Consider the following 115,536-nt stretch of genomic DNA (forward strand, 5'->3'; position numbering starts at 1 on the left):
CTGTTTTATTAGTTTCTAATTTGTTAATTTCAGCCCTGAGTTTGATTATTTCTAGACGTCTACTCCTCTTGGGTGTTTCTGCTTCTTTTTTTTTTCTAGGGCTTCCAGTTGTGTCGTTAAGATGCTTATGTGTGATGTTTCCTCTTAGCACTGCTTTCAACGTAGCCCACAAATTTGGATATGTTGTTCCTTCATTTTCATTGAATTTCAGAATCTCCTTGATTTCTTTCTTTATTTCTTCCCTGACCCAGGTGCAACTTTCTTTTTTTTTAATTAATTTATTCAGATTACATCTCAATTGTTATCCCATCACTTGTATCCTCCCATTCCTCCCTCCCTCCCACTTTCACCCTATTCTACTCCCCTAGGTCTATGACCGAGGGGGAACCTCCTCCCCCACTTTATGGTCATAGGCTATCAAGTACCTTTTTTTTTTTAGTGCCACCAGGCCTCCCCACCAAGGGGTAGTCGTCAAATATGGGGCACCAGAGTTCATGTCAGAGTTAGTCCATGCTCTCCACCCAACTGTGGAGAATGCCCTGTCCATTGGCTAGATCTGAGTAGGGGCTTGATATTTACTACTTATAATGTCCTTGGTTAGTGCCAACTTTCTTAATTTAGGAGTATCTTGAAATTCAGTGTATAAGTACATGGAATATTTGGTAGTGGAACTGATACATTTTCAAGTTTGTCATTTTTATCTTTCATTTGTTTGTTTGTTTTTCAATTATAGACTATTTTAATATTATTTCAGAACTGAGTTGACACTATAAGAGTACAGCTATATATGAAAATAAATTTAATTATATATGAATATAAATTTTTAATCAGTTCAAATCACTTTATGGTTTAAAATATAAACAAATTTTTACTGGAAGGCTAGATTTATTTCATAGAGATTGGCTCTTTCTTATGAAACAATTTGATAATATGTACAATGATTCTTAATTAGCCATGATGTAAAAAATTTTGAGTATGATTATTTAGTTTTAATAAACAATGTATTTGCATAATCATTATTTTGTAACTGAATACTAACTTAATTCTTTATCATTGTGAAATATATGACTTAGCCCTACTAAAAAAATCAAATACAAAAATGTTTTTTAACTATGCTTTGCCTTTCTTTCAGTGCAAATCAAAACAGCACAGTTATTAAAAACAAATATGTAACTTATATTTGAACCATATGTTACAAAAGTAACTAAATTTGTTGTTTTATAAAGAAATTTAAAATGTGTGTGTGTGTGTTCAAGGTTAACATACTGAACCTTCCTAGCATTCCATTTTTCTGGCAAAAAAAAAAAAAAAACAAAAAAAAAAGATTTGACATGAGTTAGAGGATCTACAGTTGGAGGAAACCCTGATTTCTGATGCATATAATGTTGTTCCTGGCAATAATGCTTACATGTAAAGCCTGGTGTTGCTAAGAAAAAACAAAACTGTTTTTCAGCATGGAAATAGGTTAAATTGATAAGTTAAGCTTTCTATTTAGAATCACAAATAAATACACCTACGATGCAGATGCTGGGTAAGATGGAGAGCGTGTGTGTGGCTCTGGAGCTAAGGTTCTGAGTACGATGCAGATGCTGGGTAAGATGGAGAGCGTGTGTGTGGCTCTGGAGCTAAGGTTCTGAGTCATCTCTGTGGCAGTACACTTTGCACTCCTCTTTGCAGTGAAGATTCACTGTTCAAAGCAACAAGCCCCTGGATACTTAGAAATTTTAGATTCCATTCTATTTTTAAAAGCAACTGTATCAGTATTCATCCACTGTTTGGCATGGCCACTCATTTATTTTCAAAAAGGCTATTCTATAACCACACTTCCAACCAAGTAGAAACTCAAATGACTGACAGTAATTACATAGGGACATTTGTGTTGGTTAACAAGTAGGAATAAGTAAACTAATGTGCTAAATCTTGGGCAAATAATTATGCAGAGATATGAACAGAACACTTCTTTATCTTTTTTAAATTTAAATTTCACTTACTGATTTTTTTACTTTCTCTTCATCTCAAACATCTGAAAATATCATCTCTTTCAAGAAAAGCCTCTTCTTTGGAAACTGCACAGAAGTTTCAAGGCTGTATGCTGTTCCAGTGGCTTCCAGCTTTGCTTGGAGTATCCCCTCTTAGGCAGAAATCTACTGGAGAAGTGGCTCTGTTCCATCTCTGTTGGACTCCTGCAGCTCCTGTCGCACACAGTCCTTAGCTAAAGCCACTGTTTTGTGTGGACCCTGAGCTTGGTAGTTCACTTTTAGATGATTACTCTCCAGCTTTTGTGTAAGTTGAAAATGTTAGTAATTTTTCTCTCCCAGTCATTGTAGGTTGTTTTACCCTCTTTATTATTCTTTTTTTTTTTTTTAAGAATTTATAAAGAAACTCCATATAGGTAATTACCATTTATCTCCTATAATATTTTATATGTATTGCACCTGTCTTTAATCCTCATCAAGCAGAGGCAGATGGATTTCTGTGAGTGCGAGTCTAGCCTGGTCTACAGTGCAAGTTCCAGGACCACGAAGACCACACAGAGAAAGCATACTCAAAACAAGATTTATTTTATTTTAAATCAAGTGTGTATTTAGGCCTGTGTGTATTCTCATTTGTGACTACAGGTGCCTGCTTAGTCCAGAAGAGGGCACCAGATCTAGCGCTAGAGTTACAGATGGTTGTGAGCAGCCTGGAGTGAGTGCTAGGGAACCAAACTTGGGTCCTCTGGAAAGAAAACAATTATTCATAACCACTGAACCATTTGTTCATCCCTTATGTGTTTATTAAAGAAAACAGACTGGCCTAAATGAAATAGAATTTCTAAAACAATGAATCCTGAAATGAAGATTTCCTCATAATCTCATGAAGGCTGAAGGTGAGTGTGCTATAAAGCTCAAGAGCCAAAGAGGATTTGCCTCAGGAGAACAGACTTATTTAATACAGTTCTGAAAATGTATCCAGTAGCATAGAACCAGCCTTAATTGTTCTGTGCATCCTGCACACCTCATACATTTATAATTTTAGGACTGTATAATGGTTGTGAGAAATTATTTGTTCTCAGAACAAAAGAACAAGACACTGACACTGGATCAGACCTGACAGGATTCATTAATGTCAGCATGCTTGACGCTGACATCCTGTGTCCTTTATGTTCCAGCACAAAGTGCTTTAGTTGCTGTTCCTCATCAGAACAGCACAGCTCCAAAAAAAGCTTCTGATCCCAATTGGTTCAGCATTTCAGACTGTTACACACAGGATTTCTATTAAGCCTGTAATTTCTCAACATTTAGAAACTGGACCACAAATGCTACTCCTAGCTTGTTTAACCATTTCCACAATTTTATTTGGGCCCCTACAAAGGTATTATTCATCTCAAATCAGCCAGAAGAAACCTTAAAAGAATAATGCACCATTTCCCTTAAGGGAGATTGGGTAGGTTTTTAGTTGCTTTCTTGGCCTATAGACGTTTGTTTTCATTGGAAGCTGACTATAAGTTATTATTGGTCTTATTGAGAGAGAAAATGAGGTTGGACTCGGGGATGTCTCTCTTTTCCTTTATCTCTCTTTCTTAGGTTTGGAGATAGAGATTGAAAAGAAAGAAGAAGGAATATAGAAATATATAGGGATAATAGGAAAAGAAAGTAGATTATTGGATCTATCCTCAACGTAAGTCCTTAATTGTTACTCAGAAAGTTATTTTTAACTCATTGGTGTAGAATTTTGTATATTGATGAAAAATAAGTTTAATTTTGATACATTAGTATAGATTCAAGTTTAAGATTATTCTTCACGCATATTATATATGTTTCTACTCTAATATGAGGTATTGTATCCATACAACTCAATTATAACTCAAGATTTACTTCCAATTCTTTGAAAGTGCTATTAAAGGCTGTTTAGGATAATTAAGTAATATAAGTTAATTGTTAGTTGATCAAATCATGGTCATGTCAATTACTAGTCTGCTTTTATCACACAAATATACACATCCTAGGTTTATGATTTATATATAGAAAAGATAAAATAGTTAGATAAGGTCTTCAAAGACCTCAGAGACTACAGAGTATAGCATTTAAAGATGCTTTTATTATTTTAAAGATTCTTTGACAATAAGACAGGTTAACTCCTGGCAACACCCAGCCTACCTCAAAGAAGATGAAGAGCATCAGTGAACCTCCTTATGGAGATGGCTTCAAATGTGGCAAACCAGGCAAAATGTCCTCATTTCTGCTACAGACAGAATTCTGCCTAAAAATGGGCAAGCTTGAATGCAGGCAGAGTTGAAGGCCAAATTCTGTCAAGAGAGGGTAAGCAAGTCCTCAATAGTTCCTGCCTCACAAATATTTCTGTCCGACATACTGGGCCAGAAGGCTGAGGAAGATGCTCCAATGTTATAGAGAGTTTTGGGTGACTGTTCAGTCAGCAAACTGTGTCTGTCATTTTTGCAGTTTGGAAGGTGTTAACCTGCACTTCCTGTTTACTCAGGTAATTAAATTTTATTCCTTCTCAAGTCTCAGACAGGGTTGAAGTCCAGATAGTTTAGTTTTACAATTAAGCTTAGTTGTTTGAAGGGTAAGATGTTTTTAGGTCCAGATAGATCTTTTAAATTGATAGAGATGAGATATGATAGATATTGACTTAAATTTAGAATTTTAGACTCACCAAGATAGGAAAGAAGTTTTTTTCAAGGTTGCCAAATACAAATAGCCAAGACATTATGAATGTAACAATAATATAATTAATATAATTCCTAATTGTTTTGTGGTTCTTCTTGCTGTATGTAGTTTGTTGTATTTATGTGTAATAATACAAGTGTATATGTAAAAAAAGAAAAATAAATTAAAAAATATTTATCAAGCTTACCTATGTTCTATTTAGCTGGCTATATGCACTAGAAAAATATTTAAGTAGTTTTTTTGTTTGTTTCAAACATGTCTGACAATGATTTTATAATCACAAACCAATTTTCAGATTTGAAAGAGGAAGCAAAAAAATAAGAAAGTGTTTTTGACCAAAAGGAGATGAGAAAAAAGGAAAGGAGGGAGGGAGGGAGGGGGAAGGGGGGAGAGACAGAAGGAGGAAAGGAAAGAGAGTTGCAGGAGGGAAGGAGAAGGAGAGAAACGAAACACTATAACAATTTTATGTACATTTCTGTGAAAATTTGAATTATAAGTTTCATAATATAATAATTCATGTGTTACTTTCAATGCATATAGTAATAACCACCTAATTTAACTACACAAATGTACCTTTACCTTCCTACTTTCCCATCCTTAATTCCCAAATATTTTCCAACAGCTTTTCTTCCTTTTACAGGTCTTTTTCTGGCCAATTTTATCTGAAAGGGTTTCCTATTCCATTATGAATTAAAACAATACTTTTCACCTTCATTACTTCTGACTTAATCAGTTGTCCTAAATTTTTAAAAAATTATCCTTAGTAGTGAGACATATATTGGATGGCTTTGCTTTTCTTACAATTCTCTTAGCGGAATCTAAAAATATTCTAAAATTCTCATTCTCTTTCACCAAGAACAGAACTCTCATATTACTATTCTATTTATCCTCTTTCCTACAGAAATCTTCCTAATACTGTTTAGGCCAATGAATAAATCATTTGTTTACTAGGTTTCTTTCAACTTAATAAGGCTATTTACATCTTAAAGTTTTCTACACTGGACTCAAATCTAAGTCTTCATCCTATTTTGAAGAGAAATCAAATTTAACTCATTTCTTGCAAAACATAAGTATTTTAAATAAATAAGGGTTTATTCTTGAAAATGATACATATTACATAATGAAAAATTAAAAAAGAAAATGATACATATTAAGCTTCTACAAAATAATAAGGAAAATCTGGTTACTGTCTCAGCAATCTACTAAATAGCATTGTATTCTAAGTACTTTAGAATTTCAAGTTATTTTAAGTCTTGATAGTTTGAAAAAAAGATGGAGCAATCAACTTTCTTCTTTTTATAATTAAGAAATACATTAATGAATGATGTGTTTATTATACATCATTCATTAAAATGAATAATAATAAAACATAACTTAGCACTATCACTCTCAAGATACTGGCTTTCACTCATAAACTCTGACTCATTGTATTTTTTTTCTGTATCAGTTAAATGAATAAATAAATATTGATTATGTACCTCTTACGGCCAGGTACTGTGCTATGCTCAGAAATGTAGCAGAGAATTCTCTACTTTTATTGAAATGCAGAAGATACAGTAAATAAAAGTTTTGCAAATAAATATTTGTATTAATATTTTTCTGTTCCAGTGACAATATATCATGACTAAAACCAGCTTATGTAAGAGTTTAGTTTTGCTTGCAGCTCCAAAAGTCTAGAGTCCATAACAGCAGGGAAGGTATGTTATTTGCATGCCAGCAGGAACATGAAGCTCGCTGAGTGCACTGTACCCACACAGAGAAAGAAGAAGAAGTGGGGCAAGATGAACCCTAAAAGCCTTCTCCTAGAGATGTACTTCCCCCAGAAAATTGCACCTTTTAAATGTTCCAGAACTCCCTGCAACAGCACCACCAACTGAAGACCAAGAGTCCAAATATGGGGAGCCTGTTAGGGACCATTTCTCACTTAAACCACAATTGTGATAAAAGCTATAGATAAAAGCAATAAAACATATCAAAATAGAACCAAATGTTACTTGAAAGTGAAAAAATAAATAAAATTACCTGAGGAACAGAGTTAAGTGGGCACCTGGAAAGGAGAAAATAGCAATGAGTCATACAAAGGGAAGTTAAGAGGGAAAACATTCCACATACATGAAATCAGCACTCATAAATATATCGATCTAGATCTGTAGTGTATCCCAAGTGCTGAAAAATAAGTGGGAGAGAGAATAGTTCACATTGGAGTGAGACAAGAGAGCAGAGCTAGGTTATGCAGGGCTATTGTAAATGTAAAAAAAAGTTTCTATTTTCCTGGTACCTCAAGGCCCTATGGTCCCAGTGTATGAATACCCTGCATAGGCAATTAAAGACTACCTGTGGCAGGTCTGCTCCATAAAGCCTTCTATTTTCCTTCCTGTAACCTACTCATATGTCAATACACCAATAAAAACCTATTATACCTTTTACTTGTGTATTCTTTGTTTCCTGACTTAAAAAAGAAAAGAAGAAAGGAAAACACTTGCCTACGACTCCTCCTCCAACCTCTGCTCCCCACTTGCTTAGGATCTTTCTATAAGGTTTCCTATGTGGCATACCTCCTTATCTCAGGACCTCATAAACTTCTTTGTGATTTATTCCATGCCATATGGTTGATGATTAAAAACAAACAACATCCCTCTCATAATTCAAAGTAATATAGTCATTCCTTATAGCACAGGATCAGATTTGAACCTGACGATAAACCATTTTGGCATAAGGATTATTTGAGCTGAAGGAAGTTGATACAGGAAGAGTTCTTGTGGTTTGAATGACATAGGCTCAGATGTTTGAATATTTGGTCCCAGTTGGTGGTGCTATTTTGGTAAATTTATAAGTTGTACCCTTGATGGAGAAAGTATGCTGGAGGCGTGGGTTTTGAGCTTTAACAGTGCTGCTACCTATTTAGTTCAAGATACGATCTGTCAGATTGCTTCTACAGCAACCATGCATGTATCTCCACTGAGATGGCAGCAGCTTTATCCCTCTGGAACTTTAAGCCCAAATATGCTCACCCTTCTATAGGTCATCTTGGCCACAGTGTTTCATCACAGCAACAGAAAATAACCAATACAATTCTCTAGCCCCCGTTTATCACAGAAAGAAGGACATAAACTATATTATTATATATATATATATATATATATATATATATATATATATATATATATATATATATATAGGAATGACTATTATTTTGGAGGTGGAGAGTTAACATCAAGAGTTTATGTAAACAGAATTAAAATAACATTTACCTTCCATTATAATTAACATATCCTAGTCACATCTCCACAGCTTGTCTATTTTGAAGCTCGGCCTCTAGTTCTTCATTAAAAAGGTTTATAACCCCCCAGCTGTTTTCTATTAACACCTATGTAAATATTACTAAAATTTGTATGACTTTGCTTTTCCTCCTGCTTATAAATTATTTACTAGTATAATGCACAATTTCCTTTATACTGAGCCCTAGAGAATATAAACAACTTGTCCTACAAGAAGAAAAAGTCTTAGTAGACTGCTAAGCATTTTTGAGTTTATACCAAGGGTAAGGAAAACTAAAGCTCAACAGTTATATTTGTTTTTAAAAAGCATCATTCTGGTTCTTAAAAGAATTTACTGTAGAAGCACAAAAGGCAGATAGCAGGTCAACTATGAGTAGACTGCAACATCCAAGTGAAAAACAATGTTGCCATTGAGTAAGAAAAAGACACTTGAGACGTGGTACACATTTACACACTGGAATACTACTAGGCTATTAAAAAAAAGGAAACCTTGAAATCTGCAGGCAAATAGAGCTAGAAAAGATCATCCTAAGTGAGGTAACCAAGACTCAGACATGCATGGTATGTACTCACTTATACACAGATATAAGCCATATAATACAGAATAACCATACTACATTTTACAGACCAAAAGAAGCTGAATGACAAAGAGGACCCCAGGGAGGATGTTTAATTCTCATTCAGAAGGGAAAATAGAATAGACACCAGAAGCAGTTGAAGAGAGGGAACAGGATGGGAGTCTACCATAATGTCCTCTAAAAGAATCCACCCAGCAGGGGATCAATACAGATGGAGACATCTTCCCCCTCCAACCAAACATTGGTCAGAGCTCAGAGACTCCTGTGGAAGAGTTGGGGATATAAGGACCTTGAGGGGACAGTAGCTTCACAAGGAGACCAACAGAGCCAACAAGTCTGGACCCAGGGGGTCCTGCAGAGGCTGATGTACCAACCAAGGACCATGCATGGAGCCGACATAGATCCCCTGCTCAGTTGTAGTCAATATGCAACTCAAGTCTCCATGTGGGCTCCCTAACATGGGGAGCAGGGGCTGTCTCTGATATGGATTCTGGTGCCTGCTCTTTAATCACTTCCCCCTGTGGGGGGTCCTTGCAGGGTCACAGAGGAAGAGGATGCATGCAGTCCTAATGAGACTTGATAGGCTGGAGTCAGATGGTAGGGGAGGAGGGATCCCCCTATCTGAGGACTAGGGGAGGGGGGAGAGGGGATAAGGGAGGCAGGGTGTGACAAGGAGACAAGGGAGGAGACTACAATTGGGATGTAAAGTAAATAATTAAAAAAAAAAGAAAGAAATTTAAAAAAGAAAAAAGGATGTAATGCAACAGAAAAAGAAAAATAGATGGAATCAAAACCAAGGGATGTATGTTTCTAAATAGAATAAATCCCAGAGATGACAAAGGAAAAGTTTCCAGTGTGTGACACTGATATAATAAATACATATTTGGATTGTTCCTAATTAGTGGAAAATAACTCTAAAGACTTTACGCTCAAGCTGGGCAGTGGTGGCGCACACCTTTAATCCCAGCACTCAGGAGGCAGAGGCAGGTGGATCGCTGTAAGTTCGAGGCCAGCCTGGTCTACAGAGTTAGTCCAGGACAGCCAAGGCTACACAGAGAGAGAGAGAAAAAAAAGACTTTAAGTTCATAGGATAAGCCTGATGTACTTTTAAAAAGCCTGGCTCCTGATACAGCTTCAAAGCAATTGAGATGAAAGATTCTTGTTAGTCACAGCAAACCTCTCTCAGTGCCCCCTGAAGTTACTGAGTCGACTTTAGGAAATCTCCTAAATATGGAGGTGGGACTAGATTCCGGGGAAAATAAATGTGGAGCACTGGAACTTTCAGTACCACCTAGCAACTCCCGGGGAAGGAAAAGGCTCTAGAGATTGAGTTCTTTCAGCTATAGGCAATGCTTGTAATTGATCAAGGCCTATGTAATTAACTAAGAGTTTCAAAGCCCTTCTCAACTTGTGGACACAGTAAAGGGTCAAGAAGGCAGTGTACCCAGAAGGTATATGTCTTAGTTTGGGTTACTATTGTTTTGATAAAGTATCATGAAGAAAAGCAAGTTCGGGAGAAAAGGCATGTCTGTGTGGATTCAAACTCCACACCTGGTACCAATTTCGGTCTTAGTTTGGGTCACTATAGCTATGATGAAACACCATGACCAAAAGCAATTTGGGAAGGAAAGAGTTTATTTGGCTTATGCTTCCACTTTCACAGTCCATCACTGAAGGATGTCAAGACAGGAACTCAAAACAGGGCAGAAACCTGGAGGCAGGAACCGAACCAGAAGCCATACAGATACTGCCTATTGACTTGTTCCCCTTGGCTTGCTCAACCTGCTTTCTTGTAGAACCCAGGGCCACCACCCTAGGGGTGGCCCAACCCTCCATAGGCTGGATCATGTGTCATTACTTGGGTAAATAGCTGGCTAATGATAAACTGACACCATGCTAAATTTATATCACATTAATAACCATTCTAAGCAGGGCACAGTGGGGCACACCTGTAACACCAGCACTCTGGGAGGTAGAGACAGGCAGATCTCTTACGAGTTCAAGGTCAGCCTGGTCTACAAAGTGAGTCCTGGACAGCCAAGGCTACACAGAGAAACTCTGTCTCAAAAAACAAACAATCATTCTACACCAGGTCCTCCCCATCTATCACTAATTAAGAAAATGCCATACAGGCTTGCCTACAACACAATCTTATGGAGATTTTTTTAATTTTTAAATAATTTATTCAGATTAAATCCTGATTGTTACCCCCTCACTTGTATCTTCCTGTTTCCCCCTCCCTCTTTCACCCTATTCTTTTCCCCTAGGTCTGTGACAGAGTTCATATCAGAGGCAGACCCCGCTCACCTCACAGTTGTGAAGAAGGAGCTGCCCATTGGCTAGATCTGAATAGGGGGTCTAGCTTTACTGCATTTATTGTGGGAGTCCCTCCGCTTGGATTACTCTAACCTGTGTCAAATTGGCATAAAATTAGCCAGTATAGTGCATATGAAGTTCCATAATCATCCTTACTCTATGCATCTTTTTCCTGTGGCTGCTCCTAAATTTTATCCTTTATAATACACTGCTATATAAATAAAATATTCCCCTAGGTTCTGTGAACTATCCTAGGAAAATTATGAAGGATTATAGCAATTGTAACACATAACCGAATAAGACATTAATAATGGTTAACCTGAAACCTTACCACTTGTGATTAGCATATGCAGAAGTAGTGAACCTAGGCCTGGGGCAGCATTGCAGCAGCCTTGTGAAACAGAGCCTTTAGCCTGTGTTTATTCAAGGTAATGTCATCAAGGCAATGTCAGAATTGAGCGAAATCATACGACTCCCAGTTAGTACCCAAAGAACTGGAGAATTATACTTGGTATGGAAAACACATATGTGGTGTCATAAGTGTTTAAAATAGAGAAATGTTTTGGTTTTGGGTTTGGTTTGGGGGGGCTTTTTGTTTTTGTTGTTTGTTGTTTCTGTTCAGAAGGTAACTCCTAGAGATTGGATGACCAACCAGACAGATAAGCCCTTTACTCAGATGGGGAAACGTGAGTAACAAATTTGTGAAACAAAGAGGAATTAGTTTACAACATGTTCATAAAGATGTGCACATTAGCTAATAGTGGAAAAAGAAAACAAGATTTTAGTAAATGTTTAAATTTGGAAATGTTCAGTCCATAAGCAGCCATCCAAGAAAATGGATAAGGTTGCTCAGAGTCAATGTAAAATTTTTAAAAAGTTTAGGGCTTAGCCCTGAGAAACATCTAAAATTTAAAGATCAGGTACACGAAGATGAGTCAACAGAAAGGAAAAGGAAGGGCTAGAAAGGTAGTAAGAAAATAAGCAGAGAACAACAGCATTAAAACTAAGGGAAGTGATGATTTCAAAGCAGGACACAGCTAGAGAATGAGGGGAAAATGTGTTGAAAGGCATTTGATAGGACCATTAGAAGCTAAGCAAGGTGGTGCATGTCAGTCTTAGTACTCAGGAAGCAAGAGAGGGTTATCTCTGAATTCCAGGCCAGCCTCATCTACATAATGAGATCCAAGCCAGCAAAGGCCACAGAATGAAACCCCATCTCAAGAAGCAAAATAGCAAACAAACAAATACCATCAGAATACTGAAGTGAAAACACTGCCACTGCTTAAAAATAGGCTGGAGACAGAGCAGTTAGGAGTTATCTGTGAAGGAGAAACCAAGTGAGAGAGAGTTTAACAAGGCTGGAGAAAAACAACCACCACCACCAGCACCAAAATAAAACAAACAAACAAACAAAAATGTTAAGGAAATAGACCACAGAAATGTGAAACATAAATGATCTAAAAGCTGTACGAGGAGAAACTCACCTTCTTACTCAATTAACTACACATAAATTCTTTAGAATTTACACATAACTACATAATTAACTTACTTAGGCATGCTAAGATTATTTTCTACTGGTACTAATGCATTGTCTAGGAAGCAAATAAGATGCATATTTAAAAATAATCAGATGGGAAGAAAATGAGGAAAGAATAGAACTCTTGAGAGAATGGAAAAAGAAATTCCAATGTTACTCACCCATAAAGCATGCCTTCAGGAACTTTGGGAACCTGACTACACTTTTGAGGAGCACGCTGCATTCTTTCCTGGTTTTTTTGTTTTGTTTTTTTCCTTCTCCTACTCTACTGAACTGGTGTAACAAAATAAGTGGTGTTGGCACAATTCCATCTGCAGAGATACACAAATAACCTCCTTGTAAGTTCCAGCCAACAAATCAAAGTTCAAACAGGCAATCACTAGATTGGGCTCACTTATAGAGCATTCTTGGGGTTGTTTGCAGGTGTGTGGGTGACCCCAAGGCTGCTGTAAAGTCTTCATCCAACACATATGAGAGTTTCCTCATAACTACAAGGATGGAGCCTCCAGTTAAGCTACTTTGGATTATAAACTTAGCATCTCCTCTGCTACTCCATGCAATTACTCAAAATTGCACACAAATGGCTGACAGGAGGACCTGGAATCTCAGATGAGGAGCCAATGACACCTCACACACACCCTCCTCTCAAGAAATGTCAACAGTCAACAGGTTCAAATATAAAGCTCTCTCAAAAGTAGGCCCAGCTTATCTGAGGAAGTTTGTAGCTGTTTCGCTTAGAGAACTGTATTCTATAACACCATATATCTTACAGTTTTGGAGGCTGAGAGGCCATATACCAAGGCACGGCTATACTGGTTTCTGGTGAAGCCATGCTGTTTCAGCCATATTCTTACATAATCTTCCATGGTAGAAAGGGCAATGGATCAATCACTGCTGCTCTCTGTAAAAATAAAACTAATCCCATTAATGAGGGCTCCATTCTAAAGACCTTAAACATGTCTCAAATGCCCACTTCCCAAACCATCTTATAGGGGTCGGATTTTCAACATAAGAATATGGACATTGCTTGCACTACAATTTCCATAGGTTTCTTTGTCAATACTGAAGCCTACACTACAAACTCATGTCTATATTGTTCAAGGAATCTAGTAGGAGAGGAACAACAAGTAGGGAGACCAGGACTTTATAAGTAGAATGTAAGCCTAGGAAAGGCTGAGAGGAATAGATTAATGATTTACAAGGTCTGGCTTTCCAACATGAGGTGGAAAGAATGGATATAGGCCAAGAAAAACTTGTAGACATGGTGGTAGGTAGTTGAAGGAATCCAATCATATTTCCTTTGCAATCTGGAAATAGGACCTACTAAGTAATAAAAGGAGAAGTACATTAAAGATTGAAACAAGTGGACGTATAATTGCTTTTCAGTGAGTCACCTAACAAGATTTCCAGATGGACAGTCAGTAATAATGAATTAGTGCTACCAGAGTGCTTGGATATATGTACATGTCAGGCATGAGATCAGCCAAACCTTTCCTACTTCCTTCTTTTGCATTTAATTCTTCCCTTAGTAGACCCCCAAAGCACTTTATCCATACCTTCAGTTTTTTTATTATAATTGTGTTTTCTATGGTTTATTTCACAAATAAAAATATATAAAATATAAAATCTCAGTACAAACAAGTATCTAAGTATTTATGATGATTCATTTACAATTTTCGTCATTTCATGACTAAAACTTCATACATTATATAATCAAAGAAGTTAAAAGACCCAGCAATTAAACTTAAGGCCAACTTAGCCCCACAATCAATTAAACTTACTTTTGCTGAAGTAAATCAATATAAGAAGCAAAAATTTAAAAAAAAAATCATCTTCCAATCTCAAAAACTAAAAGAATGATGACCTTTAAAAACTAAGGTATGAGACTATTAAAAGCAATACTGAATAATTATCAATACCATTTTAAAGAATACCATATTTGTTTTAAAATGGATTAGTTACTCTTCCCCACCTAAGAAAGCATGAAGAAACTTTGTTCTAGATTAGCTACTGCCTTTACTAAAGTACTATTGATTTAATGGAAATATTGACTAATACCATTTGTTTTAATATATGACAATGTTAAAAATGATAGCCAAGGGGAAACGTTTACTAGGAAATGACTAGTTTACTAGAAAATCAGTAAAACTACAGACTACTCACTTTTGTCCATAGCAAAACAAAATCTAGCTTTGGAGGACTGTAGTATTTATTTTAATAGCTTTAAAATCACACACACACACACACACACACACACACACACACATATATATACATATATATATATATTAAATAGACATGATATTTCATAGTTCAAAATTCTTTTAATTCAGTGTTTCAACTGACACTGGAATCATCTGAAATTAAATAAGACAGGCTATTCAGAAAGAGAAAATTAGAAAAGCATCTTCCTAGCCATTATAAACATGGCATTTTATTGGTTTGATATGTCCTGAAAAATACTAAATAAAATCTCCAAACACTGAAAAGAGAGGCACTTGAAATATCCATTACTATCATAATAAGAAAAGTCCAAATTTATTCCAAGTTTTTGAAATCTTTTATACATGTGCAAATATTTGAACATATAAACAATAAAAATTTTTGCTGGAAAACAGTTTCCAACTGGATGATGAGTTTATTAGTATCAAAGAAAAATTTAAAACTATATTCAAACTAACTTTGGGTTAATTTATTTTTAGATCATAATTGCATATGTCCAAAATCCCAATGGTTTCTTCAACGGTCTGGTAAGAGTTGGAATTAATACATTTGAGTCATTTTTATTATTTCTGTTTTAAAAATCATGAAAAACTAAATAAATGCCTATTTATGATGCTATATTTTGGCATGGGCTGTAACTTTCTGTGTTATCTGAGAGTTCATAAATCCATTGTTGACCAATCTCCTTCTTGTTGCAGAAAGCAGCTATAATCTGGCAGGAGTTATTCCTTCCAGTGCTCCAGAATGTGTAGGAGAAACTAACAAAGCTCCTGTGGGATCAAGCTAATAGTTTGTAGGAACATAATGGATGGAGGAGAAAGCCTATGCTGACTGTGAAGGCCTTAATGCCACATATACAAAGTGAGTACCTTCAGGTGGTCATGAACTTATTGTAAAAAATAGAAAATGCACTAACATCATGAAAAATAAAGGCCAGCCATATTGAGTGGGCCAGATCAGTTTGCTGAAAATAAACCCAATGAGGTCAATTTTAGAGAGTACTTCACATGTGCTATTGAAAGACGCATATACTTTGCCTACCAGCTCAGCTACACTAAAAGCTCCATCAAAATTCCTGAACTCCCAGCTACACCCAAAATTACCACTGGAATTTAGGACGTTTGCACAATCTGGAGAGTAAACAAGTATTCCAATTCATTTAAAAAAGAAAAGAAAAAAGAAAAAGAGGAAGAAAGAAAGGAAGAAAGGAAGGAAGAAGGAAAGAAAAAAGAAGAACTAATGTTAAGAGAATAGCGCTGTGCAAAACTAGATCAATGCCAAATAGTGATTTGGCACGGGCTAGAACTTTTTGTGTTATATGAGTTTATAAATACATTTTATAAGTGACACAATTGCCCTCCTGCTCTGAACTTTCTTTGGTTTCCATCTAGTTTCCCAGCATTATTTTTGTTTCCTTTTTCCTTGTTACAAGTAAGTAAAGATCAAGAAAAACCTAAACAAATACAAAGAGAAATTATTTTTGCATAGTATTTTAGCTTTTATTATTAGTTCCTAACTGTTTTTCTTTCCAAAAGTACTTATTAACATAAGAGTGTTTGCATCTATATTTTCACATAAAAATTTGAAGAACACAATAAACCCTCATGTTTACATTAAGAACATCTTCAGCTGAAAAATGCTTAAGCAAACACTCAATAAAATATTAGAAATCTTCACTTATTAATACTTGATACCTGAAAGTTCTTTTAAATGAAATTTTTTTGAATTGATGTATCTAAGATATCTAGGATTCTGAGAAACCAAGAAAGCATATATTTTCCTCAAAATTTATATTATATATTTGCTTAAAATATTAAGAATTAGATCATTAAAACTGATTTAAATATGACATGTATTAAGTTTAGTAATTAAAAGTAGAACACAGAAAACAATGAAAATAAAATACTAGTTTTTAGAAATAACAAAGCCTGTGTTGTGTTAATACAGGCTGATCAATTCTTACAGATGTCTTATTTGGGTATAGGATGTTGATCATACAGGAGGCTATACCTGTGCTGAGAATGGAAGATTCCATGTTTGAAATTTCTGTGCCCTCTTCAAAAAGTAAAATCTATTAAACAAATTTAACTAAAAGAAAGTAGAAGTCTCAATGTTCAAAATACTATCATTATCTCAAAAGGCGTATTCTCCTAAAAGAATATGTGAGCACTGACCAGGACTCCATTTTCTACAAGTCTAAAAATATTATTTCAAAATTCACAGTGGCAAAGAATTCTGGTCAATACCACTGGTACCATAAAATCTAGGCAATACCTATATAACAGCTCAATATATTCTAATGAGATATCTAGACTATGGCCAATTACAAAGGTTATTCCTACATTATAATAAGGTATTTCTTTGGCCTAAAATGTACTGTTTATAAGATAGAAACTGTTGCTCACTTCTTCCTAAAATAGTTTTGTTTTAACCACAACTCTTGTGGCCAGCCAAACAGAAATAATCTCCACATGCTAAGTTCTATTATGTACCTGAAATAAACCTGCAGTAGAAACATATTTGCATTCTGTGGTAATTAAAAATGAGAAAATACCCTAACATTCCAAATTACAGAAAAGTAACTTATATCAAAAACTGAAACGAAGAACTAGTGATCATAAAATACTGAATTTCCTATCTAAGCTCATTTAATTTTGCTAAATTAAATTGGCTCAAATATAAAATATTTTGTTTTAACTCCAAAGAAAATAAAGATTAAAAAATGAGGAAGACAGTAAAATGTGTATTTTGGCTTTCGATTAAACTTCATTTATTCTTTTTTAAGACGTTTGTTTGTGTGTGTGTGTGTGTGTGTGTGTGTGTGTGTGTGTTTACCAAGGTGTAGAAGTGGATGCCAGTAAACAAATTGAAGGAATTGGTTCTCTCCTTCCATCATGTCAAGTTCAAAAGATGGAACTCAAATTGTCACGAGTAGTAACAAGCTCCTTTTTTCACTGAGCTATCTGACTTGCTCCCAGCCTTATTTATTCTTGGAAAAATGTTAATAATTCTCTAATTCTCCTGGAGATAAGCAGTTTCTAAAATGATCATGCAATGACTTAGAGATAAGAAACCGTAAGTACAGGGTACAAATTTTCCTTAAATACAGAAAAAAAAAAAAAAAGTCAATGGAATGGTTCTATTCGTCTTTGCTGTGAGAAAAATACATATAAAGATATAAACAGTGTAACCAAGATCTAAGCAATCATGTCTAGCACTGGGAAAGTGCTAAAGTCTTCTAAATGTCTAATAGTACTAAGAGGGATTGATGTGCTGGCTTTTGGATACCTTAAAAACAAAAGTAAAACCAATACAGAAATACTTATATACAATTGATGTTTTCATAGATTTTTGTAATATACTTAGTTGGCTTCATAATACTACTCTTTTATTTTATCATCTGTTTTGGCACCATTTTAAAACATTTCATTCACTTAGTATATCTGGTAGAACTCATTACAATTTTAGAAATCATGTTTTTTCTAAAAGATTGCCAAGTTGTTTCTTCATGAAATTGATGCCTGGCGTCGTCAAGATGGATTTAACTTGTGCCACTTGATAACAAGCTTTTCGGGATTTGTAATTGTCTCTTTCCATTGGTTCACTGCTTCAATATTATTGCTGTCTTCACTTATCCAGAGCTGTAAAGGAACAATACAATAATTTCAACTTAACATAATATTAGTAACTATGTTTAAACAATTACTCTTATTGTTAAAAGACATGGATACATGTTTTTATTTATTTATTTTAGTATATGAGTGATCTATCTGCATGTGCACCTGCATGCCAGAAGAGGGCATCAGATCATATTATAGATGGCTGTGAGCAACTATGTGGTTACTGGGAATTGAACTCAGGACCCCTGGAAGAGCAGCCAGTCTTAGTCACTTAGCAGATCTTAGTCACTTAGCCATATCTTCAATGTATCCAAGAAGCACTTTGGTCTTCATTTCAGTCTCCTAGAAAGGGGAGCTGGGGCTGTCTCTGATAAGGTCTGTTGCATGCTTTTTGATAATGTGATGAGGCTACCACCAGGACACTGTGCCACAGACACTGTGAAAGAGGAAGTGCTCATCCTGATGCAACTGGATATGCTGTAGTGGGTTAGTGGTGGTGGGAGGGGTTCCCATTATCTGAAGTAAAGGGGAGGAGGAATGGGGGAAAGAGGGAGGGAAAAAGGAGGGCCTGGAAGAAGAGGAGGGAGGAGACTATGATTAGGATATAAAGTGAAAAACTAAATACATTTTTAAAAGATATGAATAACACATCTTTTAATTTTTTTTTTACATCTTTTAATTTTTAACAAACTTTTGGGTAACATATTTTTAAATAAATATCCTTCCATTTTTTAAAAAGTTGCTTGATGATTTGACACATGTTAAAATATTTGACCTGCTGAATCATTATAGATTATGTAATCCAATTCAAGAATTAAAAATAAAATATTATTTTAAAATCACTTTGTGAGTATACTTTCTTGTTCAATTAATTTAGATCAACAAAAATTGATCCTTATTACTCAAAAACCTTTTTTTGCCAAAATATCTAAACTAAGGCAAACAGTAGGTTTTTAACCTAGAAAAAAATGTGCATTTGAGTACAGTTTACATTAAATGAAACTGTAATCTTTTAAAAATTTATTTATTCACTTAACATCCTAATCATAGCCCCTTCCCACTTCTCTTCCTAGTCCTACCCTCCCTCCCTCTTCCTCCATATCCCCTACCCTATTCCTCAGAAAACGGGAGATCCCCTATCAAACCACCCAGCTCATCTAACCCCATCAGGGCTGAGTATGTCCTCTTTGCCTATGGCCTGGCAAGACAGGCCCCGCTAGGATGAGTGACAGAGACAGCCCCTGCTCCTCTTACTAGAGGACAGTCCACCAGCTTCATCTGTGTAGGGAGCCTAGGTCCAGTCTAGGTATTATCTTTGGTTGGTGCTTTGACCTCAAGACCCTCTGGGTTAGTTGATTCTGTTGGTCCTACTGTGGAGCTCCTGTCACCTCCAGGTCCTTCTATCCTCCTTTCCACTTTTCCACAACCCCCTATGCTTAGCTCAATGTTTGGCTGTGAGTCTTAGCATCCATTTCAATCCATTGCTAGGTGGAACCTCTCAGAGGATGGCTATGCTGGGCTCCTGTCTGCAAGCATAGCATAGTACCATTAATAGTGACAGGAGTTGGTCTCTCCCATAGGGTAGATCTCAGGTTAGAACAGGATTTGGTTGGACATGGCCTCAATCTTTGTTCTATCATTATCTTTGCACATCTTGAAGACAGGGTAAATTTTGGTTGAAGTTTCTGTGAGTGAGTTGGTGTTCTCCTCCCTCCACTAGGAATTCTGTCTAGCTAGAGGGTGTCCTCTTCAGTCTCCATGACCCCTGCTACTGGGGTCTCAGCTAGAGTCACCCCCATATCGTCCCAGAAGGGCTTCAGCTTGTCACAGAGAGGCCCTTGCCCATGGTTTCTCTTCTCTCTGTAGGCCCTCTGTCCTCCTGCCCCCGCTCTCCACAGGTCTGGTCTCCACTCTAATTTCTCTCTGCACTCTCTCCTACTTTGTGTCCTCTATTCAACCACTCTGCTGTCTATTTCTGCTTCTGAGTGAGATTCAAGCACACTCCTTTAGGTCTTGTTTGTTGCTTATCTTCTTTGGCTCTGTGAATTGTACTATGGTTATCCTGCACTATATGGTTAAAAGTCCTTGTCACATAGGTCTTTCAGTTTTTTGGGCTTCTTGGACATGCAAGGGGGAGGTCTAATTCATGGACTGGGGTCTGCATCTCCTCAAGTAGCCTATAGCTCTGCTTTGCTTGTTGTTTTCCAGTTGGTTGTATAGGCAGGAATTAGGGTATAGGGTTTTTAACCTGTGTGATCCCATGAGGTTCTACAAGTCTCAAGACTGCTAGTAGAGCCATGTAACTGTAGACTAGATCTGCACATCCCTGGAGTCTAGAGCCATTCTCATGATGGCAGGAGTGGCTGGGAAGTCTGAGGGTGGTACTGTGTATATCTGGGAGGCAGTATCCTCTCCTCTCTTCAGGGAAACATAAATGGACACCGGTGTTTCAGAGTCCACAGCAGTGCCAGGTTGCTGGCCCCACAGCCACTGTGATCCTGGTATTCAGACTCCACTGGAAGCTTCCATCTTGGCAGGGGCCCTTGTATACACCTATTTTCCAGCTGGTCTCCACAGAGGAACACATACATCCACCACCGACTGGAGGCTGGGACCATGTCACTGGTATCTTGGAGTTGACCTTGGTGAGGTGGGAGTTTCTGGGGTCAAGATGCTGGGGCCATGTGTTTCTGAAACTCAGGAGTCCTGTTCTAGTAGGAAGAAGATGCAGGGTGCCCAGAGCCTAGGACCTTGTGTGTCTCTTGGACCCAGGAGCCATCTGTGGTAGGCATGGAACTGTGTCCCTAGTTCCTGGAATGCTTTCTCTCATCCAGGAAACACAGATGTTAGCATTTTGGAGTCAGCAGCCAAATCACTCGCTTGGTCCCCAGTCATTTATCTTCTGCTACTCAGATTAGGTACATACTGGGGGCCACCATCTTGAATACTGAACCTATAATCTTAATTGAAATCTAATAAATAGTCTTTGTTTGTTTGTTTGCTTTTCTAGACAAGTTTCTCTGTGTAGCTTTGGCTGCCCTGGACTCACCTTGTAGACCAGGCTGGCTAGTCATTTTTAAGCCATAATATTTTTTATTGTACCTACCACTTCAATAACTATAGATAATACATGTTAATATGTGAATGATCTTGGGAAAATTGTAGTATTGTGCAAATATAAGACATCACAATGAGTATATAACATGGAGACAAAGTAATAGACAATTTTAAAAATTTGAATCTTTGTCTTGGCTTTAACACTAAAAAATGTTGTAACTTTGGAATTAACTTATCTGAGATCCAGTTTCTAATTCTTCTAAGCGATTGGAGTAAGTCACTGGTTTTCAATTCTTTTTCTATCTTGGCCTAAAAAAGCTTTCCTTCAAACAATATCTTCCACAGGCTCCAATACATAAGACAGATAACATTAATTTGGGTTAATTGAGTGGGAGAACTTGAGCCCACGTGTTTCCCCCAAGGTGATGGATACCTATTATCTTGGAAATAATCTCTCAAGTTAAATTTACATAAAATTTTAAAGTCAAACTCCTTTCCAAATAACAATACAGGAAGCTGAAACACTTTAAATTAGTGGTTTAATTATATAAAATGAGAGTTGATATAAGTCTTTGAAAATTCATATGCACAATCTAAAAATCTCACATAGAAGCTAATAGCAGTTTTTTGTCAAGTGAAAGCTTTTATATCAGTTAAAGACTTCAGGATTTACGTTGTGACACAACAGATTGCTTATCCATAGGTCTTTGTAAGGTCCAATTCTGGGTTATTTGCTTTGCATTAATGTTAACTGCTTTGCATTAAAAATGGAATTTTATATGTATTAATTAAAAAAAGACTTCAAGATTTAAATGTGGCACAAACAGTTGTAATTAAGATAAAAAGATAAGGAATAAGTAAGAGTAAGGAAACAAAAATCTAAAATAAAAAATTCTACAGGTTTAAATGATATGTAGACCTATACAAATTACTCAGTATTTTATTTAGTATAGACAGCAGAATTGGTATCCAAATAATATCACAAACACTATTAAAAATTAACATTTCCTAGAAATTAAAATTTATCATAATTAAATTAATAAAATATATAAAAGGCTAATTTTAGCAGATTAAGAAAATGTCTGACTAATGCCTGGCCACAACATGCAAGAGAGCCAACCCCTGACACTATTAGCAACACTTTGCTATACTTGCAGACCAGAAGCCTAACATAGCTGTCCTCTTAGAGGCTCCACTCTGAAATAGATTGAAACTGTTCCTGAGACTCACACCCACACCTTGAACAGAATGCAGAAAGCCTTGTGGAAGAATGGGAGGAAAGATAGAAGGACCCAGAGGAGACAGGAGTTCCACAAGAAGACCAACAGAGCCAACTAGCCTGGGTCCAGGAGGTCTTACTGAGATTGAAACACCAAGGACCATTTTTGGACTAGACCTAAGCCCCTACACATATGTACCAGAGGGGTAGGTTGGTCTTTATGTAGGTTCCCTAGCAAGGGGAGCAAGGGCTATCTCTAACAAGGACTTTCTTGCATGCTTTTCAATCACTTCCTTCTTGTGGGGCTCCTTTGCTAGGCCACTGTGATACAGGATGCATTCAATCGTGATGGGACTTGACATGGGGCATGGGCTCCCCTTTTCTGAGAAGAGGGGAGGAGCAACACAGTGAAAAGGAATGGAGAATATGATAGGAATGTGAAGTGACTAAATAAATAATTTAAAATTTAAAGGCTCATTTTAAATACAAAATTAAAGATGAAATAGGATAAAATAAATGTGACACTCAAAGTATTAAGTTTGATTTACATATTTAGGTTTCTTTCCTTCTATTAATTTTATATTTTAAAGTTGAAAAGTTCAGAAGGCTTAAAAAATAAGCCTGACTGCTCAGAAATGTTATCTATTTATATTAAAGCAAAACATATAACAAAATTTGAATCTGAGGCAACACTGAATTTTAATTTAAAATGTTGAAGAATCTTCCTGTATTCATTCTTAATTTTATCTTCTTTCCTTTGCTAATTAAATTCATAGTAACACACAGAGACTTACCAGGAAAAAAATTCAAGGCAATATCTACTAACCTGGCCTACAAAATGTCTTCTTCTTACAGAGCTTCGACTATAAAGTTTAATGAGAAAAACAATTTCTTTTTCAGTCTGTGTAAGTGGAAAAATCATAGTTTCTCCCCACTTGACTCTTCCACTGGAAGCCTTCAGTAAGCGTGTCTTCTTCTTATAAATCAGCTCTCCTGAGCTAAACATCCCCACCTTCACAAAAAAACCTAGGAAACAAGAAACTGTAGTCTATAAAATTTTATGTGAAATATTATATAAAAATTTTATCTATATATTGGTTATTGTAAAAATATAATCAACTTTAAAGGTCTTCTGGGTTATTATTTGACAATAGAACACACAGAGTTTTTACCACATTTTAGAAATAATTTCTGTGGCCTCAAATGAATGTAATATTCCTCTAGTCTGAATGACATCAACCAGAAAAATAACCATCGGCAAAGGAAAATACATTGAAAAAAATTATACCAAGAAAGGTGCCAATTCTCTGGCCAGATAGAAGTATTAATTGTATAACTTCATAGGTAAAATTCTTTGCTTGTGATAACATAAGTATATGTCACTAGAATAAAACAAGTAAATATTCTTGAGTAAAATTTGAGACCTAGCATTTCAAATAGTTTATATAAACTATAACCAAACATAACAACTATGAACTTTGGGGAAAATACCAAAAAAAAAAAAAAAAAAAAAAAAAAAAAAAACCAGTAAAAATGCCCCCTAAACCAACTCTGCTGGATCTTAATATTGAACTGTACAGTCTTTAGAGCTTTGAGAAAATAAACGATGACTACAACTCCAGCAGCAACTGTTGTCTGGGCACTGTGAGGAGTCAGCTAATGTAACTAGGGCTAACAAGGCAGCAAGACAGAAAAGCAAGGGGAGCCTTCCAGGACAGGGGAAGCCTCAGGGTGAGGAATGAGCCCTAACCATCAGACTCAGTAACCCTGAGGAGTAGCTTTGCGTAAATGAAGCCATCTATTTATATATTCCATCAGTACAGACATCTACTATTTTTTGTTTCATAGAATTAACTAGATGTATCTTGATGACTCATTTTTCTAAACTGAATTTTATTTGTTTACTTTTATTTTAGAATTCTCTACCTCTATGAATATGAAATGAATATAAGTGATATTCATTTATAGTTACTTTTATGGGCTATTCACTGTTTTACTATCAAGAGTACACTACCATCATAAAATTATTTTCCCATGCTTCAGAATAGCTTATGTTAAATAGGAATTACATTTCTTCAGTGGTTTGGTAGAATCTGCCAGTAAGATTATCTTGGCCTTGGTGCTATAAAGCACTAAAGTGTTATCTGCCTTAATTAGGGTTTCCATTGCTGTGATAAAACACCATGACCAAAGCGACTTGGGGAGAAAAATGCTTACTCCCTTCTGCTTACAACTCTCAAGTCACACTCGTCACTGAGTAAAGTCAAGGTAGAAAACTGAAGCAGGAAATGAGGTAGAGGCATGGAGGCGTGTTCTTTACAGGCCTGCTCCCAAGAGCATGCTTAGCCTGCTTTCTTATACACTCCAGGACAGTGGTTCTTGACCTGTGGGTTCTGACTCTTTCAGCAAATCTCTATCTACAAAAATATTCACATTATGATTCAAATAGTAGCAAAGTTACAGTTATGAAGTGGCAGCAAAATAATGTTATGGTTGGGCTGGGGCAACTGTATTCATGAGGAACTGTATTCAAGGATCACTGCCTTAGGAAGGTTGAGAACTGCTCTCCAGAACTACCTGTCTGGGGATGGCACCTACCACAGTGAGCTGGGTTCTCCCCCTCACATCAATCACTAATTAAGAAAATTCCCCCACAGACTTGACTGACTACAGGCAAATCTTATGGAGGCATTTTTATCAATTGAATGTCTCTCTTATATCAAGTTAACAAAAATAAGAACAATATGTTATTTGTATATGCAAGTTATTGTATATATGTAGGCATGTGTATACATGCAAGTGGAGGCCAGAGGGAAGCACTGGGCATCCTCCTCTTCAGTCATTCTCTGTCTCATCTTTTGAGGCAGGGTCTCTCATTGGTTGGCTAGACAAGCTGGCCAGCAAATTCCTCTCTTTCCCCTTAAAGTTACATAACCATCCTCAAATTTTTTATATGAATATTAGGAATCAGAACTCAGCTCCTAATCTCCCCAGTTCTGATAAGTGCTTTTCACAAGAAGTTCTTCGCTTTTTCATGGTTACTATTCTTTTTGGGTTTTTCCTCTTCTTTAGTGAATTTTTAAGGAAATCATTTATTTTCTGTGTATATGCAAATGAGTTAGTATAGTTGATACATGAGATTGTCTTACATATTATTAAACTTACAACTTAGAAACTTTTTGTGAATTTAAAAGAACATAATCTTTACTGTTCAGGGTACCATCACGTTTTCTCTACTTTACTTCATCCAACCTTCTACACATTTTCATTTTAAAGAAAAAAGCTTTTGGTTTTACTGTCTTTTGCTAAGTTGCATTTCTCAGTGTCAACTTTTCAAATATTTATTATTTTTCTAACTTCTTAAAATGAATGCTCAGTTTTTTTATTATTTTAGTCTTTTTTTTTTTTTTTTTTAACTTAAAGCGCTTTTGATTGCCCAGAGAATTCCCTCCCACTCTTAGCCCTTGAAGTAGGGTTGATCTCAAATCTTCAACTCTAAGGACGGCCAGATGAACTAAGCATAGCCCACCAGCACATCCCAGTCCCCAGATGTACACTCAGCGGATGGCATAGACCTAATGAGCTGACCTCTTGGTCCTTACCCCACTGGGACCTCTTCACATTCGATGTACCCTGAACCACTGATACACTTACTCAAAGCCAGAGGTGCTGATGAGCTTGGAAGGTATTGTGCCTCAAGAATTTGCAGTTGAATCCTGCTATTTACTGCTTGAAAACAAATCCCCAGTTCAAGTTCTGCTCGGCAAACCTATATATATATGCAAAAAAAAAAATTTAGTAGTTCATAATAAAATTTGGAGATAACTCAAAAGTTCTAAAATAAAAGGCTACAGTAAAAAAAATCCAATGTATTATTTTATTTTTTACCTACACTCAAAAACCATAAGTTATGGGAGGGGTTGAGAATAAATACCATGGATTCCAAAAATATATTCACTTACACAGAATGTGAAAATACAAGATGTATCTACATACTGAACTTCAAAACTTGTGATACTAAAAGATAACTTGACTAAAAATTAAAACACAAACTAAGTTTATAAGCTTTACTGCAATACTGCTTAACCAAAAGGAACACACCTTTTAAAAGAATTAAAAATATTCCAAGCAAATTATTTTAAGAACATTTGAAATAGAATTTATTTGTTTGGTTGGTTGGTTTTGGGTTTTGAGACAAGGTTTCTCTGTGTAGCCCACGCTGTCCTGGAACTTGCTCGGTAGATCAGGCTGGCCTCAAACTTAGAGACACTCCTGCCTCTGCTTCCTAAATGCTGGGACTAAAGGCGTGTGCCACCACTGCTGGCTGAAATAGGGCTTTTAAAGTAACAGAGGATATTTTTTCTAGCTTTAAATGTCAGTATAGTTGCTACCAAAGTCAGAAGTCAGGATTACTACAATAAGCACATCTATGGACTAAATCAGGATTACTATGATAAACACATCGATTGACTAACAGCTGCATTGCTATTCAGAGTGGAATAAGCCAAAGAAATCATGACAGAAAAAAAGCTAGTCAAAGCAGTGATGTGATAAATAATAAGGAAAATGTAAAAGAAAATTTAAGGTAAACAGTAAAATAAAGAATACTTAAGGGAAGATAATAAAATATGCTAAATAATATTGTTGACCAACAGCAAAAACAAAACAAAACAACAACAACAAAACGGGTGATTTGTTTGTGAACTGCAATATTAGATAGCACACTTTTATGGATTCTAAGGTTCTTGAAGTGAAAAACACAATGTTTTCCAAATTAAAAAAAAATTACTACTAATGACCCAAAAAGAGTAAGAATGAGAATAAGGCAGGAACATGACATTGCAGATCTTGCCAGGGCTTAGCATAGGCAGCGACAGTACTAACTCCAGCAAAGTCACAGAGCATTTAGCACTTTTCAAAGAGTTTTATATAGCCTTTGATAATTGCCAAACACTCTGTAATAATTGGCTGGTAAACAGAAACAAAAGAACAACTTTCTATGTATGTGCCATTGACCGAAGCATGAGCATTTTCTTAAATCATGATTCTGTGCTTTAACATTCCTATGCAATAAGAAATTGAAAGCTTCAGTGAAAAACAATTTGCTTAAAATAAACTACACTGACATTATTTTCTCACTTAAAAAGTTTTACTACATACTTCAGCAGACATGGTGGCACTCGGTTTTAATCCCAGTACTCCAGAGGCAGAGGCAAGTGGATCTCTGAGTTCAAGGCCAGCCTGGTCTACAATGCAAGTCTAGGACAGCTAAGGCTACACAAAGAGGCCCTGCCTCAAAAAACAAAACAAAACAAGTTTTACGATAACATCAGAAAACACATATTTCTAATGGTCTTAGGCACCAAGATACTGCTCAGGAAAATTATAGTTATGAACTGGCAACTAAAATAATTATGTTTGGGGGATACCACAATATGATAAACTGTATGAAAGGATCACATTATTAAGAAAGTTTAGAGCCACCATTTTTCTTTGATGATAAAATGTGTTTATTTTAGAAAAAAAAATGCCAATTCTTAAGAAATAAGCAAATCCTATTTTTATCGCAAGAATACATCTTAGGCTTAACATATAGATATGATTCTAAAGATAGATAAATAAGTTAGATAAAGTCTTCAAAAACCTCAGAGACCTACAGAGTATGGCATTTAAAGATGCTTTTATTATTTTAAAGATTCTTTGACAATAAGATAGGTTAACTCCTGGCAACACCCAGCCTACCTCAAAGAAGATGAAGAGCACCAGTGAACCTCCTTATGGAGATGGCTTCAAATGTGGCAAACCAGGCAAAATGTCCTCATTTCTGCCACAGACAGAATTCTGCCTAAAAATGGGCAAGCTTGAATGCAGGCAGAGTTGAAGGCCAAACTGCCAAGAGAGGGTAAGCAAGTCCTCAATAGTTCCTGCCTCACAAATATTTCTGTCTGACATACTGGGCCAGAAGGCTGAGGAAGATGCTCCAATGTTATAGAGAGTTTTGGGTGACTGTTCAGTCAGCAAACTGTGTCTGTCATTTTTGTCATTTTGGAAGCTGCTAACCTGCACTTCCTGTTTAGCCAGGTAATTAAGTTTTATTCCTTCTCAAGTCTCTGATTGGGTTGAAGATCAGATAGTTTAGTTTCACAATTAAGCTTAGTTGTTTAGGGGTTAAGACGTATTTAGGTCTAGATAAATGTTGTAAGTGGATAGAGATGAGATATGATAGATATTGATTTACATTCAGAATTTTAGACACACCAAGATAGGAAAGAAATTTTCTTCAAAGTTGCCAAATACAAATAGCCAAGACACTATAAGTGTAACATTTATATAATTCCTGATTGTTTTGTGGCTCTTCTTGCTGTAGGTAGTTTATTGTATATATGTGTAATAATATAAATGTATATGAAAAATAAAAATAAAATAAAATGAAGACATATTTTTAAATCACACAATTGCACATGTACAGTAGGTCATTTTTACCCTTTCCTCATCCTGAAGTTCCCAAGTGCTCCTAAGAGTTATGAAATATGCTTTTAAAGTAACCTTATCAGATGTTAGGTATACAAATAAATCCTTGATATTTCAACCAATCTACAGCCTCCAAAAATATTCCTAGAGTTGTTCATTTAAACTATCTTTTGAGTAAGGTCCAATATAAATGCATCTGAAAGTCTACACTATTGCAGTTGGATTAATGTCTACTTGTCAAAGAATATGTGACTCAATGATTGAACATCGGCAGTGTAAGACGATTCCATCTCTCTTCTCAAGTATCTTGTTGCATGATTGAGAACACGTGATCTGTATGCTTTTATTAGCTATACTCCAGGTATCTTGTTTTTTGTCAGGAAACAGATACTGACATGTTACTGGAAGAATACACTCCTCCTATCAATTTCACAGAAAATAAAGGTAATGTTCTCTTTAAAAAACTATCTTTTGAAACTATCATACATGTTTTAATTACTTTACTGGTATCCAGTAATAATTCTTTAAATCCTGATTTAATTTATGGTAGTGGTAGGATGTATTTTGATGATGTACATGAAAGCAATGGGAAAATGAGTTTCTTTGTGAGTGTAAGAATGTGTGGAGATAAGAGCTGAAAAGAAAGAAAGGGGGATATAGAAATATAGAGGGAGGATAGAATAAAAGGTAGATTATTGAATTGACTCCTCATCTCAAGGTCCTGTTACTCAAAAATAAGGTTATTTTTTTAATTCAATGGTATTGAATTTTGTATATTGATGCAAATCATGCTTATGCCAAAACCTAGTCTAATTTTATCACAAGAATATATATTCTAGGTCTAATAGATAGATATGATTCTATAGATATGAGGTAAAATAGTTAAATAAGATCTTCAAAAACCTCAGAGACCTACAGAATATGGCATTTAAAGATGTTTTCCTTATTCTAAAGAGTCTTTGACAACAAGACAAGTTAATTCCGGGCAACACCCAGCCTACATCAAAGAAGACGAGCATCAAAGAACCTCCTTATGGAGATGGCTTCAAGTGTGGCAAACCAGGCACTGGGCAAAATGTCCTCGTTTCTGCCACAGACAGAATTCTGCCTAAAAATGGGCAAGTTTAGATGCAGGCAGAGTCAATGGCCAAACTCTTCCAAGACAGGGTAAGCAAGTCCTTAATAGTTCCTGTCTTGCAAATATGTCTCTCATATATATTGGGCCAGAAGACTAAAGATGATGCTCCAACGTTATAGAGAGTGTTTGGTGACTGTTCAGGCATTAAACTGTCTCAGTCATTTTTTCATTTTAGAAGCTGCTAACCTGCACTCCAAGTTTACTCAAATATTTAAGTTTTATCCCTTTTCAAGTCAGATGTGTGCGTTTTTATTGATTGTGAAAGTGGGTAAATAATACTGCCATAATAATTATAAACCTAGTAATAAACATTTATTAGGCCATGCTTTTAAATTAAAAGCAACATAATAGCTAACTAACATGGGGCTTGAATCTAAGTTTATATAGCCTGAGAAGTCCTGGGTAAAGGAGGTTTCTTAGCCAAAGAACCCAAACTTAAAACCTACTGTGAGCAGACCGGAACAAAAGAAACAGACAACACAGCAGAGCTAGCTGACAAAAACCCAACCTTAGCTGCCTCTAGGTTGCCCTGCTCATATCTGCCGAGGAGATACAAGTTGCTTTTAAGGTGGAGGGGAGGAAACAACAATATTTTCCCCCAAAACCTTACATGGTGACACACATGCTTCCATGCGCTTCTAAGGACCTCACAAGGCAGCTTCTGCCTGTGGACTCTCACAGAGCTGGCATGGAATAATGCCTTATCAGTTCACAGGAAAACTTCCCAGGGACAGTCTAGTTTGGGTCCACATGGAGTAAAAGACAGGGAACTCAGACTAACACAAAATGAATAACTTATTCTCTGAGCAGGCTAACGATTTCCTAGTATGGAGCTCCCATAGAAATGGAAAGTTAATTTAATCAGCACTAAATAAATAGCACAAAATAAATAATTAATTTAATGCTCAGAATAGCCTACAGTTCACAGAAACTGATAGGAACTCTAACACAAAATAATTAATTAACCCCACCACTCAGGAAAGAGGAAAAGCCAGAGCTACACAGAAAACCCCTGTCCCCATAAAAATAATAATTATATCTCTATAAAAATATATTTTAACTCCTTACAATATTGTTCTAAATTAAAAACATCAGGATGTTTGTATATTCAATGATAATCTTATTCATTTTCTAGGAAAATCAAAGTATAACAGATCTAAATAAAAAATTGGACTGCTAAACTGAATCATTCTATGTTTATAATAACTTCAAACTCGAGGGCAAAGACTATATTATGTTGGAAGGGCAGCTTTATGTTTATGTTAGTAGGAAAAGGAAAAGGGCTTTACCCAAATAACAACGATCAGATATGACAGAAGAAGATCCCCTGAAGATCTTGGCCACACACAAGAAAGAAATTAAGAAAACCAAACAAGACAGATAACATAATTACTGATCCCTCCACATGAGGACAACTCTACAACTTACTGAGACATAAAAATGTTTCCAGCCAAAATTTCAACTTACATGGCCAATAAATCCTTGGCTATATCCTCAAAACTTATTATTACAGTTTGGTTTATAATCAAGACTGGCTTATAGAAAATGCCCTTTCTTCTGTTCATATAAAAAGCAGAAAAACATCCAAAATTGATCTGCACAACTCATACATTTATACTTTTAGGACTGTATAATGCTTGTGAGAAAAAAAATATATCTATTACAACAAAAGAAGCAGACACCAAATCAAACCTGACAAGATTCACCCTCCAGGATGCTGAGACACTGACACACCTATTCCATCATTCTGCATATTCCAGCCTCAACTGATGTTCCTCATCAGAGCCTGCTCCCAGGAGAACTTTGAAGAAAGCTGATGATCTCAATTGGTCCAGCATTTCAGACTGTTCCAAATGGAACTTCTATTAAGCCTGAAATTTCTCAACATTTAGAGACTGGAACACAAATGCTATTGCTAGCTTGCTTAACCATTTTTCCAAATTTTATTTGGGCCCCCAAAAAGGCATTTTCACCCCCAAATCAGTGAGAAATAACCTTAAGAGTACATTGCCCCATTTCCCTTAAAAAGAGATGGCTAGGTTTTCGGTTGTTTTATTGGGAAATGAATATTTATTGTCATTTTGGAGTTGATTATAGTAATTAATGGTCTTGTTCAGAGAGAAAAATCTAAACTCAGGGATTTCTCTCTTTCTTTTTCTTTTCTCTATCTATCAATCTTTCTTTCCTTCTTATGAATTGAGGTATTGAAAAGAAAGAAGAGGGAATATAGAAAATATTGAGAGATAATAGGACAAAAGGTAGATTATTGAATCTACTCAACTTAGGGCTTTGTTACTCTCAAATAAGGTTATTTTTAATTCATTGGCATAAAATGTTGTATATTGATGCAATATACATTTTAAGGTTATCCTACACACACACACACACGCACACACTGGTATGAGGTTTTGTATTCATACAACTCATGTTTATATATACATTTATTTTATTACACATGTATAAAACAAACTACATACAGCAGGGAGAACCATGTGACAATCATGAGAATCATGAGTTATGAGTTCTGTAAAAGTTACATTCATAGTGGTTTGGCTATTTGTATTTGTCCAGCTTGAAGTTACCGTCTTTCCTGTCTTGATGGGTCTAAATTTCTGAATGAAATTCAATATCTATCCTATCTCAACATTAATAACTTCTTTATCTTGATCTAAAACAATTTTAGCCCCTAACCAACTAAACTTAATTGTAAAACTATACTATTTTGGCCTTCAATGTCCCTCAGAGACTTGAGAAGGAATAAAGCTTAAATTCCTGAGTGAACCAGCAGTGTGGGTTAGCAGCTTCCAAAATGTACAAACTGACTTAGATGGTTTACCGCCTGAACAGTCGCCCAACACTCTCTATAACATTGAAGCCTCATCTTCGGCTTTCTGGCCCAAAACCTCTGCCAGACACATTAGCAGGGCCGGTGCTATTGAGGACTTGCTTACCCTGTCTTGGCAGAGTATGGCTTTCAACTCTGCCTGCATCTAAACTGCCCATTTTTAGGCAGAATTCTGTTTGTGGCAGGAACGAGGACATTTTGCCCAGTGCCTGGTTTGCCACATTTGAAGCCATCTCCATAAGGAGGCTATTTGATGCTCATCATCTTTGAAGTCAGCTGGGTGTTGCCAGGAGTTAACTTATCTTGTTGTCAGAGAAATTTAGGATTGTAAGAACAACTTTAAATGCCATATTCTGTGTGTCTCTGAGGCTTTTGAAGACCTTATTCAACTATTTTACCTTATATATCAATAGAGTCATATCTATCTGTTAGACTTAGGATATATATTCTTGTGCTGAAATCTGACAAGTATTTGACATGCTCACATTTTGTACTAATATACTAAAATCCATAGCAATGGCTTAGACATAACCTTCATTATAAGTAACAATGAAGGCCTTGAGTAGGTTCAATCATGTAGCTTTTGTTCTACCCTCCCTCCATGTTCCTATATCTCCCTTTCTTTTTTTTTCCAGCTCCTATCTCTTTATCTATGTATGCAAGATAAAGGAAAAGAGACACGTCCCTGAGTTTCACCTAGTTTTTTCTCTGTATAAGACCAATAATGACTTATGACCATCTCCCAATGAGAATAAGAATTTGTAGACCAAGAGAGCAAAGAGAAACCTATACGCCCGCCCCCCCCCCATCCTTAGAGGGAATGGGGTGTCATTCTCTTAAGGTTTCTTCAGGTTGAATTGGGGCAAATAATACCTTGCAATGGGCCCCCAAAATTGGAGAAAATGGTTAAGCAAGCCAGGGATTGCATTTATGGTCCAGTTTCTAAATGTTGAGAGATTCCAGGCTTAGTAGGAGATTGAAATGGTAGTCCAAATTGGATCTGAAGTTTTCTACAATGTTGCACAGGAAGCAGTCCAAATCTGATGGGTAACGGCAACAGAAAGAATCATCTGGGGATGGAGCTAGGAGGATGCAGGAAGTCAGCATCCATCATGTGGAGAGGAATGATTCTTGTCAGATCTGATCCAGCATCAGTACCTGGTTATTTTGTTCTGAAAACATAATTTCTCACAAGCATTATACAGCTCTAACATTATAACTGTATGAGGTGTATGGGATGCACAGAGCAATTAAAGCTAGTTTTCTGCTCATTGTATGAGTTGACGTAAGGTGTCTGCAAATCTTCCTTCATGCCTTACTCGGAATGGCGTCTAATACTAAGTCACAGAGAATCTGTGGCCAACATGAGGCCTCTTTATGCCTTTACATTTGTATCTCTGCAAGTCTCAGAGCTATTCCCATGTAGTGGGATTAGGAATGTAAGTTACCTGCTTGTTCCGCAGTTTGAGTTCTTTACATCCTAATTGTAGCCCCCTCTCTCATCCCATCCTCACCCCACCCCCTCCCTCATCAACTCCCAGTCCCATCACCTCTCTCATCCCCTTTCCCTCCCTCCCCTAGTTCTTAGAAAGGGGAGCCCTCCTCCCCTAAAGTCTGACCTTAGTTTACCTAGTGTCCCCTGTACTACATATGACCTCTTCCTCTATGGTCTGACAGGGCCACCCTACACTTTTGGGACTCTGTCCAGTGTCCAGTTTCAAATCTCTGTAACTGTCCCTATACCCTGCTGGGTGGAGTCTTTCTTAGGACATCTACACATGCAACTTATTTATAATTCTAAGTTTACTTCCAATACTTTTCAAACTGCTGTTGTAGGCTGGTTAGGATAATTAAATAATGCAAGTTAATGACTTGTCAATCAGATTCATGGTCATGTCAAATACTAATATAATTTAGCACAGGAATATACATCCTAGGTTTAACAGATAGATAGGATTCTATAGATGATGGATAGATAGATAGATAGATAGATAGATAGATAGATAGATAATGTAAAAATAAATAGATATGATCTTCAGACACCTCAAAGACCTACAGAATATGGCATTTTAAAATGTTTTTATTATCTTAAGAATTCTCTGACAACAAGACAGATCAACTCCTGGCAACACCCAGCCTACCTCAAAGATGATGAAGAACCTCCTTATGTAGATGGTTTCAAATGTGGTATGCCAACTACCTGGCCAAATAAATGACCTTGTTTCTACCCCAGAAAGAATTCTGCCTAAAATGGGAAAGCTTAGATGCAGGCTGAGTTGACTGCCATGCTCTGCCAAGAGAGGGTAAGCAAGTCCTTAATATTTGCTTCACAAATATGTTTGTCACATACACTGGGCCAGAAGGCTGAAGAAGGCTCCAATGCTATAGAGCTTTGGGTGGCTGTTCAGGCAGTGAACTATCTCTGTCATTTCTTAATTTTGAAAGTTGCTAACCTATACTTCCTATTAACTCAGGTAATTAATTTTATTCCTTCTCAAGTCTCTGATGGGGTTGAAGACTAGATTATTATAGTTTTACAAGTAAACTTAATTGTTTAGGAATTAAAAAGATGTTTAAAGGCCCAAATAGATGTTTTAGGTTAACAGAAAATAATACAAATTCAGAACTCTAAACTCACCAAGTTAGAATAGATAATATTTCTTCAAGGTTACCAAATATTTTTAACTAAACATTATGTATGTAAGTCTTGCCTATGGGTTTTATGATTGTTTCATAATTGTTCTTACTGTGTGTTATTATTTTTTAAATGGCTAGCAGGCTAGCAAGAAGAGACTTTATACCCTATGATCATATACAGGGGGAGGAGTTGCCCCTCAGTCACAGTCATAGGGGAGGGGAATAGGGTAAAAGTGGGGGGAAGGAGGAATGGGAGGATAGAAGGGATGGGATAACAATTGAGATGTAATATGAATGAATTAATAAGTAAATAAATTTTAAAACACTAAAAAGTTTTACAGATCTAAAGAGTTGAGTAAAGAAGCAGCCCACAGAATGGGAGAGAGTCTTTGTCAGCTAGGCATCTGGTGGAGGATTGATACCCAAAACATATAAAGTAAAAAGGGCTCAAAGATCAAACAATGTATTTTTAAATGGGCTATAGATCTGAACAGAAAATTCTTAAAGGAAAAAAATAAAAATGGCTAAGAAATACTTCAAAAAATGTTCTTAGCAATTAGTGAAATACAAATCAAAACAACTTTGAGATTTCATCTTACGCCAGTCAGAATGAATAAGATCAACAAAATAACCAACAACAAATGCTGGAAAGGACTCCATCATTGGTTGACTTGCAAACTAGTGTAGCTACTCTAGAAACCAGTGTTAGAAAACTCTCGAAAACCTAAAAATACATCTACGTTAAGACCCAGTGATACCACTCACATGGCATATACCCAAGGGAGTCAACATTCTACTCCACAGAAACTTTTTCACCTATGTTTATGCTACTACATTCACAATAATTAGGAAATGCAATCAGCCTAAATGTCTTTAAACTGATGAAGGAATACGAAAAATGTAGAATAGAAAGCTACTCAGCTGTAAGGAAAAAGGAAATATGGCATTTTAAGATAGATGAAACTACGAAATATTATACTGAGTGGGGTAGCCCAAACTCAGAAAGAAAAACACTGCATGTTCCCTCTCATCTGTGGTTTCTATCTCTAATCTTCTCACTGCGGAAACCAGGAATGTAAAACGGGAAACAAGGATAAATAAGAAAAAACACTAAAGAAGGTAATAGCAGGATAAAAGAGATTTAAAAGGAGAAATGGATAAAATTGGAGAAGAGCACTGGGAAATCAATACAAAAGGAAATAGAGAGTAAAACAATATTAAGAATGTCTGAAAAAGTCAGAAGAAATTGTATTATTATTGTTAAAGTAACACATATAAGTCTATGTGTATATACATATGCACATCATATGTTTAAAAGAAGTTATACCACTTTGGTTAATAAAGCTCTCCCTAGAGCCATAAACTACCTGTCTTCTTTCAACGTATTTTTTGTTAAGTATTAGATGGCTATAGTTATATGTACTCATTTTTGTGTCTGCTTTACACAAAATCAATCAAAGTGGTGGCTTTTTAAAAAAAAGTAAGACTGACAAACTCTTAGCCAATCTGAAAAAGGAGGGAAAAGATGTAAATTAACAAACTAGAGATCAAAATGCTGTCATTGCAATTGAGCCCAATGAAATACAGAACATCATTGGAAATTCCTATTAAAACTCATACTCTGAAAAGCAGAATTACCTGAATGAAATAAAAAAAATATAAATACATATATAATTTACTAAAATAATGTCATAAAGATACAAAAAGCTTAAACAAACTCATTATAGGCAATGAGACTGAAGTTGTTATTAAAAGCCCCCTCAAAGAAAGGCCCAGGACCAGACAAATTCATTGCTAAATTCTATAAAACTTTCAAAGAAGACTTCATATCATTTCTTCCTAATTTGTTCCATAAAACAGAAAATGAATTAATTAACACACCAAATTAATTCATTCTATGAAGCCAGTATTATCCTGATACCAAAACCAGGTACAGACACTACAAAAAAAAAAAAAAAAAAAAAAAAAAAAAAAAAAAAAAAAAAGAAAAAAAAAGGAAAGGGAGAGGTGATAGAGGAAGGAGGAGAGGGCAGAAGAGAAGAGAAAAGGAAATGGAAGGGGAAAAGAGAAACAGAGAGACAGAGAGAGAAAAATGACAGAGACAGAGACTGACACTATAAACCAATTTCTTTGATGCAAAAAGTGTCAATACTTGAAAACCATATTCATAAACATATTAAGAAGATTAACATTATAACCAAGTGGCCTTCCTATCAGAAAAATCAAAGTTGATTCAACATATGTAAATAAATAAATGTAATATGCATAAAAATATACTTAAGGACAGAAACCACATAATTATTTCAATCAATCCTGAAAAAGCATTTGACAATGCTCAGTTTGTCTTCATGATAAAAGTTCTGGAGATTTTAGGAATAGGTGGCACATACATAAAAATAATAAAGATTATATAACAAACCTATAGACAACATGATCTTAAAGGAGCATCTCCTCTAAAAGAGAGATAGACGGCTTGAATTCTTAGAGAAAAGGAAGAAGTCAAACTATATGAATTTACAGACAATATGAATCTTTGCTTTAAAAACTCTAGTGGTATACTAGACGACACTTGGATCAAATAAACACTTAATGTCGAAGTATAAAAAAATTGGTATTAAAAATTATTTTAAAAAAACAACCCTCATTTATACCAGCAACATTCTCTCAGAGAAGAAATTAGGAAAAATATTTCTTTAAAAATAACCAAAATATCCAAGTATAAATACTTAGGAATTTATCAAACCAAAAAAGTAAAGGACCTCTATAACAAAAATTTCAAGATATCAAAAAAGGTTTTCACAAAGGATATTAGATGATAGAAAGACACTCTATACTCCTGTATTAGCAGAATTAATATTATGAAAATGATTATGCTACCGAAATTAATTTATAGATTTAATATAATAACCTATAAAAATTCTGATGTCATACGTCAAAGTTTTAGGAAATATCAATATAAGAATTCATAGAAGACTACAAAAGACCACAAAGAGCCAAAGTAATCTTAAGGTATAAGGACACTACTAGGGGCATTACAACATCTGACATTAAATTACATGATAGGACTACAGTGATAAAGATATCCTGATATTGGCATAATAATAGGTAAATAATGCACTCAAAAACAAAACAAGAAAGCTATAACCACTTAATTTTTGAAAATAGAAGCAAACACATGCATTAGGAAAAAAGGATAGCATATAGCTAGGTATATTGGCTCAGGCCTTTATCTGAGCACTCAAGAGGCAGAGGCATGTGGATGTCTGAGTTTGAGACCAGCATGGTCTACAGAGGGAGTCCCATGACAGCCAAGGGTACATGAGAAACTCTATCTCAAAAGAAAGAAAGAAAGAAAAAGTAGCCTAATCAACAAATAGCACGGGCAGAATTGGATTTCTACCTGCAGAAGAATGAAGTAAGAGTCTTATTTTTTAGGAGACCTGGCAAGGCCCCAGACACCCAGCCTCTGGCCCACCACCATTCCCATCTTCCTGAGGAGAGCTGCCAGGCCTCCAGGACCATGCACATTAGACCCCCACCCACCCCAATCCCCTGCCTGTGGGTCCAACTGGGACACAGTCAACAGAGGAGAACTTCAGGTCATTCCCTGATGTTAGGAGCCATAGGACCTTGCCTGACCTGCCCCAGCTGGCTGAGAGGCCCTGCTGGCTGAAAGCCACAGCTGTCTGCATGCCTGAGATAAACATTATGCCTGGCAACCACAAAAGATCCAGCCTGACCTTGAGAAAGAGAACATTCGGTGTATCGCAACTTCTGAGTAATCGCCCCCTCCTCATCTGCTGCCCTTGGGGCCTGGCCCAGAGGATTCCATAACTTTCCACTGCATTCCTTCCTGCCCCCGCCCTCCCTGAAGCTTACTTTAAATTTGAATACCCCCTTACAATAAACGGCTCTTGACAAGCAATGTTTCCTTGACCCCTGTCGTCTCTCTCGCCCATTCTTTATCCACAGGCCATGACCCTCCTCGCTCGCCCTCAGAATAACTGGACCCGCGGGTCGGGAAACCCTGAGTTCCAACGTATTACTCCACAGCTCTGTCCACCTATCAGAGGAGGTCTGCCTGGCCCCAGGGTCATCTAACCTCTGGCCCACAGGACTACCTGACCTACTAAGGAGAGCTCCCAGGCCCCAGAAACAGCTCACAGCTCTATCCACTTTCTTGATGAGTTCTGCAGGCAACACCAGGGACACCCATATGGCTAAAGGCCAGCATAAGAACACAATCAACAAGAACCAGGGCAATGTGGCTCCATCATAACCCAGCCATCCTACTACAGCAAACCCTGTATATCCTAACACAATTGTAACACAAGAAAATGACTTAAATCTATTCTCATGAAGATGATAGGGGCCTTTAAAGAAGAAACAAATAAATCGCTTAAAGAAATACAGGAAAATACAATCAAACTGAATAAGAAAATTAATAAAATGGTTCAAGACCTGAAAATGGAAATAGAAACAATAACGAAAACACAAGCTGAGCGAATCTTGAAGATGAAAATCTTGGGGAAGAGAACAGGAACCACAGATGTAAGCATCATCAACAGAATAGAAGAGATAGAGGGCCGAATCTCAGGCATAGAGGATACAATTGAAGAAAGTGATACATCAGTCAAAGAAAATGTTAAATCTAAAAAGTTTCTGACATAGAACATCCAAGAAATATGGGACTCTATGAAGAGACCAAACCTAGAATAATAGGAATAAAGAGAAAATCCTCAGCCCCGTGACCAGAAAATATTTTCAACAAAATCATAGAAGAAAATTCCCCAACCTAAAGAAAGAGATGCATATAAACATACAAGAAGCTTACAGAACACCAAATAGATTAGACCAAAAAAGAAAATACTCCTGTCACAAAATAATCAAAACACTAAATAAACAGAACAAAGAAAGAATATTAAAAGTTGTAAGAGAAAAAGGCCAAGTCATATATAAAGGCAGATCTGATCTTTAAGAATTACACCTGACTTCTCAACAGAGACTCTAAACGCCAGAGGGACCCTAAAAGACCACAGATATTATGCCAGACTACTACACCAAGCAAAACTTTCAATCACCATAGATGGAGAAAACACAATATTCCACAACAAAACCACATTTAAGCAATATCTATGCATAAAACCTATCTTACAGAGGGTGCCAGACAGAGAACTCCAACCCAAGAACGTTAACTACACCCAAGAAAACATAAGAACTCCACTGCAGCATAATCAAAAGAGAAACACACACACACACACACACACACACATGCGCACGCACCAACATCAAAATAACAGAAACTAAAAATCATTGGTCATTAATATCTCTCTATCTCAAAAGACTCAATTCTCCAATAAAAAGACACAGGCTAACAGAATGGATGTGTACACTGGATCCATCACTCTGCTGTATACAAGAAATACACCTCAGTAACAAAGATAGACATAATCTCAGAGTAAAGGTCTGGAAAAAGGTTTTTTAAGCAAATGACCCAAGAAGCAAGCTGGATTAGCCATTCTAATATCAAATAAAATAGAGTTTTGTCAGGAAACCCTGCAGCTAAGATCCTAGTCTACCTTTACCGAAAAGTCCTGACTTTGTACAAAATGGAGGACTCCTTTTGCCAACGAAGCTTCCTCTTCTCTGCCTGGGGAGCCTGAAACCCCAACACCCACTACCTGAGGAATGTCACATAGTACTTAGGGATATTACAGGTCCAATTCCCTTTCTCCCAATAAGATATAAGAACCCATTCAGAAAGGACTTAGGATACCTGGAATGCCTTTCCATGTAAATAAGGCATCTTAGTACTTTAGCCTTTCAGCCAATGATCTTTAGCCACCATTCCCTAAACCCTCTCCAAAGTCCTATATAACTGCCTTTAACCCTAAATAAACTTGATCTGCCTGAAGCTAGTCCCTGAAAGTTACTTCCCTTTGTGCTCATGAGCCACCAAACATCCAGTTCAGTCACTTCTGCTCCCTGTTCTGGAGGACTGGTGACCAGTGACCCCAGAAATGAGGAGAGCCAACAGACTTTCAAACAAAATTAACCAAAAGAGATAAGAAAGGACACTTCATGATCATCAAAGGAAAAATCCCCCAAGACGACAACTTAATTCTGAATATCTATGCCCCAAATACAAGGGCACTCACATTTGTAAAAGAAGCATTACTATTGCTTAAATCACACATTAATCCCCACATTAATAGTGGTAGACTTCAACACCCCACTCTCACCAATGGACAGATCATTGAGACAGAAACTAGAGAAATAATGAAAATGTCATGTACCAAATGGACCTAACAGATATCTACAAAAATTTTCACCCAAACACAAAAGAATATATTTCTTCTTAGCACATCATGGAACCTTATCCAACACTGGCCACCTAGTTGGTCACAAAGCAATCAAGAAAACTGAAAAACCCTTGTATCTTATTAGATCACCATGGATTAAAGCTGGACGCCAACAAAAACAGAAACAACAAAAAGCCTACAACCTCATAGAAATGGAATAACTCTCTATCCAATGACCACTGGGTCACAGAAGAAATAAGGAAAGAAATTATAGACTTCCTGAAATCTAATGAAAATGAAGGTACAACATACCCAAATACATCAGACACCATGAAAGTGGTGCTAAGAGGAGGATTCTTAGCACTAAGGGCCTTTATAAAGAATTGGAGAATTCTCATACTAGCAGAACATCTGAAAGCTCTAAAACAAAACAAAAGAAGCAAACACAGCAAACAGATGGCAGGAAATAAACTCAAGGCTAAAATCAATACATTAGAAACAAAGAGAACAATACAAAAAAATCAATAAAACTAAAAGTTGGTTCTTTGAGAAAATCGACAAGACAGACAAACTCCTAGCCAAACTAACTACTAGGCTGAAGTCCAAATTAATGAATTCAAAAATAAAAGGAGGGACATTACAATAGACACTGAGGAAATCTAAAGAATCATTAGGTTTTACTTCAAAAGCCTGCACTCCACAAAATTGGAAAATCAAAATGAAATTATTTTCTTGATAGCGTGATACACTACAGCTTCTGTGACAAGATTTTTTGTTTGTCTGTTTTATTTTACTGGGGAGAGGAGAGGGATTTTGGTGCATGATATATAAATCATAGACATTCAATAAAACTAAAAAAAAAAAAATGCAATATACAGCAAGCCAATAGCCAATATCAAGTTAATTGAAGAAAAACTTAATTCTAAAATCAGGGACAAGACTATGCTGCCCACTCACTCTGTATCTCTTCAGTATAGCACTTGAAGTCCTAGCCAGAACAATAAGAAAACTAAAGGAGATCAAGAGGATATAATTGGATATGCATGAACAAAGATAAGACTAACTGAAACTCCTAGTAGTAGGGGACATGGAGTCTGAAGTGGCCACCTCCTATAGCCAGGCGAGACTGGAGGGATAAAGACACCAACCCACCCACAAAACCTTTGACCCAAAATTTATCCTGCCTATAAGATGTATATGGACAAAAACAGAGCAAAGATTGAGGGAATGGTCAACCAATGACTGGCCCTACTTGTCATCCATCCCATGAGAGAGAACCAATCTCTGATACTATTGATATTACTCTGCTATGCTTATAGACAGAAACCTAGCATAACTCCTATGAGAGGCTTCACCCAGCAGCTGATGGAAAAAGATGCAGAGACACACAGTCAAACATTAAACAGTGCTCAGGGAATCCTATAAAAGAGTTGAGGGAAGAATGATTGAGGGAACCAGAGGGGTCAAGGATTCCACAAGACCTACAAAGTCAACTTAACTTGAGCCCAAGGTAGCTCACAGAGACTGAACCACCAACCAAAGAGTATGCATGGACTGGTCCTAGGCCCTTGCACATATAGTAGAGGTTATTTATCTAGGTTTTCATGTAGGTCTCCCAACAACTGGAGTGGGGCGGCCTTCTCTAACTCTGATGCCTCCCTTTAGATCCTGTTTCCCTAACTGGGATGCTTTGTCTGGCTTCAGTGAAAGAGGATGTGCCTAGTACTACAGCGACTTAATATGGCAGTGTGGGTTGGTACCCCATTCTTTGAGAAGGAAAGGGGAGAATGAGGGGATGGGTGTGTGAGAAGGAATTGGGAAGAGAAAGGGGCAACAATCAGGATGGAAAGTGAATAAATAAATGAATTAATGGTTAAAAAAAAAGATGCTTATCTTTCAGCTTGTACAAAACTCAGTTCAAGCCAGGCATGATGGCATACACCTGTAATCCCAGCACTCAGGACGCAGAGACAGGTGTGAATCTAGGTGAATTAGAGGCCAGCCTGGTCTATAAAGAGAGTCCAGGATAGCCAAGGCTACACAGAGAAACCCTGTCTCAGAAAAATTTCAGTTCAAAATGCATCAAAGGTTTTAATTTTAAACTAGAAACTTTACAACTGCTAGGGGGAAAACATAGCAGATAGCCTTGAAATTGTTGGACTAGGCAAAAACTTCATTTTAAAGAGTTTTAGATTTATTTATTCTATCTTTATATGTATAAGTGGTTTGAATGCATGCCTATGTACCTAGTGAGCATATGGATAGTTGAGAGCTACCATGAGGATGCTGGGACCCAAACCTGGGTTCTCTGCAAGAATAGCATATTCTCAAAACCACTCAGACATCTCTTTAACCCCATCAAGCACATTATTAATAGAATACCAATAGCATAGAAACTAACTCCATATATCAACAGATAAGACTACAAGAAATTTAAAGTTTCTGCACAACAAAAGAAACTATCAGCAAGGCAAATAACCCACAGAATGAGAGAAAATCTTCACCAACTGTACTTTAGACAAGGTGCTAATATCCAGGATGTATCAAGAATACAGAAATTATCCACAAATTTCGGAAATTCCTTGTTTTTAATAGCTGACTAGTATTCCATAGTGTATATGCACCACAGTTTCTTTATCTATTCTTCTACTGAGGGACACTTAGGCTGTTTCCAGGTTCTGGCTATTATGAATAAGGCTGCTATGAACATGGTTGAGCAAATTTTCTTGTTGTGTGCTGGAGCATCTTCTGGGTATATTCCAAGGAGTGGAATAGCTGGATCTGTAGGAAGCCCTATTCCCAGTTTTCTGAGATAGCACCAGATAGATTTCCAAAGTGGCTGTACTAGTTTGCATTCCCACCAGCAATGAAGGATTGTTCCTCTCTCCCCACATCCTCGCCAGCATGTGGTGTCACTTGAGTTTTATATCTTAGCCATTCTGATGGGTGTAAGATGGAATCTCAGAGTTGTTTTTATTTGCATTTCCCTGACGACTAAGGAGGTTGAATATTTCTTTAAGTGTTTCTCAGCCATTTGATATTCCTCTGTACTCTGGTGCCTCACATTTGACCATGTCCCCTGGAGGGGGAGACCTGGTGGCACTCAGAGAAAGGACAGCAGGTTACCGAGAAGAGACTTGATATTCTATGAGCATATACAGGGGGAGGTAATCCCCCTCAGGAACAGTCATAGGGGAGGGGAATAAGGGGGAAAGGGGAGGGAGGGAAGAATGGGAGGATACAAGGGATGGGATAACCATTGAGATGTAACAAGAATAAATTAATAATAAAATTTTTTTTTAAAAACTGCTGATGAGGCCTTTTCAGTTCTACATCTTGCCTTAAATTAGTGCTTGTCTCACCTGAGCCTGTTTTGTTTTGTTTTCTCTCTTCCAAAGAAAAATAAAAACCAATAATATCCCACAAAAAAAAAAAAAGAATACAGAAATTAAATACCAAAGGAGTAAACCTGCCAAACAAGAAACAATTTGAACAAAAGATACAAGGAGAAAACGAGGATGGAACTAGAAATGACCATACTGAGTGAGTTAACCCAGAAGCAGAAAGACTCACATGGTATATACTCACTTATAATTGGGCACTAGCCCAAAAGGCATGTCCCATGAAAGTCTTCACTTACCAGGAGACTGGGACAGATGTGAAGACATACCACTGGGACTCTAGGTAAGACAAATATAGGAGATGGGGAAATAGAAGGACCCAGAAGGTCCTAGAAACCTACAAGAAGAACATCGTGACAGGTGGATCGGTGCCCAAGGGCGTCTGCTCAAACTATTGCACTAACCAAGGACAATACAAGTAGTAAACATCAAACCCCTACTCTGATCTACCCAATGGACAGGACGTTCTCCACAGGTATGTGGAGAGCAGGAACTGACTCTGACATGAACTCTGGTGCCCCAAATTTGATCAACTCACCTTGGTGGGGAGGCCTGATGGCACTCAAAGAATGAATAAGCAGGCTACCAAGATGAGACTTGATAGCCTATGACCATATAGTGGGGGAGGAGGTCCCCCTCGGTCATAGACCTAGGGGAGGGGAATAGGGTGAAAGCAGGAGGGAGGGGAAAACGTGAGGGTACAAGTGATGGGATAACAATTGAGTTGTAATATGAATACATTAATTAAATTAAATTTTTTAAATAAAATTTTATCTCAGAAGAAAAGAAGAAAAAGAATGAGAGTGAGAGTGAGAGTGAGGATGAGATTGAAAGAGAATATGAGTGAGGATGAGAGAGTGAGAGTGAGGATATGAGTGAGGATAAGACTGAATAAGGATGAGAGTGAGAGTGAGGATGATAATGAGAGGAAGAGGATGATAAGGAGAAGAGAGAAGAAAGGAGGAGGAAGGAGAAGGAAAAAGAGAAGAGGAAGAAGAAGAGGAGGAAGAAGAAATTGTCAATAACTATTTTTTAATTGTTCAATAACCCAGGCCATCAAGAAAATATAAATTAAAACTACTTTGAGATACTACTTCACCCCAGGCAGAATAGCTATTATTAACAAATCTGATAACAAATGTTGGAGAAGATGTACAGAAAGAAAACATTTTGTACACTGTTGGTGGGCATGCAAGTTCATTTTGGGAATTTCTCAAAAATTAAATAAATAAAAATATCACTACTATGTAACTAAGCTACCTCACTCCTAGGTAAATAACCAGAAAATGCTGTTTACTATCACAGAGATGTCCTCATTCATTGCTGCTTCATTCACTATAGCAAAGAGGTGGAATCAGCCTAGACACATGCATGGTGGCGCACGCCTGTAATCCCAGCACCCAGGGAGGCAGGGGCAGGTGGGTCTCTGTGAGTTCAAGGCTAGCCTCATCTACAAAGTGAATTCAGAACATCCAAGAAACCCTGTATTAAAAAACAAAATTAATTAACTTTCATAGAGAGAGAGAAATGAAATATTATTCAGCGCTAAAGAAAAGTACAATCACAAAATTTTCAGAAAAATGCATAGGCTAATAATGTTTAATATTAATCAAGATCAAAAAATTTCAGAAGGAAAATAACTGGATGATCTTCCTCACATGCAGAATCTAGCTAATAATATATTGTAAACTAACATACATGTTGGGGTACAGTATAACATGTAAAAGGAAAACAAAGTTTTAAATAGATGAACAAAGACTGCCTGCAGGTAATAGGCATGAGTTATGAAAGACAATATAAAGGTAACTGTTTTCTAGTTCTAATTCTATCATTTGATTTTTTTGGTACAGGTGGTGGATAGTGCATAAAAACATATTCAATAGTGACAGTGTAAAATCCAGTGAGAAGCTTTACAGCTTCAAAATGGTTATTCTTAGTGTGTGTGTGTGTGTGCGTGTGTGTGTGTGTGTGTGCGTGTGTGTGTGTGTGTGTGTGTGTGTATTCATTCATTCTTAGGGGCTACTTAATTTCAGTGTATAATGTTTGATATGAATTTTATAATAAATTTTATTTTTAAAAAACAAAAATGCATCCATAAATATTCCCTCAAAATCTTCCAAAAATTAATTTCTCAATTTCCTTCACTGAGTTAGCATTATATAACCCATCTTTACCATTTAATATATGAAATATTCATTTGACATTTGTATCTTCTGTAAAATATGACCAGATATTCCTATCTACTAAGCTATTGTAAATGATGCCAGTAACAAATTCCTGTCATAATTACTGTGGTTTAATAGCAAAAAAGTAACTTAAATAAGTTTTTAGATGTAACAAATGTTATAAACATACTCATTGAGGGCTGAGATTTCAAATATAGTCAAAAAACAACTAGAAAGAAATTTTAATTCTTCTGACCACTTTTTAAAATATATTTTATTAATTTATTCATAGCACATCTCAATGGTTATCCCATCCCTTGTATCCTCCCATTCCTCCCTCCCTCCCATTTTCCCCCTACTCCCCTCCCCTATGACTGTGACTGAGGGGGACCTCCTCCCCCTGTATATGCTCATAGGGTATCAAGTCTCTTCTTGGTAGCCTGCTATCCTTCCTCTGAGTGCCAACCAGGCCTCCCCATCCAGGGGACGTGGTCAAATATAGGGCACCAGAGTTCGTGTGAAAGTCAGACCCCACTCTCCACTCAACTGTGGAGAGTCTTCTGACCACTTTAATAATTTCTTTTTTTAATATTTTAATCTGTAATTTCTCACTTCCAATATGGAGGTTCTCAGTCCAGACAACACATTAGACTCACTACTGGGAAAGTTATTGAAAGACTACAAATGCCTCTGTTCTGACCCCAAGAAAATTCAATTTTATTAGTTTAAGTGTGGATATGCTTTTAAAGTTCTCAAATGATACCAATGCATAGCTAAGGTTCTTTTAATTATACTTCAAGTAATCCTAATTATATTTAAAGAAATAAAATATAATCCTACATAAATTTAAAATCATATGTATGTTTGTTCTTACAAAGCTTAAGACTGATTTCTATTAATGTTATCCCAACAGAAAAACTATACAGTTAAATAATTAGGAACTTCTAAATACTTTTTAAATTGTAATTTGTTATAATTTATTCAGATTACATCCTGAATGCTATCCCCTCACTTGTATCTTCCCATTCCCAACCCCCACTTCTACCCTATTCCCCTCCCCTAGACCTCTGAAAGAAGGGGACCTCCTCCCCCACCATATGGCCACAGCAAATCAGGTCTCATCTGGATAGCCTGCTTCTGCTTCCTCTGTGTGCCTGCAGGGGCTTCCCCCAAGGGGAAGTGATCAAATTTCTAAATACCTTAATGACAATATTTGATTGGTTGGTTGAAAGAAGCAAATATCAGGTCTCAAAAATCAACCAAGCACTTTTTATATAAAGCAGTAACAACCAAAACCAATTAACTTTAAAAACTTTCATTCTTGGTCCAAGAGATGGCTCAGTCTGAGGGCAGCTGTTGCTAAGCCTGACAACCCACGACCTATATAGTGAAGAGAACCAATTCCCAATCTGTCCTCTGACCTCCTGACACACGCTACCACATAATCTTCCACCCTGAGATGAATAAATATAAAACGTTTTTATGTACAAGCAAAAATTTATTAAAATAAAAGCAAATTTCTGTGATGGGGATGGGGTGTGGCTCAGCAGCAGAACATGTGCTCAGTATGTGTAAGGCCCTAGACTCCATCCCTTGTGCTGGGCACAGAAAGGACCCAAATTCCACTCTAACCAATTTGAGAACAGATATATAGTGTACCTATAATTAAAAGCATTTTCTTAATTCCACTTTATAGTAATCTCAGATTGCATATGATTTTGAGATTCATTCCTATTCTTCCTGAGTCCTCTGCTACTAAAAACTTTTAAAAATTAATTATTTGAAGTTATTCATATTTCATTGTTATTGCCTTCAGGGTTGTTACTCCTACAGTATGAAACACTAATGAAAAATGTGCTATGAAAGGGTAGCATGCTGCTAATTTGAAGAAAATAAAGGAAGAAAAATTATTATGTTAAAGTTTTGTAAATTATTTCTAAACTATTATTTTTAAAAAATACTATTTCTTGAGGACTTTTATGGTCTTCCAACATATTATAATGAATTATTTTCCAAAAAATAAAAGTCATTCAACAAACCATTCTAATTATGTGTACTATATTCAGCATTGGATACTATTATTACTTACAGAAATTTTTGAAGGTGGTATTATTTCCAATGAGTAATCCATTTCTTCTGTACTAAGAGTTCTGAGTGATAGAGAACATTCTCCAATGGTTTTCTTCCTGGGAGTCTGGGTTTGAATCTTAAATACAAGCCTCACAGCTTGTAGATTTTGTAGTTTAATAGCAAATACAAAAGTCTCCATAAATTCAATAACCTTAAAAAACAAGAAAATATTAACTATAAATACTAAAAAAGGTTTATGTGCCATTATAAAATAAGTTTTATACCTAAGAAAAGTAGTAGAATATATTTTTACAAGTATATTTTTCATTAATTAAATAAAAATGGATATGTGTTGTTTTACTAACTTACCTAGCTCTACAAATCATCCTTATACTGAGGAATTAAGATCAATATTAACAAAAACCTCATCAGAATACAGCTTTGCTTTTTTGAAAAGTAAGCTGTTTTTCCATCCTTGGTTTTCTCATACACTTCTCTTGCAATTCATCAAAATTGTTCAAAAGTTAATAAGATTAGTTCAAGAATTTCATATATAAGTTTACTAAGCATCCAGAATCTAAGCTGTTCACATGAAGAGACTTGAATTCTCTCTTTAAAAGAGACTGAACACTAGACCCTTCTTGGCTATACACTTCCTTCTTTACATCTTCAGTGGTCGCTTTTTGAAAAGTCAAGATATCTAGCCAACTAACAAATATGATGGATATTGTGCCCAAACTCCCACTCATATTATAATGATTTATATCTGATCGTACAGAATTATGTTCCTGTTGGCCTCCCAACCATTGAGGTGCTTCTTTCAAATTATCAAGCTATAAAACTATGCCAATAAAATATTACACAAAACTATTTAACAGTTTTACACAGTACAAGTATGCTGGTATACTTCACACTTTCCATAATAGGAATTTCCTAAACAACTTCATATGTGAAAATAAATTTTGAAAATAAAAGAGTAATGAAAGTATTTTTCCTGTTAACTTACTTTTATTTTAAAATCATAAAGTAAAATTGTTTAATTCAGGAAGTGTTCATCCTTGAGTACATCATTTCATTTTTGTTTGCATTTTAGATTATTTTCATGGAACAGATTTCAAGTAAAATAGCTATGCTAATAACTTTATAAATAATCTAATAAATACTTAATACTTGAATTGTGTTGCCAAAATAATTTCTCAAAAGTGTGTATGTTTTAGAGCAGTGGTTCTCAGCCTTCCTAATGCTGCAACCCTTTAATACAGTTCCTTGTGTTATGGTGACCTTGAACCATACAATTTTGCTGCTACTTCATAACTGTAATTTTGCTACTGTTATGAATTGTAATATAAATGTCTGATGTAAAAAATATCTGGTATGCAACCCCCAATGGGGTCAGACCCACAGGTTGAGAAACACTGTTTAGAGTAATTAAAAAATATTTCCAGACAGGAGTGGTGGTGCACACCTTTAATCGCAGCACTCGGGGAGCCAGAAGCAGGTGAACTGCTGTGAATTCAAGGCCAGCCTGGTCTGCATAGCAAGTCCAGGACAGCCAAGACTACACTGAGAAAACTTGTTTTAAAAAACACAATTTTTTTTCTGGGTGGAACTGGGTGGGTATTTTATGATTAATAATTAAAATGAATTTTCTTGAATTCTTAGATACTTTATTTCTTTTATTTTAAGATGGTATATTCTTTTAAAAGATATCTTTTCAGGGCTGGAGAGATGGCTCAGTTTTTATACTGTTTTGTAGTGGACCTAAGTTCAAGCCTCAGCATCCACATCAGGTAGCTATCTCCTGCTATCTCCAGCCTCAGTAGGTGTAATCTTCTGGCGTCAATGTGCACTGCACTTATATGCATAAATCAACTCACACAGATACACACACACACACACCCCACTTAAATATAAAGAATTTTAAATATTTTTAAAATACCATTTGCATATAATATAAAAACTTAACTTTTTAACCATATCAAAAAGACAACAATGGGCATGTATTTAAATTAATGTGAAAGCAATCTATAAAACAAAACTCAAGATAATAAACCTTCTAGTTATAATAATTGGAATATTTTTGAGAAAGAGATTGTTGCAACTTTACAATTGCTTTTCAAAGCCAGCAAGTATTGGGAGCAAGAAAAATAAAGAAGTTTCTTACTTATTGTTAAACATCTATATATTCTAGTAATTAAGGTTTCCTTTTTAAATTCATCTTAATATCAAACAATAAAATAGCAAATACTCTTAGGACTTAAAATTTAAAAGCAAAGGTATATCATTTTAGCTTCTCCAAAAAAACCCACCCACTTTGTTAATCTCCATTTTACATCAATATCAGTGACAATTATGAGAAAAATGAAAAAATTCAAATACAAAGAGCCACTTACATTGGAACCTTCTTTGGCTGAAGATTTAAAATGCACTGGTTTGGACAATGTTAAAATTCCTTTTATAGAAATTGTAGGAGTGTCTCCATAACTAGAAGGCCAATTTACATCTCTGCACTAAAAGCAATAAAAGTAGACTTTAAGTTTCTACAAAGGACTCTGACAATACAAATATCTTACATATATATTGAGTTAATAACTTTTTTGAGACAAGGTGTCTCTCTATAGCCTTGGTTGTTTTGGGACTCACAATGTAGACCAGACTGGCCTCAAAGACCCACTGCCTCTGCCTCTAGAGTGCTGGGATTTAAGGTGTGTGCCACCATGGACTACTGAGTTAATGATTTATAATTAAAATTTTAAATAAACTTCAGAATACTAAGATTTCATGTTTCATCCATTAATATTTTGACATTATTCTGGGGTGCTATCAGTTTCCTTCATGACATTTCCGTATACTTTTGTCAGAGTTGGTCATTCCTCCTCCACCCCTCTCCTTGCCATGCCTTGTCCTCTTCCGGCTCTCAAGTAACATGTATTCCATTATTATCCCTGACTCCCTTCTTTTAAAACTCTTTTTGATAACGATTAATGAAAAAAAAAACATAAAAATCCATCCCCTTGAAGAGCCTTGAACGCACTGGTACAGGAGACAACTTCCTGAACAGAACAGCAGCAGCTCAGGCTCTAAGATCAGCAATTAATAAATGGGACCTCCTGAAACTGAGAAGCTCTGTAAGGCAAAGGATGCTGTCAACAGGACACAACAGCAGCCTACAGACTGGGAAAAGATCTCCACCAGCCCTACATCGGATAGAGGGCTACTATCCAAAATATACAAAGAACTCAAGAGATTAAACACCAACAAACTAAATAGCCCAATTTAAAAAGGGGACAGAGCTAAACAGAGAATTAATGAATGAATTAATAAAAAAAAATGCAGAAAAAAACCCAAATCCATCCCCTTTGTGGTCCTCTTTCTCATTTCCTGACTTATATCCATGCAAGTACAAGTATGAAAATTAAAAAGCCCACATATGAAATAAGACATATAATATTTGTCTTCTGAGTCATGCTTATCTCACTTGTTAATTTCCAGGCCTATTCCTTAAAATTTTCACAATTTCATTTATATACCTAAAAAAATTCTATTGAGTATATATACCATATTTTCATTACCAGTTCCTAGGCTGATTTAATTTCCCTGCTATTGTGAAAGGAAAAGCAACAAACATGGATATGCAATTTTATTTGTAGTAAGTCTTATAGACCTTTGTGTATGTGCCTAGGAGTTGAGTCCTGTGGTGGTTTTATTTTGCGTTTTTTTTTGTGAGGTTTTGAGGTTTTGCTGTTGTTGTTGTTCATTTGTTGTTTTTGGTTTGGGTTTTTTTATTAATTTATTTATATTATATCTCAGTGGTTATCCCATCCCTTGTATCCTCCCATTCTTCCCTCCCTCCCATTTTCCCCTTACTCCCCTCCCCTATGACTGTGACTGAGGGGGACCTCCTCCCCCTGTATATGCTCATAGGTATCAAGTCTCTTCTTGGTAGCCTGCTATGCTTCCTCTGAGTGCCACCAGGTCGCCCCCTCCCGGGGACGTGGTCAAATATGGGGCACCAGAGTTCATGGGAAAGTCAGACCCCACTCTCCACTCAACTGTGAAGAATGTCCTGTCCATTGGGTAGATCTGAGTAGGGGTTCGAAGTTTACTGCACGTACTGTCCTTGGCTGGTGCCATAGTTTCAGCAGGACCCCTGAGCCCAGATCTGCCCATCATAATGTTCTTCTTGTAGGTTTCTAGGGCCTTCTGGATCCTTCTATTTCTCTCTTTTCCCATGCTTCTCTTATCTAGAGTCCCAATAGGATGCCCTCCCCTCTGTCCCAGTTTCCTGGTAAGTGAAGGCTTTCGTGGGACATGCCCCTTGGGCTAGTATGCAGATATAAGTGAGTATATACCATTTGAGTCTTTCTGCTTCTGGGTTAACTCACTCATTATGATCATTTCTAGCTCAATCCATTTATCCACAAATTTTGGGAATTCCTTGTTTTTAATAGCTGAGTAGTATTCCATAGTGTATATGTACCACAGTTTCTTTATCCATTCTTCTACTGATGGACACTTAGGCTGTTTTCTTGTTCTGACTATTATGAATAAGGCTGCTATGAACATGGTTGAGCAAATTTTCTTGTTGTGTGCTGGAGCATCTTCTGGGTATATTCCAAGGAGTGGAATAGCTGGGTCTTGAGGAAGCCCTATTCCCATTTTTCTGAGATAGCACCAGATAGATTTCCAAAGTGGCTGTACTAGTTTGCATTCCCACCAGCAATGAAAGGAGTGTTCCTCTTTCTCCACATCCTCGCCACTATGTGGTGTCACTTCAATTTTTTATCTTAGCCATTTTTTTAAACATTTCCACAATGATTTCCATAGTGGTTATAGCAGTTTACACCCCCACAAAGGGTTCCTTTTACCCAGCATACTCACCAGTATTTGTTTTGTTTGTTTATTTGTTTTTGTTTTTGTTTGATGTTAGCTATTCTGACTCAAATGAGACAGGATCTCAAAGAAGTTTCCATTTGCATTTACCTGATTGCTGAGGATACTTAACATTCTTTAAGAATTTATTACCCTTTTGTATTTCTTCTCTCAAGGGGTATCTGTTCAGTTTTTAGCTAATTTACTGTTCGGCACTTGTGGGATTTTGGTGCTTAATATTTTCAGTTCTTTATATATCCTGGATATAACTCCTTGTCTAAAGTAGAGCTGGCAATGATTTCCCCATCTGTATGTAGGCTGTCCATTCACTCTGCTGACAGTTTCCTTTGCTGTTCAGAAACTTCTAAATTTCATGAAATTCCACTTGTCGATCTCTGGAGTTATTTCCTAACATAAAAGTTTATGCCTATTCCTGTATCTTGAGGTGCTTTCCCTGTTTTCTGTCAGCAGTTTTGTGTTAAATGTTTTATAAAGCACTCTTTGCTACATAATACAATAGAAATCTAAATTCTGAAGATAGTTGCTGACTCTTTTTTCAGGAGGAAGCAACACTAAATATCTGTAGGTTATAAAATTAACATAAACTAATTGAATGAATTTTAATTCTATTATTTAAAATTAAATATAAATATTCAATTTATAGTAAAAATCAATATTAACTACACTAATTTACCTGCAAAACTGTGATCCAGATCTGCTCTGCTGAAGAATTATAACACAATTTCACATTCAATCTCCCCAAGTCTCTTTCATCTCCTGATAGGGTAATTGTATCTGAATTATAAAGGACAAAGAATAAAAACTCCATGTAATCTTTTTAATCCAATTAAGCTTTGAAATAAACCTATTTTAAAAGCACAAATAAAATAAATATGTTTTAGATTTTTGAGACAAGATCTTAGCCCTGGCTGTCCTGGAACTCGCTATGTAAACTCACAGAGATCCACCTACCTCTGCCTCCCAAGTGCTGGATTAAAGACATGTGCCACCATGCCCAGCAAAAACTGATATACTTATTTGTTTTTAAGTTTCAAAAGTAGTAAGATAAAATCATACTTCTGTGATTTTTTAGTAAAGTCTTAGACATAAAATACACTGAAATGCATACAGTTCAGAACGTGAGAAATTAAGCTAAAACTCTTCAAACAGTCTATATATTCAAACATATAAGGTCTATGTTCTTATGAAAGTTCCTTAATCTAAATACTTTAAACCACAAATAAAAGATATATAGCAGCTTACTTTTAAAAATTCATTCCTGCTTGAATAATGAGTCATGGGCTATCTCATCTGAGTTTGTTATAATAGGTTCAATAACCAGCATATAAAATGCAAAAACATTTTTCTTTATCCAATTATAACCCTGTCAAGCTATTACTAGGTAGAAATAATCTGCTAAACAGTATAAATAGGATACTGTATTCCTTACCCAGGCTTCTGTTACTACCCTGAGAGTTTTTCCTTGAAGAAGAACTACTAGGTACACTGGACAATGAGTCATGTCTCTGCAACAACAACAAAAATGCTTCAGTCAGAAGCTATATATTAAACTTTAAAAACTTTCATACTTATGTCCCAATAAGCACCTTGATATCAAACTCTGTATTAATCACTTTATCAGTGTTACTGGTCAGAATTTCCTACCACTGTAGAAGAAGAAAGAAACTCTCTAACATATATTGAGAAATACCTTAGTAGGTAACATTGGAAAGCCTTTTGTATTTTTTATTTGTCTTTATTTTCATATTACATATATTACTGGAAGTGTTCACTAACCTATAAAAGTGTAAAATAGTATTATCAAAGCATAGTCCCTCTAGATCAGGAGCATCTGCATCATGGAAACTTCATACAAATAAAACTTCAAAGCCTATCACAGTACTACTGAGTCAAAAATTCTAGGGGTGAATGAAGTCTTGACTGTTTGTATTTAACAAAATCATCAAACAACTCATATTTATGATAAGTGACTTCTATTCTAAAACATTAAGTATTTTAAAATTAATGGTAGACCTATTAATACTAAGAATGCATACATATTTTTTAGAACATGGCTTCCACACTGACAAAAAAGAAGCCCATGAATACATACAAAAAGATGCTCAGGGTGCTTTCACTTTCACTCACAGAGAGACAGATGACTAGTCTTTAAACTTTTCTCTTCTCTACCACTATTTCCCTTTCTTATTTTTGCTGTCTTTAAACTTTCAAAGGATTTTATGTTAGTATTATTGAAAAACTAAAGTCTTATACCACAATAGAAATACTAATTCTTAGTAACTGCCTAGTTATGTTCAATAAGGAAAGTTAAATAAGTACTTTTAACTATATGATTATAAATCCCAATTAACTCAAGATCCTTCAGGGCACACAAATTAAGAGATATAAAATTACGCAAAATGAAAGAATATAATGACTGTTATTAATCACTGAAAATTTCCTAAAATAATATAGGAAATGCCACATATTTATTATTCAGATATTATAATACACATAACCACATAACCACAAAAATATACGTGAATCCTAATGCAATTCACATAGTTCTAATTTTTTATTTTAAAAAGTTCACATATAGTGAAATTATTGTTATACCTGGATGAATCGCTGAGGTGAAGTTGTAAGATCAAGCATAGATTTGCTTAGCCCAGGCGAACCAGGAAGTTTACTGGTCCTTAAATCACAAACTACAAAAGGATGAAAGAAAAGTTTTGTTGTTTGTTTTTTAGTAATAAAAATGAAAGAGTAACATTCCACCTAATTTCCATAAAACAAACCTCTATAGAAATATATTATATAGATCATGTATACCCAAATTTATATAAAAAGAAACTCTAATAAAATCTTTAAAAGTTCAATTATTTTACTCTTCACAGCACAAGTAGTCTAGGCACTCAAATAACACATTTTCATATTCATATCAAATATTAAGCATGTTTTTGCTTATATTCCCCAATCTTTCATGCAGAAAAAATTAATTTAATAAGATGGGACTACCCTTTGATAAATGTGATTCAACTACTATTTAATGAGCACATATAACATTGTAACATTTCAATCCTGAATCCCATGTGCTATTATATTTCTAGTTCTTCTCCCAAACTATAAGATCTTCTTTAAAAGGAACTCTGAACACTGTGTATTCTAGCACAGTGCTAGAGTAGGCCCTTACAAAAATATTTTTTTTATTTTCAGTGATGCTGAGACATGCATACATGTAGGTCTGTAAAACCTGAAAAGCTGAGATTTTGTGACTCGGAGATGCACATGGTAGTTCATGTAATTGATATAGTCTCAAATATCAAACTGAAAAAATTCTAGTTATTTTCTATTTTTTGTGTGAACTTCCAATCATGAGTTCTTAAATTCATTTAGCTGATTAGAACAAAAAGAGAAAATATTATAAATACCTGTTGTAAAATTTATTACATACAAAAATGTATGTAAAATAATCTATAATAAAAAATTTTTTAAAAGAAAATATTATCTATCAATTTTTATACTAATTATAACACCAAAAAGAAGATACAACACTCATCACACACTTGTGAAGCCTGTTTTGCTCTTATTTTTTAAGATTGCTCCTAATAATAACTATTTCTGTTACAGTCTTATATTTAATTTCTAAATTTGTTAAAGATAAGCCCAGAGAAAATGCACAAAATGTCTTCTTACCAGATCCGTATAATTTTTTTGTTTCAAAATGAAGAGGAAAGCGCCGACTTAAATCAGGTGAAAAGTTTTGATGCATATAGCATGGGTTATATACATCATAGCTGGGCCCAGGGTAGAATGAACTGCAGAGCTCTGCCTTTTGATCTCCAAAAGATGCTCTGGCAGATCCTGAAAGCAAGTGTTTCAATAAACTAACAGCTGATACACTAAAGGAATACGTTAAAAATGCTTTGTTACAAATGATTCTTAAACATATACCTTAACCAGCACACCTTTATAGAATTCTAATTTCTATTTAAAGAATGAGCCAAGAATCCTCTCTTAAGACAGCCTGGCAAGTTTTTAGCATTCTTCTTTGCCTTATAGACAATTCTGTAATTCATGGCCTGAATTTCCCCTTACCTATATCACATCTACTTATGTATATAATGTCTCTTAAATAAAATCATTTTAGATACATTTTTAAAGAAGATAGCACTTAAATATTAGACCACATGCAATAAGATACACTAGGCAGGTCTTTTATTTGAAAAGACCCCAAATCAAATAAAGAATTTTTTAACAAATTAAAATTTAAAAATTTATAGAAATACTAAGAATCACCAGAGAGACTCCCTCCGGGAACTGTTGAGAGCAGATGCGGAGTCCCACAGGCAAACATTAGGTGGACTTCCAGGAGTCCATCAGAGAAGGGAGAAGAGCAATCAAGGGAACCAGAGGGATCAGTGATACCACGGGAACACAACTCACAGAATCAACTGACAATGAATCATAGGGACTCAGAGATGAAGGCGCCTATGGAGGTCTGACCTAGGTCCTCTGCATATATATTATGGCTGAGTAGCTTGGTGTTCTGTTAAGATTCTTAACAGTGGAAGCTGGGGCCAGCTCTGACTCTTTTGCCTATTTGTGGGACCCTCTTCCTCCTACTGGTTTGCCTTGACCATCCTTGGTGTAATTGTATATACCTGGTCTTATTGTAGCTTGTTGTTGTGCTGTGTTTGGTTGAGGTCCCTGGGAGGCCGTTCTTTTATGAAGGCAGATTTGGTGTGGATCTAGGCAGAAGGGAGATGGAGGGAGGGGACTAAAGGTGGGGATCTGTAGTCAGGATGTAATATATGAGAGAACAAAATTTGAAATTAAAATAAAAAATACTAAGAACCAAGATTTTTTAAAATGTAACCGTTAAGAAAATCAAGGGACTTGAGAGATGGCTCAGCTGTTAAAAGCACTTGCTGCTCTTCCAGAGGACTGGAGTTTAGAACTTAGCATCCATGTCAGGTACCTCACAGCTATCTGCAACTTCAGCTCCAGGGCATCTGACTTCCTCAGGCACCCACACCCCCATGGCAAACACAGAGACACATACACACATACACACATACAAATAAATAAAAATAAATCTTCAGAAAACAATAAAGAAGAAAAGCAAAAATGATAAATTATTTTTGTGCTAGGTATAAAGAATTGAATTCTGGTAATAATGATAGAAAAAGAAAGTAATGGAACAGAATATAAAGTCATAAAAGAGTTACTACTTTATGGGCATTTGATATATAACTAATGTAACCCTATCTAGCAGTAGGAAAAGGATGGTCTTTTCACTACAATGTTAATTGAATACTAATATGGGGGAAAGACTTCATTTAATTATATTTACGTTTAAATTATATGTAGGTCACAGCTCTAAATTAGGCCTCAAAGACAAACCTTCTATAGTTATTTGTAAGAAAGGTTTTTAACACAGAACATTAATCATAAAAGTGTTTTAACTATATTAAAATTTAAAATACTTTAATCAAAAAGCCACTTAAGAAAGTACACAGATAACCCAGATTGGGAAAAGACACATGCAACAAAATGTAACTGGCCCATTATGGGAAAAACCTCTAAAATTCAAGAGGACAGATAAGCCTCTACACAAATTGATTTACAACTTAAATAGACACTTACAAGAAAGGCTATAAATCTCATTAGTCATAAAAGAACCATGATTTAAACCCCTGAGATATACACACATAACCAAATGTTTAAAACTAAAAAGACAGACAATAACAGGTGTTGGCAAGAAAGTAAAACAATATAAACTGTTGCATTCTGCTAGTGGGAACATAAATCTATACAATCATTAAGAAAGAGTTTACAGTTTCTAGTAAAGCTGAAGATACTTATACCCTATGACCTGACAATGTCCTTCCAAACATATATAGAGCCAAAATTGGTGTATTTGTAAAAGACACATATTCAAGAGGTTCACAACTATTGTTATCCTTAGTAGCCAAAAATTAGAAAAGAAAAAAAAAAACTTCAATATGCATCAGCAGTAAAAGAGAAAAAATAGCATATATTTTATAAAAGACATAAAGAAAAGAATATGCTGGGCAGTGGTGGCACACAACTTTAATCCCAGCACTTGGGAGGCAAACGCAAGCTAATCTGTGTGAATTCAAGTCCAGGCTGGTCTACCAACCAAGCTCCAAGACACCTGGGGCTATCATAGAAAGAAACCCTTTCTAGAAAAAAAAGAAAAAACAAAACAAAACAAAAGAAGATATATGCTGATTAGGTCATTTCATTTAAATAAAGGCCAGAACAAGAAAAGACTTTCTGAACAGATCATGGATATCACTGACCCTAAGAACAACAATTAAGAAATGGGACTTCAAGAAACTGAAATGCTTCTGAACAGCAAAGAAAACCATTATTTGGACAAAGCAACAAGCTACAGCATGGGGAGCAAATACACAGAGACCACAGCCAGATAATGTGTAGAGAGTGAGAGATTTTTGGAACACTCAGCTCTGAATGGGATGTCTCCATCAATCCCTCCTCTCAGAGCTCAGGGAACTCTGCAGAGGAAGAGGCAGAAAGAGTGTAAAGAGCCAAAGGAGACAGAGGACACCAAGAAAACAAGACCTTCTAAACAGAGAATGACCAATGCACGTATGAACAGAGACTGTGGCAGCATGCACAAGGCCGCTACAGGTCTGTACAAGATAGAGTCCCCAGCCCTAACCCAGAAGCTATCTCCAATTGAAAACCACTTGCAAATAAAAATTAGTTTCTCCAAGAAAGTATCACTGAGGTAAAAATTTTTAAATACTCTTAAGAGTAGGCCCCATGTCCAGCAGTACATGGCCAACACAAAATGAACACAATGGCACCTTTGGAGGTTCTTTGTCTCATAATGTAATGTCAGGGCATTTTTCAATTTTACCTTACAGGTCCTTTGAGTACATATATTGGCTTCCTGTAGTGGAGGTAAACATGTTTTTGTTTTTATCCCGTGTGGGATGTGAAACTGCCTTGTGAGAGGGCACATGATGTTTGTCCACTGGAAACAGACTCATGCTGGAGTATGGGTTTTGTCAGATGAAAAACATCCTTTATGGACTCTGGGAGGGTATAAAATAGCCCCCAAACAGACAGAGATCGCTTTTATCACTTTGCATCTCATGGCTTCTTTACTACCCATCACTTTAGCTTTGCTTCAAGATGCTGCTAGAGAGAAAGTCTCCAGAGACACTTCGAGGTTGCTGCTATGGTTGCTGTTGTGTGTGCTGGACTATTGGAATCCAGATGACAAAGACTGGAATCACCCCCAAGGAACTGAGTCTAAAAAGGTCTACACCCCCTGTTCCTATTAACCATTTTTCTCTCCTATCTAGGGTTAGTGGGCTGGAAGAGAAATAGGCACTGAAGAACCCCAAATAAAGTAGGTTTAAAAATATCAAAGACTTCAGATTCCAGTTTTATGTTTTTATGGATTTCCTGTGTGTGCAAACATGTGTGTCTCTGTGTCTATATGTATCTCTTGTGCTTTTTCTTTGGCTCCTTTTCCTCTCTTTGGTTTTCTTTTTTCCTCTGTTTTATCTTACTCTCATTTGTTTGGTTTTAACTTGTTTTACTTTATTTTCTTATTATTCCTTAGATGCCTGTTTACCTTCTAAGGAGAGACAAAAAGAATATGAAGACAAAAGCAGGGAGAAATTTGAGAGGAGTTGAGGGAGAGGAGCCCATAATCAGAATATATTCTATGAAAAAATATTTTTTCAGTAAAAAAATGAAACAAATAAATAAAAGCCAGAAAATTGGGGAAACATAACATTTAAGAGCATGTACATATATAAGAAGAAGAAAAACAAAAATTATGATAATAGCAATTGTGATACTGATTAATCTCAGTGAATAAGAGGTAGGCTTGCTGGTAATTCTCTATTTTCCTTACTTGGGTGGTAGCTGTATATGTGTTTTATTTTTTAACATATCACTGAGTTTTACATTTATCTTTGTGTATTTTTCTCCATATGGTAGGTATCTTACTATTTTAAAAGGATAAAGCAATTTCAAGTTTTCTTTCAGGTTTAATAATCATATAGCATAAGCTAAGGTTTTCCAAAGGTTAAAATTATGATAGCAAAAAGCCCTTACCTTACAAGCATGAGGATCTAAGTTTATTTCCCAGAACTCATCAAAAATGCTGGGCACAGATTTGTATGCTTATAAACCCACTGCTGGGAGGACAGGATGGCCAGTACATCTAGCTTATTGGTAAGCTTTAGGAAGAGATTCTCTCTCCATGGAGGTAGATGATGCTACTGAAAATGTCACCACAGGTTATCTTCTGATCTCTGTACATGTATGCACCCATATACATGCACATATACTTTTTAAAAGTTTAAGTTTAAGGGCTGGGGAGCTAGCTTAGTTAGTAAAAGCCTACCTTACATACAAAAGAGCCTAAGTCTAAATCTCCACACTCACATAAATGCCAAGTATGTTGACACTCGTCTGTCTCCCTAGCTCTGAAAGGACAGAATCAGGAAGGTTCTCAGAGCCCACTGGTCAGCAGTGCAGCAGTTGGTGTGCTCTAGGCTCAGGGAGAGATAAAGTCTCAAACACAGAATGGAACGCATTCTTCTTCTATAGACTGGAAGACAACCACTGTCAACCTCTGAACTCCATAAACATGTGCACATGTATACACACACACACAAATACACATTCACACATATATTATACACATAAACACACAAAAATGTGTTAAAAATGTTTAAATTATTGTCATCTTTGTTTCTCTGTCCTACCTTGTCCTACGTAAAATTGACTGGTATTTCCTGAAGTATGCTAAATGATGAATTAAATTATTTACACTGAGTTCAGAAAAGGAAAATAAAATATGAGATATGAGATGAAATTTTATCTTCACTCTGGTTCAGTAAACACTGCATAATCCAACCATAGTACAGAGAAGGGAGATTCTAAAGAGTTATGGTGTCTGAGAGCCATTATTTATATATTTTATAAACTTTTAAAAATACTTTTATTTTATTACACATGTATAAAACAAACTACATACAGCAGGGAGAACCGTGTGACAATCATGAGAGTAATGAGTTCTATGCATGTTACATCCATAGTGAACTGGCCATCTGCATTCATCTGCATTTGAAGTAAGTGTTTTTCCTGTCTTGTTGGGTCTAAATTTCCGAATGAGATTCAATATCTATCCTATCTCAACTCTAATAGCTTAACTTCTTTATCTTGATCTAAAATGATCTTGTCCCCTAACCAGCTAAACTTGGTTATAAACTATACTACCTTGTCTTCAATGCCCCTCAGAGACTTGAGAAGGAATAAACTTAAATTTCTGAGTGAACCAGCAGTGTGGGTTAGCAACCTCCAAAATGTACAAATTGACTTTAGACAGTTTACTGCCTGACCAGTCACCCAATACACTTTATAACATTGGAGCTTCATCTTCAGCTTTCTGGCCTAATATTTCTGCCAGACTTGTTCGCAGGGCAGGAACTATTGAGGACTTGCTTACCCTGACTTGGCAGCCGTCGACTCTGCCTGCATCTAAGTTGCCCATTTTTAGGCAGATTCTGTTTGTGGCAGGAACGAGGACATTTTGCCCAGTGGCTATTTTGCCACCTTTGAAGCCATGTCCATAAGGAGGCTCTTTGATGCTCATCATCTTCTCTGATGATGATGTTGTCAGGAGTTAACTTGTCTTGTTGTCAAAGAAATTTAGGATTGTAAGAACAGCTTTAAATGCCATATTCTGTGTGTCTCTGAGGCTTTTGAAGACCTTATTCACCTATTTTACCTCATATACCGATAGAGTCATATCTGTCTGTTAGACTTAGGATACATATTCTTGTGTTAAAATCTGCCAAGTATTTGACATGCCCATGTTTTGTATCAATATACTAAATTCTATAGCAATGACTTAGACATAACCTTCATTTTAAGTAACAATTAAGGCCTTGAGTTAAGGAGAAGGTTTAATCATCTAGCTTTTGTTCTATCCTCCCTCTATGTTCCAAAATCTCCCTATCTTTCTTTTCGGCTCCCATGCAAGATAAAGGCAAAGAGAGACATATATTTTATAAACTAACACTTAAGTCATTTAGCACATAAACAAAATGCTACTTGAAGTCTTAGTTTATGACAACAAAAATAGCAATGATTCTAAGACATTATTTATTCCTTATTTTATTATATTACATATAAATTTAATGTTATATGTTTATATAACATATAAATAAAACATATTTATGTTATAAATAAATAAATATAACATATTTATATGTTATAGATACATTTGTTTATCTATAACATGTGTTTTATATAGTTATTGCTGATGCTGCTATTATTACATTACTAAAGACCCTCAGTGCCACCGAAGACAGCTCATCACATTTATAAACTATCCCTAAAAATATGAGTGTCTTCATTTCATTTCTCTTTCATACAAGTAAAACACTACAGAATTCAAAATTTTCCTTTGGACAGTACACAACAATATCTAAGGGTCAACTTGAATTTCTCTCAGTTTAGTAAACTGTGCTATAAAACTAAATGTAACACTACATGATAGCTTACCCCTTAAAAACCACAATTAAAAAATTTTAAGTCAAAATATCTATCATCATTAATGGATAGGTATGTAAGCATTGACTTAAAAAAATTAGTGATAAAATCTGTTGTCATTGCAGTAAAGGACAGTTATATTCAGACCTACTAGCTAGTAAACAAATTTCTAATTCTTAAATAGTTTTAGATATTATTGATAGTGATCTATTTTCTCAGAATTGCCTCCTCTGTCTCACTCCATCACACATACATACACACAAATATTCAGAAATTTGACTTCTACAATGGAGTCCCAAGAGGAATTTCTTGAATATATACATTAGATGGTAAATATATCCAACATTCTCAATGAGACTATAATTTAAGAGTTAAGCAATTTTTTACCTATGTAATACAAAATTCAATTTGTTTTCTAGTTAAGTACATGAGAAGAACAAAGAAAACCTATCATATACTACTATGCATTTCTTACTTTCTTCAGGTGACTGTTAGCTTCAGTGTAAGCAAAAGCCAACACTATGCAGAGTATACAAAACTCAAATAGCAAACTGAAAGATGAACTAGAGAGCAGTGTTCCCAGCACCCAGAGATGTTAAAAAGAAAGGCTGGGATCCCGGAAAGGAGAAATTCTCAAATTCAATCAAGTTTGATCAAATACCTGGCTAATCCCTGACCCAAAAATCAAGAGCTGCCACCCAAGGCAGCATTTGTAGTCCAAGTTCAATCAAGTTATAAGTGTGGAGGAAGACAGGAAGGGATGGAAAATGGTAAGGCTTATCAAATATAACCAAATCCAGAGTCTCTACAATATCGTTAAATATTCAGAGTATAACCCACAATTAGTCCACATACAAAGTCACTGAAACATGTGACCCGTTTTCAAGGGAAAGGGTAACTGTGAGAACCTAAATCTAGATATATGACCTAGATATTGAAATGAATACAAATATACCACAATAACTATCTAAAAGACATTAAAAATACTTTTACAATATAATGATAAATTACAAGTGAGAAATTAAATATACAAAAAAAGAACCAAATACAAATTCCAATATGCAATATATAGAATAAAATATTCAGAAAATAGACTTAAGAGCAGATGACGATGACAAATGAGACCATGAACTTGAAAATAGACCAATTATTCTCAAACTAAAGGAAAATTATTGAGGAAAAAGTAACTGTTCTGGAGATCCATATAACAATATCAAAAGGTCAAAATGTATATAATCAGAATTCCAAAAAAGAAGGAGAAGGCAAAACACACACATACAAAAAATGTGGACAAGTAATATATATCTTGGCATGGGTTTGAATTATACTATTATATGTATTTGTTAATATCCAACAAATAACATTTAAAACTCAGAAAATACACACAAAACTCAAAAGTAGTTTTAGAAAAAGTACCTTGTACAAAAGATTTATGTTAGAATAAAGTTGTAAATAGATTAGTAAACTTCAATAAATGATTTGTGTAAGTATTTAGAAGGAGTATATTGATGGCTTCAATTTATTCTTAAATGTTTCACCCATTCCCTTCCAAAAAAGAGGGTTAATGTTGGATAGAAGAATGGATTTATACAGATAATGATAAAAATATGGTACAAATATTGATAGGATAATTTAAGTGTTAGACATAAAGTATTGCTGTTAAGTTCTTTAAACTTTTTTATATGCTTGAAATTTTTCTAACAAAATTTTGAGGGGAAAAGGCCATTGTGACTGAAAGTATTTCAATGAATTAACACAATTTTTTTAAAAATAAGAGCATTGTGTTCTTTCATTTTATCTTTACTAATTAACCTCTACAACATGAGCCAAATTTCAGGCAATGAATCTATCTTATTCATGTGCCTATTCAGTCTGAAAAGTTTAGTTTGAGGAGGGAGGGGGAGGGAGGAAAAGATAGAGTGAAGGAGGGAGGGAGAAGAAGAGCAGAGTGGAGAGAAGGAAGAAAGACAAGCTGGAAGCAGGAAAGCAGGTGGACTGCTTGATTGTTCCCTAAGTCTCATTGTACCAAATGTTATGTAATAGTAGGTAAACTATTTCTGCCTCACTGTTTACTTATTAAATTATTTTTTCTTTCTAAGTCAATAAAAGATAACGTGACTTTTTTAAGGTCAGACAGGAGGAGCTGGGGATATGGCTCAACAGGTAAAGGCACATGTTGCTCTTCCAGAAGACACAGACTCAGCTCCGACCACCCACACTGAGCAGCTCACAGCCACTCCTAACTGGCTCCAGGAGATCCAGCACCCTCTTCTGGCCCCAACAGACATCCAAAAACAGGTGATACACAGACATAAACATTTCACATATAAATAAAATATATCATTATACCAAACTACATATAAATGTGTCATGCTATATTGTGATCAGTCTCTACAATGGGGCATTTCAAAAATACTATTCATTAAGCTGTTCTATAGAAAAACACTTATAAAACTCAAAATATAAGTATTCGCATAAATTTTGTGAGAGACATTTTTAAAAGCAAAATGACATGACTAATAGCATTTAAATAGCTCCTGTTGACTCTGAGATCTTGATGTTTTATTGTTTACCTTCCAGCTCATCCAGATGTGAAGGAGTTCCTTGTGTCCTGGGCTGAATGTAAGACAACTTAAACCTGGGCACCACAAATGGCACTTCTTTACCATCACATGGTAACTTGGAAAGCAAATAATCCTCACTACAGCCAACTTGGGGCTTAACTGAAACAGAAGTCAATGGAGGTATACAGATGGTATTTTGGCTGTTTGAGACTGGTGCATCAAAGTCTCTTTCCACAGAAACTGTGTTCAAAAGAAGAAAAAAATCAGAAAGAAATCACAATAATGCATATAGATTATATGTAAAATCTAAAAATCTAAACCCAAAATAGTTGGTCCTTTTAAAACCACTATTTTATTTCTTATTTTCATTATATTTATTGTTTTATTTTGAGACAGGGCCTTACTATATCCTTGGCTGGCTTGGAACTTGCTTTGTACACCACACTTGGCTAGAATTCATAGAGATCTGCTAGTTTCTGCTGCCTGCTTTTGCTTCTTGAATGCTAGGGCCAACAGTTTGTGCCACTATGCCTGGCCTTTTAAAAATAATTTTAGACAAACATTCTGATACAAGCTACTCTTGAGTTCTAACAAGCACTCTGGCATCTACATTAATCTTGGCCAATCAAGATTTGATGAATTAATATGTCATTGCCAAACTACATTATCTTGGTAGAATGTGAAAAGCAGTTCTTAAGAGCCAATTCTATAAGAGCTCATTGATGGGAAGCAAGTTTATTCCACAGTTAAATTAATAATGTCTTCAAGTAAAAGTCTAGTCATTTAAAAATGTTATAAACAAAGCAACTTTTGTTGTCACTGCTATGGGTAAAACCTGAGTCTCAAATACATAAGTAAATTTTAAAAAGAAAGCTAAAAGTCTTCAAGTCTACAAAACTCTCCACCAAATCACTAAATAAAATGCATACTGACTAATATTTATCGTATTAGCAACTCTCCCTAAGTTGCTGTTTTCTAAAATAGTATGTACATAGGTGCATAACCTAAGAAAGGGTAGAAAAGGATAGTAATTTTTGTTTCTGGTTAGTATTATCTGCACAATGAATAAAAATACCACTACTATAGTACAGGAATTTAAGGAATGTTTTAATGTAAAAAAGAAACTGTTAGAGGCTGGATGATGGCTTACGGGTATCCTATGTGCTAACATTTAATCCCTACTGCAATGATTGACCCACAATACCCACTGTAAGGGAAGTAAAACACTTTATGGAAACTTAAAGCAAATCATGTGCTTAGATATGGGGTCTCTAGGACCAGTTTCCTTTGAATGGCTAGAAAATCCATGGTTGAATGCTGGTAGCTTTGTAGGACACAATTATATGTGTTCATTCCATTTTTCTATCAAGTGATACTCTGCACTGCCTCAGGATATTGCCAGAAAAGAAAAAACATCACCTTTGACCTTCAGAAATGTGAGTAAAACTAAGCCTCTACTCCAGAGTCTGTAATAAGCAGAGGCACTGTGCTACTGGCATCACAGAATAGACTAACAAAACTTCATATCCAAGCACATACTAAGAAGCTCTATCCTGCAAGACATTTTAAAAAATATCCATGAAAGGGTTCTAATCTTAAACGTGAGGAGGTAAGTAACTATACAATATAAAAAGAAAATAACTACTCTACGAGTCCTTCGTACATGTAGATCTTGATAAAGCTTTGTTTCTTCTACAGTGATTGTCTTAGGGTTTCTATTGAGGTGAGAAAATACCACGGCCAAATCAACTTAGGGAGCAAAGGGTTTATCTCAGTTTACAGTTTGAAGTCCACCATCCAGGGATCTCAGGGCAGAACTTGATGGGACTAAAGCAGAAACCATGGAGAAGTGCTGCTTACTGACTTGCTGAGCTTGATTTCTTACAGCTCCCAGGACCACCCACAGTGAGCTGTCCTCCCCCTAAACACAGACACACACACACACACACACACACACACACACACTCAAGAAAATGCCCTAAAGGTTTGTCTAGAGACAAATCTGGTGGGGGCAATTTCTCAATTGAGTTTCCCTCTTTCCAAATGAATCTAGCTTGTGTTACCATAAAATTATGCAGCACAGTGATCATTTATTCACAAGATATTTTTAATATATGTACATAAAGTGGAAGTTGTCTTTATTTGCATCAAAACATTTATCAGGGTTTATTGTTTCCCAAGCACACTTCTCTCCTTGCCTTCACTATATTACTTCATTCATCTGCCTATGTCCAACTCTTAGATTTTCATACTTCCCAGTGCTTGCTTAATCCCGTTCAGGTTCCCATGACAAATGCTACCTTCTTTATAGTGATGTCTAGGGTTGTCTCAGGGTTTGACTTAATCAATCTCTTCACTATACTTCAAGGTCCCTGGGAGTTCTGAAATAACACCTAGTATGCCTTCCCTTTTAGCCTTCCCATCAAAGTCAGAAAAGTCTTAATTTATTAATATATTATAAAATGCCACAAAGGCAGTACTAAGTGTCTACCAAAATCAAAATAATACTCACACTTGTGGTTTTCCGTTTCACCATGGAAACATCCTCTACAACAACTCTTTATAAATTCTGCAGCCATTACATTCAATTTCTAATAACTAGAAATTTTCCAATTTTAGTATCAATCTGTTGTTGAAAGAGAAATCATACTCATGGTTAATGCTACTGGCTATCACTAAACAAATCACACTGTATCTTTCTCATGCATAATGAGAGCTCTAAAGAAAAATATTTAAAAGACACATTTTTACTCTTTTATATGATTTTATAGAACACATGATCTTCATGGTTTGTCAGAAAAACACACTTCAAATTATAAAATGAACAATTTCAATGGTTACAATTGGAAAAACTCCCTCTTCAATATTCTCTTATATCTGAAACATCTAGGTTTATGTCTAAGCAAAATTTGAAAGTAAATATGGCTGTCATAAAAATTATGACAGGAATTTTACACTTCCTCTACGTCAATTATTTTGATATCCAAAATCCTTTATAATTGGGGCTTGATAAGTAAATCACTATAAATTTTATAAGTTCAACTTTATAAATTATCTTATCCTTAGACTTAAACTAACAGGAAAAATATACAATACAATCTTAAATATTGCATCATTCACACACAGAAAGGTAGAAAGGAAAGCAAGCACACAAATAAGATATATTACAAATGGATTATATATTACATTTATCAGGAACATAGTACATGAGAACTTTTTGTCCAGTTTTCTACCTTGATATCAATGTGCTTGCTCCAAAGGGACCTTCTTCATTTACACCTACTTAAATTCTACACATTTTTATAGAAAATTTAAACACACAAGAGAACCTACAATAACAAAATCACCCAAATTGAACAATTTTCAACTTACGGTGAATATTATTTCTTCTCTACTTCTCACTTGTCCTTATACTTTTGACTTATTTTGAAACAAATTTCAATCATATAATTTAATCTAAAATAAATAAAAATCACTAAAAGATATGACAGAAGGCCTCAGTAGTTAACTTTTGAGAAGCTCTCACTAACTGAAATATTCAAACATCTGAAGTAAATTATAAATAGACATTTCTAAAAGGTAGTACTCTTTAAAATAATAGCACTGTCACATAGAAAAATTTAACATCAACAACATGAAAAACGTAATATACTTTGTAGCTAGTTTCACCTTTGGTTTCTATTTTTCAAGAGTTGTTTTGTTGAATTCAAGATCAAATTAAATTGTACTTTTGCTATTAGAAGTAGTTCTGTGTACATAAATTACTCAAATATTTCTCAGTATACATCTGCGAATTTTAGGACTACTGGGTCAAAAAGTACATGTGTAATTCTGCTCTTAGTGCTAAAGCTTCTCTTGATTGCTATAATTTCCTATTTATAACAGAAGTATATAAAATCACATTTGTTGCCAACAAAATGTTATTCAAATGCTGCAGTTCAATTTTGTTAGTGTGAGAGGAAAGAAATTAATGCCCTTTGATGTTTTAAATGCTTAAATACTATTAAATGTTATTTTTGACTTTGAGAAAGGATTTTGTTTTATTTTTTTAATGTTATTAAAAATTACATTGGGAAGGGCTGGAGAGATGATGGCTCAGTGGTTAAGAACACTGGCTGCACCTGTGCTGTTGCTGAGGGCTGTGATGGTGTCATAGCCAGTGCTGCAGCAGAGGAGTATGTTGAGCTCCATGGTCTGTACTGCCAGCAGAGACCACACTGAAGTGGCATGTGCTGTTGCCAGACAACCATTGCTCCTGGCAGTAAGGGGCAAGGAAGCTACTTTTGCCATGGTATTGATGACTGCAAAATCACAGATGAGAAAAAGGGACATAGAAACTCTATATGACAACTCCTACCCCATCCCGCCTCCACAAAAGTAACAACCCTGACAGAAAGGCATAGATGAGAACTCTTTAAAATATGTAATAAGGATGCTGAAGTGCAGCTCTCCACAACTGATGGCTTCTAGCAGGGGTGCCAGTGGGGAAGGACTCAGTTTTCTTTAAGGTGCTGGCCACGGGGAGTTTGACCATGTTCTAGTGAGAATATGAGCAACACAAATTGAACTTTCTTCCTCTTCCTCCTCCTCCTCCTCCTCCTCCTCCTCCTCCTCCTCCTCCTCCTCCTCCTTCTCCTCCTCCTCCTCCTCCTCCTCCTCCTCCTCCTTCTCCTCCTCCTCCTTCTCCTCCTCCTCCTTCTCCTCCTCCTCCTTCTCCTCCTCCTCCTCCTTCTCCTCCTCCTCCTCCTTCTCCTCCTCCTCCTTCTCCTCCTCCTCCTCCTCCTCCTCCTCCTCCTCCTCCTCCTTCTCCTCCTCCTCCTTCTCCTCCTCCTCCTCCTTCTCCTCCTCCTCCTCCTTCTCCTCCTCCTCCTTCTCCTTCTCCTTCTCCTCCTTCTCCTCCTTCTCCTCCTCCTCCTTCTCCTCCTCCTTCTCCTCCTCCTCCTCCTACTTCTTTTTCGGAGGGGAATGGAAGATGTGGACCAAGGAGAACTGAGAAGTGAGTACAATTGGGGTTCATGTGAAGTCCCAAATAATCGATAAAAATATGAAAAGAAATGAGAAAAAAAGAACACTAGCTCAAATCCCAACACCCCCATGGCAGATAACAACAGTCTGTAAATCTGACACCCTCTTCTGGCCTTTGCTGGCACTACACTCACACAGTATACATACATCCAGGCAAAACACCAATACACATAAAGTGAAAATAAATCTTTAAAATATGATGTTTGGCATTATTTTACATATAAGACAAAATTATAGCTCTTATACATACATACACACACACACAGATTATCTGTTGTCTAAAATGCTTGATATCGGAAATGTTGCAGATTCTTGAGTTTGCAATATTTACAATACATAATGAGGTAACTATAAAGGAAAAAAGATCTAAGTATGAAATTTATTTTTTCATATACACCTTATATATCCAAAAGTAATTTTGTACAGAAAACAAGGTTTTATGATGTGAAAATGTCCACTTACAGCATTATATTAGCACTGAGGTTTCAGACTCTGAAACAATTTGGATATATAAACATATTAACATATACACATCTACATATCTATGAATTTTACTTTTTAAAGGAAGACTAAATCATCGTAAAGTTTCTTCATATCTACATCATAAATAATTTACCCATCTTTTCTTCACATTATTTTAATTAGTATGCTAGTTTTTACATGGAAATCCTGGTGCATGGTATAAAAATGTGTCCAAACCTATCTTTGCCAAGTCGATTTTCCAACCTAGTACCACAAATACCACATATTCAAAATTCCATGTGCTCAATTCAGCAGCACATATATTAAAACTACAGTTACTAGGAGTTTGGGTGTCTTTTAAAACTCAATTACGTATGTAAACATGTTTCTGATTTAATCCAAGGTGTGGGATATGGAGCTGCTTTAGATTATCCACAGCAGCCGACTATTTGCCTCATGTGGGCTCTGAGAGGGGCATGATCTTTACCAGATGCATGTAGTTTAACTCTGAGGACTCTGCGAGGGTATAAATGCCAGCGTGCAGACAGAGAAGGGTGCACCAAGAAAGAAGAAAGCACTGCCGCTCCCCACTGCTGCTCTTAGCTGCTGTTGTTGAGGCTGGACCAGAAGAAGCTAAAGATATCTGAAATGAAGATAGGACTTGCCCCAAGGAACCCAAGGACCCTAGCCAGCAGGAAGTAGCTAAAGAGACCTAGGACCCCTCTCCCCACTAATCCTCTTTCTCTCCTACCTGCTTTTGGGATGTTGGAATAAATAATTGAAAATGAGGAAGAGGCATAGGAACCCAAATAAAATAGATAAAAATACACTAAGTTAACACTAGAGTGGTAGGGAGATTAGGCTGGCCCTTATGTAGAAACAGCATGTACATTGGAAAAGCACTCCATGTTCTTATCTTCATACTTGGAGCTCACACACACATCAAACACTTGCAAAATAATAAATAAATGAAATATTTAATTTTTTAATTTTCTCCACTACTGTTAGAATGTTCCCTTTATTAAATACTAAATTGCCCTGTGTAATTAATTAGGTGTGTTTCTATATTTTCTATTCTCTTCCATTGGTCAATGTATTCATGTATCAATACGGTGTGATTTTAGTTTTAAAGGATTAAAATGTATGACGTAGCTAGCCATACTTACAGCTCTTCACTGTCAGCTTTTTCATAGCAATTCATGCTTGTCTGATCTCACCAATTATCTTTGCATTTTGGTGTAGCTCTAAGAAGAAAAAAAAATCTGGTGACATTTTCATTGAAAACATATTAAACTTCTATTTTATAAAAACTGACATCTTTAAGGATGTCAAGCAATTTGTAATTGCTTACTTGATTATTTTAAATTCACTTTTTGACAACTAACCAAATCCAAATGAGTAAAGAATTTGGTATTGCTGCAAGGTAACAAGTAGCCAATAAACATGAAAAAGTGAGCAACTTCAATGACTAAAATGGATATACAAATAAAATTACAATGATATATCACTTTACAAACAGTAATTGAAAACACACACAAAATCTATGAAGAAAAATTGGAACCATCACACACTGCTGCTAAGAATGTAAAATGGTGTAGACACTTTATTAAAAAAAAATACCATGGGTTGAGCAAAATCTACAAGAACATCGTGATGGGTGGATCGGGGCCCAGGGGTGTCTGCTCAAACTACTGCATCAACCAAGGACAATACAATAGCAAACATGGAACCCCTACTCTGATCTAGCCAATGTACAGGACATTCTCCAGTTATGTGGAGAGCGGGTACTGACTTTGACATGAACTCTGGTGCTCCATATTTGACCACCTCCCATTGGTGGGGAGGCCTGATGGCACTCAAAGAAAGAATAAGGCTACCAAGATGAGACTTGATAGCCTATGACCATAAGGTGGGGGAGGAGGTCCCCCTTGGTCATAGACCTAGGGGAGGGGAATAGGGTGAAAGCAAGAGGGAGGGAAGAATAGGAGGATACAAGTGATAGGATAACAACTGAGTTGTAATCTGAATAAATTAATAAAATTTAAATTTAAAAAATCAAAACAAAGAAATTAATAAAGATAAAATAAAAAGCTAAATGTATGAAAAGCTCACTATCACTAATAAACAAATACATAAAAATAAAAATACCATGGGTATTCCTCAAAAACTTCACTAAGAGTTACCACATGACCCAGAAATTCCAATCTGGCTTAATATGAGAATATTATGAGAATGAAAACCATATTTTCATGTAAAAAAAAAAAAACCTTGAACACAAATGTTCACAGTGGCCCTACTCAGAAGAGCAAAGAAACAGAAATGATAACCATCCATCAGTGAAAAGATAAAGTTTATCTTATATATCTATAGACATTTATTTGTCTATATACTGGGTATTATTCAACAAAAAATGAAGTACAAATTCATGCTATATCATGGATAAACCTTGGGAACAATATACTAAGTAAAAGAAGTAAGACAAGAAGATCACATTACATGATGGTTCTACTCATAGGCAGATACAGAGACAGAAGATAAATAAAGTGATTGCCAGAAGCTGCAGGAGAGAGAGTAGGAAGACACTATAAAATGAATGGCTACAATATTCCATTTAGGAGAGTGGGTTTCCACCTGTGGGTCAGGGTTTGGGGATCACATATCACATTCCTGGTATCAGACATTTACATTATGACTCATGGCAGTGGCAAAATTGCAGCTATGAAGTAGCAACAAAATAAATTTTTGTTTGAGGGTCATCACAACATGAGGAACTGTATTAAAGGGTCTCAGCAATGTTGAAAACCACTCTTTTAGGGAAATCACAAGATTGTTCCTGAATAATATACTTTAATGGGGTGAATTTAATTTAAAAGGTATCTTTTTTAAGTTTATCAAAGATAACCACCTCCCCACACCCCTACACCCCACACACCCTCACTTGGCTTATTTGATGGTCACAGCTTGTCAAAGACAGACTTTTCTCCCCCTTCTATTTTAGTTAGCATTATGGCAACTTTCCTTGCAGTATTTTGTTTTGTTTCTTTAAAGAAAGTAACTTTTCACTCCTTCCTCAACAAATCAGCCCTTGGGACCTTAGAATTAGGGGCAGAAGCTCTCTCAGCTTATCTTCAAGGTGCTCTGGATGAATTCCAAGTATTTCATAGCCATCAAGTTTCCCTAGTTAAGCAAATACCCTTCAAGCAAATACCCCCAAATAGAATTTAAGAGCTCCTTACTCTTGTATTTCCAGCATTCTTTTAGTTTTTGACATGTTAAATCCCATTTCTTAACATATAGCACCCTTAGTTGCTTTCTGAATAAAATTTGCTCTAAATTGCAACTTACTATGTTTCAAAAATAAAGTCCTATGTTTACTTTTTAACTTAAAATTAGCTTTGGTGAAATATGACAATATTCACAGCCCATTGGCGGTTTACATTAGAGCACCTTTAGGGTACCTGAGGGGCACACGAGTAGCTTTCAGCTTAGAGCTCTCTCAGCCTGCTCTTCTCCTGCCTGATGCAACTGTGACACAGCAAATCCAGCAGAACTGAGCTAGGCACAGGCTCCAACAGCCATTGCTCACTATCCTGAGGAGGCCTATAAGGAGCTCTAGCAAGCATCCTTCAGCTTGGAGCTCTCTTCACCTGTACCCACGATGCCTGGCCCACATGGGACACAGTGACGCCACAGGAAGAACCTCCAGGCCTGCTAATACCAGAGACAACCAAATAACTACAGGCCAATGCAAAAGCACAAGTAACAAAACTCAGAGCCATCTGAGACCACCAAAAACCAATGATCCTACCACAGCAAGTCCTGGAGATACTAACACCCCAGAAGCACAAGAAGATTTTAAATCTGGGGTGATGAAAATGATAGAAACCTTGAAGGAGAAAAATAAATCTCTCAAATAAATACAGGAAAATACATTCAAACAGATGAAGGAATTGAATAAATCTTTTAAGGAATTATAGGAAAATACAATCAAACAAGAGAAAGAAATAAAAGAAATGAATAAAACTGTTCAAGATATAAAAATGGAATTAAAAGCAACAAAGAAAACACAATCTGAGGCAATCATGGAATTGGACAACCTAGGGAAGAGAACAGGAACTGCAGACATAAGCAATACCAAAAGAATACAAGAGATGGAAGAGAGAATCTCAAGTGTAGAAGATACTGTTGGATTAATCAATATATACATCAAAGAAAACGTTAACTAAAAAGTTTCTGATAAAAAATCCAATAAATCTGGGACACTATAAAAATACCAAACCTAAGAATAATAATAGGAATAGAAGGAGAAGACTTCAAGATCCACGGCCCAGAAAACATTTTGAACAAAATTGTATAAGAAAATGTCCCCAACCATTTTTGACCACGTCCCTTTGATGGGGAGGCCTGGTGGCACTCAGAGGAAGGATAGCAGGCTACCAAGAAGAGACTTGATACCCTATGAGTATATACGGGGGAGGAGGTCCCCCTCAGTCACAGTCAAGGGGAAGGGAGTAGGGGGAAAGTGAGAGGAAGGGAGGAATGAGAGGATACAAAGGAGGGGGGCTACAGTCGGGATATAAAGATGTAATATGAATAAATTAATAAAATGTTTTTTAAAAGAATCAAAATACTAAATGTACTGAACAATGAAAGAATATTAAACGCTGTTAAGAGAAAAAGGCCAAGTAACATATAAAGTCAAACCTATCAGAATTACATCTGACTTCTCAACAGGGACTATGAAAGCCAGAAGGGCCTGGATGGATGTCATGCAGACACTAAGAGACCACAGATGTCAACCCAGACTACTATACCCAATGAAGCTATCAATCACCATAGATGGAGAAAACAAGATATTCCATGACAAAACCAAGTTTAAACAGTACCTAGCCACAAACCCGGCTATACTAGAAGTAAAACTTCAACCCAGGGAGGCTAATTACATCCAGGAAAAGGCAGGAAATAAATAACCCCATATGGGCAAAACCAAAAGAAAGGAAACACACACTCTTTCTCTCCCACACCAAAGTCAAAATTACAGGAAAAACCACTATTCATTAATATCTCTCAACATCAATGGTCTCAACTCCCCAATAAAAAAAAACACAGATTAACAGAATAGATGCAAAAACAGGACACATCATTCTGCTAATACAAGAAACACATCTTAGCAATAAAGATAGACATTACCTCAGTGTAAAGGGCTGGGAAAAAAGTATTCCAAGAAAATCAAGAAGCAAGCTGGAATAGCCATTTTACTATCTAATAGAATAGACTTTCAACCAAAACTAATCAAAAGATACAGGGAAGGAAGCTTCATACTCATCAATGGAAAACTACACCAAGATGATGCCTCAATTCTGAACATCTGTGTCCCAAATGCAGGAGCACCCACATTCATAAAAGAAATGTTGCTAAAGCTTAAATCACACATCAAACCCCACACATTAATAGTGGGAGACACTTCAACACCCAGCTCTCACCAATAGACAGATCATTGAAACAGAAACTAAATGGAGAAATAATGAAACTAGCAGATGTCATGACTCAAATGGACCTAAAAGATATCTACAGAACATTTCACTCAAACACAGAAGAATATTACTTCTCAGCACCTCACAGAACCTTCTCCAAAACTGACCATATACTTGGTCACAAAGCAAACCTCAACAGATACAAGAAGATCAAAAATCTGTTTGCATCTTATCAGACCATGGTGGATTAAAGCTGGAACTCAACAACAACAGAAATAACAGAAAGCTTACACATTCATGGAAACTGAACAACTCCCTATTCAATGACCTCTGGGTCGGGGACAAAATAAAAAAATAAATTACAGACTTCCTAGAATTCAATGAAAATGAAGGCATAACATAACCAAACTTATGGGACACAATGAAACCAGTGCTAAACAGAAAGTTCATAGCACTAAGTGCTTTCAAAAAGAAACTGGAGAGATCTCATACTAGCACCTTAACAGCACACTTGAAAGCTCTAGAAAAAAGAAACAAACACACCAAAGAAGAGTAGATGACAGGAAATCATTAAACACAGCACTGAAATCAATAAATTAGAAACAAAGAGAACAATTCAAAGAATCAACGAAACCAAGAGCTTGTTTTTCAGAAAATCAACAAGACAGACAAACCCTTAGCCAAACTAACTAAAAGGCAGAGAGACAATACCCAAATTAACAAAATCAGAAATGAAAAGGGGGACATAACAACAGACACTGAGGAAATACAAAGAATCATTAGGTCTTACTTCAAAAGACTATGGATTACTACTCAGCTACTAAAAACAAGGAAATTTTGAAGTTTGCACGTAAATAGATGGAACTAGAAATTAGAAATGATCATCCTGAATGAGGTGACCCAGACCCAGAAAGGCATGCATGGTATATACTCACTTATAAGCGAATACTAGCCATTTAATACAGGATAACCACACTACAATACACATATGTAAAAAAGCTAAATAACAAGGAGGACTCTAGGGAGAATGTTTAATTCTCCTTCAGAAGGGCAAATAGAATAGACATTGGAAGCAGTTGAAGAGAAGGAACAGGACAGGACAGGAACCTACCATACATATCCTCTGACAGACTCCATGCAGTGGGGGGATCAAAGCAGCAGGTGCTGAGACTCACAATAAAACTTTGTGGGAGAGCACAGGGAGTCTTACGGAAGAGTTGGGGATAGAAGGTCCTGGAGGTGGACAGGAGCTCTGGAAGGAGACCAATGAAGCCAACAAATCCAGGTTGGGAGGTGGGGGTGCTACAGAGACTGATGCACCAATCAAGGACCACTCATGATGAGGACCTAGAGACCCTGCCCAGATGCAGTCAATAGGCAGCACAGTCTCCTTGTGGGCCCATAATATGGGGAGTAGGGACTACCTCTGAAATGCACGATGGCACCCACTTGTTGATTACTTCTCCTGGTGGGGTAGACTTGACAAGCCACAGAGGAAGAGGATTCAGGCAGTCCAGATGATACTTGATAGACTGGGGTCAAATGGTAGGAGCAGAGGGCTCCCCCTTTCTGAGGACTAGGGGAAGGGGATAGGGGATGGGAGGGGGGACTGGGAGAAGACAAAGGAGGGGGCTACAGTCAGGATATAAAGTGAATAATTTAAATGTTAAAAAAATAAATAATAAAGCAATATATTATAAAAAGTAAAAGTTTACTTCTAAAAGGGAAAAGGAAAAAGGAAATAACTTGAGAAGTCCAGTTTTACAAGAAACATAGCATAGTGTCAAGGTTCTTTCTACAACTAAATCAAGACCACAAAGTACGGATACATAAATAGGTCAAAGAAACAATAGCTTTGAAACACATTCACAAATACACAGAAATTTGACACATGACCGGAATCACTAGGATGAAAATTATAGCATTCAATAAATGATTACCCATATGAGAGAAAAAAGAAACAAAACTGCAATCCCCCACTTTACATACACACAAGAAAATAATTACATATAGGTTCAGGCTATAAATATGAAAGGATTGTTTCTCTTTTGTGGTACTGAGGATGAAACCCACGGCTTTGCACATACTTATCAAGCACTCTACTACTAAGCAATAGTCCTAGCTCTGTTTTTTGTTTGTTTGTTTGCTTGTTTTGTTTGGTTTTGGTTTTTGGTTTGTTTGTTTGTTTGTTTGTTTTCTGAGGCAAGGTCTTGCTACTCAGAAGTTTAGACTGACCTTGAAGTAGCTATGTAGCCTAGCTGGCTTCCTGCTATGGGCTCCATAGTATGGTAACATTTTTGAAAATTTATTTATTTATTGTGTGTGTACATGAGGGTACCCAAGAGCCTTTCTGTGCTGTAGAAGTCAAAGAGCAACTTTTGGAGATCTGGTTCTCTCCTTCCATCTTGTTTTGAGGAAGGGTCTCTCTTCTTTCAAGCACTACACTCTACTCCAGGCTAGCTTGCCCATGAGCTACTGGCAGATCTTCCCCCTTATCTCACCATAGAAGTACTGGGAGTATAAATGCATCAGCTTTCTACTTGTGCACCTTGTGTTCCAAGGATGAAAGCTCAGGTCATAAGACTTGCAGAACAAGCATTTCATCCTCCAAACCACCTCCATGGCCCTAATAACAGTTTTTAATAGACTACTTTATTGTGTTACAAAAATTGAGAGACACAAACATTGGAAAGGTAACATCTTAAAGGTTTCAGTAGAGAACTGATGACTATATTTTTGTAAGATGAAGGGAAAGATTAAACACTAAATAATACACCAAAAGTAGAAACCAAAAAAAGAAAAAAATATAGCCAGCTATATTAAAATATATTCTTCAAAAACCACTATAAACAAAATAGACAAGTTACTTACATGCACAGCTGATAAAGGAACAATTTCAAAAATGATAAAGAACTTCTAGAAGATAAAAAAGAAAATAACATAAACAGATACCCCATACAACTACATAACATTCAACATTATCTATAACTAAAGAAATACAAATTAAACCCAGCCCCCCCAAAGGGATACTATTTTTTACTCACTAGATCACTAAAAGGAAATCTGCAGGCAATTGCAAATGCACACATTTCTTACATGGTAATAAGAATAATGAGAACACTTACTTGTGATAGTATAACTGATACAAGCAGCATATAAAATAACCCAGTATTATCTTCCAAAATTAAAGGCCCACAGTTCTGCTCTTAGATCTTAAAATCAAGAAAATTCAAATACGTGGATATAAAGAATAATAGACTGGAAGGCTATCACAAAACAGCTTTTAATATAAATAAATAAATAAGACATGTACCCCAAACATTCATCAAAGGGACTGTGGGTAAACAATGAAAAAGTCATATAACAGGATGACATACTGAAAAAAATAACACAAATAATCTAAACCATATGAATATGGAAGAATATCACAAATATAAAGTGTTGAAGTCACAGAACAGAATGTGGTGGTGGACACCTATAATCCCATCCCTTGGGAGGCTGAGACAAGAGAATGGCAAGTTTTAGTCCAATCTGAGCTACACAATAAACCCTGTGTAAAAACTAAGTCTTAGAAATTATGCAGTATAACTTACTTTATAGTGCACTTCAAAACAGACAAAACTAAACAATAAAAATTTTAGAAACACATGATCATATAATAAAATTATAAAGAAAATCAAGAAAAGGAAAAAAGAATGCAAAGGACAGCTTTAAATATGTCTTATTTCTTAAGAATATGAGTATTTGTATTCCTTAAATGTATAGATGTGTGTAATATTTTGCATATATAAAATAACTTGTTAATTATATATTAACAATACAGTATAAAATGTGAAGAAAATTTAAAGTATTCACAATATTATGTCCCTGATATAACTATAGTATTTAAAGAAAGTAACTATACCCAAATGCTGTCATTTCGTCCTCTTTTCATTTACTTTACTTATCAATGTACAAAACTGTTGCAAAATAAACTGCATACTTTTAAATTTTACAGTTAAATAAGGCATATATAAATATTTTGGGGAAAATATTATCACAATCCAGTAAATTAATATATCCAACATACCCAAAATTATACAATGCCCCCTTTTAATCCACCCCACTTATTTTCTTTCATTTTAACAATTTAATGTGTTTTCTGTCCTATAAGTTTACATTTTCTAGAATGTTGTTAGGTAACTGCATACAGTTTGTGCACGTTTCACCTTAATATATACTCCCAAAAAGTTTGAAAATGGCTACATCAAATTAAACTCCCACCAGCACAGGTATCAGTTTCATACTCAATACTTGATAGTCAGACTTTCCCTTTGAACCAACCCTTCCAAACCCTAAGTGGAATATTCATTAAAGTACTAGTGTGAAGTTTAGAATAAAACAACAAAACTTCCAAAGTGAAGCCACTATATAGAAATTTTAATCCAAGACTATTTCTTTTAAATGCATATTAAACCCATGGCTCTAACTAATGTGTGTAGCAATTGTAGTTTAACAAAAACACCTGATTTCCACATAAGATATCCAGGAGAATTATTAGAACATGCCTGAAGAAGTCAAACAACTCAAAAACTTGAAGTATCAGAGTACTGGACTTAAAGTGAAATACAATCTGACACAGTTACTTATTTTCAGCTTCCACAATTTGACAGAGGACAATGAATTTTAACAGAAATCTATTCTATACCGGTTTTTTTGTTTGTTTGTTTTTTTGTTTTTGTTTTTGTTTTTTTTTTTTTTTTTTTGGTTTTTCGAGACAGGGTTTCTCTGTGTAGCCTTGGCCATCCTGGACTCACTTTGTAGACCAGGCTGGCCTCGAATTCACAGCAATCTGCCTGCCTCTGCCTCCCCAGTGCCGGGATTAAAGGCGTGCACCACCACGCCCAGCTGCTATTCTATACTCTTTATATTCTTTCCAATTTAACAAGCTCCCTTCTAACCCACTGTTGCCACCATCCCTAATTTTTCTCAAAATATAGAGTCTACATTCACTATTTTTACTTCTTTGTCCTCTATTTGCAACTCAAATTCATTCAAATTTGGCTTCTGCCCTTATTACTTTACTCAAATTGTGTTTGCTGAGGGCAGACTCTCTCCATTAGTCAGCAGGCACTTTATTTCCTGATCTATTTGACTCATGTCACTTGAAGACTTCGTTAAAAGTCTTTTCTCCTGAGTCCTTAAGTTCCACTATCTCCTAAAATTTCCCATTTTTTCCCTCAGAGATCTTCAGTTTCTTGGTTGTCTGTACACATCACGCAAGTATTCATAATTCCCATGATCTTCCTCTCTTCTGATTCTGTACTTACTTGAATAATCTCCTATACCCTTATATGATTTTTGAGTCTAGCTTCAGAAAAACCTAATACCAATAAATCTTGTGGCCAATTAAGCAACACTGCCAGATGTCTTAAAAGAATATTAAATTTGTTTTCTCTCAACCTGAGTTAATATCTTTATCAATAAGTTCTATTCATGAATAAATATAATCAAATGAAGCAAAAATTCAAGACCTAGTTAAATTTTCGTGAATAAAAAAATTGTTTCTCTCCTAGTTATAAGGGCAAAATGTTCACTAGCAACCCCTACACACACACACACACACACACACACACACACACACACACACACACACAAATTACAAAGGAGACGATTTTAAAAAATCTCTATTAAATCTCAGCCTCAAATACTATTAACATTTCCTTCTAGAAATGGTTTTAACCAAGTTGAATATTAAACAGGTAGTAGGAAAAGGGAGTGTTGTAAATTCTGTTACAATAAAAGGGAAAACTCAGCTCTGCTGACTGTCTACCTGCAGTGAAAATCAAAATATTTTAATTACAAAAGCAAACATTTTACAAGCTCCTTTTAAACTATTCTGGGGCTGTCTCTAACAAGGATTCCGTTGCATGCTTTTCAATCACTTCCGCCTGGCTGGGCTGCCTTACCAGTCCATGGTGGAAGATGCGACTTGAGGTGCCGGAGTGTGTTGGTGAGGGAGCTCCCCTTTTCTGAGGGGTAAGGGAGGAGGGAGAGGGGGGGAGGGATGAGGAACGAGGCGGGGCCAGGAAGGGGCTATGATTGGGATGTAAAGTTAATTAATTAATTAATGTAAAAAAATAAATTTAAAATTTTAAAATACTCCAAAAAAATCTGTTTGGCCTGGCAATCTGTCCCCCAACTTAACTATTCTTCACCCTTCGCTGCTCACCTCTTCGCCTCCAACAAAGCCGGGATCGTACCTGGGGCTCCTGAGGCGGCGCGGGCAGGGACAGGACGGGGTCCCGCGCCTTCACAGGGACCACGGGACGGGCCGCGCGGGGGTCCCGCCTCTCCCCACCGCAGACGCCCTGAGGGGAGTCTCGGGAACAGCCGTTGCACCGAGGCCACCACGGCCCTCGACGGAAAGCTAAAGACTCCCAGGCGGAAACTACGCGGCTCCGAGGCTCCGAGGCTCGGCGGAGACGAGGCGCTTGGCTCTCCTGCGCGCCCTCGCAGCCCCCCAGAACCCTCCGGCCCCCCAAGGAGACGCGCACCTGAGCTACTACAACTCCCCGCCGCCGAGGTCTCGCGCTCCTCCCCGCGTCTTCGCCCGCGGCTCCGGAGGCGCCAGCACCCTCGCCGCACACGGCGCACGGGTCTCCCGACCGCTCCAGGCCGCCACCTGTAACTGACGCGGCGCTCTCCCTCCGCGGGGCTCACCTCCTCCCAGCACCTCACGCGGCCGCGCCCCGAGCCCCGCCCCTCACACCCCTGTCAGCCCAGGGCAGCATAGGTCCTACAAAACCGCTCCACGCCCCTCAGGTGCCCCACCCCGGCTCCTGAGAGGAACCAAGACAGCCCGGCCCTCCTTAGGGAAACCCAGCTCTTCAGTTATTTCTACTTCTCTCAGGCTTCCCCTCCCCCAAACTAGCCCCGCCCCCTCGGGGGAAAACTCTCTCTCTCTCTCTCTCTCTCTCTCTCTCTCTCTCTCTCTCTCTCTCTCTCTCTCTCTCTCTCTCCCTCTCCCCTCTCTCTCTCCCTCCCTCCCTCCCTCCCTCTCTTTCTTCAGGCACCCTTCCAGCAGCCTATCTGAATGCCTTTGCCCTCTAACTCCTGAAAGATCTAACTCAGCCAGGTAGAGCCTGAAGTGGGCTGATTGAGAAAAAGACGGAAAGCTATTGGACTGATGAACTCTGAATTAGCCCCCCCCCCCCAAATCAAGTCTTTCTTGCTAGAGGAATTTCTGTACCTTTTTGTTCAAAACGGAGACGTTGTGATTTTATGACTTTAATATTTTATAAAAAGTTTAATTATAAGCTGAAAAGCTGTTTCAGTGGCTCTCTAAAAGAGGCCCACGGTTTGATTCCCAGCACCCAGGTGGCAGCTCACAACTATCTGTAAATCCAGTTCCGGGGGATCCAGCACCCTCTGTGGACAGACGTACATGCAGTCAAAACACTCATGCATATAAAATAATAAGATAGATTTTAAGTCTAATTGTATAAAATCTTTCAGATTCATTCAAATCTCTTCACAACCGTTGCTTCGTCTTTTCTTCGGCCCTGCTAATATTCTCTGGAAGGGAATGTTAGCTAATTGTCAACCACAACTGTGTCAAAGAGTTGGCTGGCTCTATCCTTCCAGGTAAGTATCTCAATGCTGGGACTTTGGACTTGAAGGCTAATACATGAGTGTGTGTGTGTGTGTGTGTGTGTTATGTGCATGTATTTTAATCCTTAAATAGAATACATCCTTGGTTAGAAACTTCTAGATCCAAGTGACTGTCGTAACTTCTTAAGGACAAGAGTATATGTTTATCTATCGTTTACTTCCCGAAACACTTAATATAACTCAGGACACAAACACGTCACTCACACATACTGAGTCCATGCATGAAAGCTCAACAGGTAGCAGCTGAACTGGGCTAATACTTGATGCCCCAACTGAACAATTTTAACTTCTTCAATGATGCAGAAATTGCTCCAGGAATTCTATTTTCTTTCTTCCTTTTTTCTTTCTCTTCTTTTTTCTTTCTTTCTTTCTTTTTTTTTTTTTTTTTTTTTTGTTTTTTTTTGTTTTTTTTTGTTTTGTTTTGTTTTGTTTTTGGTTTTTTTGGGGTTTTTTTGTTGTTGTTGTTAATTGTTGTTGTTTTTTGAGACAGGGTTTTCTCTGTGTAGCCCTGGCTGTCCTAGACTCACTTTGTAGACCAGCCTAGCCTTGGACTCACAGAGATCCACCTGCCTCTGCCTCCAGAATGCTAGGATTAAAGACATGCGTCCAGCTGCTCCTGGCATTCTTTTTTTTTTTTTTTTTTTTTTTCCCCATAGTGCATCTGAAAACACATTCTCAGAAGCATCTATTCTGTGGACAAATATAATCCTTGCAAAATAATGAATCACTTCCCTTGTTTTATTTCAAAATGGATTCTTTCCTTTTATACTCTCAAAGGTGAGGTTGTGTGGAGACAGAGGTTATTAAACTTTTGTGTGGTCTCTTGTGTTTAACCTATTCCCATGAAAGGGTTGGTTATTATAACAGTGATCAGGCATTTTGCTTGTTTTTTTAATATTACTGATCATTTATTCCTTGAGGCAGACCTTTGGGAGGAAATACATTTAGATAGATGTAGACGGTGTAGCTTTTGTTTAGATTTTATTATGTACCAATTACTTCATTCAATAGAGGCAAATCACATTATCCCTATTCCTAATTTCTAGTCATTCTTCTTTCATCTAATGCAGTTGACAGATGTTTTATTACTCAGCCCAGGTCTATCCCTTACTATCCACTACCATACATTTGAGCTCCTAGAAGTCCCTAAATTGTCAAATTTGCATGTACCCTTCCCTTTCTCTCTCTCTTATGGGTATCACCTAGTAAACTCATGATCATGACACTCAAGTATCGCTAACCCGGCCAATGAAACCCTGTAATGCTCATCTTTGACTGAATCATGTGTCCTTCTTCAACAGTCCCACAACCATTCACCCAGTTTCCTATCATGCCACCTACAAAATATTAATGATCGTTGACTTCTTTTCTCTCTTCCCACTAAGCTTATTCTAGGTGAACTATCAGTCAGCAGATGTTATAAATCACACCTCTACTTTCTATGTAGCATACCATAACACCTGCCACATAGAAGACACTGAAATATTTGTTGAATAAGACATATCTCCAAGAGACCATGGCCCTTGTAAAACAACTTCACAAATACAAACTGTCACATGAGTCTAACATATGTGACAGATAAATATCTGCTTCCCCCAAATTGTTTCCTTCCCATTCACCTCCTAGGAAAACCACAAGAGCTGAAGCCTACAGATTCACCCGTTTGTTTAGTTGTTCAGTGGATGTTTTGAAGAGCTCACAGGATAACAGGTGCATCCTCGATATTTCAACAGCATATCAATTGCTTGCCAAATGTCAAAAGTCCCCTTCCTGGACACAAAAATAAACTATTCTGCCCACTTTCCTTGTATCCAGGTAACACCATGTGGCTAGCTCAACAGACTTTTCAGCCCAAAGTAACTTTCACTCTAGATCAAGACAACCAAAGCCAAGAAAGTCTGAACTTCACTCTCCTTCCCATCTCTTGACAACCTTACATTACTGAGCATGCTGACACTGACAGTGCAATTAATGAGACGGGAGAGGATTGAATCCTAGACTCACTTCATGAAACAAAACCCTTCCCACCACCGACTAAACTATTAATTTGTCTAATTATGTGAAGGGAAAGTAAACCTAGCAGTGTTGAACCACTAATATGTTAGCTGGTCTTTGCTACTTTGCGGGCTCTTCTCTTTCCCACCCTTTACCCAGCCTGGTTCCACCCCTATTACTAGATGGGAAAGAAGAAAGGATAGAGGGGAGAGAGAGAGATCCTTGAATCTAATTTCTTTCTTCTTGTTTCTTTTTTGAGCATGACTACTAACAAACCACAGCCAACTCCCCTGAATGACCAACTATCTCCATTCCTCTGCCTAGTGAGGCCCTTGCATTTATAAACCCTCTGAAAAGTTCCCAGAATTCTAAACGTCACACAATTGCGGAAACTATCTGCAGCTGGCGAAACCACGCCTTAGCTAGAGCACGAGGCAAAGCATAGGCAGCTGCTGTGGACAGTCTGAAGGAGCCTCAAATCTCCACACCTGGGATGAAAATGAAAGCATGATCTTAAAATATTTCTGTGTTTTTAAAGAAACCAAAGTTATAGAATTCTCACTACAAATATATGAATATTTTTTCTAGTAGCTAGCATTACTTACTCTGATTAGCACTGTCAGGAATAATGTGTGTAGACTACATAGAAAATCAGATTTCTCTCTGACTCTAGACATTGTAGTAGAAACATGAACTATGGGAATGTATTTTTAAAAGTATTAAGATTTGTTCCAAGTACATAAAGAAAAGTCTTTATGGATACACAGGCCTTTCTGTTCTTTTTCAGATGGTCATCTAATGTTGACATCTTAGTCTGAAAACAAGCAGTGTCATATCCCATCATCTCTGTCAGACTTTCTCAATCATGTTGAGAGAGATTTCTCTAGATAGGCTTCAGGGAGTCAAGTGCTATGCAAAGTTAAGTGTATCCTAGGGAATAAAAGAAGCTGTGAGTTAGGAAGTAAGCTTTGAAGGGTCTTAAATATCTTATTAAAGACTGTGCATATTAATCAGGAGGACACCTAATTGAATAAATGAGGCACTATTGCTAGTAGCTGAGTTTCTTTTTTTCTTTATTTCTCCTTCTATCTTTCCTGCATTCCTGGATCACATTGAACTAATGTAACCATGAGAAAATGGATGATCGTCAGTGTGTCACCAAGAGATCTAATCATGAGGAAGTCTCTTCTTCTATCAGTGCCCTCCCAATAAAACCTAATAAACCTCTCTAGTATAACAGTCTTTCCTCCAAACCCACAAAGCAATGAAACTTTCTAGCACCATAAAGCTCGGAGTTTCACTGAGGGCCTAATTTTTTTTTAATTCAGTTTTTAGGTGACAATAGTGCTGATAGGATCAAATGAAGTCTGTGATCATTCATGGGAAGAGCAGGGGATTAAGCAGGGCATGAAAACATGGAGCAAGCCATGTGAAACTTCCCAGGACTCCAGAACAAAGGCTCCAGGCCTCCTGGGTATTGCTAAGAAAACCGTAAACCCCCACTTGAAGTAAACTCTGTGTAAATTACAAGCAATGATTCAACCCAAATTCTGTTCTCTAGAATCCATGTGGACTGGCCAAAAATGAACCTACATTTCCCAAGACTTTTGTCTTTGACTTTATGGCTGTAAGATAAATTGGTCAAAATGAAGCTAGGTGTGGTAGCACATGCCTTTAGTTCAAGTACTCAGAAGGCAGAGGTAGGTGAGTCTCTGTCAGTTCAAGGCCAGCCTGGCCTACATAGCAATTTCCAGGACAACTACATAGAGTGACCCTGAGGGGGAAACGAAAAGTCAAAACCAGAAATCTGGTAAAACTTTGAATGGTAGAAGCGAACGATAACTTCTAATCTCTGACAAGCATCATTTCTCACAGCAAGAGACATGTACAAAGAGGCTGGCGGGGTCTACCTTGTCCTTAATTCCAATATTCAGCTCTTCTTTCCAGCTTCTTGTGCTTAGGACCACCAGAGGGCCCGGGTCAGTCTGAAGTGTTTGATGGAAGCCCCTTAGAAGTGGCAGCTACCCACAGAGGTCTCCATAGCTCCCTTTGAAGAAACCGCTCCAGCAGTTAGATATCTCTAACCTTCTAGATTCGTTGCAAGGTCTGGTTCACCTATACCAGGGCATCAGAAAGGCTCTCTAGCAACTCTCTTACAGTACCTCAATCCTACTCCCAGACATGGCCAGCTCCTCCCACGACCCTGTAAGATATTAGTCATAGGGCTGGTGAGTTGGATTAATGGGGGAAAGCATCTGCCATTATTCTTGACATTATAAATTTGATTTCCAAGCCCTACATGGTAGAAAGAGAAAACCAACTCTGAGAGTTGTGCTCTGGTGCTCAAACATATGTAAACGCACACACACACACACACACACACACACTACAACATACTAATATGATTTTAAAAGTATTATTCGAACATCAGTACATCGGTGCTTCCCTGATGAGCCTTCTGAGGCACTCTACATGTGTTCAGCTCAACTTTAAAACTATACAGCTCCTGCCACTTTTCCTTACCACTATCAACTGCAAACTTTTGGAGATATAATGGAACTGTGGAAATATGAGGAAAAAATAAATCACTGTAAAGGTCTCCTTAAAACGACTGGTAGATATATACTGCCTCTAAGTTGCGAGTTTATCATAAGGGAACAGACTTTCAACTTTTCAAACTGAGAAAGTTAGGGTTTGTTTTGTTTTGTTTTCCCCTGTCAGAAGATTAAGCATCTTTCTGTGTTGAGGCAAGCTCTGCTCAGCTCACTGAGAGTAGACGACAGTGTGCTTATCTAAAAAATACATAATGAGGAATTGTACTGTGCTTGAATATTTGCAGCTTACAGCTCGCTATGACACCGTGTGAGGAACATCAAGAAACCAATGACAATCAGAGCATCACGCAGAGAGAGCCTTGGAACCCAGACTTAGAGAGTTAGGAGGAAAATGAATGCTAACAGCATCAAGTCATAATACCTATCACCAATCCTAAAGAAGACACTAGCCAACCACAGTTACTGGCAAGCTGTGTGGACATACTATGGAGGTAAGTCCTAAATGTAAGCCTTCTCCTCCGAAGGAGATCACAGAATTAGCCCAGGAATAAGAGCCAGTGTGTTTCCCTACCCTGGGGATTTGGTTTCGGCTATATAATTTATAACTCATTTTTCTCAAGAGAATGAAGTGGAAGCTAAAGTTCTGAGCTTGAGTCTTAAGTAACTTTGTGTTTTCTAACTCGTGTCCTCCTTCTACCAATGCTAGAAGATTTTCCCAGGTCAGTCACTAGAAAGTGAGAGACCTGGCCTGAAACAGCTCATGCCCAGACAACCAACAGACACATAAGAAATAACAGAGGTCCGTTCTTTCATAACAGAATGCCTGGAGACCAAGCTTACACTTAAATAATTCTTTGGCATATCCGTCATGATTTTTCTGGTATGGGTAACAGATATGTGCCAGAATTCAGACCAGTGTCCCCAGAACACACAGGTCACTAGGGAACCGTGTCTTGCTGTTGAGCCAATGACAATTTAAGGGATTTAACTCTCACTCTCAGTAAAATCCCATTCAATTATTTCAGTTATTTGAGTTTGGAGAGAAAATCTATATATTCATCACAGAAGAAGAATGACTTGAAAACTCTTCAGAAGGCAGCTTCAGAATAGTAATCATTGTAATTTTCCTTTAAAACCATTATCTAGATTCGTAAGACACAGAGGAATCAAATGGTGCTAATTTGCAAGTTCATCTCTACTAGATGGCTCTCACAGTGCTGGAAGGTGCCTCTGAACACTACTGGAAGAGAAAGGTCATCATCCATCTGACACAGCTGTGAACCCCATCAGCTATAATAATGGCTGTCCTCGTAAGGTATACCCACTGGTATAATAGTGGCACAAATGGTACGTGGGTAACTAATCACTCTCTGATTGGATTTAAGGCCCACTTGCACCATTATTGAGGATCAAGAATCTGTGACTAGATAGGTCCTAGGCCCAAGGAAAGGCTCTGCTACCACTGTTCTGCTAACCGGACATAGTATTTAAATGACTCCTATTGACTTACTCTTATGCTCTTGGATGAATGCATCTCTCAATCCTCGTCAGAGGCACGTCTTCTTGCAGTAGACAGAAGTTAGCTCAGAGACCCATAAGTAATGAGAGACAGAAGAGATTGCAGAGTGCTCAGCCCTAAATGGGAAGTCTCTGTAGCACCTCCTTACAAAGTTCAGGAATCTTCATGGAAGAGTGACCAGAGAGATTATAAGGGTCAGGGGTGGCAAGTGACTACAAGAAAACAGTATTTTCAAGACACAACAGGGCAGTCACACATATGAACTCACAGTGGCTAAAGGCTCAAACCAGATGAAATCCTAGCAAGGCGGGGAGGGGTGGACTTTGTCCCAGTCCTAGCTGAGGAACTAGTCACAGTTAATAGTTGCGGGGAGAGAATCCGTTTTCTTTAAGGGTGTAGCCCAAGTAGGTTGAGCACAATCCAGGGAAGGCCCCACACCCAGGAGTTTCAGTGGAGTGAGAGAGAGAGAGAGACAGAGAGAGAGACAGAGAGAGAGACAGAGACAGAGACAGAGAGAGAGAGACAGAGAGAGAGAATGTGCAGTTGGGTGGGTTGGAAGGTGTGGTTACATTTGGGAGGAATTGGGGGAGAAGTAAACATGATCAAAACATATTGAATGAAATTCTCAAAGAATTAATAAAATATTATGTAAAAATGTAATTACTATCTGAAATATAATTTGAAACTATTTTTTGTAATTTTTGTTTTCAGCAGTTAGGACCTCCAAGCAAAATCTTTAGGTGGTTTAGATTGCCAAGGCTTCCTCTTACTTTTAATCTTACTTTAAACTAAGACCGTAAGGAAAATTCATGAATAAATGTGATTGATACATGAATCAAAAATCCACAGACTTTTTTTTTTCAGGCACTTGTGTGTTTAGTTTGTTCGTTTAAAGTATACATTGACCACGTCCCCTGGATGGGGAGGCCTGGTGGCACTCAGAGGAAGGATAGCAGGCTACCAAGAAGAGACTTGATACCCTATGAGCATATACAGGGGGAGGAGGTCCCCCTCAGTCACAGTCATAGGGAGGGGAGTAGGGGGAAAGCGGGAGGGAGGGAAGAATGGGAGGATACAAGGGATGGGATAACCATTGAGATGTAATATGAATGAATTAATAAAATATACATATAAACAAAAAACAAAAAAGTACACATTGGGTTCTGAATGAATTAGGACCACGGGAAGAGTCATCAAAACACTTTATAGCCCTCCTTTTTCAGACTTTCCTTCTTCCTTTAGCATTCCCAGATTTTTGCTAGCTTCTATTCTAGGATTGGTGTACTTTTTCAGGAAGTGTGGGAGGTTTACAATCCGTCTCCGTTTGATGCAAATTCTATTTACCAAAAGAAATAAACAACAAAATGCATTTGTGGCCCAACTGGATAGCAGCTCCATAAAGTCACTTCTAACTCTTGGTGACAGTGCTCAAGGGATGGGATAAGGTCTTTGAGGACCAGTGAAGCATGCCTTTCCATTCCTGAAAAACATCTCCCCAGGAAACAATTTGATGGTGCCTTCAGAGCATGAACTTGCTTGGCCGCACAGACATCTCATCATCACCCCTGTCCATCTCATAGCACATCCCTGACGAATAACAATAGCTCTTCTGGGAGTGTACAGTGACTACATCTCCCATAGCAAGGGAGGGGTAAGGGGAGCCAGACAACACACTGGCCAAATAAATGTGCGTGTACACATGCCCATACACAACTCTTAGACATTGGGAAATATAAACGCTGCTAATCAAGACCACCTTATATAGCTGGGAATAAAGTCAGAAAGGACTTTCCTTCTCCAATCCAAATTTACACATAAACATACACCGGAGTGATCACGGCTGCAACATGGCAGACAATATGCTCCTTGTTCAGGTGAGGTGTGCAACAACCATAGAATTAGTGACTATTATTGTCTAGACTTTATGGATAAGAAATTTTTCAAGGTCGCAAAGATTGAGGAAAAATTTGAACCAAAAGGATGCATGCAACTAAGATTCAAAATCTTTTTCCCTTGCCAAGTAGTGGTTTATACCTATAATTCCAGCATGCAGCAAGCAGAGGAAAGAGGAATCTGAGCGATCGAGGCCAGAATTAACTTCATAGCAAGTAAAAAAGAAAACAAAACAAAAACCAAAAAACTCTTTTCGCTAAATCACAGACTTGGTTGGGAAACCATAAAGCTGTCTTTACATAAACCCGGTTCATCACTTAAAACCTGCAAGAATCTCCGTTTTGTCCATTTACTGATCTGTGACTGTTCTAGACAGAGTTCTGATGAGAAGTAGAAATTCATTCAAATCACCTCTCATAAAAGATGGAGAATGGACTTCTGCTCCCAGCCCCAACGGGAGTCTGACCAAGTAGCGCTCAGAAAGGGCAATGCTTGGGGCAGTTCACACATTGCTCACCTCCCATCTTGTGTACCTAAACATTCCAGCCGGCATCTTTGAGCCTCTAATCCACTGGAACCACTAGACCTTAGGCTCAGAGTCCACCGCTTAAGATACATAGGAAAGGATCAGATACATATGATCAGATACATATGATCAGATACATAGGAAAGGAATCTGATTGGCTCTGATTCCATGTCCCAGCCAGGCTATCCCCAAGGTGTAGGTTAGAGATACTCTAGTGTTAGGTAGCCCTAGGTCAGATGTTCACTCTGGTCCAATCAAGGGTGCTACTGCTGTACCTTCTAAGTGGAGAGGCACCCTGAAATTTAAGATATGTTTATCTCTTCTTTGTTCCCTTTTCCTTTAACAGGCTGCAACACTTGGTTTCACGTTTGTTTTGTTTTGTTTTGTTTTGTTTTGTTTTGTTTTTGTCCAATTTTTCAAGACACGGTTTCTCTGTGTAGCCTTGGCTGTCCTAGACTCACTTTGTAGACCAAGCTGGCCTCAAACTTACAGTGATCTGCCTCCCTCTGCCTCCTTAGTGTTGGGATTAAAGGTGTGCACCACCACACACAGCACTCATATTTAAATTTTAATGAATTCCTTTTTGCTCCCCAATTTCTTCTCTTTGTTTTTAGGTTATTGCAGACCCACATCTTATTGATGTATCCTCAATGTCTAGTAACGAATATCTGCTAAGAAGGCAGAGGCAGGTGGATCTCTGTGAGTTTGAGGCCAGTCTGGTCTACAAAGAGAGTCCAGGACAGAGAAATCCTGTCTCTAAAAATCAAAAATATAGGGGAGAGGGAGAGAGAGAAAGAGAGAGAGAGAGAGAGAGAGAGAGAGAGAGAGAGAGAGAGAGAGAGAGAGAGAGAGAGAGAGAGAGAAATATGCTGGGAATGTAAATTAGTACAACCAATATGGAAAATAATATGAAGGTTCCTCAAAAATATTTAAAGTAGAGCTATCATATGATCTAGAAATCTCACTACTGGCTACATAAAAAATAAAATGGTAAAGAAACATCTGTGCTCCCATGTTTATTGTAGCACCATCTACAGTTGCCAAGACATAAAATCAACTTACGTGTTCTTCAATTGGTGAATGAATTTTTTAAAATGTGATATATACACACACTAGAATGCTATTCTGCTATATAAAACAGTCTAATCATTCACTACAGCAAAGATGAACCTGAAGAAAATTATATTAAGCAGAATATTCCAGATGCAAAAGAGACAAATATTTCATGATCTTAGTTACATATGGAATCTTTAAAAGCTGGTATCTTGGGAAAAAACACAATCAGGGTTTCCAGAAGGCTTGGGAGTTGGCAGAGGCATGCAGGTCACTAAATATATATATATATATATATATATATATATATATATATATATATATATATATATATATATGTCATATAGGACAGGAAAGATGTCCAGAACAGGCAAATATGTAAAGATCAATGCTTGCCTAAGGCTTGGAGTAAGTATAAAGGATATGAAGGAAAAATGGAAATTATTGTTAATATTTAAAGAACTTCTTTCTTGGGTGACTAAAATGTTCCAAAAATAGACTGGCATGATGGTTATAGAATTCTGTAAACACACTAGATCATATAATGTAAGTCTGTCTCAATAAACTGGTTTCTTCTTTTCTTTTGATTGTTATTAAAACTAAATGATAAGATATTATAGGGGTTAGGCCTAATTCTGCTCTGATTTAAAGGAAAATAAAAAGTAAGCAATTGCAGACCTTAGTGTTAAATTATGAACAACTGTGATAAATGACTCTGTAACTGAGAGTCACTTACCTGGGACACTCTGCTGTGTGTAGCTGAGATGACAATAACTGTGCTAATAAAGATGCTTTCAGTTAAAAATAATGAAAAGCCCAAGTCAACTGGCCATGAGAGTAAAGGAATGTTGTAGCTAGCTACTGCTGCTTAACTCGTGTCCATGTCTGTTTGAAATGCCTGTCGACAAAAGTTAGACTTTATGACCTCTTAACTTTGTCTAGGCTGATCACAGTGACTGCCCAACAGGGAAGTAAACAGAGATGAGGACACAGGGCAACCAAGACAGATGGTACAAGAAGATACAATTTCCAAATATTTAGTCCTCTTCAGATCTTCTGTTTCAAATGCAGCTGCCGCACTTTCAGGAAGCCATAGCAGTTTGTGGAGAGACCCACATGGAAAAGACCATGTGAAAAAGAACAAGGCAAGTAGATCTCCAGACTGCCCATCTATGTGTGAGAACCTTAAGGGGCCTTCTAGACCCTAGTTGAACTGCCCTCCTATGTATTATGGAACAGATCCATGCCTTCCCCACAAAAATAAAACAGCATTTTAATTGATTGGGCTTACCACTAAATTAAGAAAAGTCCCCAATCCATATTGCTGCTACTTTATAAGATATTATGAATACTAAGAAAGCTACTTCACCAATCAAAGACATCAGAGAAAGCAGGTAAAATACATGAGAGACCTTTGGATGTGGCTAACCCATGCTCACCATAGCTAGGAGAAAACTCACAGGATCTGAATCACCCTGAGAGAGCCAACGAGATTTGCTTTGTACAGACTCTCTACTACCAAAAGCTTCCAAGTCTGTTTTCAGATCCCAGGCCTGAAATCTCCTCTTTTCTGGAATCTTCCTTTTACCATCTGTTCCACCACCATGAGCCTTCTGAACGTTTACACCCACTTTCTTGCAATAGTTGCCCTGATGGGGAAAATGTACTATTCAGATCCTAATAACTTGATGTGTACTTCCCACCAAAGAAAAGCCTCATGACATATCCAAAGGAAGATGGTAATATTTCTTCTAGTTTGTGTCAATGAAATAACTATTATAGCCTGAGGAAGATTTTTTTTTTCCCTCCCTGGATATCTATTCATATGAAAAATGAAAGGAATAGAATGGGCCAATATGCTTCCCAGCTCTAGAAGTTTCTTGGCTGTTCCTTCTAGCTTCTCTGAGATGACTGCAGCCCTGCCCTGAAAATACAAAATTATGCTACATCTCTGCTACACATCTAGCTATTTCCACACAGTCTCCATCTCCCGTCCCTCTTAAGGTTGGTCACACTGCTTTGACCACCTTCAAATTCTATCTTCCCTGTTTACTCCAAGGACTTGCCACCTTAAAAAACATGAAGGATCCCTTCTTCACGTGGCTTTTCCTGTTTGGGCCTTTTAACATTGGGTGGACTCCTGACTTTTGTTTTGTTTTTGTGGTGCTCGGGGTCAAACATGGGACCTTATTTATACTAGACAAATGCTCTACCACTGAGCTACACTCTCAGCCCAGGCGAACACCTTAAAACAGAACAACATGGCCTGGTGAGATGGCAAGAAAAGGAGCCTGCCCCCTCCCCAAGCCCGATGACCCACACTGGAAGGAGATCAACTCAAAATCCAGCACCTACTCTGGAAGGAGAACGTTGTTCTTTAGCCTTTAGATATGCATTGCATTGCATGCCTACACACACCACGCAGCACACAAATAAAATTTAAATTTAGGAGAAAAAAAAAAAACTCTAGGATGCACTAATTGAGTTTAGTATCTATGTCATTTCTAAAAACAGAGTTGGTTATTTCTTATAAGAAACACTTTTGTAAATCACGTTTAGGACTCTCAGATTATAAATCTCTATTTAGGGGTTTGAAAAGACAGCTTGTGTTCAAAAACATTGGCTGAGGACCTGGGTTCCATTCTCAGCACCCACATAGCAGATCATGACTATCTACAACCCCAGGTCCAGGGGATCTGATGTCCTCTTCTGGCCCCACGGGGGCACAGTTACGCAAAAACATCCATACACTGAAAAATAAAATAATTTTTAAAGATTTAAAAAGAAATCTCTATATATAATCGGCTTCTGAAATTACTCTTCCTTCCAACTAAACTTATGTGTCTTCTTCATTATCACTCTCCTAAGTCAGCAGTGATGGGTTCGTGAGAGCATATCCAAGTCAGGAAGGCTCCTTCAGAATCTTTCCCTACAGTGTTTTTTGTTTTGTTTTTGGTTTTGGTTTTGTTTGTTTGTTTTTTGTTTTTTCTTTCAAACTGCGACTAGGTAAAAACCAGTCGATCCTGTCTTTAGTGAGTGAAGGCGCATTAGGGCCTGTGTTTCTAGGTAGATGTCACTCTATCACAAGGACAAACAAAGCTGATAGTCTGGGGAAAGAGCGATAAGACGGGATAAAAGGCTCCAAAAGCATTCAGTTTCGTGACTACATTCAACCGCAGGGACAGCTAGCTGCATGGCGTTAGCATAGAAGCCAAAATCAGTTACGGGTCCTACATTTCCCCGATTGCTTGAGTTAGCTCAGTTTCCAATGCTTCAATGTAAGAGGGGTTGGCGTGAGTTTTTGACACTGGGTCCCTAAGAAAGCGTTCTGAAGTTAAGATTTTGATGTCTTCATTTGGTTGTTATTTGCATGCATTTTTATTTGCTTAAGATGCCTGCTGCTTCATATTTGCATATGGCATAGAACACTGAAGAGGGTGGGATTTAGAGAAAGAAAGAAATCCTCTAGCTTAATTTTTTTTTTTTTTTTTTTTTGACAGTGTAAGAGACCTCCTGGACCTTGGTTACTATGCTTCTCAGTCAGCTCTGCCTCAACATCTACTTGAGGTCATTATAATGATTTAAATAAGAAAATGGAATACTGTTCAGCTATCAAAAACAAAGAAGTTATGAAATTTGCACGCAAATGGATGGTAACCCAGACCCAGAAAGACACGCACGGCATGTACTTACTTATAAGTGGATGTTAGCCATATAGTACAGGGCAACCATACTACAATGCACAGACCTGAAGAAGTAACAAGGAGGACCCAAGGGAGGATGCTTAAATCTCACCCAGAAGAGAAAATAGAATAGACAGAGGTAGTGATTGAAGAGAGGGGAAAAGGTAGGAGAGGAAGCACAAAGAGAAATAAGGGTGGAGCTCAGACCTAGGGAGAGCAGGAGGGGGGCAGATTAAAAAAAAAAGGGGGAGTCTGCAGAGAAAAGAAAAACCACGGGCGGGAGCATCTCTGTGACAAGCTACAGAATTAAGTCAGGGTAGGCTTCTAGGAGGGTATGAGGGACACTCTAGCAGAGACTCCTATTAGCAGGAGCCATAGAGACTGACAAGGACACCCTCTGACTAGACAAGTCTCCTAGAGAGAGGGGGAACACCAAATCACCCACAAAACCTTTCACCCAAAACTCACCCTGCATACAAGCTGTACAGGGGTAAAGACAGATAAGACAGAGCAGAGACTGATAGAACATCCAACCAATGCCTGGACCAACCCAAGACCCACCCCATGGAAGAGAGCCAATTCCTGACACTATTAACCATACTCTGCTACACTTGCAGACAGGGCCTTGCAAGTTGTCCTCTGAGGGGCTCCACCCAGCAGCGCTTTGAAACAGATGCCGAAACTCAAAGCAGAACATTACGTGATGCGTGAGGACTGTTGTGAAAAAGTGTGGGGAAATGAAAAGAGAATCTGGAGGAGACAGGAGCTTCATAAGAAGACTAACAGAGCCAACTAGCCAGGGCCCAGACAGGTTTGCTGAGACTGAAGCATCACCCAAGGACCGTGCATGGACGGCGTGCACCTAGGCCCCCTGCAAAGATGTAGCTTCATGTGGGTCCTCTAGTAAGGAGAGCAGGGCTGTCTCTGACATGGACTCTGTTGTCAGTGTTTTGACCACTTCCCTCTGGTGGGACTGCTTTTCCAGTCCACAGGGGGAGAGGACATGTTCAGTCCTGATGGAACTTGGTGAGCTGGGATGGGTTGGAAGTGGGCCTCCTCTTTCCTGAGGAATAAGGGTGGGGGGAGGGCAGAGGGAGGGTGGGACTGGGAGGTGAGGAAGGATGGGGCTATGACCAGTGTATAAAGTGAATTAATTAATTAATTAATTTAAAAAATTGAACTCTGAAAAAGAAGAAGAAAATGGGAGAGACAAGGCTGTATTCATCTCTGTGTCTCTACTATTTATCTTCAGGCATAGTGAGTAGATATTGAACAAACATTTAATTAACCCAAGAGAAAGAAACACAGAAGCACTATTTAAATGTAAGCTTATGATAAATGAGGGTGTGTATAAAGGCTTATGATGGCAAGTTTTGTCTGTCTTAGGCTGAATAACAATGTCAGTGTCATGAACAGAACTTTCTAGAAACAAGCCATAAGAGAAAATAATTTGTGTTTCATGGTTCTTTATCTTTTTGTGTGTCTTCCTCTTGTTTGGTTCAAACACTGTGTTAAACGATATCTGGCCTTAAGTTTTTCAAGTGGCCAGTGGGCCAGAGCCGGATATGTTCTTGTGGAAGCATCAGAGCTGCGGAGAAGTGAGGTCAAAATTCATCTACGGTCCTTTCACTGGCAAACACCTCTCCATTTAAAAAACATTATCGTGTGCGTGTGTGTGTGTGTGTGTGTGTGTTTTGCTTTCATGTATGTCTGCAGGTATGTGAACCACATGCCTGCCTGGATGCCCATGGAAGCCAAAGAGGGCATTGGAACCCTGGAACAGGAGAACAGATGGTTGTGATCCACTGTGTGAGGGCTAGAAATCAGACCCAGGTCCTCTGGAAGAACAGCCAGTGTTCTTAACCGGTGAGCTTATGTCTCTCAGGTTCCCTTTCCTCTCCTTTTAAAGCCTCATCATATTGAGGATTCTAGAAAACTCCAGAGAAACAAAATACCCAGTTGTGGCTCTGGTTTCTCTTTCCAAATACGCATGTAAATTTATGCAAAGAACCCAAGAAGCATGGTAGTATGCAGTGTAGCAGAAACACCAATTTCAATCCAGTACTGTGGCAGGGACAGCCACTGGTATTCATAATGATAATCCTGACTTTACATATAGTATATTCTGGCTACAAAGACAAAAAATCCTCACTACTATGTCATCATATGTGTCCCTGCATGCATGTATGTGGGTGTGTGTAGATGTGTATGCTCATGAGTGGAGACCAGAGATGACCTTGGACGTCTGTTGGCATAATGTTCTTGTGGACTGTGTACAGTTTACCCTTGTTTATTCAAATGCTGATTTCTCTACCTCACTGGATGGTGTCAATCTGGATATTGCATTGTGATGTTTATTCTAAGTATCTCCTGTCTCAGGTTTGTGTAAACACATCACCATTTGTTCTCTGTATTGCCAATAAAAACCAACTAGCCAATGAGGAACAATACAGAGAACAGGGTGGGACATCCTGGTCCAGTGAGGGGAGAGAAAGAGGAGGAAGGAAAGAAGGATGCCCATGGAGAGAACTGGGAATCACCAGGAGGACTGAGTTGGACCTAGGATATGAGTAAAAAGCAAGTATAATGTGGGAAATCTAAATGGGAGGAAACTAATTATAGTTGAAGGTTTGGGATGGAGTAATTATTGCACAGCATTGTGCTTGCTCTAGGCTAATTTTAAATAGACCCTAGTCTCTCTGTGTGGTCATTTGGATATAAGGCTGATTAAGGATTTATTAAAGAATTAAATCAATATTAAATAGTAATAATCATTCAACAGATGTTGTTCATCAGGTGCTGTCCACCTTGGCTTTCAAGATGGGTTCTCTCTCAGTCCTAGAAGTCACTAATTAGGTTTGACTGGCTGGTCAGTGAGCCCCAAATATCTACCTGTCTCCGTTTCCCCAGCGCTGGGACTGCAAATACACACCATTGTACTTGATGTGTGTGTGTGTGTGTGTGTGTGTGTGTGTGTGTGTGTGACATTAAACTCAGGTTCTTATGTTTCTGTAGCAAATGCTTTACTGCTGAAGTATCTCACCTGTTGTATACTTTATTTCTAATGTCTGTTAAACTGACAAAATATTTTAAAGATATGATGATTTTAAAAATATTTTCTAAGCTGAGTGTGGTAGTGCACACCTTTGATCCCAGCACTTGTGAGGTAGAGACAGGAGGATCTCTGTGAGTTCCCAGTCCAGTGAGAGTTACACAGTGAGACTCTGTCTCGATGTGTAAGTTAATTTTTTAAATTATCTGAAATGTAGTTCCCTAAATGAGTTCATTTCCAATCATGCAAGACAGCCTTGGTTCTCAGGGATTATTTGCTCATGCAGTGGTAAAAATGAGTTGATCACGAGCAGCAGGTGACCACAAAGTAAAGATCACCCAGTAGATAAAAATTAACAATCTCCCAGCAATAGGCACTCCCATTTCCAGCTCATAAAGGAAATCTGTTTCAGCCAATTTCTCTACAGCAAAAATTGCTAGGGGAAAATATAATATCATGTACTTTAAGGGTATTGTTGTCACTAATTATTTGAAACAAAAGGCTTCCTCCTTTCTTACCTATAGAGAGATAGGAGGTGTGCCTTAGCCTTTGCCTGACCAGTAAACCATGCCAGGGAAACTTGCCTGGCATGTTTGAGAAGCACCAACGTCTATAATAAGAGAAAGACCGGAAGAAAGATAAACACTGAAGCTGGAAGAAGCCTGAGCTCAAGTTTGTGGCAAAGGGCGCAGCATGAGCTTTTTAAACAATGTTCGCCTTCATTTGGTGAGGCTGAGAAGCTACTGGAGAGCTTGGAGCAGAGGCCTACCACACAGTGATGTGACACTTATTCAGGTCATTCCAGCTATTGGGTGACAATAGACTGCAAGGGGGCAGACGGCAGAAATCAAAGCAAACAGACCATGTACCTGACCAACCTTCATCAAGGAGCGAGAGGAAGATGTCCGGGGTGGCAGTGGGAGTGGTGAAAGCGACAGGGACGAGGAACGAATGGTGTACCATAAACAAAATGGTGTGGTGACTGCACTCCGTTCCCAGCGCACAGCCCTGAGTATCAAGCGTTCTGAATCCAACTCTAGACTCCGGACAAGAGCATGAATTTTTAAAAATACTTCTGTATAAACTAATTGAATTGAGGTGGAACTGTATCAAAATTAGAAATCTTATGCTTTTCCCTATGTTACTCTGCTTTAGCTGTTTTACACACACACACACACACACACACACACACACACACACACACACACACACATAGGATGAGAATGTTGGTTGAAGTGCTGTGCTTGTCCAGAATTCAGCCTGATCCTGAAAAACTTCTGCTTATTACAAATCATTTCTATGGGCTCACTTATTTTGGTTTACTAAGCACAAGAGGCCATGAACTTTAATATCTCAAGCAAATGTGTGAGACATCTGGGATCTGGCATAAGTTTCTCCTGTGGGATGCATTGTTTGTACAAACTTTTATTGAATTAAAAAAAAATACAGAGTTTCAAAATACTCATGTAACCTATTAAGACTATTTTTCTGAAGCCAGAGTCAAGATACAGAGTTCTCCAAACCGATTAATAACCTTGCTTTTTTTAAAAATAGGGCTAGAAATCTACTTGAACATGGTATGATTTCAAAACAAAGTCAAGCTTGCATACTCAGAGCTATGGTTCAAACCAGGAGAGGGCTGGCCTAGATGACACAGCTATTCCAGGCTAAAGCCAGAAGCTCTCCTTTGAGAAAACCATGGATTTTTGCAGGAAGGGAACATCCCAGGGTTAAGGCCAGCCAGCCCTGCTGTGTAAATGCAGATGGTGTTGGGCAACTTAATTTTCCACTGGCCTTCATTTTTCCTTTAGTCTTGTTTAAAAATTGGTAAGAAAAATACTCCCCGACAGGTTTTAGAAATAACAATGATTGAGAAAATAGAATGACGACTATGGACAAGTTTAAATAGAAATCTCTAGACAGGCAGACACAGGTGAGACAAAGGAGGAAGCAGAACATAAAAGACTCTCATCCAAAAATGGGAAAAAAACAAGCTAGCTGAAATGGTTTGGCTTTTGTTTTTGTTTTTTAAGAAAAGAGATAAGGGTCATCTTCTAGAGTGTTTAGCCCAGGCAGGACAGCCTCTCAAGTTCCTTTAGAATAGTGGTTCTCAACCTTCCTAATGCTGCCACCCTCAAACACAGTTCCTCTTGTTGTGCTGACCCCAACCATAAAATTATTTTGTTACTGCGTTATAGCTGCAATTTTGCTACTGTTATGAATCATAATGTAACTATCTGATATGCAGGCTCTGTGAAAGAGTCATTCAACCCCCAGGGGTGGTGACCCACAAGTTGAGAATCCCTGCTTTAGTAGCTTCCTAAAGCACTCAGGGCAGAGTCAAGACACAGGAAAGAATCCAGTCAGCTTGACTGACAGACTCTTCTCCCCCAACTTCCACTCTGTGTTAACTTGAACCCCGTGCAACATTGCCTCTGCACAGCTGAAGAGCAGGAAGTAGAGAGTGGTGATGTATTCCACAAGGTGGAAGATGATATGACCAGCTTTTTAAAAAAATATATTTTTTATTAATTTATTCATATTACATCTCAATTGTTATCCCATCTCTTGTATCCTCCCATTCCTCCCTCCCTCCCATTTTCCCTTACTCCCCTCCCCGATGACTGTGACTGAGGGGGATCTCCTCCCCCTGTATATGCACATAGGGTATCAAGTCTCTTCTTGGTAACCTGCTATCCTTCCTCTGAGTGCCACCAGGCCTCCCCATCCAGGGGATGTGGGGTATGACCAGCTTTTAAAGCCCTTGTTTCCCTTCTGAAAGGGGGCTGCTATTCTTTGCCAAAGACCTCAGTGCAGCCTAGCATCTTGAGGGGCTTTGACCTAAATAGTTGGTTAGGAGCTTGAGTCCTACAGAGCAGAACCAGATGAATATGAAGCCCTAGAGGACCTCAAAGAAAGAAGGAATGAAGAAGCGAGTTAGACACGGAAGAAGAAGGATGGGTGGCAGAAGAGGAAACCAGTAGAACAGAGGAGTGTAAAGCTGAAATGTCATTGCTGTCCTTCCACTCCACTCCCACCCTCCAACTCCCAACTCCTCAGGGAAGTTGGCCACACAGCCAGATGAGCATGGTGTGTATTTGTTTTCTGGGGTTGTCATGACAGTGTCCCAAACTGGGCAGCCTAAAACAACAAAAATTTGATTTCTTACAGTTCTAAGGGCTAAAAGTCCCTCAGTTAAGTTGTCTGTGAGGCAACATTCCTCTGAAGCCTTGGGAATGGAATGAAGGCTCCTTGCTTCTGCTGAACCGCAGAAGCCTGTGACGTTCTTGGCAGACACCTGTCACTCAGCTCTGCCCAGCCTTCCTGCTGCCCCCCTTCTTTCTGAATCCCTCTGGATGTCCTCTCTGCTTGTGAGGACGTGAGGATCCATCCTACCCCACTAGGAATTTATCTTCATTTGACTAAGCACGTGTGTAGACACCTCACTTCCATTAGGGTCACATGTCCATGTTCCAAGCAGACATGAAGTGTGGGAGAACATTATCATGTTGTCTTTGTAGATATCAAGTAAGAAATATCATGGAGCATCAAGGTCCGCTGGGGAGAGTTTCCGGTAGGTGATGGGCTCAAGAAGGAAAATTTGAGAATTTGGAGTCAGAGATGACTATGGAAATGACAGTGCCCCCACCCCCACCCCCACATCTCCAGTGGAAGCTTTGGAACAGTGAAAGGTCTCCGTTCCCACAGAGCATGTGACAGAGGAGATCACAGCAGCATTCTACAGATCTCCTAGGGATCAGGGGTCTACAGCTGACTTCTGAGTTAAAAGTATCAGGGACGTGGAAGGCAGACAGAGAGGTGAAGGAGAGGGCAGGATGAAAGGTGGGATGTGAGCTGGTGAGTTCTTAAAGAGAGACCAAAGTCTAAAAAAAAAAAAATAGCACACCATCCCTTTGGGCCATGCCTAAGCACCTAGCAGAGCCCTGATGTAGGTGCTTAAAGTCTGGAAAAGAAAGAAGAGCGAAGAAGTCAAGGGGTGGGAAAAGTTGTGCGTGTAGTGTCACCAACATTTGCTCTCACTGCCTCCAGAGCTGCCCACACTAAGGCTATTGCCGTAGACCTAACGAACTTCAGTGCCCAGGGTGTCCTAGCCGTTGCTTCCCACCAAAAGGTTCTGAAAACCTCTGGTTCTTGTATGTTCTGTCTGAGCCCTTGAGTTGAATTGCAACGCACTTGTAGCTACTCTGTGGTTCAGCTGCCCACTCACTTCACTGAAATCCTCATTAAAAAAAAAAAAAATCACTAATAAGATCTAAATGACTGACTATACTTTTCCCTGCCTCACCCTACAGATGGAGGGAATGACTCTTAGAGTGACCTTAGATGAAGATGGGCTAGGGATGGACCAAAAGTAACAGCAAGAGGTCCATTGTCACTGTGTCATCCTGTTGTGTGACATTTGCTGGAGAGACATGAAGAAACCATCTGCTCAAACCTTCCCCCCAATAGGTATTGCTGACAGAGGAAAGAAACAGCTACAGCCAGGCTAGCTCTGGGAACTAGTTTGTGTCTTGAGGTTACTCACAGAAGCATGACTGACTTCAAAAGGCTGTAGCACCAAACACCCCACCTCAGCATAGATGACCAATCCTGGAAACAGCACCCCTGAAGCTCCCTGTCCGACTTGTAGCTCCACTGGAGCGTTTCCTCTCCTCAGCAAGTGTTCTCTACTTTTAGAGCCTTGGAGAGAAGTCTTGTGAATCTTGTCATTTCCTGAGTCTTGCTTTAGGTCACAGATAGAAAAGAACTAGAAAAAAAAATTGAAAAAAAAAAAAAAAAAAAAAGATGGGAGACATGCTCATTGGCTCAGCAGGAAAAGGCACTTACCACCAAGCCTCACGGCCCAACTTCAGTCCCCAGAATCAATACAGAGAAGAACAGAACCAACTCCAGAAAACTGCCCTATGACACTACATGCATGCCATAAAGCATGGGAGTGCACACACACACACACACACACACACACACACACACACACACACACACACACGTTGGTGCAGGTACCAATGGAGGCCAGGAAGAAGCTGTCGGATCCCGTTGGAGTTACAGGTACCTATTTGCCACCCAAGGGGGGTGGGGGAAGCAAGTTTGCATCCTCTACAAGAACAGGGTAAGCTGTTAACTGCTGAGTCATCTCTCTAGCCTGCAACAAAAAAAGCTTAAAGTCTACGCCTTCCTAAAACTTTCCAACTGGAGGCCTTTCTTCCCATCATGCTACAGCTCCTCGGGCCAAGGTAACTTCTCTGTGCATTTAAACGAATGCAGTATGTTTCCGGGAGAACATGGCTGAAAAACATTTATTTCCTCAAACTGATAGCAAGTGGTGTTGCAGGAAGCTTGGGGGGCGGGGCGGGTGGGAAGGGCAGCAAGGTTAATGAAATTTTCTGTTTTCCTATTTGACTGCTAATGGTTTTTGCTCATTTCAGAATTCTTTCTTTGTGTGGGTGTCGGGGGTGGGGTGGGGGGATGGGGGACATAGTAACTGAAATCCCTAGGGATAGGCGCCTCATCGCTCTCACTCTAGAAGCCATTGCCTGCCCAGCTGTGAGAAAAAGGAAGAAACTCACTTTCCTAAGGCTCTGTGGCTCTGTAGATCAAAGAGCGGGTCCTGGTGAACTCTGAGCATTTACAATCTACAAACCTCCCAGCCTCCCACACATTCACCACTCACAAACAGTGAAAAGTACAAACCTGCCCAAAGTGGGAGGAAATATTTTGGCTGCCATGAGAGGGTCCAGCCGCTCCTCTGCACCGAGTTCCCTTCTCAAGGGCTGCTGCCACTCATGGCCCCAGACAAGCTGCCTGCTGGTGCACACTGCTGAACCTTTAACACCTCCACCTGGGCCTCATGTGGAACACCTTCATGCATTTTTGGCCAACTGTACTGTCAAGTTTTGTGCACTCCACTCTGTGTAAATTTTACCTCAACAACAAGGAAGGAAGGAAGGAAGGAAGGAAGGAAGGAAGCCTTAGTTATTCTTATGTCACAGCGGTTATCAATCTGTCAGTGAAAAGGTGGTATGTGTTAAACCTAATGCTTTGTTTAGATGTACTCTGTCTCCTTATTGAATATTTTTGTGATTTATGCGTGTGCGTGCATGTGTGTGTGTGCGTGCGCGCATGTGTGTCTAAGTGTTTGCATGTACACCATGTGCACTGAGGAGTCTAAGGAAGCTAGAATAAGCTGTTGAATCCCCTGGAGCTGGAGTGACAGAACCCAAGTCCTCTGGTGTCACATCCTTGGACCGCCCAGTTACAGAACCAAGAACCAAAACATGTCTTTTTTTTTTTTTTCTTCTGAGACAGGGTTTCTTTGTGTAGCCTTGGGTCTCCTGGGACTAGCTCCGTAGACTAGGCTGGCCTTGAACTCACAGAGATCCACCTGCCTCTGCCTCCTGAGTGACCTTTTTCCTGTTAAGTTGCGAAATTCAGGTATTGGGCTGTAACAACAGAAAGGCAAATGTGGAGATGAGGTTCAGTCCTGACCCTGGCCCTTGGAATATCTTGGACAAACAATCCATAGTCTGAATTTGCAGGATGCTGGACTGTGCATTACAAAGAAAGTTGAGTCATGTGTTACTGTCAGAGAGACCCTTGCCTTTGGACACTGTGTACTGTCCTGTGTTCAAAGGTACTCCAGTGTTCCCTGATTCCTACAAATAAAGATACAGACATCGTATAAAGTTGACATTTTGATGGACTGGAGACAAAGGGAGTGCTGAGAAAATAAAGCAATGCATTCTGGAAAAGAGGGGAGAAGATTGGTTCCTGGACAACCCTAGGAAGAAAGCAGTCAGTCATGGGATGGGAAGAGGAGACTGGAAAGAACTCTAAGAATGGATCGTCTCTTGTAGAGAGTGGCCACATGCTCACAAGAAGGCCTCCTGTATTGCCAAGTTTCGTGCAGTCCACTCTGTGTAAATTTTACCTCAACAAGGAAGGAAGGAAGGATGGAGACTAGGTGGTGTGAGAACAGCAAGAAGACGAGGGGGAAGAGCGAGGTGTGGAAGAAGTCAGGGAAGAAAGGAAGTGGGAACAAAGATCCACACACGAGTCTTCTTGCCCAGGAATCCCAACCTCTGGAGGAAGAGGAAGTCAGCTAGGTCCTTCTTCCTCTTTCTCTGCTTTCTTACCTCAGCCTTCCAAAGGCTGTGGGAGCACTAAGAGGGGAAGAGAGCAGGGCTGAGAGAAACCTGAGGAAAATTAAGAACAAACGCAGCTGGAAGGGTAGTAAGTGTGGAGAGCAGAGGCAGCGGGGTGAGGTACTGAGTGTGAGGGCACGGGAAGGGTTTCAGTGGCTTACTGTGTTTGCTGGACAGAGCAGCTTCTCCTCCTGGTCATTTGCCCCAGCCCTGCAGTTGCTTCATATGGGTCAACCTACTCCTTTTTTGGTGCTTTTACTGGTCCCAGATTCTTGTAGTTCACCTAAAAGCTATTTACCCACTGCTTGTAAAAAAGTCTTGCCTTTGATGAGATAATAGTATTTTTTTTTTATAAAGGCTCTAAAATACAGCCAGGTGTAGTAACTCATATCTTTGATCCCAGCATTCAGGGAGGCAGAGGCAGATGAATCTACAAAACGAGTCCAGGATACCCAAGGCTACACAGAGAAATCCTGTCGCGAAACAAAACAAAAGGCCCTAAAATAATAACACATCTTAAAGTTCCATTAGGAACTGGGGATGTACCTCATGGTAGGGCACTTGTCTACCATGCTTGAGGTCCTCAGTTCAATCCTCAGCACTGCAGGAAGGATTGCAGGAAAAGGAAAAAGAAGGCCGAGTACGTTGCTCTCTCCAGGTAAGCCAGATTGCTGAACCGGGAGGACCCCTGGCTGCTTGTGGCTCTGCAGGAAGAAGTTTGTGATTTCAATAGTGCCTTTGCCCAAGGAAAAAAAAAATGCAGTTCTGTGATGGTCCATAGGATTGCTGGCAAAATGCTGTGTGAAAATTGTCACCCTGGGGGCTGGAATTAGAACAAATGAGACCATAGATTTGCTGGAAGGAACTGAATTTGCTGGGCAGTGGTGGCGCACATCTTTAACCCCAGTGCTTGGGAGGGAGTTCGAGGCCAGCCTGGTCTACAAAGCGAGTTCCAGGACACCCAGAGAAACCCTGTCTTGGAAAAAAAAAAAAAAAAAAAAAAAGAAACAAACAAACAAAAACCAAGCAAAAGAGCTGAATTTTGAAGTCTTTACATAAATCATAGCTTGGCTTCAATAGTATCCTTTTTGGTAAACGTTTTAAGAGCAGGGATGGCAAAGCACTTGAAAATATAACAGGCATCAGACACCTTTTAAAGGATACATTCTGAAAATTTACATTTCTATAAAATTCAGAAAAGCCCCCAAGCACTTAAAGAGTAGCTGCTCTCTGGTATGCACATTTGTTTTACAACATTAAAGGTTTTTTTTCCCCAGGGGGGTTAAATAAGTGGGTTGAGTGGGTAAATGTACTTTCTGTACAAGCTTAGACACCTAGGTTTGACTTCCTGAACCCATTGAAATGTGGAAAGAGAGCAGTGATCCCACAGAGTTGTTCTCTGACCTCTGAACACATGGCATGATATATGTGCCCACACATAGACATTATGCACACACAGTAATAATAAAGAAAAAGAAAAAAGGCAAAAGTTTGCTCTGAATAGAAACGTGAAAAGATGCTGGCTATGGTGGCATACACCTTTAATCCCAGCACTCAGGAGGCAGAGGCAGGTAGATTTCTGTGAGTTCGAAGCCAGCCTGGTCTACAAAGCAAGTCTAGGACAGCCAAAGCTACCCAAAAGAGAAAAATGTGAAAAGTAAGAATTAGAAAAAGGTCTAGGTTCAAACCCAAATATTCCTTCCCAAACCAAAATGACTTTATGTAAAACTACGCTATCCGGTTCAAGACCAATGCTAATAACTCACAGAATCTTCGCCAATGGATGTCACAGTAGTATTTGTATTTGCATCTATGTGCAGTTTACCCCTGCCTTAATTTTCACATTATTGATTAAGAATATTTGGAATTCCTTAGAGAAGAGGATGCTGCTGGTACTGGTTGGTCCCTGCTTGCTAAGATGCTGTTCCCCACTGTAAGACACCAGCGATGCCCATTTGTGGCTTGTCACTTTTCCTCTCGTGTCATCATTTATTGCTTTGCTAGATGTCAGCTAAGAGTCATGATTAAGAACTATAAGCAAGTCAAAGGTGCTGATGGAGACGGCCATCTCAAAGAAAATCCACTTGAACAGTGAATCTTGCCTCTGTCCATCCAGAGCCTCCTGGTTGTTTTCTCCGGTTTTCTTGTAAGCATCTTTTAGTTATCCTCGAGGACTCCAACCATCTGCTAAATAAAAGGACTAAGAAATTTGAGCACAAAAAATCTCAAAGTGAAGAGCAATGTGTGCCATTTGTTTGTGGTAGGATGAATATGAGCAAGTTTAGAACCAACGAAGAATTTGCTAAATGTTCACATAAGAGCAGAAAAGAAATATCAAAATGCATAACAGGCTAAGTCAAAAAATAAATTACTTTTTAATGTTATTAAACACTTTGTGAATGCACACATGTGGCACCTATAAAAACCCACATGTATGGGTATACCTGTGGAGGTCAGATGATAACCCTCAAAGTCAGTTCTCTCCTTCTGCCATGTAGATTCCAAGGATTGAACTCAGGTTGTCAGACTTAGAGGCAAGCACCTTTACCCACTGAGCTGTCCCACTGCCCCACCTCCCCCCCAAAAAATTCTTTACCTGACATGTATTTTGTGTTTCCATGAAATGTATTTAATAGTTGCAAACAGAGGGCACTTATTCTAAATTTCAAACGCATGTCCATGAACACTCATGAGAATGTTGGTTGCATAAAATAGATGAGGCTTAGTAATTATTGAAATTTAACTAAAATAGGCTGTGTTCTAGTTTTGTTGGTGATTCATAGAACCTCAGATAAATGGGTTCATCAGTGAACCATGCTTCATCTTTCTGAAGCCAGCAATAAGCTCAAGCAAAGTTCCTTTCCTGTGGAAGAGGAGGTGGGAAAGTGTAAGAGTCAGAAGATGAGGAGGAGCGCTCGGAAACGCTGTCTTCTGGACAGCACATGGCTGTCACACTCATGAACTCACAGTAGCTGATGTTGCCTACACAAGGCCTGCGCGAGGTCAAGCTAGTCAAAATCCCAGCATGGATGGGGAAGTGCTCTCCAGCCCCCACCTTTGCTGAGGAGGTATCTCGGCAGTTGATAGCTGCTGGGGAAGATGAGGGAGAATCATTCTTTTCTGAGGGTGTGGCTATGGTAGAGGTCCCATTGCTCCAGCACATAGCCCCATGCTGTGCATGTACAGGCAATAGTAATAGGACTTTGTGGGTTGTCAAAATCAAAATGTTTAAAGGACACGAAGCTGGGAGGAGAATGTGTTGGAAGGATAAGGGGGAGCCGGAGGGAGAGTGGGAGGAATGTGATCGTGTTTCATTGTGCACATGTATTAAACTCTCAATAATAAAAAAAATTACTTTAAACAATGAAATGGAGTATGATATTCTCTTAAATGAAGACCTTTGCCATTCAAATTTCATCTGGCAAGACAAGAGGAAAGAGTAGTCAGCCACTCATTTGTCATGCTGTCTCTTTCTGGGTGACCTTTTTGGCTCAGGATGAACAATCTGTGCACATTACAGTTAACACCAGGGCCATAAGAATACATTTAAACCATTGAAAGTGAAGTAAGTAATCAGACCTCCTTAAGCATTTCACCATCTGGACGAATAGCATTCCTGGGGCCAAGACTGTTACCTAAGAAAAAATTTTAATGTGTTACCAGAGCCTGCAAAGCAACAGGTAGGTGGACTCCGTGCCAGTACGAAAGTGTTATGACTGGCATGCTTCTGGGAAATTGCACTTTAATGGAAATGCTGGCTGTCATCCCCAAAGTACATTGTGAGGCCTCTCAGAACTTTAAAATTAGAAGCAACTGAATGGAAGTGTTTGTCTATGGGTAGTTGGGTGGTAGGTAACGCAAAGATTTTGGCTGGTGTCTTTGGATCTTTATCCAGTGCCCTCTTCTCACAGATTCCTTTGTTCTTCAGGATCTGATAGAACCAGGGTTGGCTTGACAAACTCAACTTCAGCTCCAGGATGGTGCTACAACTAACAAGAGATGAGCCTGGGGAGCCTAGATATACTAGGGCCCCCAAAACAGCCAGTCTACTAGACTCCACATTAGAGCACAATGCTGGAATTCTGCCAACAGGACAAGCCCCCAGCCATGGGGAGAAAAAAAAAATAATATCCAACTATCCCCAACAAGTGGGTGAAGCAAGCAGCTCTATGGGTTCTGGGAGCCTTAGAACCATCCTCGATGTTTTGGGCTTAGCTCTACGGTACACACTGTGCCCCAGGGCCATTCTTCTCTTGAACTCTTAGGTCTGAGTGTATTTTAATTAAATTGATCACATGTGCTTCTTATTCATTTAAATTGAACTCATCAGTGATGTTTTGAAAGAGCAATCCAAGGACCAAGGGGCCCTCTGAGCCTGCTTTTGCGAAGCCTCCTGGTGCCTTTTTTCTTAAAAGCAGGAAGCCACTAAAAGGTAAGTCCTAGGGATTTGAGTCTGCTTCCAAATGTACCATATTTTTCAGACCATAAGACGCACTTCACCCCGACCCCCACCCCAAAGTGTGTGTGTGGGGGGGGGGGGATTAAGGTGCACCTTATGATTCAATTGCTGTTTATATTGTTTTACTTGTTTTATTGCTTTAAAAACTGGATGCATCTTATGGTCAGGTGCATCTTATAGTCTGAAATATACAGTACACCTTGGAAACCAACAGCTTCAGAAAGGACGAGAGCCAAAGCTTCTCAGCCTGTGTGTCATGGGAAGAAATTAGCCCATGCTGTACTGAGCCTGGGTCAATGGTTGCTCAGTCAGTGTCCACACTCGACATCTCTACTCTGCCCCACCCCCGTTCCTAAGCCTCCTCACAACCAGGGTGCCTGAACTGAGGAGTGCTTTGCTCTGCAGAGAGCCTAGCTGGAGGAACCTGTCTTTTTCTCCCAGCTTCCGAACTGAAACCTTTATGACGCTTGGGTGGGTGTTATTAATGCTCCCTGAGCCTGCCAGAAGGCTCATTGTTGGACATGGTTTGGAATGGACTGTTTTACTAAGGAAAAAAAAAAAAAGAAGAAGAAGCAGAACGGTTTTGTGGGAGTGAGAAGATAGGCTGGGGATGCTCAGCTGTGACTGGCCATCCTTTTTGCCTCTGCTGAAGAATCTGAGAGCCTGTGCCTTTGGTGGTGGTGTGTGCCTTTAATCCCAGCACTAGGACATAAATGAAAACAGATCTTTGTTAGCGGAGGCCAACCTACACTACCTAGTGAGTTTGTGTCCAACCAGGGCTACATAGTAAGATCCTTTCTCAAAAAAAAAAAAAAAAACAAGCAAAAACAAAGACAACAAAACAAGAAACAGTCTATGCCTACAAACAACACACACACACACACACACACACACACACACACACACACACATACATACAAATAATCTATTGCCTACTAACCTTAAGGTCCAGGGTACAGATCTGGGTATCCTGGAAGCAAGGGGTGGGATAGGAACCTCCACAGCCTGGTCCTACAGCTCCATCTTTGAGTCTCAAGGAGCACATTTTTCTCCTTCTGCTGCCTCCTATGCATTCCTGGGACTGACTGTGAGGGAAGCCATCTAATCTGGTCTCTTCTCTGTAACTTGTGCTCTTTGCCTCTGCCTGGGAAAAATCCAGAGCTCCTGATCAGCAAAGGGATGACAAGATGAAAAGTTCTGGAGGAAACTGCACAGGTGCTGAGGGCAGCACAGCCAGCACTTGGGCAATACCAGTGTCTCTGACAATGCATCATCAACTCTGCTATTATCCCTCTTTTAACAACCTGCCCAAGGCCAATAACATCAATTTCTAGAGATGAGTCCTTCCTAATCAGATTTCCTTCTCCACAGGGTCAAAGGCCACTCACTGGTTGCAGGGATTTGAATACATTCTGCCCTCAGCCCTCTGCCCTCTGCCCTCTGCCCTCTGCCCTCTGCCCTCTGCCCTCTGCCCTCTGCCCTCTGC

General features: G+C 37.9%; 1 protein-coding gene across 1 annotated transcript; it reads right to left on the minus strand.

Annotated features, from left to right (window-relative positions):
• Positions 1-17,992: 17,992 nt before the first annotated feature.
• Positions 17,993-70,153, minus strand: Tc2n (tandem C2 domains, nuclear). Its single transcript, XM_051150572.1, has 11 exons — positions 70,051-70,153; positions 67,548-67,778; positions 58,096-58,263; positions 57,016-57,107; positions 55,850-55,925; positions 55,094-55,194; positions 51,921-52,037; positions 49,547-49,738; positions 26,153-26,267; positions 23,325-23,524; positions 17,993-18,243 (listed from the first exon to the last, which is right to left on the minus strand). Exons 1-11 carry the CDS (start codon positions 70,115-70,117, stop codon positions 18,133-18,135), a joined length of 1,470 nt encoding a protein of 489 aa, XP_051006529.1. The 5' UTR covers positions 70,118-70,153; the 3' UTR covers positions 17,993-18,132.
• Positions 70,154-115,536: the final 45,383 nt, after the last annotated feature.

This window comes from Acomys russatus, chromosome 1 (assembly GCF_903995435.1).
Source record: "Acomys russatus chromosome 1, mAcoRus1.1, whole genome shotgun sequence".
In the NCBI taxonomy this organism is placed as follows: domain Eukaryota; kingdom Metazoa; phylum Chordata; class Mammalia; order Rodentia; family Muridae; genus Acomys; species Acomys russatus.

What these genes read in the sequence shown, in the direction of transcription:
- Tc2n (XM_051150572.1), bottom strand. Translation starts at nt 70,117, where the DNA reads ATGGCTGCAGAATTTATAAAGAGTTGTTGTAGAGGATGTTTCCATGGT. An exon ending in TCTGGATCACAGTTTTGCAG is followed by an intron (nt 52,038 to 55,093) that starts GTAAATTAGTGT and finishes TATTGCTTTTAG; the next exon opens with TGCAGAGATGTAAATTGGCC. An exon ending in ATCAGCACCTCTGGCTTTGA is followed by an intron (nt 23,525 to 26,152) that starts GTAAGTGTATCA and finishes CTTGTTTCCTAG; the next exon opens with GTTTTTTTGTGAAGGTGGGG.